Raw genomic sequence first — 144,179 nt, 5'->3', positions numbered from 1 at the left:
GGTACGGAGGCGTGGCTACGGCCCGGGCCGGTCCGGGGGCGTGGCCGCGCCCTCCGTACCCGCCCCCAGGTCGCGGCCCGGCGCGCAAGAGGCCCGCTGGCACGCGGGGATTTACGCCTCCCGGAGGGAGGCGTAAATCCCCCGACAAAGGTAAGGGGGGGGTTTAGACAGGGCCGGGCGGGTGGGTTAGGTAGGGGAAGGGAGGGGAAGGTGAGGGGAGGGCGTTAGAGGATTCCCTCCAAGGCCGCTCCGATTTCGGAGCGGCCTTGGAGGGAACGGGGGTAGGCTGCGCGGCTCGGCGCGCGCTGGCTATACAAAATCCATAGCCTTGCGCGCGCCGATCCAGGTTTTTAGCAGATACGCGCAGCTCCGCGCGTATCTACTAAAATCCAGCGTACTTTTGTTTGCGCCTGGAGCGCAAACAAAAGTAGGCTATTCGCGCTCCTTTTAAAATCTGCCCCACAATCTTCACACTTAGTTAGTCAGCCTGAGTGACTCACAGCTCCCTTGATTAACAAATGTTGTTCCCTATTCAAACCTAATCACACTACCTCAACACCTTTCCAAGGTGAGTAACTGAGCTGAACTATTCAACTTTTTTACTTTGGTATATACTGCTCCTAGCTTATTTCTAGCTTCTGGCTACTTTTTTGAGGGTTTTTGGTTTTTTTTGTGGTTTTTTTTTTTTGTTTTTCAATACAATGCACTCAGTTATTATTAAATAAAACACTTAGCTCTTTAAAAGTCTGGAGGACACTTTAATAGTCAGGCAGACTTTTAAAAAAATAAACACACTACCTACTGCTACCTTATTGACTGACTAAAAATGCAAACAGTCTAACTTGTGTATTCACTGCCTACCTACTGCTACCTTATTGACTGACTAAAAATACAAACAGTCTAACTTGTTTATTCACTGCCTGACTATTAAAGGCACAAACACACAAACACACTAAATAATATTCCCAAATAGTTAACTTTGCCCCAGTACTTTTAAAAAAGTCAATGTCAATGTCCCAAGCAAAAACTTACTGATTCCTTTCAGCCACCAGCAAGGTGATCCTCTCCTCTCAGTGTTTGGTATATGAGGCAGGGAGGCCAAGGAGTAGGGCATTACAATAGTCTATTTTGGAAAAGATAATAGACTGTAGAACGATGCGAAAGTCGGTGAAGTATAGTAGTGGTCTGAGTTTTTTAATTGTTTGTAGCTTGAAGTAGCAGTCACTGAGGATGGATTTTATAAAGGGTTTAAAGGTGAGCTGGTCATCAATCATAATACCCAGGTTTCGGGTGTGAGTGGGAAAGGTAGTGGATGAGTAGGATGGGGGAGTAGGGGGTAGGGGACATTTAGAGGAGATGATGAGGAGTTCGGTTTTCTGAGGATTGAGGGCCAGGTGCATGTCAGTGAGAAGTTGGTTAATAGAGGTGAGAGAGCAGTTTGAAGGGAGTCTGTAATGGGGAGGAGAATTTGAACATCATCTGCATAGATGAAGTGTTTGATGCCTAGACTGGTGAGGAGATTAGCAAGGAGGAGTATGTATAGGTTAAATAGCATGGAGGAAAGAGAGGAACCTTGGGGGACGCCTCGGTCAAGGCTAATCGGGTCAGATTCAGTGTTATCAATGGTAACTGAGTAGTGTCGATTTTGTAGGTAGGACTTTATCCAAGAGAGTGCAGTTCCAGAGATACCAATGCTCATGAGGATGTTAATGAGGATACTGTGATTAACAGTATCAAAGGCTGCGGAGATGTCCAGCATGGCCAGAAGATAGGAGTTACCACTGTCCATTCCTTTGATTATAGTATCTGTTAGGGAAAGAAGCAAGGTTTCAGTACTGAGGTGTTTCCGGAAAACCATATTGTGTGGAAGAGAGGATATTATGTTGGTCCAGGTATTCAGATAGGCGAGAATTGACTAGTTTTTCTAAGATTTTGGAGAGGAATGGGAGATTGGAGATGGGTCTGAAATTAGATAAAATAGAGGGATCAAGATTGGGTTTTTTGAGTATGGGTTTAACCACAGCTTGTTTTAGTATGTTAGGGACCGTACCTTGTTCCAAAGATCAGTTGAGTATGTTAGAAAGAGGTTTAGCAATAGTTTTAGGAATACATAGAAGGAGCTTGGTAGGAATTGTTTCAGAAGGATGTGAGGAAGGTCTCATCTTTTTTAAGATGTTTTCTATTTCCAGGGAGGAGGAGGCTTCAAAGAAAGAGAGTGTAGCTGACTGAGTAATAGTGGGTAGTATCACATTGTCAGAGTTGAGGGAAAACTGGGCAGTGAGGGAGGTGACTTTGTTTTGAAAGAAGTGAGCTATTTCATTGTACCGTTTTTTAGATGTAGGTTCTTGTGGTTGTGTATGAGTGGAACTGGTAAGGTTAGAGATCATGGTGAAGAGAGCCTTGACGTTATATTGGAGATTGTGGATTTTTTTTGCATAATATTCCCGTTTAGTATGAAGAATAGCTTTCCTGTAGTTGTGCATGAGTTGATAGTAGGAGGTTTTTGCTGCTGGGGAGGGGTGTTTACGCCAGTGTCTTTCTGAGGTTCTAAGGAGGGTTTTGAGATTCTTGAGTTCGGTTGAGTACCATGGTTTTTTATTTAGTTGGGCAGGTTTAATAGTTTTCAAAGCAATAGGGCAGGTTTGGTTCGCAATGTTAAGGGTAACATCAAACCAAGAGGAGATGGCGTTGTCAGCTGAGGAGAGGTCAATTTGGTTGGGTATGCTTGAGTATGCTGTTGTGAGGATGTCTGAAGGACAGGTTTTACGGTATACAAAGGAGCGTGGTTGAAGTGTGAAGGAGAGGGTAGACTGTTGTAGTGCAAGGGTAGTTTTAATGAGGGTGTGGTCAGACCATGGTACAGAAAGACATGAGGGGGAGTTGAGAATATTGATGGCAGAGTTGGTGAAAATGAGGTCAAGGGTGTGACCAGCCTTAATTGTGGGGGATTGTATAATTTGTGTATATCCATCGCTTCAAGAGAGGAAATGAAGGCTTCACAAGCTGGAGATTGCGGGTTAGAGTCAACATGGAGGTTAAAATCACCAAGGAGAAGAGTGGGGAGATCAGGGGAGAGAGAATCAGCAAAGAATTCAATAAGAGGTGAGGAGTCATTCTCTAGGAGGCCAGGGGGGTGTAGTAAGGCAAACTTGGAGGAGTTTTGATAAAAAAAAAAACAATTTCGTAGCAATTGGGAAGGTTGCACTTTTGGGGGATAAGTTTTAGTTCTTTGTTCGCTATGAGTAGGCCTCCTCCTCTTTTCTTTTTGCGGGGAATAGAGAAGATGTCGTAAATTTTGGTGGGTAGCTGGTTAAGAAGAGAGATAGGGGGTTTTAGCCACGTTTCAGTTATGGCGCAGATCTCTGGCTTGGAGTCAGTGAGGAGGTCATGGAGAATATGTGGTTTTTTTTAAGTGATTGTGCATTGAAAAGGAGTAAGGAGACTAGGGAGAGGCCTAGAAATTGAGTGATGGGGGATAACAGGATGGGATTAGCCTTCTATGCAGCTGGGTGGAAGGGTTAGAGGAGGGGAAGTCATGTCTTGTGTGGTATTTTCTTTGGGCAGAGAAAGTGAGTAGAGTGATCTCGGGGGAGGGCTTCCACTCCTGATGATTTCTGGAGTATGGGGATGGGATCTTCTCTGCACCCTCCAATGAATCAGTGATTGCTGGATGGACTCCTTGCCTCACACCCTACTCACGCCCAAATTTTAAATCTAGCATTACTCATAACTGGCTCCCTACTGCATGCAAATGACATCAGAGATAGCTGCGGCTGCAAACATTTTTTGTTTTTTTTAGCATTTGTAAAGAGCAGCCCAAAAATTTATGAGATGATGGCAACATTGCTAGGAAGGGCTGTGGTACCCAGGTCACTTGTCATACAGCTCTGTACTATTCTATAGTAACGGCACAATACTAAAAATTAGCCTGTGTAAGAAGAATGGTTTCTGCCTACCTGTTCTTCACGTTTCTCTGAGAGATGCTTGAACAAAGTTTGGCAACAGCAGTGCTTCCAGAACATAAAAAGAACTCTACTGGGTCAGAATGGGGGTCCTATCAAGGTCAGTATCCTGTTTCCAACAGGTCACAAGTGCCTAACAGGATCCCTAATAATAGATTGAACCCATGCTGCTTACACATAAATTGTGGCTTTTTCCCAAAGTCTACCTGGTTAATAATGGTTTAAGGACTTTTCCTCTAAGAACAAGTCCAAACCTTTCTTAAACCCAGCTATGCTATCTGCCTTTACCACAATGAATTCCTGTGCTCGTGTGTTGAGTGAAAAAATATTGCTCTAATTTGTTTTAAATATGCTAACATCATGAAGTGTCCCAGCATCCTTGAATTTTTTGTAAAGAGTAAATAAATAACCAAATCACATTCAGTTATTTATTTACTCTTTCTACTCCACTCACGATTTTACAGACCTCAATCATATTCCATCCCGCTACCCCCTTAGCCATCTCTTCTGCAAGCAGAACAGCCCTAATCGCTTTAGCCTTTCCTCATAGGGGAGCCGTTTTATCCTCTTAGCATTTTGGTCACCCTTCTCTGTATCTTTGCTAGTTCAATTATAGCTTTTATGAGCTGTGAAGACTGCAATTGTGCAGAGTACTCTAAGAAGTGAATTTTAAAAGACCGGCGCGCAGCAAAAGTGGGAGATTTGTATGTCCGGTCAGCGTGCACAGAGCAGATTTTAAAAGCCGCTCGTGTACACGCATAGCTCCCGGTATGCGCACAAGTGAAAGAGCCTCCCCCCCCCCAAAAAAAAGGGGTGTGGTCTGAGCAGGGCAAGGGCTCACCTCCACTTTCAACTAGGTGAAATATTCTTTGAAAGGCTTCTTATGGCAGTCATGAAGCTTGTGTGGCAGCATAAGAAATCAGAGGTTACTTGATGAGCTCAGCACCCAGGCTTCCATTAGGCAAATTAGGTGGTCACCACTTAGAACAGCAAAGTTTTGGAGGTGGCAAAATCCCACCACGGTGAGGCCCAGCGCCAACGCTGTCAAAGAAGGGAATGCGGTGCTGCAGCCACTGCTGCTGGCAGGAGGAAGCTCTGTTCTGGAGCGACTGCCAATAGGTAAGAAGGGAGAGGAGTGTGCATAACCGAAGGGTCGCCTAGGGTGCCCACATACTCTTGCCTCAGCCATGGATGGGGTTTCTAATAAGCTTTCTGTTGCAGGTGATTATCGATGGCAGATTTTACACTTTTTTGTATGCGAGTGGCAGTTGTGGATTGGTCTAGAGAAATAACGATTACTCTGTCACCCATGATGGCTGGACAACAAATATTCACGGCAATGTCGTACCTTACTACACCAGCAGAAGTTAGCGTTGGCTACGTACTTCTGCTGTTTCGCAGCTTTTGGATAAGATCCTGACCCGGGGTTTGAACCACGCGCGGAGGACGTTCGCCTCTTGGCTGCACTTGAAAACCTGTGCAATGTGGGAGTAGAGGGTGGGTTTAAGACCCTGTCCCACATTGTATCTCCAATGATGTAATGACCATTGCCAAAGCAGATAGATTAAAGCTCCTGCTGAATAAAGGTCACATGTGTGCAATCTAGCATCTGTCTGAGGAGAAATAGATCTTAGACTTTACAGTTAGTTCTGCTATAGATGCAGCCAGAAAATGCACCCGTGCTTTCAGCTTTGCTTTTTGACCAGTGGCGAGAGGATATCGGCATTACTAAAGCAATCTACTTTCACAATATCATGCTCACATTTTTCACAACTGATTGGAAAGTTCTAACTACCAAAATGGACAATTGTTTAGATGTTGACAGTTATGAGCCACGGTTGCCACACAATATTCTAAAACTTGGATTTAGCTACATGAAATATCATTTGAATGAACAACGACACACACACACACACACACACAAAAGACATTCTTTAATGGGAGAGGGATATCATGGTGTTGGTCAGACGAATGACAAACTATTCCAGAATCAATAAAGCCAGGTCCTATGATGCTTGAAGTATCATTACATTTAAAATAAGAAATACTACCTGCTACATGCCTAAGAAAGACTGGAAAAAGCATGAAGGACTAACAAATGTATTTCTGTAACACATTGCTGTTTTAGTATTTTTCATGTTTTGGATGTGTTATGTTGCTAAAAAAATGTTGAAATCAAAATTATCTGAAATTCTTCCGTGACACTTCAAGCTCAAATACTGATGAATCCAAAAAATATGCTCAGATCATCGTGTTCTTGCAAAATTGCCAAAGTGACTTGTTCACAGGTTCTCAATCCAGTCCTGTTTTCAGAATATCCACAGTGAAGATGCATAAGAGATTTGCATACAATGGCAACAGTGCATGCAAATCTCTCTCATGTATATGCAGTGTGGATACATCTAGTCGGGGGGGGGGGGGGGGGGGGGGGGGGGGGGTTTCAGGGTATCCTGATGACTGGGTTAAAAATCACTGCAGTAGTTCACAGAAATATTGCATTAAAATGGAAACCTCGATTGGACCCACATATCAGAGCTGGTTAGAGATACCCACTAAGTACCTCTACAGTTTAAGCCCTTTGGGGAAAGAACTTGTACTTTTATGGATTTTGTTGTACAAAGTCACATATAAGTATAAAAAAAATAAGACACTGGAGCTGGGGATTTATTTATATATAAAATATCATTCTGGAAGCCTGGGACTAGGGCTGCTAAGTGAATCCAGATCTTCAGGACTAGATAATCTGCTGCTGATTTTACTCCACTGCTTGCATGGTCTTGCTTTTCTTCAGGGGCTGCAATAGGGCAGTAGTATTCACTCCCTGACCTTGGGGGCTGAAAAATGGGCTTGGATTTCATGATATCCCTAATGAACATGCATGAGATAAATTTGCATACAATGGCTGTAGTGTGCATGCAGATCTCTCTCATGCATGTTCATTAGGGATATTCTGAAAACCTGACCCATCTGCAGCCCTTGAGGGCTGGGTGTGAATACCACTGCAATAGAGAAATCACAAATACAAGTTCTTATCTGCAGTAGGGTAAAACCAGGACTGGATCCTGTTTACAACTTTAAATGGGACCCATTCTTTGGGATATATGAATTCTATAGGTTTTCTATTGACTAGGAGCAAGAGTGAATAGCATCTGCTAGAACAAGTTATAAACCTGCTTATTTCTGTGCACAGGTGGGCGTGCAGCTGATCTGTTAACACACGGATGCAAATCATTTAAGAAAGCTTTAAAATCTTTTTGTTTTGAACAGTCTTGTCAAAATTAACACAAAGTTCCTTGTTGGATGTCTCATTTGTTTTTTTTAGTTTAAAATGCTGTAACAGATCTAATTATTTGGTTTTGTGTATGTAATTCTTTGCCTTTGTAAAGTGCTGTGAACTTTAGCATGGAGCATGTGGGTTAGAAGATTATAAAAATAAATAAATGAGCTACTATCATTTGACTGCAGTTTGCATACAAGACATCTAGCTCGAGTATGCACACACTGAACTAGAAATACCTAAATTCATCATGTCTACTGTGCTTTTTTTTTCCATTAAAAATGGATAAAAGATATAAAAGCAGCAAAAAATATCCAGATAATAGTTGAAGAGCAATTGTATTCATCAGCAAAGTAAAATCAGGTCACACAGAAGCTTCAGATTTCTTAAAGATTCCAATATTTATTGTTGAAGTGGAAACAAAGACCTGTCAGAAAAAGAAACCCAAAAGACATTAGTGCTAGTGTGATCTGATATAGATGTATAAATGTAGCTCTTTCTTTGATGGTGATCATTTGAAAGCAGCAGCATTCTTTTCCTTTCAGTCATATATGTATGGTGTATGTGCCTCTCCTTTTCAGTGATCTTTAGTTTATATACATATGTAACGGGAGCAATTTCCAACCTACAGGACATAATCCATCTGAGGCTGGCGTTTTAAAACTTTTTGGCTGCATTCTCTAGTCAATGGCAGTCAGGACAGATCCTAGGCGAATGGGTGTCCTGGGAAGACTAGAGGGGAGGATGTGGGCCAGGGTGATGGGATGAGCAGAGGAGGAAGGTGAGAAAAAAAAATTCAGGAGGTGCCACTAGCACACTGGGATATCATTGTGAGGACTACCTAGCCACAGATCCCACTTATTAGAAGAAGCCAGCTGGCACATAACAGTTGATCACATAGACCAGCAAAAAAAACTAATTAGCTTGTGCACAGGGAAGGAGGCAATAGCACAAGGTCCCTGTGGGCACAGTCACCCCCTTCAACAGGGCTAAAGCCATCCCTCACAGTAAACGGATCCACCAATGAAGAAGAAGCTGTTCAATTAAAAATCTGTGTGCAGGCCAATAGGGCAGAGAGAGAATGGCTTGGACCTTGGCTCCTGTTCCTTTTGGTTGTCACTTCAGTTGGAAGAGGCCTCTCTTGGCTTATAGGAGCATAAGTTTTCATTCACAGTCTGGAATTTTTCCTATATTTTTATACTCTCTGCCACGGGATGCCACCGGACTAAACAGTGTCCAGTGTGCATGCCCCTGTACAGAACCTACTACTTCTGCTGTCGGTACAGCAGCAGACCTGTACCCATCTCACCCTCCGCCCCTGTTCAGCCATTGCAGTAACAGTACAATACCCCCCCCCCCCCCCCACCTCGCAAACCCCTATTATCTAGCTCTGCCTTCATGTTTGATGTCTACCATTCCGTTGTATTACTTCTGTTTCTATGAATGTCTATCCACCTTGTAACACTGTATATTCTGAATGTTTTAATTGTAAACTGTTATGAACTAGTAATTCTCACATGGAATGATGGTATATAAAACATTTAAATAAATAAAACAGTCCTGCACCAGGGAGTCACACACCATGATTCTCCCAGCAATCCATCTAAGGTAGAACTTGAGTATGGCCATTAGGTGTCACCATTCTGCCATTGCTCAAACTCTCTTCCCACACCCGTTATAAACAGCCCCATCCTGACTGAACTAGAGGTACAAAACTTGACCTAGAAATCGATCTTGGGTCCTCTGCATACCAGGGCACAGCACTTGCCACTGGGCCGATGAGAGTGTGATGTCTTTTTAGTTACCATCCTATGACATCTTCTGCCAGAGGCTGAGTTCTGTTGAGTTCATGTAGGGAGCTTGAGATGCTCTCATCAGGTAAGTGCGCCAATTGCCTGCATGAACGGGTGAGAGGGTAGTATCAGCCCTTGTGCAACTCCCATGTCCATGGCTGAAAGCTCCTAGCCCTGGAGTGCATGCTCCTACTGCTCGGGCACCTAGAAGCACTCCTTACAAGTCATCCTCCCACTCATGGGAGAAGGGTTTTGACTTTTGAAGCTCCAGTTGATAGGGTTGGATACAGACTTTGTACATCATGTACAGGAAGAAAGTACAACAACAAAAAGACTATTAACCCTATCCAGCCTGGCCAGTTTCATTCCTGGTGCAAGCTCATAGAGGCAGTTGATTTCTAGCTTTTCCCTCTCCATATTTCTCCATATTTAGGAATTCTCTGTATTAGCTCATGATTTCTTGCTTGCTATGTACAAGCTACATTTTTTTGCACAATAATTATTACATTTGACATTCACAGGAGACTGAAAACTACAGTAGCATTTAACTATAAAAAGGGAGACTATTATTAAATGAGGAAATTTGTTAGGAAAAGAAGACACTAAAAGGAGCAATTCATAAGGTTAAAAAAATGTTGGAAGAGGCCTGGACCTGGTTTAACATTACTATCCTTGAGACCCAGACAGAATGTATTCCATTCATTAAAAAAGGTAGAAGAAAAAGCAAATGACTGCCACCGTGGTTTAAGAGGAAGGTAAAGAGTAATTAAGGCCAAAAGAGCATCTTTCAAAAATGGAACGTAGACCCAAATGAGAAAAAATAGGGAAGTTCGTAAGCACTAGCAAGTTAGAAATAAAAATAATTAAGAAGGTTAATAGAGAATTTTAGTCTCTATTAAATGTTATTTTCTGTGGATAGCAAGATGAATTAGTCAAGGAAATAGATCTAAGCGTTATCATGGACAGTATGTTGAATTAGCCATGATTTTTGGGCGACCTCATCCAGGAGCAATGAACAGCTCCCTCTTTCCAAGTTAGTAAAGCTTTGTGCTCTATTGAGCATCTGTGGGAGTCTCCTCAATTTATATCAAACCTAGGCGTATAGTTTACTTTCCAGGGAGGATGGCAGACATTGCATGGGTAATTCATCATGCTATCAATGCAAAAAAACCCCCCAAAACAAAACAGTTTACAGTAAGCTAATTTACTTTTTTCCCCAATGATAACCAGGATTGAATTAGCCATGATCTGTGTGAAGGCCCAAGTTGAGAGTTGCAGAGGAACATTTATTGATAAGCAACCTGGACTCCAATGTGAAGATTAGACTATCCTGATAGTACATGATGCAGCATTGGAAAGAGTGGTTGGACAGGGAAAGTAGCCATGCTATCTAGATAGTAATATGATGTGAAAATATGCACAGGTGATCAGGTAGTAGCTTTACAAATATCCTAAATGGGTACTTCCTTGAGATTTGTAATTGAGGAAACTGTTGCTCTAACCTGATGAACTCTGATTGGATTAGAGAGAAAGAGACCAGCTGCAGCACAACAATGCTGAATTCAGTTTGTAATCAAATTGGATAAGGTCCTTTTCGTTATGGCGCTGCCACCTCTGATAGGATCATAAGATACAATTGTGTACGAGGTTTATAGTAAGCAGCACTCTTTTGCAATCCAAAGTATGCAGCATTTTCTCACCATCATGAGAACAGGAAAGAAGTTAGACAATACAATGGACTGATTTAAATGGAACACAGACACCACTTTTGGTAATAACTGGGGAGTTTTCTAAGAATCACCTTATTATGGAAGTATAGCATATTGGAGGGTAGTGCACTACAGCTTGAAGGTCACTTACATGGCATCTTGCAGTAATTAACCACCTTCCAGGGTAGATACTTGAGCGATACCGACTCCAAAGGTTTGAACAGAGACTGAATTAAGTGAGCAAAGACCACACTGAGGTCTCGTCAAGGGTAGTAAGGTCATTTATATGCCCTATATGTTCTTCTACCATTCTGATGCAGTTCTGCTGCCGAGGACAGTGATGGAATTGCAACATTTAATCTGTTCTTTGATTTGGGACAGTTTCCTGTAATTTTTCACCCAATAGATTGTCATGAAGGCAGGGTAAGTCAGATAGCTTTACATATACATCTTTCCAAATGCTATTTGCTCTTAGCCACACACTGTGGCAAGCTCCAAAGGATGCAGATGAAGTGCAAGCTGTGGTATCAAAGCATTCATATACCAAGTAGAGAAAGTAATGAATAGCTTCCTTTAAAGCAAAGAGGGGGGCCTGGGAGATTTGTTTTCCAGTTTCTCATTGAATGAAGGGCTTTAGGTTTTGGACAGTCATAAAATGTACTGGACCATGTAAAACTGATGTTGCATGATTTGTGCCATGAGCACTGCGCGCTGGAAAACCTTTTTGCCAAAAGTAATCTAGAATTCAATAATCTTTTCCAAGTGGAGTGCTGGAGTGAAGATGGGTCTTTTTCACCTCATTGAGGGACCCTGGGATGATAGTGTCTGGCGCTCTGAAGACAGCAAAACAATGTAACAAGATGATAGCTAAAGCCAGAAGAATGCTGGGCTGTATAGAGAGAGGAATAACAAGTAAGAAAAAGGAGGAGATTATAATCCTCTTGTACAGGTCCTTGGTGAGGCCTCACTGGAATACTGTGTTCAGTTCTGGACCCCATCTCTCAAAAAGGATAGAGGCAGGCTGGAGGAGGTCCAGAGAAGGGTGACCACAATGGTGTGGAGGTCTCCATCAAATGACTTATAAGGAGATGCTAAAGGATCTACATATGTAGATCCTGGAATAGAGGAAGTACAGGGGAGATATGATACAGACAATCAGATACTGGAACGGTTTTAATGATGCACAAACTTCAACCCTTTTCCATGGTAAAGAAAACAGTAGAACTAGAGGTCAAGAAATGAAACTCCAGAGGGATGACTCAGAACCAACATGAGGAAATATTTCTTCATGAAGAAAGTAGTGGATGCCTGGAATGCCCTTCCAGAGGAGGTGGTGAAGTCAAAAACAGTCAAAAGAATTCAAAGGGGCATGAAATAAACATTGTGGGTCCCTAAAGGCTAGAGGATGGAAATGAAGAAAAGGGTATGTGACTGACATGCACTAACTGCCAAGGGATCACAAACCTTGCGGTTCCTGTACAGTTCATGTATCCATGGTCATCACTTCTTTATATGTTCCATCAGCAAATAAAACAATCAATCACTTTACATCTACACCCTTCATGCTTATCGAGAGGAGTTATTTATGCTATTAGAAGTCCATGTGAAAAATGTTTTATTGGGAAGATCAAACTTAGTTTAAAAACTCAGATACTAGAACACAGATGAAATCTTATAAGACATCACACCAATGCACCATTGGTTCTCCATTGCATCAAAATGTCAAGAGACTTTGCTCAACTTCAATTTTGTGCATTACAAATGATTACTCCTCAAAGGCGTGGAGGTGATTTTGATCGCAGATTATCGCAATCTGAACAAAGATGGATCTACAAATTGAACATCATGAAACCTACTGGTCTTAATTTAGAACTGGATCTGAGTGTACTCCTATGAATATGTCAATTTCTTACATCAAAACTAAACAATATGATTTAGTTTTTAAGGGTTTAATTATTAATTTTGATTGTAGGTTTTTATTCTGTTTTTTCAGGGGAGTTTGAGGTGGATTGAGTTTGAGATGCCATGATGGGATTCGAGATGGGGTTGCCTGCGGTCACAGTGCAGTGAGGCATGCGCTGCTGGGGATTTTGTCACCTATGTGTTGTGTCATGATTGAATACAGATGAAACTTTGGCCATTTTAAATTACTGACATCATTTTGTTCAACTCAGCATTCTACAAAAGCATTAAACAAGACGGCTGCTACCACTGCTCCTTTTCAGACAGCATGAAGAGACATTCATTGTCCAGACATTATGGTATTGGTCCAATTATAAGATAAGTATCTTGAGTTTACATATAAGAAAGTTTTTTTTAAATAATGGTTTATCATCTTTATTAGAATTCTATGAAGAGAACGTGGATTGAACATTGAAACTTAGTGGAGTTGTTGATATAATCGTGGTGCTCCTGATCAAGCTGTAATGGAAAATATTGTCCTTTGTTGAGCCAGGATCATTATTATTACAACTCCTATGTTTAGTCCTGTGAATTTTTAATTGCAAGAAAAAAAGAACTTGGAAAAAAGAACTTGAAAAAAAGACTCACGTAACGCAAATGATGTAGAGTTCGGGCTTACTGATATGTATTTAAATATCCAATAAGAAGCAGATCTTAAAACATACACGCGGGCGTAGATTTGTTCTCGCAACCCAGCGCAAACAAATCTACGCCCGATTTTATAACATGCCGCTCCAAAATCAGAGCCGCCTTGAAGGGAACTTTTTTTCTGGCCCCCACCCACCTTCCCCTATCTAACTCACCCCCCATCCCTAACTAAATCCCCCCCTCCCTCTGATGAAAAAGTTACACTTGCCCGAGGCAGGCGTATCTTGCGCGCATCAGCCGGCTGCCGTTGTGTCATTCCCCGTCCCGGGGGCTGCTTCAGAGGCCTTGGCCACGCCCCCGGGCCAGCACCACGCCCACAGCCCCGCATGCTGCCCCCCCCCCAAAGCAAAGCCCCGGGACTTACGCTTCTCCTGGGGCTTTGCGCGCGCCAGCGCACAAGTACCCTACACGCGTAAATCTGGCTGGGTTTACACGCACAGGGCTTTTAAAATTTACCCCAAGAAGTGTATTGAGCTCTGATTATTTTAATTTATTAGGACTATTATAACTGGTTAGTTACTTGAATTTCCTTAATTTATGTTGTGTCTTTTTGGGTGGAAATTCTTGGCTCTCAGACTATTTTGTACATTGCTAAAAAAAATAAATATACAGCAACACAACAAAACAAACACTACAGCCAGCTTTAGGGTGTTACTGAAAACAGGTTTAATTCAGTTCATTTAATAAATGGAAAAAAAGTCTATGTTAAAATGTCTATTTTTTATGAGGGTGCTTAAATGCCTTAACTAAGCAATACTGCATTTTGAGCAAAAACCTACAGCACTGATATTTCAAAACCAGGGGCAGAGCATTAAAAAAAAGCAGAATACTGTTAAATTTTGTTTCTATTCACTGCTGTCTGAAACAGATTCAATCCATGAAAGAGCAGCCCAACACAATCCATTTTTCCAGAATTGCAAACTATTACAGTTAGCTTTGGTTTAGCAACCTTTCTCTTGTACCTAGCAGTGAAATAGACCAGTTATTTTCTTTATCAACTGTATTGGCCATCAGGCTTCCCTTATGCAGGAACCATATCATTTTCATTCTATATACAAGGCCATTAAGGTATCGGCACTTCAAAAGAAGAATGAAAAGTAAAATGTGCTGTGCCAGTAAAATACTACCAAAGAGAGATCCAACTGATGTCGATGGCAACTTGATCAGTGAAAAACATCCCCTTCCGTGTTACGTGGACTGTCAGTGAATAGTGTTATTACATAAAGGGGTAGATTTTATAATGGGCGCGTGCGGGTTATAAAATCCATGGGCCGTGCGCAGGATTTTATAATTGACGTGCATTTGTGCGGGTGGCGCGTACAAGGGGGGACTTCAGCAATTTCCGTGTGGCGACGCATTCCGGCCTTCCCCGGTTCCCTCCCACTCTGCTTCAATTAAGGAGCGGACTGGGAGGGAGCCCTTACTTCAGGGCCCGACCTGAAGTAAGTTGCGCGTGCAGGCCGGCTGCATGTCTTCGGGACAATGTTCAACGGCGCTGTCCTGGCCCGCCCCTTCGAGGAGGCCCGGCACTTGTGCACGTAGCGGGCTTTGCGCGCGTGGCTGGGCACCTTCGAAAATTCGCCCGGCCCACGCAAGGCCCAGTCACGCGCGTAAAGACCGGATTTTACGCGCGCAGGGCTTTTAAAATCCGGGTGAAAAACAAGAACATATTAGTTTGATAACGGCATAACTCTGCAATTGCTTTCCACAGCTCACTTTATTTTGAATGCAAAGTAATTCTCCTTTAAAAACAAAGTTCAGAGAAAATTTTGAAATAAGAAATTGTTTAAGAGAATTGGAGCCTAAACCTTAGCAATTCAAACTTTTTTTTTAATTCCCTTTTTTTTTTTTTTTATAAAGGTGACAATTCTTCCTCTCACTTGTGGTGGTTCTGATTTAAAATCATCAGGCAGCATTCACAACTCCGGTTGATCAGGACTAGCTGCTGTGGTCTCCTGCTACTTTTCTGCCAGCACCACTAGCAATGACCTCGATAAAGAACGCCCAGAGTATGAATAGGTGGCTACTTCGGAAAGCCTGGCAGAAACATTTGTAGGGTTTCCATCTTCTGAAGAACCACAGGTTATGAAGCATTATCCAAGAACTATGCAGGCCGATACTGAACATCTCCTCTCCCAGAGCAAAAAAAAGGCTACTTTAGAGGAACTAAAACAAACATGGATTCTAAGAATTAACCACAATTCTTTAAAATTCTGTGGTCTATTTCTTCAATTAAGTGACCGATTACTGTGATGCAAGGCCACTGCTGCTGAACATAGTATAACTCCTCCCCACTTTTTTTCCCACCGCCTTTTAAATGTTCTTTTGTTACGAGTACTGGGTTTGCTGTATTTACAGCACACTCATCTAAAAATCATTTTGCATTACTTTGGTTACTTAGATCAGTGGTTCTCAACCTGGTCCTCAGGACACAGGCAGTCAGGTTTGCAGGATAGCCATAATGGATATACATGGAGATTTGCATGCACTACCTCTGCTGTATGGTAAAGATCTCATACATATTCATTATGGATATCCTGAAGACCTGATTGGCTAGGTGTCTCCCGAGTACTGGGATGAAGATCCTTGCCTTAATCTGCGGTTCCTGCTTTTAATAACCAGGCTAAGTGTTAATAAAAATTGTTTTAAAACACAGTGGTGCAAGAGAGTTTGACTAGTACCTCAAACAATATAGAATTGTTACAAACAAAGGCTGTTGTAAAGAAGGAAGCAATGCAATGTTTCTCAAAAGCTGCCACAAAAACACATTTCTGCCGTGCAGCGTATTCAGGCCTGCTGCAGCCTCAGGAATAGCTCAGGAACACAATAAGACTGGAGCAACTTAATTCTGGTGCAAGTATTTATTTACAGTGCTTCAAAGATACAGAAACCAAAATAGTAGTCCACCTTATGTCAGGCACATCTATCAAGTAAACCTACTCAATCCGGGTGTATGGTGAGGACCTACCAGTTCCCTGTGGCTTCCCCAAGCTTTTTAGGCCTGCCTTAAGGATGACTGGGTTAAAATGCCGAGCCTGTCTTCTTAAGGTAGAATGAGGGTGTTGTTGGTACACCTACACATGCAGCCATCATGAATGAAAAACACAGCTAAGTTATCCAAGTATTTTAGAGAAAAATCATCAATGTAGCCATCTGCTGGAGCCACAATTTAAGACCACCAAATCTGTTGTGAGAACAACGGGGCTAGTGTGATGTTTATATGTTTAATAATAGGCATCAGGAGACTTTCAAGAATCTTGCAACACAGAAGACCTGAGCTTGGCAGTCCTGAGCATTTTAATATCTTTCAGAAAGCTCTTAACTGTAGCAGAGATGCCAACTACCAATCACAGAACCCTAGATTAGCTAATAGAACATCGCTGAGGACAGAAAAAAAATGATTTAGTAAAAATAGGTATATTCCTTCTGAAGAGATAAGAACATAAGATTTTCCATACTGGGTCAGACCAAAGGTCCATCAAGTCCAGTATCCTGTTTCCAACAGTGACCAATCCAGGTCACAAGTACCGGGCAGAATCCCAAAAGTTTTACAGATTCCATGTTGCGGATAAGCAGGGGATTTCTGCAAAGTCCACTTGAATGGTTTATGAACTTTTCTTCCAGGAATCTGTCCAAATGTTTTTTTAAACCCAGCTACACTAACAACTTTTGCCACATCCTCTGGCAATTAATTCCAGAGTGTAATTATGCACAGAGTAAAAAAAGTATTTTCTATGTCTTAATTACCTAGTAACTTCATTGTGTGTCCCTTGGTCTTTGTACTTTTCGAAACAGTAAACTGATTAACATTTACTCGGTCCATTCCACTCATTTTATAGACCTCTATCATACCTCCCCTCAGCCATCTCTTCTCCAAGCTGAAGTGTCCTTACCTCTTTAGCCTTTTTTCATAAGGGAATTTTCCCATCCCCTTTATCATTTTGGTCACCCTTCTCTGTACCTTTTCTAATTCTGCTGTATCTTTCTTGAGATGTGGTGACCAGAACTGTACATAATACTCAAGATGAGTATGCACCATGGAGTGATACATAAGCATTATGATATTCTGTTTTATTCTCCATCCCTTTCCTAATAATTCCTAGCTTTCTTGGCTGCCACTGCACACTGAGCAGAGGATTCCAATATATTATTCACGATAAAGCCTAGATCCTTTTCCTGGGTGGTGCCTCCCAATGTGGAACCTTGCAGGGCATAGGTATAATTTGGGTTGCTCTTCCCTCATCACTTTGAACTTGTCGACATTAAAGTACCTGAATGTAATCTGCTTTGAAGTGCCGAAAAGCAGAAAATAAATAAACGCCATCTGCCATTTGGATGCCCAGTCTTGCAAGATTCTCCTGCAGTTTCTCACAATCCACTTGTGATTTAAAAGCTTTGAATAATTTTCTATCAGCAGCAAATTTGATCACCTTACTCACTGTTCCCATCTCTAGGTCATTTATAAATATAAAAGCAGCGATCCAAGTACAGATTCAGTGGGGCACACCCCTCCACCTTTCTCCATTGAGAAATTGACCATACTTTTTTTTTTCTTTAATCTGTTAACCAGTTCTCAACCCATAATAGAACATTGCTTCCCATCCCATGACTAACTTCCTCAAGAGTCTCATGAGGTACTCTGTCAAATGCTTTCTGAAATCCAGATACACTATATCAACTGGCTCACCTTATTCATGCCTTAAAAAAAATGTGGCAGATTTGCAAGGCAAGACTTCCTTTGTCTAAATTCATGCTAGCTTTGTCTCAAACTATGACTATGTTCAATAATTTTGTTCAAAATAATTTCAACCATTTTTCCCTCGTCACGGACGTCAGGTTCACTACTCTGTAGTTTCCTGAATCATCCCGGAACCCTTTTCACTTTAGAATTATATTGGCCATCCCCCAATTTTAAGATACTGCAGCCGGTTTTAATGATAAGAACATAAGATTTTCCATATTGGGTCAGATCAAAAGGTCCATCAAGCCCAGTATCCTGTTTCCACCAGTGGCCAATCCAGGTCACAGGTACCTGGCAGGATTCCAAAGGGTAGAGTCCAAGCTGCTTATCCCAGGGATAAGACGTGGACTTCTGCAATGCCATCTTAATAATGGTTTATGGACTTTTCCTCCAGGAAATTGTTCAAACTTTTTTTTTTTAAATGCATCCTCACTATTAGCTTTCACCACATCCTCTGGCAATGAATTCCAGAGCTTAATTATGCATTGAGTAAAAAAAATATATATATTTTCTCTTACTAGTTTTAAATGTATCATCTAGTAACTTCATTTTGTGTCCCTAGTCTTTGTACTTTTTGAAACGGTAAACAATCGATTAATGTTTACTCATTCATTCCACTCATTTTACAGACCTCTGTCATATCTCCCCTCAGCTGTCTTCTTTAGCCTTTCCTCACAGGGGAATCATTCCATCCCCTTTATCATTGATAGTTTAAAGATTACCAACAGTAGGTTTTCAATTTCATTTTTCATTTCTTTCATCACTCTGGGATGTATACCATCTGATCCAGGTGACTTGCTCTTCTTTAGTTTGTCAATTTGCCCATTTACATCTTCCAGGTTCACTGAGATTTGTTTCAGTTCTTCTGAATCATCACTTTTAAATATCACTTCTGGCATGGTTATCTGCCTTACATCTTCCTCAGAAAAGACCGAAGCAAAGAATTCATTTAATCGGCTATGGCCCTGTCCTCCCTTAGTGCCCCTTTTACCCCTCAACCATCTAATGGTCCAACTGACTCCCTCTCAGGCTTTTTGCTTTTAATTTACCTGAAAAGGTTTTCATCATGAGTTTTTTTTTACTTCCACAGCAACTTGGAAACGGAGAGATTTTGCTTTGGGTACATGGAAAGTAGCTCACAAACTTAAGACCATTTGTGTGATGTACTAATCAGAAGATGCTAAAGTATCAATTAAGTAAGTAGCACTTCATCTTTCCCTGGATCCATTCTTAATGGATAATGTTGTAAGCTACGTTGAGCGTCATTAAGAAAAGTGAGCTAAAAAAAAAAGTTATTAGAATTTCCCACAGGAAGACCAGAGCAGGAATTGGAGACTTCTCTTTCTACTTTCACCAATCTGTTTTAAAAAAAAAAAAAGATTCTACTGATAGCAACCAAATGTGGCTTCCTGTATTGATGATATTAATGTGAATGTGACGTGGTGGTAAAAGTGCATATTTATGTTGGGTAGGGGTGGATGGGCAGCAGAGGGAAGTGACAGAGTCAGGAGCTGGTAGAGAAAAGGGAAAAAAAAAAAGGTCAATCTAGTTTAGCAAATCTTCCTCATCACACTGTGCCGTCTTAATTTACTCATGCAAACACGCTGCATATGTAAACATATCTGAGAAATTACTTCGTCCTGCATTGATGGGTTTGTCCCTTCAGAGTAACTTAAAATAGAAACTGCTGTTGCCAGGAAGATCCTGCTCACTCTCCCTTGAACATTCTTACTCAATAACAACTTTAGATGTCCCTGAACACTGCTACATTAGCCTTCACTGCTACAGGTGGTAAGCAGGCCATGACAAAGATCACATTAAGAAGAAGAGGAATCAAGATCCAGTGAATATTTGGGAGTCCATTCAGGGAAGTAAAAATATATCTTTCTAGAAAAAAAACAATTAAAACAACAATCAAGAATAATCATTCAACAGTGGAATAATGTGGACACAAAACCAGATGCAAAATTAAATAGTTTCAACAGAAGCATTCAGTACTAGCTTTCAAAAACAGAGCTTTGCAAACGTGGATTATCACAATCTTCCAGCCTTCATTTGTAGATTCCCATTTCTGTTGTCACTGGTATGTGCTGTATGTATTCCATATGTCCATATTCTGACCTGCTCAAAGGGCACTAGTGCTTTTAGACAGCATCAGAGCAACGACTCAGAATAGTGAAGAGCTTTTCAGATATCAGGATGACATTGGCTTAGACAAATGTGCTAAGGTGACAACCTTGAAAGAAAAATGGAAAACATCTCTGTGACTTAAGATTATAATGAAAGAACTTGAGCAGGAAGGCACACAAATATCTAGGACTAGGTAGTGGTGCAACACTCCAGCATGAGTGACAGAAAAGATCAGCAAAGACCACTACAGGAGACTGATATTGATACCGCAGTGCTTTCACAGTATGGAATAAGATATAGCTATTAATTTGCAATCCTCGTACCCGCCTATAATTTTGGAATTGATGACTGACCCCCACAAAGATTTTGAACAGCAGGATGCAAAAGCAAGAAAACTCCATGCCCACCAAGCAATCTATAAGAATCAGCATATGCCAAGATTGTACATGCCAAGAGCTGAAGGCAGCATGGGTCTTATAAAAATAAATTACACATATAGAGCTGCTATTATAGGTCTCCAAGAATACCCAGAAGCACCAATAGATCAAAAAATACTCAATGTGCTGAAGTACGTAAGTGAGCAGCCAAAACTGATCTCCATTCTTAATTCTGGACAATTGTTTTTGAGAACTAGAAGGAAGGAGCGAGAATCTACTACACACTTCGAAAAAGAAGCAACAGAATTTGCAAAACAAGAAAAAAAAAATTAAAGAATCAGACTAGCAAGCAAGGGAAAAAGATTGGTGGAAAACAGAGTTACTTCTACAACCACAAGCAGACCAAAGCTTTATACACAGTAATGACTAAGGTAAAGTGAACTTAAACCTAAAATGAGAAATTGGTAACTGCAGCACAGGACAGAAGATGATGGACTCAAGATGGTTCACAGCCTGTATAGGACAGAAACACAGATTAGGTAAAGCAGAGCTGGAAACCGCTACACATCTCATCACTGGGTGTGCAAAGGCTATTTTGTTTGTTCTATTTCATGACTTTATCAAAACATCTTAGTAATTAAATGTTTTTCAGTATCTGGTTGTTCAGCAATGATTACTGATGCATGTCTGACCTAACCATACCTCTCCAGAGCTCTAACACCACAACCACAAAAAAACCCCCAAAACAAAACCAAGAACAAGAGCTTCTTGGTGCCAGAAATTGCATCACTCAGGTGACCACCCATGATGTGCTGAAGGGGGCTCTCAAAATCCCATTGTTTATTTATGGTAAAGCATCTCGATAAATAAAGCAGAACTGGCAGTACATCACTGGTGACTACCCTCAGTATGGGAAGGATTTTTTGTCAAAGGGCATAGCCAGCATTGCAAAGGTCTTAGAACGCTTGCCATATACAGAAAACTGAGTGGCTGATGTGATATGGGCATGACAATATTAGGTAACCCTAATTCAGGACACTAAGAATTCAATAATTCATTTTGAAAGGGTTATTGAACGTACCACTAATTTCTGTAATGCTACTAGATATGTGCAGGATGACATAACATGTCAGCAATGATATGCAAACAGCAACCCAACTGGCACAACCTGCTGAGCTTTAGTAGCACTAAACAAATATCAGCTACTGAAATGTGGTATGCTCATGCTCCACCTCCTTCAAATTTATGTCAAAAAGAAAAACAAAACATGCAAACAATTCCTAAAATGATAATTTAAAAACACCACTACCATTTTAAAAAAATGTCCCCATGTTATCTAATTGCAACCCTGTACATTTAAAGCTTTTCTATGGAAGGAATATTACTATTTTATATACTGTTGCTCTTTTATGAATTTTAGGGTTGGACGCTAATGAAAAACAGCAGACATATATATTAAAGTTTCCTGCTAGCTACAACACTCATACCTGGTTTCACCTGGAATTTTTGGTAATAAAGATGGTTTTCAAAAATAAAAATTCAGCACTTAGATTTCATTTCTCCCTATAATAAATGCTCTGTAAAATATATCTTCTAGCTGTCAGTCTTTGGTTTTAATCTATACAAAGGTCATAAGAAAGGCAAGTGAACATAAAAGCTGAATGTAAGAAGTCTGCTACAGATCACGGAGCCAACTTGGCACAATCTTACACTTGTTTGAAGCGTGGGGCGGGAGGGAGAGAGGGTTGAAGACATGAAGGCATGAAAGCTTTTGACTTGGTAGATGCCAAGAACAACCAACATTTCTTCTCTATTTTGTAGACCATATATATTGTCATAGGCACTGCCTGGGCCCTGCACAACTTGCCGACAGTTTCCTGGAACCCATGCTCAGAGACGGCTACTTGCAGTAAAAAGCCACTTTACTCCATGTGCCATTGATCACTTTACACTTGTAACTTTCACTTCCTTTTCTTGAGAGTAAGGTATTTGGGAAAACAACTGCAGGCCATCACAGGTCCCAAGGACTACCCAGAGCAGGGCTTCTCAAACCTGTCCTGGGGACCCCACAGCCAGTCGGGTTTTCAGGACATCCACAATGAATATGCATGAGATACATTTGCATATACTGAATCTCCATGGTATGCAAATCTCTCTCATGCATATTCATTGTGGATATCCTGAAAACCCGACTGGCTGTGGGGTCCCCAGGGCAGGTTCGGGAAGCCCTGACCTAGAGTCTCCTCCCCCACAATACCTTTTGCAGATTCAACATCCCAACCAGCTGGGGCACCTCTGCTCTTGAGTTTGGGCAAGTCTATTTCCTCCTGGAAGGCAATGTTCCTTTCCTTAAAAGCCCACTGACTTCCTGCAGCAGCTTAACTAGCCCCAGCTGTGCTTCCCAATCATTAGCACAGCTCCCGGGAGAAGCTACCCTTGTTGGTTCCTTGACAAAGCTCTACAAACTACTTCCCCCCCCCCCCGTCAGCCCTGTGCCATTCCTTCTGGCTTTACTGTCCCCCTAGGCAACTGGAGTTTACTTTTCTTCCAGGCTGCCTCAAGCTTGGGCGATTCCCCCTTGATTCGTCACAGTATGCCAATATATCAGATGAATGCTCATTGCGAATATTCTGAAAACTGAAGATCTTGCTGGGAGTACCTGGTCTAAAATCATTACTCATGACATCCTTAGATGACTGATAAACTCATCAGGAAGGTCTACAGTATTTTGGTGAAACTTGCTCTGTACAGCATCAATGTCTTAAACCATATTCATTAGCCTATTTGGCATAGCCGAGCAATTGTAGCTTGCACTGCTCTCAGGGGACCCACCCACACAGCTACCTGATTGCTTAACTTTTAAGGTGGTCCAGGCCTGGTCCAAAACTGTTTCAGGAAGGTTTTTAGGGACACACTTTCACATACCCTCCCCCCCCTCCCGCAGCTCAGACTTATAAAGTCAGGCATCCTTACCCACCCTGGATACCTTCCAGGGAGGTAACTCATCTCTCTCACTGGGGGGCCAAAATGGCATCTGATATTACCTTCAGCTTTATATGTTTTCTATGGAATTCCTCAGACCTCTTGCCCAGTAAACCCTAGGTAAGGGCTACAGGGTCTCCACTTTCCCTTACCACTAGGGATATTCTTAAAAGCGCCCAAAATTTCACCACTACCCACTGTGCTCTTTTTGCCCCGTGTCCCCACCGTTTATTTTACGAGACCAACAGAAGCAGATTATTTCTGGGACCCCTTCCAAGAGGACTCGAACTGCTAGTGCCCCAAGGAAAATCTTAGTTCTTGCTCACGACTCCTAGGATTGTATTTTCCCTCTCTCTTGCTCCGTGACCAGTATTTATTCATTTTCCACTATTACAGGTTCTACTCCTGTTCCAGTCTTTATTCTAAAGCCTCTCCAGCCTCTGCTTCACCCTGAAACGGCACCTTCTCCCGAGTACCAGGGCTAGTCTGGCTTGCAGGGGAGGTGGACTCCCATGGTTGTCCTAATTCTTGGTCAGACTTCTGCTCCATCACTTTTATCTCTGTGCTTTGGGTTTGTGACTCTTCAGGACAGACCTGTCTCTCCCCTCTTTTCAGTGAGGCCCAAAATAATAATAATAAAAAAAAAAAGACAAGCAAATTAAAAAAATATTTATATAAATAGAAGGAAAGGTTAGTGAACATGGTAAAAAGGCATATTAAAAAAAAACAATAGGTCAGGGTGGGACAGAGTTTCTCTCAGCTTCTAAAAATTTGGCTAACATCTAAGTTTTTTAACCAATTTTCAGCCCTTACCATCATGGTATGTGGCTTGTATGTGTGGGTACGGTGCATCTCCCTATGTATGGATGTGGTGTTCTGTCTCTGTGTCTGGGTGTGGCATGTCTGTCTGTCTCTGTTTAGGTGTGGTATGTCTGTCTCTATGCCTGTCTGGGTGTTTGATTTCTCTCTCTGTGTGGGGTGTCTGTATCTGGGTGTAGGATGTCTGTGTCCGTCTGGGTCTCTCTTTCGCTCTGTCTATCTGAATGTGGGGGTTGTCTGGAAATGCCCGTGTGTGTGTGACCCTGCTCCTTTCAGCACAGAGATAGAAGTGCTGCCTAAATAAGGGGTGGATGAGGAGTAACCGGGAGGAGTTAGCCAGCTAAGTTAACAAGCTAACTTCGATATTCAGAGTTAAGCAGCTACCATAGCCAGCTCAGTGTGGTCGCACCATGAAGCTTTCCTAAAGTTAATCAGCTACATTTAAACAAAGCCAGCTATATACTTCCAAAGTTAGCAGGCTAAGTTTACCTGGCTAACTTTGCTCTTCAGACTGTCTGAACATGGACCTCCTAGACTAAGCATCGCAAACCAGACAAACACAGAGAGCCACTCCACACGCAGAGACGCATCGCACCCAGACAGGCCACACAACACAATAGGAAGGGCTGGAACATTGTTTCAGAAAAGCTTAGGTGTCAGTCAAAGTTTTTTAGGAGCCGAGAAACTCCATTCCACCCAGCTCAATCTTTTTTTTTTTTTTTGCTTTTTGTTTTCACTAATTTTTCTCTCTAATTTTGTATTTTTCTTAGTTTGCTTGTCTTTTCTTTCTGATGCTTTCATTCTTTTAATTTATTTAATTTTATTTTTTTTTTACACCTTGCCTTCTCCTTCGCCCCTGATCCTCATTCTCTCTGGCCTCTTTGCCCTATTCCTTCCCCCTACTTCACCACGTGTTTCCCCCAGACGGGAAACAGCTAGGATCTCTCTCCTTGGGTAGGGACCCAGCTGCATCAGGAAGTCCTCGCAGGCTGAGGCCCGAGAGCAGCAGCTCGTCCTGGATTGTGGAATCTCAGTACCTCCTATTTCCAGTTCTGCCTCAGAATAAGCAGCTCCCTGCCCAGGCCTGGCACAGCTAAGCGCTTCTCTCTCCAGTCCACCAAAAGAGATGCATGCCTAAAGTTATAACAGACTTACAATGGTGCCACTATGCTCTTGGAGCTCCCTCCACCCTACTGAGACTCAGTGTAGCTGGGTTTTTTTCTTTCCTGATGGGGCAGCCAACATGCCACCTTCTCCTTCTCACCCTGACGTCTTCCTCCCCCCTGCACTAAGTGTCTGCAAACATCCTATTAGCTTTCCTGGGCAGCAGCTTTTTTTCTTGTCACGCTCCCTCCCATACAGGCCATGTGTGCAGAACAGTCAGCCTGTTCTCCAGCCTCAACCAGAGACCCTCTGCAGTTCTTTTAAAGTACCCTTACGCTTCACAGGGACCTCCTGTAGTAGTTTTAATAACCCACAGCTAGTGATTTTGAGGGCTGGACTGAGTGCAGCAGGGTCTTGGTGGTGGTGAACTGTTTCCACTTTACAATGATGGACCTAACATTGCCGCCAAGTGACATTCAAATAGACTGAAATGTTCTTACAGCCTTCCCCCAATCTGTACCCTTTGAATAACATTATCCTGGTGCTCCTTTGACAGCTCCTTTAACAGCTTATTTTGATCTTTGCTTAAAATTCCTTCACACAACAGAATAGCATGATCCTTCATCCATGAACATTCAAATCAGCTCAACTACAGTGACTAAACCCAGGCAGGCTCTATTCAACTTACTATGGGCCTTAAGGCAATTTTTTAAACAGGGGCTAATTTGGTTTTGCTATGACAAAGGGTGTGAAGATTAATTAAGAATAAAAACCTGAATCAATTTCGAAATATTTCTACAATAGCTCTTTCACGATCAAATATTTTGTGTAGATCAGTGAATCAAACTCCTACTTTAAAAAGTAGGAATCAAAATGTATTAGAGAACAGAATGTGGAAGATAGATAAGGGTATGAAGACTTTTACAAAGCACTGGATATATACACACACACATTAAAGAACTGGAAAATGAAACCACTGCTTAAGAGGGATAATATTACAGGGTTGATAGGCCATTTGCAAACTGACTGGCAGCTCAGTTTACATAACATTAATCTATCCAATTCTGGGTTGCATAATTGCTGTTTATGTAACATCAATCATATGAATTTCAAGGCAGCCTGACACAGTACAAGAATCTGGTATCAGCCTAAAAAGCAACAGCCTTGCTGTCCCTGCTCCCAGATGAACTGAATTATTCTGGTGGGGCTTCATCAACCTTAGTGTCACATAACTAAAATACCATATTTCAATCAAACAATTATCCTCTGAAAGTTGCAGAAAAGGAGCATATACAATGATCTCAACTGAAAGTAACATTATCGGCTAAACCTTAGCAAAACATTTTCTCTGCTTTTTGGTCTTTCATTTTGTCCTAACCATTTTTTTTTTTTGGGGGGTCATTCTCCGTTTCCCTTCTCAGCGGTCCCTGCTGTTTTTCTCCATCCCACACAGAATGACCAAGCAGCATAGGGAACTCTCAATGGCTTCAAGGACTGGAGAGGTGGCACCTGTCATACGCCCTCAGTGCTGCGCTACGATCAGCACAGACCACCTCAGGAGTGGAAGCAGTCTTCCCTTTTTCTTTGGCATTGAGCATACCACCTCTACATTATACTTTGTCTCTTATATTTATTACATTAAAACAATTCACGGTTATACACTTTTTTTTTTATTTGGGGCCCAGCAGCTTCCTTCTCCTCTGGGCTTCAAGCTCAGTTGGAAGGGCCCCTACTTTGGTTGGCGGTGTCAAATTATAAGAACATAAGATCTGACATAATGGGTCAGACCGAAAAAGTCCACCAAGCCCAGTATCCTGTTTCCAACAGCGGCCAGGGCCAGGTCACAAATACATGGCAGGATCCCAAGGGGGAGGCAGATAGATCCCAAGCTGCTTATTCCAAGAATAAGCAGTGGATTTCTGCAACTCTGCCTTGATAATGGTTTATGGACTTTTCTCCAGGAACTTGTCCAAACCTTTTTTTTTTTTTTAAACGCAGCTAATAGCTTTCACCACATCCTCTGACAATGAATTCCAGAGCTTAATTATGTGTTGAGTAAAAAAATATTCTCTCTTATTAGTTTTAAATGTATCACCTAGTAACTTTATTGTGTGTCCTCTGGTCTTTGTAATTTTCAAAAGAGTAAACTGATCAACGTTTACTCGTTCCATTCCACTCATTCTTCTTCAATCACAACTACCCAGGGATTCTCCTTTCATTTTTGAAATTGCTTCTCCCCCAACATAACCCAGGCATCACACTGACAGGCTTCAGCTTGCTCCAGAAGCCCATTTGCGTGTATGTGTGGGGGTGTACACCGAACCTAGCCACTAACTGAGTCCACTGTACAATGGCTGGGACTTCCTGCAATCAGGAGCTGCAAACATTACTTTTATAGAAGCCCCAGTTGTCCCAATGAATAGAAGCTGGACTGGGATTTGAACAAGGATGATATGCATGGCAACACAGCAAGAGCCACTGGGCCAATCCATATACCACTTAAAAAGTAAAAACAAACAAAAAAAACCAAAACAAAACACTATACATCTGTTTTTCATGCTGTTCATATAATAACAGTGCAGCATTCTGACAGACATACTGGTCCAGAAAAAACAAAACACAAAAATATGAATCTTGGCAGTGTGTGAAACCTTGCCATGTACCAACATAAGAAATATCCAAAGATACTGATATGAATTTTTCAAACCAGATACCCCACCCCCATCAGATATAAACCACCAGTGCGATTGTGAAAGCTCTCATAACATCTTTTGATAAAGCTTATGTTGATTCAACGATAAGGAAACACAATCTACAAAGAATCTGGATTTATGTATCAACCTGATGTGTCTGGAGTTTTGATGAAAGTGGCATGCCAGCTCTCCATTTATTAAGGATTATACACATCAAAAGAGCTTCCAAAAGAGCCGAATACAATTAAAAAAAAAAAAGGGAAATCAATTACTTTTGTTCCGCCTATTATATTACAAACAAAAGATTTAGTATGATAGCACTAGATGCTATAAAATGACATAACAGACAGGTACTGTGGGATCAAACTTTTGCCTTCTTTGCCCAGTCTCCAAAAAAAAAAAAAAAAAAATGGTTTGGCTTTTATGCTTGCAGTTACACTCACGATTGCCTTACAAGCAGCGATGCTGCTCCACTGAGCAACTCACTAAACAGACTTGGTAGAAGATCCTGCCTCTTCCATGTCCCCGAGTTTGGAAACCATTACATTAGTATCAAAAGTACACAGCACACACAACAGCTTCCAACATACAGCAGTGTTGAGGAACTCAAGTGTAGGGATTGATACTGTTTTACAATTTGAAACCATGAGTCATTCTGAAGTTAAAACTCAAAAAAACACCCCCTTCAAATGGAGTTCACATCCAAAATAAGTCATATATTTGAGGTTGAGTAAGCATTAACAGATGCAAATCCTGAACAGGAAATAGAACAAAAAACAAAAAAATCAGGTAATATAAAAAAAAGCACTACATCTAAGATTAAAAACAAAAACCAGACACACAAAATTCCAAAGAAAGAAGTGCAGAGGCTGAGACTTCACCCTCATCATGCCTTATTTCCTTACCGTACCTCAAGTATGAGGTGCATCTATGCTAAACAGTGTCACACAGCTGGCTTTATAAAGCATCTAACATCAGTTCATGAACAGCTTCATTTACTACTTGGCGAATACATGTTTGCGTGTATATATTTTGATATAATAGATATCTTGATGTAAGTAAAACACATTTCCAATGAAAATCAACTCGAGAGAGAACACAGCCCAGTCTAACAATGAAGAAATGCAGTTTCAGTTCGAAGGTTTGTGTTTTTTCCCCTTCACCTCCACAAGCAAGGTGCCAGAAAATCCCCCAACTCCGCTTTCCCCCTCCCTCAAACGCACACGCATCATTCTGCACCCACACAAAGTATCTTCAGATAAAAAAAAGAAAAAAAGATGCAGCTTTGTACTATGGTTACTATTCTTCATCAGAGGAGTTTTGATCTAGAGTGTAGACCATAAACATGACATCTGGTCGAGATGGAACGCAGGGGTGACCTGGCCGCACAATCTCAAAGCCCAGGAAGCTGAATGTCTTCAGAAGTGGACCTGTCAAGGACAATAAGAGACAAGGTAGGTTTTACTCACGGGATCAATGATTTCAAACCTGCTTTCCACCACAAGTGTGAACATTGGGTTGGGAGAGGAGGTCACATTTTAGACCTTTTGTCATGCTGGATGAGACACTAAGCTGCTTGTCAGATTTTTCAGATTTGAAAAATGGTGGCTTGTGATTTGAAACAATTTCCTAAAGAATACAGCCGCACACATGACTTTTTTTTTTTGATATTCACATTTATGTTAGAAGATTTGTAAAGAAACTAGCGAGGATTAGTTTGCGTGACACATTCATTTTTATCCTTTTGGCCAGATTTAAGGACAGCAAAAATATCCTACAGCATATTTTCCACATCTTTCAGCTTTGGAAATTTTTTTTTTTTTTTTTAAAGATTAAAAAAAAGTTTCCTTTGGCTATAAATTTTCACATTTGACAAAACCTGTTCCATTTAAAACAAAAACACCAGCAGACTTCCTAATGATTTGTTTTCTCACCATTCAAAATCAAATTTAATGTTCAAGAGGATTTATGCTAAGTGGTATGGTAATTAAATGATGGTTGTGGTGGTAGGAAGCAGACTTTCTAGTGGAATTTTGCAGAAACAAATATTTAAAATAAGATTACAGCCTTGAGAAAAGAGCTCAGAAACAGGATTTTACTATGCTTTTTACAAATCAAAGTAAAAATTCTAAGTCATAAGAGCCTTGCAAAATTAATATCCTGAAAACTAAGCCTGTGCCAACTACATCTGAAAAACAATATTAACAATAGGGCTGTACACATTTTGTTGATGCTTTATGCATATAAAAATGCACTTTATGCACACAATGAAATAAAAATGCAACAAAAACACCCGAAATGAAAATCTGAAGATCTCCAGTCAAAATCTTTGAATTTCTTGCTTTTAAGAAACGTGATACATTTGGGCTTCCTCATTATGTGTCCACTGTAGCAAGTAACACCTGCATCCTGAACCTTCAAGGAATTAAGGGCCAAATCCTTAGAAAGTCCATCCTGCAAAGAGTCAAGAACCATAGGCACCAACGCGTGCCTAGAAAGCAAAAGCAACTCTCTATATCAGTATAACATTGCTCAAATATTCTTCAAATGTGCATGCATGCAAGACTTCATGTGTACTCTCCTCTTTTGGAAATAACCCCCTTTTTTTTTTTTTTTTTTTTGCTAGGCTTGCCTTCTCAAGGGCCAGACTGTAAGACAAAACGGTTCCAGATCCTTGAGCAGCAGCAGACCCTAAGAAGGTAACTCTCTGTGCAGAGGGAATCTTAATGATTCTTCATGCAACAATCATATGAAGCTCTGTATACCAAAGGGCATCTTGGCCAGTCTGAAGCCACCAGAATTGCCAGACCCAGATGACTGGAAATCCTCTGAATCACTCTTCCTAGCAAGGGCCATGAAGGAGAGATGTACAGAACCTCTCCTGTCTGCTAACACTGAAATAGAGCATCCACGCCAGATTGATTTTTCAGTTGTCAAACACTGAAACATCTGCTCATCTTCACATTTCTATAGGTTGCCATCAGTTCATCAGAGGGATGCCCCCACCTGGTCATATCTAATCATTTGCCACCAGAGACAAGGTCCACTTTCCTGGATCCATCACATGGAGACAGAGAGCCTGCTTGTATATTTTCCACTCCTGCTTTATGTGAAGCTGAAATCACCTTCAGATTCTTCTCTACCCAACAAAGCAGCAGTTTCACCACTGCACACTCTTGGTACTTCCTTGATGATTCACACACACTACTGCCGTAGCATTGTCGGACATTATTCTGACTGCCTGACCTTTCAGCAGTGGACCAAAATGTAGCAGAGCCAACCTAATATCCCAGGTCTACAAACAACGGATGAACCACCTAGTTTCTATCACTGACCACCATCCTTGAGCAACTTGATTCAGACAATGAGCTCCCGACCCCGTTAGGCTTGCATCCATTGTCACCCAGGCTGGGGCTCAAGATCCACACCTAATACTAAATTCTCACAAGTCAGCCACTACTGTAAGCTGTTCCGGAATTCTTTTGGCACCTGCAACCAAGGGAGTAATCCTGAGACTCTGGACTGCACCTGGAAAACAAGGCCCTTTTGCAAGGGCCTCATGTATGCCCCTTTGCTGAAGGTACCAGATCTAATACTGCCACCATGGAACAAAGAAGCTGCAGATAATGCCACATGGTCAGGAACCTGATTCAGCTTTTGAATCCTTTACTCCGGACAAAACACGATCTTCCCTCATGTCAAACACCTCCAATATTGTATGCTGCCGTTTGGTCTAGCATCAGCCCCACATGTTTTCACACAGAGTGTAACTTTTAAACAGCTGCATGTCCATTTATATGTATGTTCAGTGACTTGCAAAAGTATTGACTCCCTAAAACGTCAGCAGATTTGTGTGGATTACTAATGACACTTGCATAGGACAATTACGGACTAGAATTCTCCCATTCAGTTTCAGATGCTTTTAAGGTTTCCCTTCTTCACCTTTCAGCGAAGTAGGTGGTGGTAAGATTGACACTCAAGCAACTCCTTGCTCTGAAAGCAGTGGTTCCAGTTCCAAAGTTACAAAAGGACTGGGAAAATACTCAATTTATTTTGCGATTCCCATTTACATTTATTAGATTTATGAATCGCTCAACACAAAATTGGCCTGAGCGATGAATATCGGAAACATGCATAATCATAAAATTAACGAAATGAGACAAGGTTAAAACAGAAAAACAGACACAAAATCATAAAATTCTTCAGTCTCAAAAATCAAAATGCAAAAAACATCAAAGAATATATATATATATATATATAGATGTAAGCACCTTGTGCGAGAAAGCATAGTCAGTCCCCTTTCTTAAGAAAGGGAATTAAGGTGCCCAGGGACATCACCTTGAACTTCTGTCTTTTCAGAAACATGTTGAGGGACCTTCAGTTTAGGATTGGATGGAAAGGAATCCCATTTTCTTTGGAATAAAATCCTTTTCCCCTGATGGAGTGGGTGAGACCGTATTGGCCTCAAGAGGGATAGGAGTTCCTTCTGCAACATTTCCTGATGTGGTGAGTGATGCGCAACTGGGGACCTGAGGGAGATTTTGAGGAAGACCCAGGAAGCTTTATCCTTTTCGTATGATGCTGAGGACCCACATGTCTGAAGTTACACTGGGCCAATGTTTTATGTAAAATCTCAGCTTACCTCGAACAGAAAGAGCCTCTGGCATGAGCATGAAGCTGCAGGCAATGCTCTCTACGATCCAGTTAAAACCCTGTCCAAGATGTTTCCTGGTGTGCTGGCTGTGGCTCAGGGGCCTTCTGTTGCCAAGTACAGGCATGAGGGGCCTGCTGAGTATGGGACCAAGGGGGTGGAGGTTAGCATCTCCTCAGTTAGAAACAGTGCCTCCTCTTCCCCATTCTCAAGTACCTTTTTGGAAGAGGAGGGTGGGTTCAGAGTGGCTATGGATATTGTTGAAGCATTGCAGTGTTCACAGATCTGCACTACTGCTTCTCTCTCCCTGTCTCCAAAGAAATTCTCTTTCTAGTGCTTAGCATATCTGTCTCTCTTTCCTGGACCTTAGATCAGAGGTCTGCAGCCAGGTGAGTCAGTAGGTGCAAATTCCCATGAAAGAGATTATCAAAGCTATTTCAAACACAAAGGTTGAATGGACCATGTGTTTTCCGCAATCCATTTCCTTCTCCATCAGTAACTGGATGATGTCACTTGAGGAAGCTGCTTGGCCACCTCCTGCCTCTGCTTAAATCTGGCATACACTGGTCCATAAAGAGCTGGTAGGAGGCTACATGGGCATTTGGCATAGCTCCCTGAAATACCTTCCTCCAAAGAGAATGTATGATTACAGAATCATTCCCCAGAGGCACAGAGGAGTGGGTCCTAGTTCTCTAAGCTTTCTTTAGAGAAGATCTGACAACCACAGACTGGTGTGGTAGCTGTCTTCTTTTCAAATCTTGGAATATTCCGTCCTGTAACCCAAGCTTTGATTGACTACCTTAGATTACTGTAACGCATTATGCCTCGGTCTGCCTCAATCGTCATTACAACCGTTACAACTTGTCCAGAATGCAACAGCCAGAATGCTATGCAATGCTTCACGTAGGGACCATATTACACCATTACTATATCATTTACATTGGCTTCCAATTCCATTCCACATTTCCTACAAAATTCTGACTACGATTCATAACTTATTATACAACCCCAATTCAATCTGGCTATGTTCACTTTTGAGATTATATAAACCACATAGACAACTTAGATCCATGAATAAATGTTTGTTGGAAATTCCTACTATAAAATCTGCAGGTCTGACGTTAACCAGAAAACGAGCCTTTTCTATTGCAGGTCCTACTTTATGGAACTCAATTCCTGAGTATATTCGATTAACAGAAAACCGTAATGACTTCAAAAAAGCATTAAAGACGTACTTATTCACTTGCACCTACAACATATCTGAATGAACATCTCACCTCTGCTTCTTATAATGCTTGACACTACTGATAACCAGTTGTAAAGTAACTAAAGTATGTATTTTACTGTATGTCTTTTGATATTATGTATGTTTTTAATATGTAAACCGCCAAGATGGATAGACTACTACCCCTAGTGCGGTATATAAAAACTTTTAAATAAAATAAAATAAATAAAAACATGGTATGGGTGCATGCTGGGCATGCCCACTGAGGCAAAGTTCTAGAAATTCTGACATAAATGTTCTGGGCCAGGCTCTATCAAATGTCAAATGCCATCCTGCTTGTCCTTGGAGAAATTAGATAGTCCTGACAATGAGGTTATGGAAAAAGTTGATAGACTTGAATCAATTACTAGTAAGCAGGTTGCGAAAAAAAAAAGTTTAAGTATCTGTATGCAAATGCAGGAAATCTAAAAAATAAAATAGGAGCATTTTAGCGTATGGCAGTAGACAAAAACATTTACATAATTGGCATCTTAGTGTACAAAATATATCAAAACAGAGCAGACAGAAGTAGTCATTGCATGAACTATGGGATCCATTTTCAGTCGCTGTCTGGCCAGCAAAGTTAGCCGGATAAACTTATCCGGCTAACTTTGGCAAGGTATTCATTAGTGTAGCTGCACCACTGAATACACCAGACTATGAAAGTTAGCCAGAGAAGTTTATCCGGTTAACTTTAGGCTGCTCTACGGAAAAACAAGAATTAGCCAGATAAATTATCCAGCTCACTCTGAATATTGAGTTAATCTTATTTAATTCCATCCCGGAATACCCCATGTTATCTGGCTAAAATTTATCTAGATAAGTACTCAAATCATTAAAAAGTTATCCGGCTAAATGCCACTGAATATGGACCCCCTACAGAGACCAATGGGATTCAGATTCTACAGGAAACTAACCACACTCTGGAATCTCTATGGATAAACATTTGGACATGACAGAAAAATATAGCAGTGGGTGTTACCGTCCACCTGACCAAGATGGTGAAAAAGATCATGAAATGCCACCAGAGTGGAGTTGCTGGGGGGGAGGAGGAGGGATGGGGCAAGAAAGCACCTGAAATGACTAAGGCTTGGTATGGGAAAGCTGAGGGAAGGGTGGATCAAATGGGGGATGTAAAAGAACAGAGGACTGAACGGGAGAAGGGGGAAAAAATGACTGGGGATTGAGCAAATATACGTACAATGTAAACACCACTTTTGGACTCTCTGTGTGCTCCATGAATTGCACAGAGGCATGGACTGTGTATATATTACATTATAAGATGAATTTTCAAACTCTTATATCCTGTTATTTATGATTGCCATTCTTCTAGATAATTTAATGGTAGGTTCTCACGTGAACTTATTCTAGGATAACATTAAAGTATAATTTTAGTATGCACCACTGCAGGAAATAGATGGAATTTTAAATTAAATCTCACATCACAGAATGGTCAATGTTCTTAAAATTTATGTAATCTGCCTTGTGCCTACTTTTAGGGAAAGGCAGACTTATCAAATGCTTATCAATGAATAAATGGAATGTCATCAGGGCATAAACAGGGAGTTTAAGTTTCTAGACACCATAAATGACTGCTTCATGGAGCATGGAAGTGGTCCAAGAACTGACAAGTATATTTGGGGACACAGATTGTGCTATTTTAGGATCTAGTTCTCGCAGGAATGCAGGATATGGTACAAGGTTTAACGGTGATGGAGCCGCTCTACAAAAGTGATCATAATGCAATCAAATCTGAGATAATCAAAGGAAGAAACATAAACATATAACTTTAAAGCGGGAGACTATGATAACATGAGGAAACTAGTTATGAAAAACCAAGAGGTACAGTTCCAAGAGTTATAAGTCTGCATGAGGCTAACTAAATGAATTATTTACTTTGATCTTTACTGAAAAGGTTGTTGTGGCGTTACCCACCACTGAACCATTTTTGGTAGATGATTTAAATGAAATTGAATCAAAAATCAGTGTGAACCTGGAAGAGGCGCTGGACAAAACTGACAAATTAAATAGCAACAAATCAATGTGGCCTAAATGGTATTCACCCCAGAGTTGTAAAGTGCAGACTTGCTACTGGTAGTCTGTGACCCATCACACAAATCTGACCATATCTGAGGATTAGAGCGCAGGAAATGTAACTCCAATTTCCAAAAGAGGGCTCTAGGGAGACCTAACTGCAGGCTGGTAAGCCTGATAATCTGTGCTAGGTAAGAGAGTGGAAGCTATTGTTAAGAGCATATGGTCATGTGGATACAACCAGCAAGGATTTACCAAAGGAAGGTCATTCCTTACTAGCCTCAGAATTTTTTGAAGGTAGAAATAAGCATGTGGATAAAAATGAGCTGAATAATTTAACAGTAATTTTATAATGGAGTTTCCATTTTAAGGAACTGTTTAATATCTTCAGTAGGTACAAAACAATACTATGTATATTTTGCCATAAAATACCTAGAACCCTGCATAGCACAGCTTATAAATATTTTAATAAAATATATTTAAAAATAATGTATTTTGATTTTAAGAAGGCATTTGTTAAGACAGTCATGAGGGTTGTTTTACTGTGGAGGTTATGTCTTATTGCGGCTTGGTAACTGGTTAAAAGATAAACAAGTAGGACTAAATGGACAGTTTTTTCAGTGGAAAAAGGTAAATAGTGGAGTGCCCACAACTGGTGGTGTTTAACTTATTCATTAATGATCTGGAAAATGGGAGCAATGAGTAAAGTGATCCACTCTCCAGAGGACAAAAAAACCCCACTGAAAGTAGTTAACACATAAGCAGGCTGAGAAACAGCAGAATGATCATGCAAGACTGGGGAACTGGGCATCTAAATGGAAGATGAAACTGAATCTGGACAAATGGAAACTGATGCACAAGGGGGGGGGGGGGGGTGGGGAACCCAAACTATAGGTGCATAATATGGGGTTCCTTATTAGGAGTCACTGAATATGTTGAAATCCTCAGCTTTGGGAGTAGTAGCAGTCAAAAAAAAAACCAAAACAAAACAACCCCCACCCCTCACAAACCTTGGAAAGTTAAGAATTATTTTGAACGGAATGGAGAAGGAGCACTGTATAGATCAATGGATGACTGCCAGCTCGAGCACTGTGTGTTGCCCTGGTCATCCAATCTCAAGAAAGATATAGCACTACTAGAAAAGGTATAGAGAAGGGCAATAAAAATGTTAAAGGGATAGAACAGCTCTCTTCTGAAGAAAGGCTAAAGCTTGGAAAAAAGAGACAATAGAGGGGATATGATAAGAGTTTTCCAAAATCATACTGGAATGAAGAGAAGTAAGGAGCTTTTTTTTTTTATTATTTGAAATAGTACAAGGACTAGGGGAGGGCACTTCATGAAACAAGCAGGTAGGTTGTGAGCGGATACTGTTTGATTTTGTTGCTCTGATGAATGTGTTCAAACAAGACAGATCTATATGTGACCCGGGTAGGGACCTTCATGGACTGTGACTGTTTTTAGGGAAAACAAGAAAAAATAAAAAAGTAAAAAGTTTTGATAAATGAATAAAGTAAAAGTGGACTCGAGGGGAATACAGCTTGTCTACATTTTCAAGCTGTGCTCATGAAGGCCCTACATACGTATTTTCAATAAGTATTAAATATCTATACTAGGGAATTTTGTCATGTTTTGGAATCTTCGTGATTTCCTCAGATTTCTGAGATATAGGGGCTTTTTGTTGTAGATCAATATACCGAAGCCATGTGTGAATAAAAGTAAACCAAAATGAGGGATAAATGAAGTCCTCCTCAAATTTGCTAACATATAAATACCTATGTGTTACCATTGTTATAATCACAGGGCTACTTAGCTAATGAGTTTGTGGAGTTTTCCTTCAGGAGACATATTAGCAAGGTAGACTAGAGAATGCCATTGCTATCCCTGGGTAAGTCAAAAAATGTTAATTTTAGATCTGCCGGGTTTTTGGGATCCAGACTGGCCACTGTCAGAGACTGGTTTGCCAAACCTGCAGACAGTATCCAAGAATTAACCCACCCAGCAAGGAAAAACAAAATATTCATAAGAATAATCTCACTCAGAAGCACTCTACACTTTAAGCACTTGCCGACTTAAAGTAGACCTCATATGACAAGCACTGGGCCTGGACAAATTGATCTCATAATTATGTCCTTACCTATGTGTTACCATTGTTATAATCATAGGTCTGTATTGGGATCTCTCTCATTGACTGACACCAATCACACTCAGGTGAACCTTCACGGACTTGATTTTGAGACCGGCTTCTGAGAGGGGTAGAAGGTAGTGAAGCAGTGTGTGTGTCAGGCAGGAGAAAGGACCTAAGAAAGTGATGGCGAACTTCAGTCCTCGAGTGCCACAAACAGGCCAGGTTTTCAGGATATCAACAATGAATATGCATGAGATAGATTTGCATACAATGGAGCAGTGCTTGCAAACCTCTCTCATGCATAGTCATTGTAGAAATCCTGAAAACCTGGCCTGTTTGTGGCACTCGAGGACTGGAGTTCGACATTATTGATCTAAGGCCTTTTGCTCACACCGCACAGAGAACCTCCTCTACCAGACCATATGAATTTCTGGAGGAAGGTTTTCTTAGAGGCCACCAGAACACAAAACATCTTCTTGAGAGATTGAGGGGTTAGAGTGTAATCTTCTCAAGATCCAGGCTGTGAGCGACAGGGCCTGAAGGTTGGGATGACATAACCTGCCATGATACTGCGTTGTGAGATCTGGGAAGTCCCTAGTCTGATCATTTTCCAGATGGACATCTCCTGTAGGAGTGGAAACTAGACTTGTTTTAGCCAATGAGGGACAATGAGAGTCATATCCCCATATCCTTGTGAAGCTTCAAAGTTTTCATTTCCAGCGGAGTCGAAGGATATGTGTATAGAAGATTCTTGCCCCGATGCAGGGTGAAGGCATCTGAGGCTGGCCTGACGCGAGTCCTGTACAGGTAGCAGAACTGAGTAACCTCCCTATTCCAAAGCTCAGTTAACAGATCTCTGTCTGGGCTCCTCCACAGGCAGAAGATCTGATTTACGACAGCCTGATCCAGAGACCACTCGTGGGGCCAAAAGGCTCAACTCGGCCTGTCCACCAATACATTCTCCATGCTGGCCATACACATGGACCTGGGCACCATCCTGAGGGAATGAGCCCAAGTCCAGATCTGAATCACTTCCTGACACATGGGGTATGAGTGCTTGCCTCCTTGCTTGTTGACACACCACATTGCACTTGATTGCTAGTCTGTACCAGGACAATTTTGTTGGACAACCGATCTCCAACAGCCCTCAAAATGTACCTGATTGCCCAAACTCCAGGAAATTGATCCGATATTGCCTTTCCTGAGCAGACCAAAAACCCCAGGTGCTGAGCCCATCTATATGACCTCTCCAACCTGGGGTGGATGCATCCGTTGTCAATGTAATTTGAACCTGGGGACTTTTGAAGGTAACCCCCTGTTCCAGATTGGAAATGTCCCGCCACCAGGACAGAGAGTCCCGGAGGTCAGAGAAATTTGGATGCAGTTTGAGGTCCTGTGTGGCCTGACACCACTGGGACCTCAGGATCCAATGGGCTCTCCTCATGTGTGGCCCTGCCAGGGGAATAACATGCACTGTAGTGGCCATAAAGGCCAGCAATTTCAACAAGTCTCAGGCTGATATCTGCTGGCTCTTTTGAACCCCCGCTGCAGTGGTCATCAGGTTGATGGCCCGTTACCATGGCAGGAAGACCTTGGCCTGAGCTGTGTCTAGCAGGGCTCCAATGAAGTCCAACTGAGAACAGAGGTGATACTTGGGGGTAGTAGATGAAGAACCTTAGTGACTCCAGCACCCGGACAGTCGAGTGCATGGACACTTTGGCCCCTGCCAGAGAGGTGCTCTTGACCAGCCAATTGTCAGTGGTATGCTGCCACCACAGCTAGGCATTTTGTGAAGACATGGGGTGGGTGCAAGCCCAAATAACAGTACATGGTACTGGAAGTGCTGAGTTACCACAAATCGAAGATACTTCCAATGACTGGTTTCTGCTATCAACCTAACAAACCGTGTGAATGAGAGATCTACGGATGGAAACTTCCTTCGATAAACTGGAGCAGATGAGTCCAAAGGGAGAATATCTGATGCATTGGTGTTGGAAGTATATGAATCCTCATCCCCCCCCCCCCCAATGATCATAAGGGGCATTATCATCAATGTCTTCAACAGGTGAAGGGCCCCGTGATGCTTAGCCCCTGGCCAGTGGTATGGGAACTGATGGACCCGGCAATGTTGGCCCAGGCCCCGAGGCTGCCCCGTCTCCAGGGGAGTTTCCCCCTCTGGGGAATCAGGGATGACCACTGGTTTGGCTGGTGAAACAGTCAATGCCCCTGCGCCCTAGACACCAGCACAAGTTGTGTTGGTAGCATGCCAGTAAGTGTGTGTAGAGATTCGGAGCAGAGGCTTGAGGTAGGTCTGTGCTGAGCCCAGAGCTGTTGGTGCCCCGATGCTGAGACTCTGCACCACACACTCTATGTCTGCCTACTGGTGCTTCTCAAGCTCCTCCTCTAACATTGCCAATGCCAAGACCAACTGAGAGCCAGATGGTGTGGCCGCATCCTCTTCGGAACCAAGTGAAGGATCAATGATGAGCATCTGGACCCATGGATGCCATGGCAAACCCTTGGCCACTGTGAGAATTGGCAGTCGTCCCCCCTACGGTGGATGCTTTGGGGGCATCACAACATCCCGCTGATGCATCCCCATGCATCGATGGGACCGATGTCAATGCTTCTTCAGCTTTCCTTGATGCTTGGATCAGTCTCCCCCCCCGGTGCCAAGGACGATAACAATGAACCCAATGCCTTCGACCTGGAGGAGCTAGGCAAATGCCTGTCTTTACCACCCCTATCAGCCTTTGACACCAACAGAACTGACTGCCATGCCGATATCTAGGGCTTGGACTTACCCGATTTGAAGAGTCATTCCATCTTCTTCAGTGGGGCCAGATATCCTTTTGGTGTCATCTGGGCGCATCTGCTGCAACCCCAAATGTCATTCGATGCACGTAAGCAAAGGACACATCTATCATGGAGATCCGTGATTGACATGGTCCTCCTACTCTTGGGGCATTGCAAAATAAAAGGAACACTAAATCGAAATAGATGTCGGCGGCTGTCAATGGCTTACGGGCACCGACCACTAAGGATGTGCATTTGTTATTCCCGAATTCAGTATGGTTCAGGAGAACTGAAAAACGAATGAATTTTTCCGAAAGGGGCTGTGAATTCAGCCTCCACAGCATCCCCAAATCTTGGAAGCAGCCTGAGCATTAATGCTAGATACTCTCCATACTTAGCACTTACCACATAACCAACAGGCTGAGCAGAAAGTTCTCCATTTAAAATGTAAGAACATAAGAACATAAGAAATTGCCATACTGGGTCAGACCAAGGGTCCATCAAGCCCAGCATCCTGTTTCCAACAGTGGCCAATCCAGGCCATAAGAACCTGGCAAGTACCCAAAAACTAAGTCTATTCCATGTTACCATTGCTAATGGCAGTGGCTATTCTCTAAGTGAATTTAATAGCAGGTAATGGACTTCTCCTCCAAGAACTTATCCAATCCTTTTTTAAACACAGCTATACTAACTGCACGAACCACATTCTCTGGCAACAAATTCCAGAGTTTAATTGTGCGTGAGTAAAAAAGAACTTTCTCAGATTAGTTTTAAATGTGCCCCATGCTAACTTCATGGAGTGCCCCCTAGTCTTTCTACTATCCGAAAGAGTAAATAACCGATTCACATCTACCCGTTCTAGACCTCTCATGATTTTAAACATCTCTATCATATCCCCCCTCAGTCGTCTCTTCTCCAAGCTGAAAAGTCCTAACCTCTTTAGTCTTTCCTCATAGGGGAGTTGTTCCATTCCCCTTATCATTTTGGTAGCCCTTCTCTGTACCTTCTCCATCGCAATTATATCTTTTTGAGATGCGGCGACCAGAATTGTACACAGTATTCAAGGTGCGGTCTCACCATGGAGCGATACAGAGGCATTATGACATTTTCCATTTTATTCATCATTCCTTTTCTAATAATTCCCAACATTCTGTTTGCTTTTTTGACTGCCGCAGCACACTGCACCGACGATTTCAATGTGTTATCCACTATGACACCTAGATCTCTTTCTTGGGTTGTAGCACCTAATATGGAACCCAACATTGTGTAATTATAGCATGGGTTATTTTTCCCTATATGCATCACCTTGCACTTATCCACATTAAATTTCATCTGCCATTTGGATGCCCAATTTTCCAGTCTCACAAGGTCTTCCTGCAATTTATCACAATCTGCTTGTGATTTAACTACTCTGAACAATTTTGTGTCATCTGCAAATTTGATTATCTCACTCGTCGTATTTCTTTCCAGATCATTTATAAATATATTGAACAGTAAGGGTCCCAATACAGATCCCTGAGGCACTCCACTGTCCACTCCCTTCCACTGAGAAAATTGCCCATTCAATCCTACTCTCTGTTTCCTGTCTTTTAGCCAGTTTGCAATCCACGAAAGGACATCGCCACCTATCCCATGACTTTTTACTTTTCCTAGAAGCCTCTCATGAGGAACTTTGTCAAACGCCTTCTGAAAATCCAAGTATACTATATCTACTGGTTCACCTTTATCCACATGTTTATTAACTCCTTCAAAAAGGTGAAGCAGATTTGTGAGGCAAGTAGATATAGTATACTTGGATTTTCAGAAGGCGTTTGACAAAGTTCCTCATGAGAGGCTTCTAGGAAAAGTAAAAATGTTGCCCTGGGTAAAGCCATGCTGACTTTGTTCCATTAAACCATGTCTTTCTATATGTTCTGTGATTTTGATGTAGATCATGACCTCCATCGAATTTTATGAGGATTTAAAAATGTGCAATGTGGATGAGCTATGCCAAAGGCCCTGACGAGGCAGAAGTCTTGATTTACTGGTTTGAGCTATTTTATCTTTTGACTCCATTTGTCACTCGTCAGAATAGCTGCTATTTCCTTTGGTCAGTATAAGAATTTGGTGCAGCAGATTTGCTCTCTCCAGACCTATGGTACCTGAATGTAATCCACTCTGAAGTGCCTGAAAAGCGTACTATAAATCAAATAAACCTGTGTGAAAATTTCAGCTTAAGTCATAAACTAGCCTTCTACAGGACAAATTTACAAATCACTAAAGCAGAGCATAAATTTGACAACTGCGGTTTCTGCTCATTAGCTCAGGACTGTAATACAGGCCTAAATGGAAGTGCAAGACCAGGGTCTTCTCACCTTTATGCAGTGTCGTACTTTGATAAGCATAACAACAAATCCCAGTTTGAGGAATTGTGTGAGGACCTCTCTTAAGAATATGGTTTACATATATTTTATATGTATGTGAGATGAAAATAGATTAGGTTGAATAATTTCTCACCTTTGTCTTCGCGACTTTTTCTAAAGCATATAAAGACGTAGCCCACTTTCATCTTCTCTTCTGCAAACTCCAACAGTGCCAATAACCTGCCAAAGAACAGAGAGATGAAAACTACATATCAGTCTTACCAGGTGTCAGTCCTAAACAGATAAGATGGGAGCTTTCAAGTAAGTCATGGACATCTGATAAGGAGAATCAGAAACCAAAGGGGAAAAAGAATAAAATAAATAAATCAATCAATTTTACTTGCCAACAAAAAGAAACCCCAATATCGCCACCCGGTTCTTCTGAAGTGCTGAAAGAGCCACATTCACGTGAGCACAGGTTTATGGAAAGATGCTAAGTCACAATTTTATTTTTTGGTCTAATAGTTCCTCCTCTCTCATTTTTTTCTTCCAGCTCAGTCAGAACGAGTGCTAGAATCCTGATGCCATATGCCTTCATTTACAACTAACTGGTGATTTCCCTATTTTAACTGACCCTCCCTTCCACTTATCTTAGTCCGTTCTGAGGCTGGGAGCCATGCATCAGGGCATTTTCCAGAACCCTGTATCCTGGGCTCTTAACTCTGACCACTAGATGGCAGCTCGACTGCTTCTCCCCATTCTGTGGGTTGCAAATTCTGCCTCTGCAGCATCCTCGTCAACCCTAAATGCAAAAACACCTCACCCAGGAAACAAATCGGAAACCTTCTGTATAGCAGTACACAGACTCACTCCACTAGCCAAAATTTGATCTGTTATTCAATGCAAGCCTATACAATCTAGTAGCAGTAATTGGGATTTTTTGTACAGAAGTAATTTGGCCATTAGGAGGGTAATTTTCAAATATCCTACACGCATTGTGTGCCAAATATGCGCAAAGGTTAAACTAATTTTCAAAGCTAACTTGCACATATAAAATTTCTTTAAAAATTAACCCATCAAATTTAGCTCACACAAGTTACACTTGCTATTTGATGCATACAAAATGTTCCTAAAAATGTATGCACATGGTCAAATCTTACAATGTATGCACATTAAGTTCAAACCCCCCCACCATCTCTGTCCCCAGGAATGCCTTTAACTCAGTCCAGGTAAACTTATGTGGGACATTTTGGGCTGGCAATTTGGTAAAAGGTCACCCACAGAAGTCCCTTTGAAAATTACCCCCCCTGTGACAAACGGTTAAAATATTTAAAATAAGTATAAAGATAAGTAATTGTATAAAGTTCAAAAACAACCCTTTCAAAATGTACTTCAGTTATACAGGGGATTCAAATTTGAAAAGCAGTCAGTAGATTTAAAATAGATCAATAAATCAGATTAAAAAAAAGAAAAAAAAAAAAAAGAGGCATTATCACCCAGGACAGATGTTTGTCTGGTGTGCAGCTGGCTGTGCAGAAAGTTCTGACATGCAATATTAAAGCAAAGACAGGTAAGTAAAACATGTTCTATAGTTAGAGCTGTGTCAAGTGTTCACACACTGGCGTGTCCTCACCCCTTGGAAAAACGTAGCCGATGCAGGAGTTTCCACCTGAGAATCCTCCTTGATGAACTTGTAAACATTCTGTCCTAATAGCATTCTGCTATAGACGATGGAAGGACAGCCAAAGTAAAAAAGAAATCCAGTTTTCCGGTGGTGATACAGAATAGACATAGAATTTAAAAAAAAAAAAAGATTTTCCTTACCTCCCGCATGCTAAAAACTAAACAACTAGATAAAGGGAACAGAGTGCAGGGTCTCATTTATATAAATAAAAAACGGAGGTTTCTGTGTACATCAAGTCCCTAGTATCAAGGTTCCCTTTGAGCACATAAGGCAAAAACATATGGGAGTGGAATTCTAAGAATCTAATCTTTAAAATGAGAGACTGGGAAATAAAACATTTGTTAGCTTGTTCACATTTGAATAGGTTATAAACTTATTACAGAAATAAGTTATTGAATTCACAGAGGACAATCTGATTTTAAATTTAGTTATTCCTTTGCACTTCTGAGCCATAAATGAAGAAATCCTCAGGATTCTGTCACTGCCAATGGAGAAATTACTTACCTGATAATTTCATTTTCCTTAGTGTAGACAGATGGACTCAGGACCAATGGGTATAGTGTGCTCCTGATAGCAGTTGGAGACGGAGTCAGATTTCAATCTGACGTCACCACCAGTACATATACCCCTGCAGGAAGATCTGCTCTTCTGTATTCTCTTCGAAAAGCAATTGCGGATATATGTGCGCCTGGATAACTTGATTAACTTGATTAACTTGGGTTAACGTGATTAACGTGATTAACGTGAACTGGTTGATGCTTGTTAGAGCTGGAGACCGCCAGTGCACTCAACCGAGAAATGCTGACACCCGGTAACTATGGGTGTCTTAACGAGAGGAAAGCATGGCTTACCCGTGTTTGTCTTGCTCTCGGGGATTGTCACCCGAGGTTCCGTGTTTGGTGGCAGCCGTGGGCGGGATACTAAGTCCATCTGTCTACACTAAGGAAAACGAAATTCAGGTAAGTAATTTCTCCATTTCCTAGTGTGTAGCAGATGGACTCAGGACTCAGGACCGATGGGATGTACAAAAGCTACTCCCGAACCGGGTGGGAGGCTGCCAGTGGCCCACTTAGTACTGCCCTTGCGAATGCTGTATTCTCCCGCGCCTGGATCTCCAGGCGGTAGAACCTGGAGAAGGTGTGAATGGAGGACCATGTCGCTGCCTGACAGATCTCGGCGGGTGACAGCATCTTGGTTTCTGCCCAGGATACTGCTTGGGCTCTAGTGGAATGGGCCTTGACCTGTAGGGGCAGAGTCTTGCCTGTCTCTACGTAGGCCACCTTGATTACTTCTTTGATCCAGCGGACTATGGTTGCCCATGAGGCCGCTTCCCCTTGTTTCTTTCCACTGTGAAGGACGAATAGGTGGTCCGTCTTTCGTATGGATTCCGACCTTTCTAGGTATTGGACTAGGAATCTGCTGTCGTTAAGCTGGCGAAGCCGGCGAGATTCTTTAGAGTCTCTTCTGGAGATGGCAGCGAGATGGTTTGGTTTAGGTGGAAGTGAGAAACCACTTTTGGGAGGAAGGAGGGGACCGTGCGTAGCTGTATGGATCCCAGTGTGAACCTGAGGACTGGTTCTCGGCAGGATAGTGCTTGAAGTTCGGAGATGCGACGGGCCGAACATATTGCCACTAGGAATGCAGTCTTCAAGGTTATGAGTCGTAGGGATAGACCTCGGATAGGTCTGCAGGAGGCTCCTGCTAGGAAGTCTAGTACTAGATTGAGGTTCCATAGGGGTACCAGCCACTTTAGGGGTGGACGAATCTGCTTGACCCCTCTAAGGAAGCGGGAGACGTCCAGTTGAGACGCTAGGCTGGTGCCTTCTCCTTTGGCTCCAAAGCAGGCCATTGCAGCCGCCTGAACCTTGATGGAGTTGAAAGACAATCCCTTCTGTAATCCGTCCTGCAGAAATTCCAGGATTGTGGAAATTTTGACTGTCGTGGAAGGATGTCGTGGTCTTCGCACCAAGCTTCAAATATTCTCCATATTCGTATGTAGATCAGTGATGTGGAGAACTTGCATGCTTGGAGCAAGGAGTCAATCACCGCCCTCGAGTTTCCGCTCTTCTTCAGGCATGTCCGGTGTACTACCTGTGGACCCGGACTCCTGGGGAGGGCCTTGACCTGGTTCTCCCAGAGCCTCCTCTTACGTCAGCACAGGGCCGGGCCTCTTCATGCTGCGCAGAGCTTATCTGGCAGGCTGGGCAGAAGGCTTGTGCTTTGACCTTCTTGTCCGGTGGTGCCATGGTTTGTACACGTAGGGTAGCAGAAAATCCCTTTTATGCATGTACCGGGAGGCTTAGTTATGCGCTCCGGGTGTGCTGAAGATGTGCATGTAGGCCAGGGTGTGCGCCGCTGTGCGCACCAACCTAACTTATGCGCCCGGCACTGTTGAGCGCGTGGCTGTGCGCCCGGCCCCTTCGTGCGCGCATGGCACTTATGCGCGTGCCGATGTGTGCACAAGTAAGATGTGCACCCGGCTCGTCTCTGTGCGCACAGCTTGGATAGGCGGAAAAGACGGTGATCAAGGGGAAATGGTGTCGGCGACCACACGAGCAATATGGCGACCACCTCGGAGGGTCTCCAAGTGGGAGGACCCTCGTATCGGATCGAGGTCTAGCCCGGATGGGGCTGATCAACCCGATAGCAGACGCCGACTGGCGACCCGTGCGGCTTTCCGAGCCTCGGAGACTGGAAACTTTAAAAACGTTTTCTACCTTACCTTGTCTCGGCATTTCCCGGAATTGTTCCAGGCGGTCTCCTGCTGCGGGGGGAGAGGGAAAGGTACCTTCACCGCCGCACTCAGTGCTGCAACTGCTGCCTCTAAGCCGCTCCATTTGCCGGGGGATAAGTCCACGCCGGGAACCGGCTGCCGGACAGAGGCCTACCTCTGAGGGACCTCGGAAATCACCTCAGGAATTCTCAACTGGGGGAGGGACCCGTAGGTATCACCGCAGGAGAGCAGGGCTCGTCTGTAAGGTAAGATTTCTTCTTGTTTGTAGTTTTCTTTGGTTTGAATACTCTAACGCTGTGCAAGCGTGTATAAAGTCACGAACTGCTATGGAGTCAGAGAAATACTGGAGAGCAGAGCTTCCTGCAGGGGTATATGTACTAGTGGTGACGTCAGACTGAAATCTTGACTCAGTCTCAAACTGCTGTCAGGAGCACACTATACCCTAGGAAAGGCCAGATTTAAGATTTTGGCGCCCATAGGCAGGAGTAGAGAGCAGGGAAGTGGGAAGCCCAGAGTGCCAATGGTAAAACCCCTTAAAGTGGCACTGGTATGCAGCTCGAAAACAAACAAAAACAACGGTTCTTCTTTATCCTGGGCATTTGGTGTTGAAGGTATTTGACAATCTCTAAATCTGGGCCTGGCCACTGCCCTCTTTTCCCTCACAGTCTGTTTTAAAGTGGGCCAGAGAGACATAAGAACATAAGAAAATGCCATACTGGGTCAGACCAAGGGTCCATCAAGCCCAGCATCCTGTTTCCAACAGTGGCCAATCCAAGCCACAAGAACCTGGCAAGTACCCAAGATCCTTGGCTTTAAACAAACAAATAAAGAATTTAACATTCTGTACGTATACATTTCAGGGCAGTGCCATCTTCCTGAGTGCAGAGGATACAGGCTTCACAGTAGCGTAGCCTCTGTTATGCCAACTCAACATTACATTGCAAATCCCCCCTCCCCCACCCAAGATTTGCCTCTTTTGTGATATAATACTAAGAAATATGGCTCTTCTTAGGACGGGGCTAGGAGGAGCCCTCACATTCTAAAGAGGAGGAAATAAAAAGTCCATCCAAGCTGTGTGTGTTACAACATTAGGGAGGCAGGTTACGATGCTGTGGTAAAGATCAGAAAAGATCAGTCTGTTTAGGGTGGGCGTTGTCCTATGTCTTGAAGTTCATGCTTCCTGACAGGATCACATCTCCTTTGAGAAACAAAGCAAAGTAAACCCCAAATCAGAGGTTGGCAGTTGAAGTCACTGGATGCTAATAGAGTAAAAAGTATTTACAGTGCAATTCTAAACCCATAGAGCAATAGCCAAATACCAAAAACAACAAAAGGTGAAAAATTCAGAAGCTACAGTGCAAATGCAGTTAACGTTTTTTTGTTTTTAGCTTTTTATTAAAATGTTTCGCAAGATTACAAAGAAGTAGCTTTGCACAGATGCATAGAGTTTAACAAAGGAACAAGTCAATTAGAAAAGCAAGCACATGCTACAGAAATCATACAAAAACACTCTACTCACTGAATTCAGACTTTCCAACTTATTAGACAGGGGGGGGGGGGGGGGGAGGAGAGAAAACATAAGAGAAACAAACTATAAAAATATACCAGGAAGAGACCTTTGCATGAAACCCAACCCTATTATACATAAGGATTGTCAAAACTTAAATCAGGAATGCACTGGAGAAATGGCCAGCTTCCTTCTATCAATAAAAGATCTGAGCTGCTCTGGTACAAAAAAAAAAAAAAAAATAGCATTCATTCTTAAATTTAATGGCACACTTGCAAGGATATCCGAGTAGGAACGAAGCCCCCAAGCCCTGAACCTCTGAGCACTGGGCCAGAAAATTCCTGCGTTTCTCTTGGGTAACTCTAGGCAGGTCAGGATAATTCTTGACCTGATGTCCCAGAAAATCCACCACCATATTTTTAAAGTAGCTTTTCATAATGTCAAACACATCATGCTCTTTATAAAAGGAAACTAATAATGCTGCCCTTTAAAATTATTTCAAGAGAAGTAGATTCAAGAAACTTGAGTTAAATTGGACATATCCAAAGAAACCGGAGGGGCATCACCCTGGCTAGGATATTTCTTAAAAGGAAGGAAATACATTTTATTTACAACAGGGATAGACTCTACAGGTAGTTGTAATGTGTCCACAAAACTCCCTGAAAGTCGCTTTGGGCAATTCACCCATAACCGTAGGAAAAATTAGTGAACCGCGGGTTATGAGATCTCAATTGGTTTTCCAGCAATTCCATTCTACGAGCTGAAAACCCACATTCGTGGATCACAGTGGCATTTACAGATTCCATTTTAGAAACAGCACTTTCCAGTAACCTGATTTTCTCTGAATGGTCAGACGCAGTTCTTTGATGATCCTGAACAAGATACTCCATTTCCAAAGACAAAGTCTAATTTGGTGTATCATTCAGAAAAAGTTGAAGTGAGACTGGCAATTAAATCGCATGATGCATCCGAAGCCACAACGGCTGGTTTGGGGGTAGGGAAAACCTCTTTCCCCAGCTGACTTGGCAACTGCTGCAGAGACTCCAGCAACATTCCCAACATGGAGGGAATTCACCCCCTCGGTGGATATTCAAAGTGGGAGACTGCTTGCTCCGATAGCCCCGGCTCTCCCCTGTCATGGTTGAACTTCAAACATCACGAGTTCCCTCCACAGAGTCTCTCCTAATGACCTCACCATTCAGCGACACAGACGTGTCAGCGCGGCCGTGAATCCAACAGGCTCAGCGATGCCTCTTTCCCAGCCGAGGGAAGGTCTTCTTTTCCTGACTCAGCAATGGGCGTAATTGCCCGAACAGCTTCTGGGTTGGGGGAAACGCATTCCGTGATAGTCAAATTGTCTCAAGGGGAGAACAGAGTCTGAAGGGAAGACCCGAACTCGATCCTTCTTTTTCGAAGGCATGAAAACAATTTTGAAGGTAAAAATCCAAAAGGAAACAAGAGAGGCGAGCGGACAAGAAACCACTCATGTTGTCATCTTAACTCTTCCCGCAGCCATCGAAATGCAGTTAACTTTTACAATATATCACAACCCAGTTTTCTCAGTTTCTTCTGGTTTTTAGTCTTTAAACAATCTTCAACAAACCAAGAGCTGCTTCATTCCCAGATTTATCAGCTGCTGATTAAACAAAGGGCAGACAGCTTGGATATTGCCCAGGAAGATTAACTGTGTCAAAATGGGGACGTATCAGGAGATAGTTCTAGAAGACTGGGAGAAAATGGGAGAGGGGAACAGTAGTGGGCCAAACTAAAAGGAGCAAATTAAAGGAGCAAACCATAAATTGCTATGACAGTAATTAATAAGCAGTAGTAGCTTGTGATCTGTTTAATGTTTGGGTATTTGCCAGGTACTTGTGACTTGGATTGGCCACTGTTGGAAACAGGATACCGGGCTTGATGGACCCTTCGTCTGACCCAGTATGGCATATCTTATGTTCTTATGAAAGGATTTTTAATATAATGTACTTTAATTATATCTGTGCACATATGTGCTTTGAAAAATATAACACAGGTGTGATAATAGTTAATAAAAAGTAAAACTAATCTGGACACAGGGTGGCAACAAAGTCCAAATCAGTGAGTCCCTTGTATTTCCCAAGTTTCATGTTCACAGTATAATTACTAAGAAATACAAGTGAAATCAGAGAGCTGCTTAGTAATTACCATCCTTGAAAGTTAGACATAATGACAACAAAACTCACTTTGAGCATTTCCAATTCACATTTACACAGATATCCATTCCATGCCATCTTTTATGCCTCAGGTCCTGAAGGTATAACAATTAACTTACCCTTCTTTGCTTCCATCAGCTAACAGACCATCAGGGATTTCCACAAAGAGGCTCTGATTAGACAGCACTGCCTCCCAGGAAGACACTTTCACATCTGTAACCTTGTATTGAAAGTGGATTGGATGAGGTTTCCCATCATGCACCTGGAGATCCTGGGTAACTGTGAGCTTCTCGTCCTTAATAGGTTAAAAGGATAGAGAAAAGAAAAAGATAAGGAAGCGAAATAAATTGTTATGAACAGTAAACCTCACAGAACTCATTCCTAAGCATGGCACAATGATGTACTGTGGTAGGTTTCATTTCTTACAGTTGAGCATATAATAATGCTGGCAAGATAAGCCATGCTCTCTCCATATATCAAGCCTTGTGCAAATTTTGCACAAGTCAGTTTGAAATATCTCTACTAAACAGGAATATATATACCCAACAGCAAACCAAAGGAAGAAGATGCGGGTGTGAAATTTCAATTAGTTTGTTACTGGAGAACTGTATTTACTGCTTTGTTATATAAAGCACACGTGTTGGTTTTGTTATGCCAAATTACTTTTATTGACTTTATCATAGATAATTACTACAAAAAGCAGTACAACAGTTGGGTAGAGACAACGAGTCTGTTGTCTGAAAATCTACATGAAAAACAAAGCATTCCTGTAAACCATAGTGTTTGGACAAAGTAGGAACCAAGTCATGTAATCTCACTGTTTCATGAACAAGTTGCCTATTTTCTAATAAGCTTCAATTTTTTTTGCTTGCTATGTTATCTTGTTGCACATCTTGCGATCACTGATACATACCTGTGGGATCTAGCCAAGTCCAGTCTTAGTACACAGACGAAGTACAAGATTAGGTAAGAAATCAAATTCAGACTCTTTCAAATTTTTTAGATTATTGAAAGTTAGTCTACTCTAACACTACATTCCCTACTGACTCAATAAAACAGTTACTTACCTATAACAGGTGTTCTCCTAGGATAGTAGGATGTTAGTGCTCACACATGGACATCAATCCATGCGGGCTTCCTCTTCAGTCTCGTAACACAGAATTACAATAAAAATAAAACAAACCTTAGGAGAAACCCAACTCTGTGGGGTAGTGGGCAGGTTTTCTGAGGACTAACATCCTGCTGTCCTAGGAGAACACCTGTTACAAGTAAGCAACTCTTCTTTCTCCTAGGACAAGCAGGATGGTAGTCTTCAAACATGGGTGAATCACTAGCTACAGGCTACTCGAACACAAAGGGGACCAACGAACATCAACTAGGTGCCAACGGGCACAACCACCTCAGTGCTGTTGGTAACACCAGGGGGGGGGGGGGGGGGGGAGGGGAAGAGACAGCCTGAGCCCAAACAGGCCCTAGGTAGGGACAGTTGGGTTCTACAGCTCAAACAAGTTCTGAAGGACAGACTGGCCAAACCTACTGTCACATCGACCATCCCTATCCAGACAGCAGTGAGATGCGAATGTGTGGAGAGAACTCCATGTCGCAGCCTTGGAGATTTCCTCCATGGGAACTGCTTGCAAGTGGGCCACAGACGTTGCCATGGCTCTGACAGAATAAGCCTTGACATGACCCCCCCAAGATGCAATCCTGCCTGGGCATAACAGAAGGAGATGCAATCTGCTAGCCAACTGTCTGCTTGGCAACGGCAACTCCCAATCTATTCCTGTCAAAAGAAATAAAAAAAGTTGGATGGTCCATCTATGGGCTTCTGTCCTCTCCAGATAGAAGGCTAAGGCTCTCTTGCAATCCAAACGGTGCAGTGCTTGTTCACCTTGATGCAAATGGGGCCTGGGAAAGTATGTTGGCAGGACAATTGACTGGTTCAGATGGAAATCCATCACCACCTTAGGCAGGAACTTAGGGTGGTCTTGGCATGCACCCTATCATGATAAAACTTGGTATAAAGTGGATAAAGTATAAGGTGGAGCTCGCTGATCCTGAGGGATGAAGTGACCTCCAACAAAAATAAGACCTTCCAGGTCAGTACTTCAGGTCACAGGTGCACAGTGGCTCATCAGCTGAGCTAGCACCACATTGAGATCCCAAGACACAGCGGGAGGCTTCAACTGAAGCAGGCCCCGCATAAAATGTACAACTATAGGTTGTACAGAGATGGACGTACCATCTATAACTTTGTGGTATGCTCCAATCGCACTCAGATGGACTCTAACAAAGCTGGTCTTTAGTGCAGCCTCTGACAGGCAAAGAAGGTAATCAAGCAGTTTTTGTGTTGCACAGGAGAATGGATCTAAGGTCTTTTGCTCACACCACACAGAAAACCTCCTCCACTTCAGTCCATAGGACTTTCTAGTGGAAGGCTCCTAGAAGCTACCAGGACCCAAGACATTTTCGGAGAGATCCAGTAGCTGCAGAATCAGCCTCTTGACATCCAGGCTGTGAGTAACAGGGCTTGAAGACTGGGATGCCGCAGCCTGCCCTGATCCTGTGTGATGAGATCTGGGGAAGTCCTGATCGGTTTCTGGAAGGACAACGTCCGAAGGAATAGAAACCAGATCTGTCTCGGCCAATGAGGAGCTCTGAGTATCATAGTCCCTCGGTCCTCTCGTAAAGTCTTCATTACTAGAGGAAGCGGAGGATGTGTACACAGAAGACACTTGCCCCAATGGCCAGCAAAGGCATCTAAAGCAGGTTTACCGTCTGACCCTACAGAGAGCAGATCTAAGTTATCTTCCTGTTGCAGGGGGACATGAACCAGTCCACATCTGGGTTCCCCCAGAGGATGATGATCCAGTTCGCTACCCCCTCGTCGAACGACCACTCATAGGGTCTGAAGGTCCGACTCAGCCTGTCCACTATGCCATTCTTCGACCTGCCCAGACATGGCCCGAAGCACCATGTCATGGGACAGAGTACAGGACCAGATCTGGACCACTTCCTGACACAGGAGGTATGACCCCGTGCCTCCCTGCTTGTTGACATACCACATGGCTACCTGGTTGTTGGCTTGGATCAGGACAATTTTGTTGGACAGCTGATCCCTGAAATCACAGAGTGTACCTGATCGTCCGGAGCTCCAGAAAGTTGATTTGTACTTCCTGAGTGGACTACAGATCCTGGATGCGAAGGAACCCCTCTACATGAGCTCCCCACCCCTGGGTGGATGCATCTGTGGTAAGGACACTTTGGGTAGGGCATTTAGGAGGTAATGCGGGCAATGAGCATAGCCCCCCTGAAAAGCATTCCTCCCAAGGGCATCCAGTGCTCTGTGCTCTCTCCCCAGGGATGCCAAGGCATGGGTCCAAGAGCGCTTGGCCTTCTTAAGAGCAGGTCTGACCACTACCGATTGGTGTGCCAGATGAGGTTTGTCGAATCCAGTAGCTTTTTGGAAGAGGTAAACTCATCCGCCTTCCTGTTCACAGAACGAAACATGAGGGGGTGCTCCCAAATTCTCAACAGTAAGTCCTTAAAGATCTCGTGCACCGGAACCGCCACAATCTCTTTAGGAGCCTCCATAAACGGGAGGATCACTAGAATCCTGTGCCGAGCATCTTCCTCAGTCATTAACCAAAATGGGATGGTCTTCACCATCACCAGCATAAATCCTGCGAAGGGCAGGTAATCAGGGGGAGAACTTCTTCGCTCCTCTGGAGGAGAAGGTTCTAAGGGGAGACCCGAGTCCTCTGAGGAGTATTCCATAGTGTCACCCCCCCCCCCAGGGGTCATCTTCACTATAATCCACAGGGGATGGGGCCCTAGGTGCTTGGCCTTTGTCCAGAGGCCTAGGCACCAGTGGCACTGGCGCCAGACCCGGCAAAGTTGGAGGAGGACTACAGACCGCAGGGCCGTCACCGGCACTGACGGGGCTTCCTTGGAGAAGGAACCAGCAACAACCACTGCATTAGTCGGGGGAAGTATCAGTGCCCAGCAGGGCATCAATAGCTCCCCAGGAACCTACTCCAGCTGGGTCGGTAACACACCAATGAGCATATTGAGACACTCCAGCAGTGGTTCCAGCAGGGACAGCCTGGGCACCGATACTGTTTGTGCCACCGGCTTGATGCTCCGAGCGCCCGATCAACTACCAGCTGGACTCTCACTTTTTTTTTTTAAAGCAACAACATGAGCTCAGAAACCGCAAATCGAAAGCTCCGTGAAAAAAAAAAAAAAGAGAGACTGAAGAGGAACCCTGTGTGGATTAATGCATGCTCAGTGTACCTAGTCAAAGTTCCAAAAACTCTGACATACGTTTTCCATGCAGGGCTCCATCCGATGATTTCACCCATTTATGAGGGCTACCATCCTGCTTGTCCTAGGAGCACTTTATTGTAAATGTTGCTCGTTTACAATAAAGCTGTAGAGCTGTATTATGATCTTTTTTCCTCCCCATAAAACCATAGCAATAAGTTATATAGACTGAAAATGGGAGTGCTTAATAGTCATCAAAACAGATATTTGCCTGAGGCTACACACCCGTTTCCTAATTGTACTGCTTCTTCTCTTGAGTTTACTCTTAGGTATCATTTTATACTGATATACTACAGATATTTAATTATGGGCATGGCCAGATTACTTGAAAAGTCTAGTAATATTTCCTTCAAGTTTCCTTTTCAACTGGATGTGGATGGCCCTTGATTTTCTTAGATTTTTAAGAGCCGGAGTGGCTAGGTAGGAGGAAATTAAAAATAAAACTTCTTTAACTCCTACATCTTCTCTGGAATTAAGAATTGGCTTCTCCCCTGCCAATAAGCTTGCTTATTGGCAGGGGAGAAGCAAAACAACCGATAAGGGCTGTATAACATAGTCTGGGTAAAACAAATAAGCATGGGTGTAGCTTGCTTATTGCGGCGGCTACTACCCCTAACTAATCAAGCTAGATATTTCACTTGGATGCAGCTCCATCACTGCTCTCTACATTAAAGGTGGGGGTGGAAGGGAAATAGAACCAAGAGCTAAGAGAAACAGATAAGTATGAGAAAAAAATGTGTGAAGCTTGCTGGGCAGACTGGATGGGCCGTTTGGTCTTCTTCTGCCGTCATTTCTATGTTTCTATGAGGAGGCATAATGGTTCAGTTTTAAAGTATTGTATTAAAGATACTAGGCTCAGAAAACTTATTATAAAAACACTGATCAGTACAGGAATTGTGCTTAGATTTTATGATGGATGATGTATAGAAAAGGAATGGTAGGAATACTGAATGGAGTTCAAACTAATGACACATCTAGCATATTGGAGATCTCTGTAATATGAAGACTTTTGTAAAATGACATACTGCCATCAAATATAAACGGATGAACATTTTACATTCTGTGTTACGAAAACTGAATGCTATACCCAAAAGCTAAGCAAAGGAGAATATGAGCATGCACGTCGCTTCTTGGCAAATTTGTCTTTTTCCTCGCCCGAGGTCCTCAAGCAGCATCATTGCCAATTGAGCACAAAATGAAATTCATTAAAATGGACAAGATGCTAAAACAACATTTATACATCCATGCAATAACATTCACCTAGACTTAGCATTAATCCCCTCCAACTTAGCATTAATTCCCTCCAACTGGAGCTCGTTGGCTCCAGTTGGAGGGAAGGGGGTTCAGCATGCCGAGGGCCTGGAGCTATTTTTTTTTTTTTTTTAAGTACGTATTTTGAATATACTGCAAAATGGCTGGTATTTACAAAAAATTAAAAAAAAAAAAAAAGCTGTTTGGCATTTTTTTCATTCCTTATCTATTTGCATGTTATCCCATGGGGACCCTACCTTTAAGGTGTTCATTAAATAAAACCCACCCTAAGATTTAACTCCGATTTTAGTGCGGGTTTTATTACATTGGCCCCATACTGAATAGCGCAGGTCCCGGAACAGACACTTGCAACACTCTGATAACAACCTCTCTCCATTTGGCAAACTGACCATTCAGTCCTACTCCCCTCTTTCCTGTCTTTTATTCAGTTACCAATCCACAACAGAGCACTGCCTCAAATCCCATCACCTCCCAATTTCTTGGAGGAGTCTCTTATGAGGAACTTTGTCAAAAACCTTATGAAAATTTATATAAACTGCATCAGCGGCTCATCTTCAACTCCATGCTTATTTGTATCTTCAAAAAGTAAATTGGTAAGGCAAGATCTCCTTTTGCAAAAACCATGTTGACTCTCCCCCATTAAACCAAGTCTATGCGATCAATAATTTTGTTTTTAAGAATAGCCTCTACCATTTTGCCTAGTGTCTGCATCAGGCTCACTGGTCTGTAGTTTCCGGGATCACCCCTTTTTAAAACCTGGCATCACATTGGCCACTCCAGTCTTCTGGCACGCTAGCTTTTTTTTTTTTTTAAATGATAGGTTGCAATTTCATGTTGTAGCTTCTTCAGAACTCTGGGGTGAACACTATCCGGTCTTGGAGATTTGTTATTCTTTAATCTGTCAATCTGTTTATTACATTTATTTATTTATTTATTTAAATTTCTTATATACCGGCATTCGCGATGGGAGTCGCATCATGCCGGTTTACAAATAACAAGGTGTGACAACAGAATAAAGACTTAATAACTTAAAAACATTAACATGTGATAGAAGAATAAGGTAGCAGTTACAATAAAACAGGGATAAAATGCAACTTGGAATGAAGAGAAGGCAAAAGAGAGATTAACACTGAGATAACAAAAGAATGACCAAGGTAAATAGAACCAAGGTAAATAAACCTGCCTCATTAAAAAAGAGAGAACATTATTAAAAAACCTGCCTCATTAAAAAAGAGAGAACATATATTACATCCTCCAGTTTCTCACTGATTTCGTTTAGTCGCTCAGTCATCACCATCAAAAAATGTTTCAAATGTGGCTATGACCCAGACATTCTCATTAACTTATGCATTTGGTTTTATGTACTGGTATTCTGGCTCAATCACACCAGTTTACAATAATAAAATACATCATAAATACGTAAAATACTCCTCAATAAAAACAGAGGCATTTAGGTTTTTTTGTTTCCTCTTATCACTCATCTAGCAGCCAAACAGACTCCCTCAGACTCTTTGCTTCGCATGTACTTGAAAAAACGATTGTATTACTTGTTTATACCTTTATGATAAGAAGCTTTCATTTTATTTAAAATTATCAAATTCTCTTAGCTTGATTACTTTTTTTTTTTTGCTTCTAACTTGCCAGTGCTTCTGATCTTCCCTATTTTCCTCATTGGGGTCTGCTTTCCATTTTTTGGGCCCTAATTGCCTCTTCCACATCACCATTAAACCACACCAGCAGCAGTTTGGTTGCTCTATGACCTTTCTTGATACACAGAATACATTTTCTCTGTGCCTCCACAATCTCATTTTAAACGGTGTCCACACCCCCTGAAAGTTGTTAACCTTGTGAATTGCTCCTTTCTGATTTTTCCTAACAAAATTTCCTCACTGTATCATAGTCTCCCTTTTTATATAGTTAAATGCTACTGCGGTTTTCCTTAGTATTTGCCATCCAGTGATTATATCAAATTTTATTTCATTATGATCACTGCTGCCAAGGGGACCCACCACTTTCAGCGTTTCACTGAGAACTAGATCTGCATGAAGCGGTCACCGAGGACATCTAGGAACTGTACCTCCCTTGCATGTCCTGATGTGACATTTAACCAATCAATACCGGGATAATTGAAGTCTTCCACTATTATTGTGTTGCCCATTTTACTGGCCAGTCTAATCTCTGTTAACAGTGTACAATGCGTTTCCTCATCCTGGCCACAAAGGCAGTAATATAGTCTTCTCTTTTTTCCCTTGAAATGTTTATCCATAAGAACTCCAGATTGCAGTTTGTTTCCTGCAAAACCTTTTATCCTGTTTGACACTAAGCTATCCTTAACATATAGAGCCACCCCTCCACGTTGATAAATTTCGTAGTCTAGTATCAGTGTCCCATTGGTAATCCTCCTTCCAACAGGTCTCAGATGCCTATTATGTCGATATCCTCCTACAGCACCGTACATTCCAACTCTCCAGTCTTATTTTTCGCCAGCTTTAAGCGCTCTTTCCCTGAAAGTCCAACTTCCCACCAGCGGATGAAGGTTCCACTGTCAGCACTCCCTCTGGTGTGGTGCTACTTCCTTACAGACCCGTATTAGTCTAGTTTAACCTGTTTACACAAGATCTGCTGCCCTTTCAATGCTCCCTGTTTTTTTTTTTTTCTGCCCACGGTCTCTCTATATCCTTCGGAGCCTAGTTTACTGAAAGACTGAGTACACATATACATAACTTACTGCTGAAATAAGCTTACCTTGTATATCACAGCTGGGAGAGCAGGATCCCTGCTGTCCCCTCGCCCACCGGGGATCTTCAACAGTGGGTGAGGGGCATCAGGAGCACCACAGAGGCCCTGGAACAATGTGCCTACAGCACTGGAGACAGTTACTCAAAGGTAAAATACTACTGCAAAACAAAACAAGAGAACACAGAAAGATTAGCAATAGTGACATTATCCCATCTTACTTTACAAAGCATTTTTCCCTGTTTTATAGCCAAATTTCAAATACTTGTTAAAAACAGTTTGTCAACTCATGGACAGTACAAATAAACTGAAAGCTCATTGTTCTCTTTCACTGTCTGCATATAAAGAGCGAAGACATAAAAATTATAGATTTTGCAACTACTAACCTACTATCAGGCCGATTCAGAAAAACACGCGGGAGAGCTGGCGAGCGCCCACTCTCCCGGCTCGCGATTCAGGAGGGTGGCCTATGCAAATTAGGGCCCGCAGTAAAAGAAGGCGCTAGGGACACTAGCGCGTCCCTAGCGCCTTTTGACAGGAGTGGCAGCTGTCAGCCACGGGTTCGGAAAACAGACACCGGCATAAGTGAGTGTCCGGTTTTCAACCCGCGAGCCACGGGCTGATTTTTAATTTTAACTTTTTTTTTTTTTTTTTTTTTTTTTTTACTTTTGGGGCTTCCAACTTAATATCGCCATGATATTAAGTCGGAGGGTGCACAGCACTTCCCCGGCACCGGCAGAAATTAACGCCAGCCTTTGGGCAGGCATTAATTTCTGAAAGTAAAATGTGCGGCTTGGCTGCACATTTTACTTACTGTATCGCGTGGGAATAACTAATAGGGCCATCAACATGCATTTGCATGTTGCGGGCGCTATTAGTTTCAGGGGGGGGTTGGACGCGCGTTTTCGACGCGCTATTACCCCTTACTGAATAAGGGGTAAAGCTAGTGCGTCGAAAACGTGCGTCCAAATGCGGTTAACAGTGCGCTCTGTACTGTATCAGCCTGTATGTTTTCAATCATTTCAGGCTTATGAGTTAGCTGACTGCTGATAAACAACCCACTCTTAACAATTAAATCAAATGTGCACAATCCTGGTCCTCAAAGACCACAAACAAGATATTCACAGTGAATTTCTACATATTGCCATTGCTTTGCTACCTGGAAAACCAGACCTGTCTGCAGATCAAGACTGTACGCTTCTGGATTCAATTGAGTGGCTGACCTAGAGAGAGAGCTGCCAACTAGTCAGAAGTGAGGCTCTGGAGGCAACACTATGCATGCCCAGTGCATTCTGCTTTTGACTTTGGGCAGTATTAACTTTTAAAAAATCATTAAAAATTCAAAAACTTACTGAAGTTAGGTGCAGGGACAGGGAACTCCTGGCTCCTGAGAACAGTAAGCCAGTCAGGTGTCAGAACACCCCTAATGAATACTGCAATATCTCATGCACATTAATTAGAGATATTCTGAAAACATTGCCATTTCATGGCCCTTGAATACCGGAGGCTCTCCAACACTGGTTTTAGGATTGCAATAAAATCACACTCTGAGATATCACTGGCTTTCTGTGCCTTGGCGTCTGAGTTCCAGATATTAATTTGCTGGTACATGCGCATTCTGCTAATTTGAAATAGGTAAGTTCTAGCTATTTGCAAGCAGAAGACCCAATCCAGGTATTGAACTATTGGCCTTCCTCATGGGTACGCACAGTACTATGACTGAGCTGGCCCAGGAACGATACTGACTTGTTTAATAAAACTTTTAACAATTAGTGTAAGAGTTTGGCAGAGGTCTAAGCCTGAAAGCACATGATCTGAGCACACATCTACAAACAAACATACATCTAGAAATAGATCTCATGAAAGGAGATCAGGACAAGTACTAAAATAGGAGCAAGAGTCTGGTTTCAGAGGTTGGCAGAAGGGCAAAGGCAACTAATACCTGTACTAATCATTTCCACAGTACTCCACAAACACAAAAGTAGTGTTTATAGAGAAAAAAAAAAGTCTTTAATTATGTTACTAATCCACTTTAAGCCCATTTAAGGGGAAAATATGCAAATAAATCCGCTTTGAAAATTATCCCAACAAATCTACCAGCACACAGTTGCTAAAATGTTTATACAAGTTTACAGAAAGAAAGATTTACCTGCATCCATTTGAAAATCCATAAAGCATTTGTGCAAGTGCAAACCCCTCCCTAACTCGGTCCCTGGGAACTCTTCTGCTCAGTCTGGGTAAAACTTTCACACGGAGCAGGACATACGATAGACCGTAAGCTTGCATGCACACTGGGTGGGCAGTTTTGTAAATGACCATTTCTCTGGCTACAAGAGTTTTACCCACAGATGGGACTTTGAAAATTCCACTCTCCAGATCCCTATGAATGGGACTAAGCTCAAAAAGTCAAGTTAACAACTACGACGCTCAATGGGCAGATTTCATTTTCTTTCGTTCTTAAGGAGAGGGGGGGGGGGGGCACATCAAGGGCGCCCTCTTTCTCCACTTTCATATGTATTAACAGCTGAATCGTTGGCTATGAAGACTGAGAAGTTGTCTGCACATTAGTGGTTTTTCTCTTGGTAAAACAGAACAGCAAATCTACTTATTTGCACAAAATATCCTTTAGTTTGTGACTAATCCTATTGACACTTTACCCTTTATAATGCAAATTTTAAGATTTTGGCTCCTTTGCAGGTCTGTTCATTAATTACCATAAATCTGAAGCATTGGATTTAGAGCCTTCCATTCAGGCTAACTCGCCTGGTGTTTTTCATTTATGATGGGTTACGTCATATTTTACAAATTTAGAGCCTATTTTTAAAAAAGTATTTACTCGAGGAAATGGCTTTGGAAAATTGCTACAATAATGTGTTCCACTTACACATGTATCTCCTTTGAAAGTTACCCCCTTATGTTTGGGTCGGCCACGCAAAAAATCGGCAGCCTGTGTGCGCCGAGCCGCGCAGCCATCCTCCGTTCCCTCCGAGGCCGCTTCCTTCTGGCCCCCACCCACCTTCCCCTCCCTTCCCTTACCCAACCCACCCCTAATTCCCCCTCCTACCTTTATTTTACAAGTTACGCGTGCCCAAGGCAGGCGTAACTTGTGCACGCCGGCCAGCTGCCGGCGTGCCATGTTCCGGTCCGGAGGCTGCGGCCACGCCCCCGGAACTCCCCTGGTCCGGAACCACGCCCACGGCCCCCGCCCCCCAAACCCCAGGAAAGCCCCGGGACTTAGGCTCGGCACGCGCAGGGGGTGGAAGGGGAAGCTTTTCGGGGGTTACGCGCGTATCCCTTTGAAAATCTGCCCCATTGGTGTTTGAAGTCTTTAGTAATTGTCTTTCTTTGGAAAAATAAGGCCAGGCGCACAAGTTATCACAACCACCAAATAACTAGCTATGGGAAATTGCACAAATTATGTTGGAAAAACATGCTGTTAAAAAACCAACCTTTATTAAACTAATGGTTATTTAATTGAAGTAGAATTTATTTCTTTTAGGTATTTTTAAACAGAAACAAAGACCTCAGAACTGGTAAATCGGGTTTGTTAACCAAGATTTTTTGGAACCAATTTATACACACTGTTTGAAAATATCTTATAACCTGGATTCAATTTGTTACAATTATTGAACAACAGAAAATTGTTGATCTTCAGGATTACTAAGTTACTCTTTTTAAGAGTGAAAGTGCTTTTAGTAAAAATTAAAAAAAGAGAAACATCATAAAGACCTATGATTGAGCTCACTGGTTCCAAAAAATCTTGGTTAACAAACCCGATTTACCAGTTCTGAGGTCTTTGTTTCTGTTTAAAAATACCTAAAAGAAATAAATTCTACTTCAATTAAATAACCATTAATTTAATAAAGGTTGGTTTTTTAACAGCATGTTTTTCCAACATAATTTGTGCAATTTCCCATAGCTAGTTATTTGGTGGCAATATATTGGACGCTAGCTGGTCCCTGTTTCTTGTTATATTAGCACAAGTTATCACAGCCTGCTCCAGGATCATTCATTACATGATATAAAGTCAAGATATGCCATACTGGGTCAGACCAAAAGGTCCATCAAGCCCAATATCCTGTTTCCAACAGTGGTCAATCCAGGTCACAAGTATCTGGGTCATGATCCCAAGGGGCAGATAATTCGTGGGCTAAGCGGCTTGGAACCTAACAATGGATTTCTGCAACTCCACCTTAATAATAGTTAATGGACTTCTCCTCCAGGAACTTTTCCAAACCTTTCTTAAATGGAAGCTACACTAATAGCTTTCACCACATCCTCTGGCAACGAATTTCAGAGCTTAATTATATGTGGAGTAAAAATTTTTTCCCCTATTACTTTTAAATGCATTACCTAGTAACTTCATTGCATACCCTAGTCCTTGAACCTTTAGAAAGAGTAAACTGATCAACGTTTACTCTTTCCATTGCACTCATTTTATAGACTTCTATCATATCTCCCCCTCAGCCATCTTTTTTCCAAGCTCAAGAGACCTAACCTCTTTAGCCTCTCTTCATAGGAATTGTTCCATTCCCTTTATCATTTCAGTCACCCTTCTCTGTACCTTTTCTAATTCTGCTATACCGTTTTTGAGATGTGGTGATCACAACTGCACCAATACTCAAAATGAGGTTGCACCATGGAGCGAATCAGAGGCATTATGATATTCTCGGTTTTATTCTCCATTCCTTTCCTAACAATCCCTAGCATTCTATTTGATTTCTTGGCTGCTGCTGCACACTAAGCAGACGATTTCAACGTATTTTCAATGATACGTACTTGCCAGGTTCTTATGGCCTGGATTGGCCACTGTTGGAAACAGGATGCTGGGTTTGATGGACCCTTGGTCTGACCCAGTATGGCATTTTCTTATGTTCTTATGATAATGTCTAGAATTGTTTCCTGAGTAGCGACTCCTAATGTAGAACCTTGCATTGTGTAGCCCATAATTTGGGTTACTCTCCCCTAAGTGCATCACTTTGTACTTATCCACATATTAAATTTCATTTGCCATTTCCATGCCGGTCTCCCAGTTTTGCAAGGTCCTCTTGTAAGCCACAATAGGACACTGCTCCTTATCCCATGACTTTTTAAATTTCTTAAGAAGTCTCACGAGGGACTTTATTAAATGCTTTCTGGAAATCCAGATACACTATATCAACTGGCTCTCCTTTAACCTCATGCTTTTTTATACCCTCAAAAAAATGTAGCAAATTTGTGAGGCAAGACTTCCTTTGGCTAAATCCATGTTGGCTTTGTCCCATCAAACTCTGCTTATCTATATGTTCAGCAATTTTGTTCTTTATGATAGTTTCTACCATTTTGCCTGGTACAGATGTCAGACTCACTGGTCTATAATTTCCTAGATCACCCCTTGATCCCTTTTTAAAAACTGGTGTTACCGGAAGACTGGAGGGTTGCCAATGTATCATAGATACAGTTAATGATTGTGAACATGCTATTGGAAATTTGCAAACTATCTAATTTCTCATTCTTTCAGCACGCTAGGATATATACCATGTGGTCCAGGTGATTAGCTACTCTTTAGTTTGTTAATTTGCTCTAGTACATCTTTGAGGTTCACCGAGATTTGTTTCAGTTTCTCTACATCAGGGGTAGGGAACCTATGGCTCGCGAGCCAGATGTGGTTCTTTTGATGGCTTCATCTGGCTCGCAGACAAATCTTTAATAAAAAAGTAAAAATCTTAGGGGGTGTCAGGAGGGTGGGGTTTTTTGTTAGATTTTTACTTTATTAAAAATTTGTCTGCGAGCCCTTGACCCCCGCTGGACCACCAGGGACTTTTGGCAGGTCTTGGGGGGGGGGGGGGGGTTGTAGTAAATTAATTTGGTAGGTCTTGTATGGCTCTCACGGAATTACATTTTAAAATATGTGGCGTTCATGGCTCTCTCAGCCATAAAGTTTCCCGACCCCTGCTGTACATCATCACGTCTGAATATCATTTTTGGCCTGGGTATCTCTTACATCTTCCTCAGTGAATACTGAAGCAAAGAATTCATTCAGTCTCTCTGCTATGGCTTTTTCACCCCTGTCCTTTTTACCCCTTGATTATCTAATGGTTTAACAGACTCCCTTGCAGACTTTTCACATTGAATATACACCAAAAAAATTTTATTATGCGTTTTTGCTTACATGGCAAGCTTCTTTCAAAATTCTCTCTGCCTTCCTTATCAATGCTTATGTAGTTTCCTGTTTTCATTTGGATCTTTTTTCCATGTCTTGAAAAGTTTCTTTTAGCTATTATAGCCTCTCTCATCTCACCTTTTAACCATGTTGATAGTCATTTAGCCTTCCTTCCACCTTTTCTAATGCATGAAATACATCTGGTCTAGGTTTCCAAGATGGTATTTTTAAACAAAGTCCCTGCCTGATCTAAACTCAACCTTTTCAGTCACGCCATTCCGTTTTTTCTTAATCATTTTCTTCATTTTATCATAGGCGCTTTTTTGAAAGTTAAATGCTTTTGCAGTAGATTTCTTTAATGCCCTCTTTCCAATTAAGTCAAATTTGATCATGTTGTGATCACTACTGCCAAGTGGCTCCGATACTGTTACCTCTTGCACCAAATCCGGTGCTCCACCAAGGACTAGGTCTAAAATATTTCCCCTTCTTGTTGGTTCTTGTACCAGCTGCTCCATGATGCAGCAATTTATTTCGTTTAGGATCTTTACCTCTCTAGAATGTCCTGATTGTAAAATTCTCGCAATCAATACTGGGGCAACTGAAATAGCCCATTTTTACTGTGCTGCTGATTTTGTTAACTTCCCTAATTTATTTTAGCATTTCATTGTTTATTCAGTAACACACTCCCACTGCTATTTTAGTTCCCTTTTCACCTGGAAAATCTATCCATAAAGATTCAATGTTGCACTTTTTGTTTCCTGCAGAACTTTTATCCTGTTTGACTTAATGCCCTCTAATATATAGTGCCACCCCTCCACCAATTTGATCCACCCTATAATTTCAATAAAATTTGTACCCTGACATCACAGTGTCCCATTGGTTACCCTCCTTCCACCAATTATAGCTGCCACTTCATCCACTACTATATACCAACTCTCCCATCTTATTTTTTTTTTTTTTAGACTTCTAGCATTTGTATACATTTCAAAGTAGGTTTTCTGTTTGAATTAACAACCTACTCATCAGCTGAATGGGGTAATTTGGAATTTTTGTGCGCTCTTTACTTAAAGATACCTTATCCACTTTGGCATCTATTGCAATTTCTCTACCAGGAAGCCTTCATTTCCATGTTCTTTTAGTATCCTTCAAAGATACATCACTCCGAACCATGTGCTCCTGAGCAACTGTCTGCTTCCCCCCTACCCCCCCCATCATCTAGTTTAAAAGCTTCTCTCTCTCATTTTTTCTTTTTTTTTTTAAAGGTTAAGTGCCAGCAGCCTGGTTCCACTCTGATTAAGGTGGAGCCCATTCTTTTGGAAAAGGCTCCCCCCCTTTTCCCTAAAATGATGTCCAGTTCCTAACAAACCAAACAATTTTGAACTTTTCTCTTTTCAAATGCTTAGGTTTTCCTTTCCTGTACTGGAACATACTTTATTGCACTGGCTGAGAGTGGGGGGGAGAGATAGCTCTTGCTGCAGAAATCTGATTTGACCTGTAATTAGGGAACGCCTCGGACACTTGTTTGGAGGATTTGAAATTTAAATGGTGCCCTTGTTGTTTGGATTCCTAATATCCAACGATTGTTATTAAAGACCATGCTTGAGTGAAGTTTTTAAAATCTTCCGTCACACCCCCCCCCCCCCCGACCCCTTCCCCCCACCAGAAGACTGTCTAACTGTGAATTTTGTCTGAAAGTGTAACACAAAAACTCTAGTCCAGTTTGGCTTGAGAAGTTTGCAAAGATATTGTTTGCACTCCCTGGGCTGCTGCTGAGGGCAAATTCACAGAAGAGGGAAAGGTTGGTATCTTCTCCTTGAATAGAAGGACTGTCTTTCGTATATACTGAGGATGAGGGTTTTTAAGACACAGAACGTTGTTCCGTTGTTGCCACTGATAATGCCAGGAGAGTAGCAAAATGATCCTTAAACAGATCTATTCTATCTTTCACTTTTCTCCAAAGAGATTTTCTTCTGTACAAGGATCATCAGCCATTTTCTCATGTACATCTTCACAGAGTCCTGAAGCTCTAAGCCAAGAGAATCTTCTGGCTGCAATGGCCGATACAGAAGTCCTATAACCAGCGTCAAAAGCTTTATAAGCTCTGACATAAGGTGGAGAGCCAGCCTGCTTGTGTGCGCGCGTGGGAGCCTGCTGGCGTGCCTGCGCTTGACTGGGAGCCTACCCAGGTACGTGCGAGATTGAGCGTGTGGGTGTGAGAGCCTTTATGTGCGAGAAAGAGTGCGCATAAGGGTGTGACAGAGATAGAGAGCGAGCATGTGGGAGTGAGACCCTGTGTGTATGAGGAAACAAATGGGTGAGTGGAGCCGGTGTGAGAGACAGCATGTGAGAATGGGAGCCTGTGTATGTGCAAGAGAAAATGGCAGCCTGCTTGTGACGGCCTGTGTGTTGGTTTGGAAATGTGAAGCTGTGTGTGACAAAAAACATGTAAAAGTGAGAACCTGTGTGAGTGGGGGGGAATTGGGTCTGCATGTGAGAGACCATATTTGCCATACCATGCTAAGTTCTAGGTGTCTTTTTTGTAGGGGTTTGTATTACTTGACAAAGCGTTTGGCAGTGGAGGGAGCTTGTTTTTCTGTCTATAAATACACAATAACATATAAAAAGTAAACAAAGAACATTTAACAGAAACATCACATCCTGTCACGTAATAAAATATCAGTACATTCTTTTATGAGTCCTCCTTCCAAAAATGCAGATATCACAACTACAATAAAGAAGCAATCATAATAATCATAAGAACATAAGATTTGCAATGGGTGTAGAATGAGACTAGAACATGCAAATAAATAAAAAATTTATATACACATACATACACACACTCAAAAGAATATATTGATATTTTATTACGTGACAGGATCTGATGTTTGTTAAATGTTTTGTTTACTTTTTACATGTTATTGTGTATTTATAAACTGCAATAAATATAGCAAATTTAATTCAGTTTAAGGCATTTGTAATATTAAGTGCTTGACACAGAATTAAAATATATTTTAAAAATGTCACTCATGATGCATGACAGCTGTTGCATAGTACTTAGAAATCCACTGCAGGATGCATGCTAAGGCATTCATTTATTGATAAAGAGTACAACTAGTAGGGCCTAGACCTATATATCTACTGCCCACCCACAATAACCTTGGGCTCCCCCCAAAATTCAGTTCTGATTACACCACTGCTGCCAACTTTACTGTGAGGTCGGAACTGAGAGGGGCCATCAGCTTTTACAACAGTACAGAGTCCTGCACAGTGCCCAGTTCCAACTTCAGAGGAAAGCTGGCAAAAGAGGCAGCAGGTAAAAAGTACTGTTTGCCCAATTTCTTTTGCAGATTACAGGCAATCCTGGGGGGGGGGGGGGGAAGGGGGAGAAGTGTCAGGGACAACAGGATTAAACCTGAAAATGCTGGAGATGCAACAGTGAGCCATAGCAAACTTCAGTTCATGAATAATTCTGAAGGGCGCTATCAAGTGAATTAGTGTAAGAAAGCCATGCCTCCATAAGATCCCTACTGGGCTAGCTCTGGTTGTGTCAAATTGTGGATTGAATCGAAGGAACCCCAGCCTAACATACTTCTGCTGATCCAACTGTCTTTGTGGCTTTCGCTATGGGAAAATCTTGTTTGTTCAGCTTAATAAGCCCTGGCAACCACCTGTACCTCAAGGGCTTGATCCTCAGGGAATAGATGGCGGCTGCAGGCCAAAAATCACCTAACCCAGTCTCAATAATACCCGACTTCCACCAAGGAATACTTCTTGTCCAGGTGTGGTATCTCCTCCCGGGCTCGCTGATAAAAATTTGGGAACCACTGCTCTGTTCACTTAAGCTGTGTAGCTATGAGTGGAAAAGTAAATAAACACATGCGAAATGTGGGGCCATGTAGTTTATGTATGCAAGAGATGTGAAAATAAAGTAAGACTGAAAGGCAAAGACAGATGTGCTGAGCAAGTTACGACTGTCTGGTAGAAGAGTCTGGTGAAGAGTTTTTAAAAAGATATATTATGATCTGCTGCAGAAAACATGGTATATTCCCTTTAAAAGAAGATGCTGCCAGGGGTTTTTAGGCAACAGAAGGTTGTCATCTTTATATTTCATAGCAATTGATTAAAAAAAAAAAAGAGAGAAAAATGAAGTTAATGGAGGTGATAAAATTACTCCCTTTGGCTATATGTAGCTGCACCAAACCCTGAGATACAGGATTTTGGATTCATAGTGTCTAAGATAAAACAGGAGTCTGTGTGTGATATAATTCGTTGAAGGCGGCTGTAAAGGCAGAGCAGAAGGCATGACTGCTGAATTTTTTTGTGCCTCCACCTCCTGAGTCTTTTTGAATTGCACAGAACATTTTTTTTATCTTATGTATCGGCTAAGCAGACCTTTTTTTATTACAGTTATTTGGCAATACCCAAATTTCCAGAGATATTCATCCACCAGTGTCTAAGCAGGATGGAGTAAGATCCTGTCCTTCTCCCATACCATGCACCCATTTTTCCTTAAGATTCTCCCCCAAATCTTCTCCTTGCGCCCTCTCCGAAATGCTCTACCACAGCATTCCCACTCTATGTAGCCCATGCATAAGCTACTGCTCCCTGCATTTCTGCCTTTTATGGCTACAAGGGAGCCAACTCTTCTTGTAGGGCTACAAAAAAAAAAAAAATCCCAGTGAAAGCTTTCATGTGACCATATAGCTTCAAGTCCAGGACAAGCTGAGCCAGACCTGGATTTTGCAAGTAGAGGCATAGTCCTGTTTTTCTTTTGCTACATGATCTTTGGCCTCTGCTGGGGATGGGGAAAAATAAATAAATAAAAGAATCAGACTGTACAAGTCTCTCCGTTTTTTGCTTTGCAGGTAAAAATTGATTGCTAGAATAATAATTAAAAAAAAAATGAATATATATTTCTTTTAAAAAATATTTAAGATAATTTTTTAATTGCAAGAAATATTCAAATTGCTTGCAATTAAGCAGAATGCCATTTTTCCCCCTTATCGTGAAATATTTGCAGGTTTGCCATCTGCTTTAAATTATGGAGAGGACCCTCTAACAGACAGACATGAAAACTGGTTTTCTAAATATACAAATATTGATAGAAACCTACTGTATAAAATAAAGTCAACATTATATTGTTACAGCTGCAATGCATTAAACTGGATAGAGAAGTAAAAAATTCCCCAAATGCCTGACATTTTGGTATCAAAGGGTTTCCTTGCAGCATTTCATATTATCCTCCAGAATCTAAAGTCTTTTAGTAATGAAAACTGTACTTTAACAAGAATGGTGCCCTGATATTTTACCAACATAAAGAAACGGCAGCCATCTCCGACGTGGAAAAAAGGCCATAAATATGTACAGGCCTATAATAACCATCCCATGCTTAGCATGGAAGAGACTTACATGAAGTAGATGAGTAGAAAGATGTGTCTTTCACTCAGGGCCACACTGATTACATGGCCATTATAGTTCGCCTGAAACTGGCTTTCCAGCTCTTCCCACTAAACACACACATTTTCCCTAAACAGACAATTCAACTGGTACTTGTTCACCCTGCAGCCAGCCCTTTTTTTTTTTTTTTTGTGGAGAATGTGGCTGTTGCAGATTTTAGCTGGGCCACAGCATCCAACTGCGAGAGCCTGCCTATATCAATCGGGGTGAAAAAGCAGGCGGTGTGGAGAAAGTAGGGGAGAGAGATCACGATCACGTAAGAGGCTGAGAAGGAAGAGTTGGGGATAGGGAGGGTGGCAGAGGTTGGTAACGAGAGGAGAGGAGGGAAGAGGGAGAGAGGTTTGCGGGGATGACTAAGACAGTACTCATGGAGGAATTCTATGACCGTATGGCCAATCTAGTCTGCCCTCATGTCCAAATAATTTAGCATTATAATTCCCATCACTTCTGTAGAGATCCCCTGTATTTGTATCATGGTTTCCTCAATTCAGATATTGTTTTTGTCTCCACCACCTCCACTGGGAGGCTGTTCCACGCATCCACACTCAAAGAAATATTTCCTAGTTTTATTCCTCATTACATGACCCCTCATTTTAATGTCTCCTTTCCATTAAACAAGGCTCATCTCATCTGCATGGAAACCTTTGAGATGTTTGAATCTCTCTACCATATCTCCCCTCTCTCGCCTTTCCTCCAGGGCGTACATGTTTCGATATTGAAGTCTATCCCCATATGATTTTAGAACAAAGATCACTGACCATTTTAGCAGCCACCCTCTGGACTAACTCTATCCTGTTTATATTCTTTTGATGGTGAGGTTTCCAAAATTGTACACAGAATGCCAATGAAGTCTCACCAGGGTCCTATACAGGGGCAAAATCACCTCCCTTTTTCTGATGACCATGCCTCTCCCTATGCAGTCAAGCATCTTTCTGGTTTTTACCAGCACTTTATCCACCTGTTTGGGCACCTTAAGATTATCAGATACAATCTCCCCCAGATCCCGCACTTCCTTTGTGTTTAGAAGAATTTCACCTCCAATACTGTATCTTTCCCTTGGGATTTTGCATCCTAAATGCATTACTCTGCACATTTCAGCATTAAATCCAGGCCTTAAACCATTCCTCAAGCTTCACTAGATCCCTCCTCATGTTTTCCACACCTTCCTGGCTGTCCACCCTGTTACAGATTTTGGTATTATCAGCAAAGAGACAAACCTTTCCCGATGATCTTTCTTTAACGTCGCTCACAAAAATGTTGAAAAGAACCGGTCCAAGGGCCAAACCTTGAGGCACACTGCTAGTAACCCCTTCCTCAGAGAAAATTCCTTTTACCACTACCCGTTGTTACCTCCCACTCAGCCAGTTTCTAACCCAGTCGATCATTCTAGGTTCCATACCAAGGATGCTCAATAAGTCTCCTCTGCCTAACCATGTCAAACGCCTTACTGAAATCCAAGTACACTACATCAAGCCCTCTCCCTTGATCCAACTCCCTGGTCACCCACTCAAAGAAATTGATCAGATTCATCAGATAAGGTTTACCTCTGGTAAAACCATGCTGCCTCAAATATTGCGATCCATGGATTCCAAAAACTGCACCATCCTCTGTTTTAGCAGTGATTCCATTAGTTTGCTCACCACAAATGTCAGACTAACTGGTCTGTAGTTCCCCCAGACTCCTCCTTACTTCCACTTTTATGAACAGTAACAGCATCTGACCTTTTCCAGTCCTCTGGGACTACTGCAGACTCTACAGAAGCATGGAAAAGGTTGACCAGCGGAGCTGCCAGAAGATCTCTATGTTTCCTTGGTACCCTTGGATATATCTCATCCAGCCCCATCACCTTATCTACTTTTAAGTTTAGTTAGCTCCTCACGGACGCATTGCCCTGAAAATCGACTGAGGTTTACCTCACAGCCAGTGTTATGTGTGTGTTTCATGTGGTCCTCCTCCAGGCCCTTTCACAGTAAAGACTGAACAGAAATAACTGTTAAGCAATTTTGCTTTTTCCCTATTAGCCTCTAAATATTCCTCCCCTTCACCCTTGAGTTTCACAATGCCACTTTTGTACATCCATCGAACAGTCTTGTCACCCCATTTTACCGTATTTGCTTTATCTGCTTGCATTTGATTTTTGCATTCCTACTTTCCCAGCTTCTCTTAATTTTTCCAGATATTGTCAGCTGTCTTCCCTTTTCAGCTACTACTTTAAAAAAAATCACAGCAGTCTTTCCTCTTCCCTTTATTTCCTTTCCTAAGAATTAGTTGCCCTTATATCTCCTTTGAGTTTTGCCCACTGCCCTTCTAATTCCAACAGATTTTCCCATCCAGCTATAGGACTCCTTGAGGTACTCTCCCATTTTAAGAAAAAGTTAGTTTTCTTGAAGACTAAGACCCTTGCCTTAGAACGAACCATGATCTCTTGCTTCCTAATACTGAACCACACCATCCTGTAGTCAACGGATCCCATATCATCCACGACATTAAAAATACTGTCCCCGATGGAGAGCACTAGGTACAGTATTGCCCCTACCAGTTGACAAAACAGCTCTCCTTGCACAGAATCCAGGATTTCCCTGTTTCTAGAAGATACTGCAGCTGAGTCATCCCAATCAACACCTGGCAGACTGAAATCTCCTAGCAATAGCAGCTCCCCTTTCACAGCAATCCTATGCATATCCTCCATTAAATCTCTATGATGGAGGTCTGTATATTACACCAATAAAAATGGATGTCACATTCCCTCTTTCCAGATTAACTCAGTGCCTCCTCCTTATCTCAAACACAACACTGCTGTTTTAATATTATGGCTTGCAAAAGTATTCAACCCCCCCCCCCCCCAAAAAAGTCAGATGTGTGTGGATTACAAATGACACAGACATACTGTCTGGAACAATCTGTATTTTGCAAACCAGTATGTTCTTAAATTAAAATTTTCAGAGTCACAATTCATTATTTTTCTGCATTTTTGTAAGAAAAAATAAACTTAAAAATGCAGCTTGCATAAGTATTCAACCCCTCTGCTATGGAAGCTCCAAATTTACACAGATGAAAGATAGTGCCTTAACAACTGGCCTCTATCTGTGAATCGTTTAAAAAAAAAAAAAGTCAGCTTTTCTAAATAATAGACCCCCTAATTCCAGTACCATTGGTCAGATTGTGAATCTGAAGGAATGATGTGAAATTGAAGACCAAAGAGCATACCAAGGAAAATAAAGATAAAATTTATAGACATGCACAGGATAGGAAGAGGCTACAAAGTAATCTGAGATAGCCATGGGACCAATCATTGCTTTGCAACTCTGTCAAAAGGTAGATAAGCAGTGCCTACTGAACAATGTTTACCGAATGGAGAGTCCTTATCTCTGATGCAGAAAAAAAAAGGTCTTTGACAGAATCAACTATCTATTTATGATGGAATCTTTGAAACATGGTTTTGAAGGTCAATTTCTTAAGATTGCAAAGATTTTGTATTCTTTTCCAAAAGCTTCATTCTGTTAATGGGGCATTTTCAGAGGAAATCTCACTACAAAGGGCCACAAAGAGGAACCAGTTTCCTCAGTTATATTTTTAGACACTTTTCTTCATACATTACGTAACCATGAGGGGATCCCAGGTATTTCTCTAGGCCTTCGCAGACTATATTCTTCTGTATATATCTGACCTTCTTGTTACTCAATGTAATTCTTGAATTTCGGAAATTTAGTATGCATTCTGGTTTAAAAAAACCAAAAACTTAGTTTAGACAAATCTGAAGCCTTGCCGACTGGTAACTTTAACCCCAATAACTGAAATGGTTCTTTCCTTAAGTGGGCAAAAAATTCTCTTAAATATCTAGGTATAATTATTACTAGAGACTCTAATCTTATGCCCAAGTTTAATGTGTTGTAACTAATGAAAGTTACTGATAGAAAAGAAAAGAAGCCAAGGCCTTCAGGAAACTATTTTCTATAATTATATTCTATCATAATTATATTTTCTATAATTACTATAATGGGTAAAATTCAATTATTCTGTAGAATGATTTTATATAAAATGGTTATATGTTTTTCTACCATGGTGAGTGGGTATTCAGACTTCAGTGACAACATTTTTGGAAAGGGAAGTCTGGATTGCTGTGAAAGCCATGATGAGACCTCAGACTTAGGGTGGCTTGGGATTGCCCAATTTAAATTTTTACAATTTGGTAGCCAACCTCAGTCCTTGAGGAGATTAGTTGATAAACCCTTTGAGGTACATTTTAAAAAAAAGAGCACGCGGGCAGTAGTAACTTGCGTGCGCTGGCTGTCTTCTGGCGCGGCAGGCCCCGACACAGGCCGCTGTGTCGGGGCACTCGGCCACGCCCCCGGAACGTCCACACGCCCCCCAAACCGACACCATGCCCCCTAGCCACGCCCCGGGACTTGCGCGCACCGCCGAGCCTATGCAAAATAGGCTCAGCGCGCGTTTTAAAAGGGTTACGCGCATACCCCTTTTAAAATCCGGCCCTTTGAGTTTACACTACTCTTTCCATGTTACGCTTGGAAGATTCCCAGTTATTCCCACATCTAGTAATTTTGGTTCAATCTTTATGTAAAACCTGGAGATAGGTTTATAAAACTTTCATCTTGCATAGGCAATGCCCCCCCTTACCCTTAACGGTAATCGTGAACTTTTTTTTTTTTTTTTTTTTACCTGAAATGACTCATGGAATATTTCACAGATGGCATCAGTGAAGATTTTTCATTGTTTCTCAATTTTTGGACTCAGATGTAACAACTTCCCTTTCATGATCTGGTGACTCAGTATAGTCTGGATCAAAACAATTTCTACACAATTTGCAACTTAAGACATTATGTTCAGACTTTGCGTACTCCTCCCCCCCCTCGCTGGATACCCAGAATTGGTCTAATGTATTAGAGATCTTCAATGTTGTAGAACCCTTGCATTCCTCACTCTCAGCCTTACATATGTTACTCAAACAAGCAGACATCAGTGTTGTTTATTAAATAATTGTAATTACAAGACTTTAAAAATTTGACAAACAATTCTCTTATTGTTATTTATTTTTATTACTAGAGAATTGCCTATATTGTTTTAAAAGAAACAATATAAATGTATAATTAGTTGTTATATTTCACAGTTTCGGGCCCATCTTGCTTGTTTAACAAACATGGACCAATATATAAAATGTTGCAATGCAGTAGGAAACTTGAGCCATGCATTATGGACCAGTGTGTTAATTCAACATTTTTGGACTAAAGTGTTATATTGTGCATCACATGTGGTAGGACTTTGATTTACCATGAACCACAAAGTTTATTTTGAGGATTTCTCTCGTCTTCCTGTTAAAAGGCAGATATGTAAAGTTATGGCTACGAAAAGTTGGGTTTTTTTTTTTTTTTTTATTAACTTGTGAGAATTAGCTTATATTTTTGGAAGGAACCTCAAATTCCTAGTTTATAGCACTGGAGGACTGCCTTGCATAATCTAGCACTTATGGAAAAGATTTGAGCCAAAACCAGCTCTTTAAAAAAAAAAAAAAAAGAATTCTTACAAGTTTGGACTCTCTCACAAGGCTAGAAGTTTGCTTTTGAATTACATTGAATTGATTTTTTTTTTTTTTTTTTTTTTTTTAAATCAGATTTATTTATTTATTTTACCAAAAGTGAGTATTTTTCTTTTTCATATTCCTGTGTTTGGGGAGTGGGAGGTGGGAATTAATTCATAATGTACAATAAATCTGTTTGTCAGACATGGGATTATAAAGAGAAAAGACACCAACTATGATAAATTGTTAGGGATGCTAGATAAACATAGGTCAGAAGGACAGAAATGGGCAAGGCCTGCACCAATAGAAGTAGTTTTTGCCCAGGGTTAACCTCCACAGAAGGCAAATTCCATACTCTGTAAAGCTATTAGTCAAACATTTTGATTAGGGAGCAGTAGAATAGAGAGTTGGATCTTGATATTCACTCAGGGGTGGAAAAGGATATGGAAGAATGCACATAAATTTGTGTGTGCCCGTAGGGAAGAACTGATGATCAACTTATTGCTCCAAAGCTACAGATACCCTTTGTTCTTTAATACATTTTTTCTGACCTCTTCCCCTCTTTGATGGCGCAGTTGTGGACAAGTGGGCTCATAGTTGCATGTGTGCTGGGACTGTCCCTTTGTGCAACCCTTGTGGATGAGAGTGAATAGATGGGTACACCAAATTGTGGAGGGCTCAGTTACGTTTACGCCAGCCTTGTGTATGTTTGGATGGTGGGAAAAATCAACCTACAGATGTTGGCATTACACCCGACTCACACTGCTAGAATTTCAATTGCTATTCAGTGAAAGTCAGCATCTACCCTTGAACACTGCCACGGTCAGGTTCACGCTATTGCTCCAATTGAGAAAATGACGTACCTACTGAGAAATAATGTTTCATCCTATGACAAAATCTAGGATCGTTACTGGAAATTCTAACACGTTTAAGTGATGTTAATAATGCTTGAGGGGAAGCTAGGTAATGCATTGTGTTGTCATCCGTATCCTGTGTTGCTTGGTATTTTGAACAAATAAAAAGTTAAATTACTGATCTAACTGCAGGTCACATATTTGAGCAGAGGTGGAAAAAAAAATTAGAAAGAGGAGAAGTAGCATGCCACTTGAGCTATTTTGTTTATCCTTACCCTCCCGACAGTCTGGATTCTGCTTCTTCTCCCATTCCTCTCCTCCATGGAACAGTAATAGGATTGCACCAGCAGCAGCTGCTGCACCTCACTCTTCCCCAGGCCCCCACCGTAACTTGATGGACAGCACACATTGGTCTCCCAGGCCCCGAGGCATTTCAGCAGCTGCACCTTGCTTTCTTGAGTCCCCACATCAAACTCACTCTACTTGGGCTCCCCACCGGCACCACTTCCATTAGCTGCCAGGCCCAAAGTTTGAAGCACCAAGGCCACCTAATGCCTGTGAATTTAGTATCTGCACTGCTGCAGCAGATCCAAGGAAGAAGCAGATCCCACAATGCACTGGTATGAAAGTTCAAAAAAAACAGAAGTCAACAAGTCTGAAGAAATGTGATCATTTGGTAGCTCAGGGTAAGAACACAGAAAAGAGAGGGGTTAATTTTCAAAAGGATTTAAATGCATAAAGGAAACATAACAATTTTCAAAAGTTCATTTACGCGCTTAAATTGGATTTACCTGTATAAAACCCAGTTTTAAGCATATAACCACCTGCTTTTTCAAGGATGTTTTTCTTTATTATGCTTAACAGTTGCCACTAAATAAGAACATGCCATACTGGGTCAGACCAAGGGTCCATCAAGCCCAGCATCCTGTTTCCAACAGTGGCCAATCCAGGCTACAAGTACCTGACCGTACCCAAACATTAAATAGATCCCATGCTTCTAATGCCAGAAAATAAGCAGTGGCTATTCTCTAAAAGCTAAATTTTAAATCCCCCGCGTGCAGGGAAAACGGGGCTTACGCATGTGGCTGGGCCTTGCACGCACTGTGCGCATTTTAGAAGAGGCGCGGCCACGCACAAGAGCCAAGCCTCTATGGAGGGGCAGTCCCGAGGGTGGAGAGGGGCGGAGCTGGAGGCTGCCAGTACAGCAGCCATTTGCCGCTGTGCTGGAGGATTACGCGCCAGCAGGCTGCCGGCACAAGTTCCGAAATAAAGAAAACAACAAAAGGTAGGGACTTCAAAGGGGTCGGGGAAGAAGGAGGGGGTAGGAAAGTTCCCTCCCACTCTGCTCCTTAATTGGAGCGGACTAGGAGGGAACTGGGGGAGGCCCGATCCTGTTGCTGCACGTAAAGAGGGCAAATTCCCCCCCCCCCCATGCACGCCGGCCTCGATTTTATAACATGCGCGTGCATGTTATAAAATCGCGCGTGCTAGGTGGCGCACACATATGGAGGCACGCGCATATTTTTTAAAAATCCACCCTTAAGTAAACTTGACTAACAGTTTATGGTCTTCTCCTCCAGGAACTTGTACAAACCTAAGCTAACTGCCTTAACCACATCCTCTGGCAATGAATACTAGAATTTAATTATGCATTGAGTGAAAAAGAATTTTTACACGATTTGTTTTACATGTGCTACTTGCAAATTTCATGGCGTGCGCCTTAGTCCTTTTATTACCTTAAACGGTAAACAACCTATTCAATTTACCCGTTCTAGTCCTCTCATGATTTTATAGACCTCCATATCCCCCCCTCAGCCATCTCTTCTCAAAGTTGAACAGTTTTAACTTCTTTAGTCTTTCCTTGTAGAGAAGCCGTAGCATCTCCTTTAAAATTTTTGGTCGCCCTTCTCTGTACCTTCTCCAGTGCTCTATATCTTTTTTGAGATGCAGCGACCAGAAATGAACTCAGTACTCAAGGTGCGGTCTCACCATGGTGCGATACACAGGCATTATGACATTTTCCGTTTTATTCACCATTCCCTTTCTAATAATTCCTAACATTCTGTTTGCGTTTTTGATCGCAGCAGCCAATGATTTGAACGTATTGACGCCTAGATCTTTTTCTTGGGTGGGAGCTGCTAGCATGAACCCTACCATCGTGTAACTACAGCATGGGTTATTTTTCTCTATATGCAACACCTTGCACTTGTCTACATTAAGATAGTTACTTTCAAAATGGCATGCAGGCGCACATTGGCACACGAATGTTGGCCGGCACCCAGGGACATGGCCATTTTATAACCTACCGTGCATGTTATAAAATAGCCTGGCCGCACTCATGTGTGTGCCAGTGCATGCATGCCGCTTCTACCACTTCTTCCCTAAGTGCCCCTTTAACCCCTCAATCATCTAACGGTCCAACCGACTCCTTCACAGGCTTCCTGCTTTAGATATATATTTTTAAAAGTTTTTATTATGAGTTTTTGCCTGTAAGGCCAGCTTCTTTTCAAAATTCTCTCAGTCTATATTATCAGTGTTTTACATTTAATTTGTCAATGCTTATGCTTTTTCCTATTTTCTTCAGATGGATCCTTCTTCCAATTTTTGAAGGACATTTTTTGGATAAAATAGCCTCTTTCAAGGATATCCTTGTAAATGTATAATTAAGTTGCAGGATAATACTTATATTTTTTTTTTCAGTCCTGAACAGCTGCGGGAGTCTTTGAATGCTAGAGTCTCAGCCTCTGCTATTAATCTATGGAACTAGTGGGCCACATTGTGATTTGTGGGAAGTTCCATGCTGCAATTCTTTATGTTGCTATTGATCTCCTCTTGTTTTTTCTCCCCCCCCTCCCCAAAATTTCTTCTATGATTAATGAGAGATTGTAATTTTTTTTTTAAATAATTTGTCTTAATCTAATGTTTCCTTAATATGTACTCTCAATTTCTTTAACCAAACTATTATTTTGTTGTTGTAATATTAAAGATCAAAAAATATAAAGTAAAAAAAAAAATAGCCTCTTTCACCTCCCCTTTTAACCAAGATGGCAGCTGTTTGGCCTTCCTTCCACCTTTCTTAATGTATGGAATACATCTGGACTATGCTTCTAAGATGGTGTTTTTTAAACAACGAGGAAACCCCAAAGTAACTTTGTAAACTTAGAATGCCACTCACAATCTGCCAAAGTTTAAAAAGTTACTTTGGGGTTTCCTTTTTGGATGAAAGTTTTTCGGGCGTGGAAATCACAACTGGCTCTGTTTTTAAACAATGTCCATGTCTACTGTGCACGTGATCTTTGTAGCTGCACCTTTCAATACTTTTCTAACTTCCTTCCTCACTTTAGCAAAATCCCCCTTTTAAAAGTTTCGTGCTAGGGCTGTATATTTGCTTATTGTCACCTACTAGGCAATTTTAAAATATGATCACGTTATAATCACTGTTTGCCAAGTGGCCCCACCACCGTTAGCTCTCTCACCAAATCCTGCATTCAAATAAGAATTAGATCTAAAATAGCTTCTTCTCTTGTTGGTTCCTGAACCAATCATTTATTCCATCCAGAAACTTTACCTCTCTAGCATGTCCTGATGTTACATTTTACCTAGTAAATATTGGAGTAATTGAAATCTATTGTTGCACTAACAATTTGTTTAACTTCTCCTATTTCCCTTAGCATTTCACTTAAACTAGCATCCTAAGCTACTTACTAAATAATGCTGCATAGGTTTTCAGATTTTTACGATGATAAGTAGAGTAAAATAATCTAGCTCTTTAGAATCCAATTTCATTTACATATAATGCACTGTCATCCCACAGGGATACTACTTCCCTGTGTCCCTGGATAGAAATTACTTCATAGTTCACAACATTAAAGCTTCATGAATTTTTATAAACACAAACAAGACTTTCCATAAAACAACATGTACAAAATATGACATTTTCTCTTGCCAGAAAGTATGGAAAGTCTTACATAACTTAAAAGCTTAACAGCAATTTCATCTTTCCTGCTACAGAATACACATGCAAATATTCAAGGCCAATTATATCAGACAATAAGTCCTGTCCTGGCTGCTTCCAGCCTGCAAGTTGAGTCAGAAGAGCAATTAATTCATACCCTTCACAAAGGAGAGGCTTGTTTACCAAGCTGTATTCACAGAAAGCCAGGGAGGTATGAATTGTGTTACACTTGCAAGTATGCTATTTTCTGTTAAATTTGACTTCATTTGAATGTTTAGGTAGTTAGCAGCACCCTCTCTTGCTTTGTAAAATGGCTATCGATTGTATTTAAAAGACAAAAAAAAACCAAACCCTCTATTTTACTTGTGTTCAGATCAGACCAAAATATTTTCTTGAAATTATATAAATTATAAATATAAATCTTGAATTATGCTCATCATCTCCAGCAATATGCAAGGAGGCGGTAACAGAAAAAGCTTGTGAAATTATTTAGATTTATATTCCGCTTTTCGCACTTTTTTTTTCAGCGCTTCAAAGTGGATCACATTCAGGTACTGTAGATATTTCCCTATCCCCAGAGGGCTTACAATCTAAGGCCTGGATTTATCAAAATGCGATAAGTATTGCATGCGATAGCAAAAGGGGCGTGTTTTATGCTAATATACAGTTTATCGCAATTTGCGCTAATTACCTATGCGAAGAGCTAAGTTAGCGCAAATTGCGATAACATTTTCAGACTTTGTGATAAGTGCCATACCTGTTGTATTTCCTGCATACAACCACTGGGGGACCACTGTTAATGGTCTTCACGGAGAGAGTGGTGGATGCCTGGAATGCCCTTCCGGAGGAAGTGGTGAAGTCCAAAACTGTGAAGCACTTCAAAGGGGCGTGGGATAAACATTGTGGATCCATCAGGTCCAGAGGACACGTATAAAAGAGCAGGTAGCAAAACACTGCACGGAGCGGCAGTAGCCACAGAGGCAATCATGGAGCGGGATGCCAGTGGCCAGTGGTAGATGTTCCACCTTCACGGAGCGGAAAGTTGGAGGGCTGTCATCTCCCAATTAAATTAAAAAAAAAACAAAACGGGGATGGGATCCATCAGGTCTAGAGGACACATATAAAGAGCAGGTAGTAAAACACTGCACGGAGCGGGATGCCAGTGGTAGGTGTCCACCTTCACGGAGCGGAAGGATGAAGGGCAGCCATCTCCCAATTAAAAAAAAAACAAAAAAAGAAAAAAACAGGGATGGGTTCATGGGCTATAGGTATTACCAATTATTAGGCTTTTCAATATTTGATGATAGTTAATGTGACTTTCAAGGCATACTTCACTTTCAATGCATATCCAGCATAGCTCCCTGCTTCAACGACAGGGGAGAAGAAAAACTAATACTTCACACATATCCAGCATTGCCCTCTGCTTCATGGCAGAGAGCTATGCTGCCGCTTACCCAACTAATCAAACTTAATATTTCACTTGGAAGCAGCTCCATCACTGCTCTCTACATTAATAGTGGGGGTGAAAGGGAATTAGAACATAAGGTTACTAAGAGCCAAGAGAAACAGATAAGTATGAGAAAAAATAAGTGTGAAGCTTGCTGGGCAGACTGGATGGACCAATTGGTCTTCTTCTGCCGTCATTTCTATGTTTCTATGAGAGTGAGAGAGAGAGATCGAGAGAGAGACTAGCCATAATGTCCTCTCCCTAGATAGGTATTGGAATCCCTATGGGAGGCCCACCTAGTAACTCGAGGTGAGGTTTAGGTATTAGTGTAGGGGGTTAGGGGCCACTTTGACATTCAACGTGAGATGTACGAACAGAACAGTGGTCTCTCGTGAAGATTTGATGACCTTCGAAGTGAGGAAACTCACCCAAAGATGATATTTGATGGACACTCTACCTGGGTAACATCAAGCTAGGTGGAGAGAACATTGCACAAATCTCATCTTTGGGTGAGTTTCCTCACTCCGAAGGTCATCAAATCTTCACGAGAGACCACTGTTCTGTTCATACGTCTCATGTTGAATGTCAAAGTGGACCCCTAACTCTCTACACTAATACCTAAACCTCACCTAGACTTACTATGTGGGCCTCCCATAGGGATACCTATACCTATCTAGGGAGAGGACATTATGGCTAGGTGATCTTAGTCTCTCTCTCTCTCTCCCCCAGATGACTCGGCTGGTGCTACAGGAGCTTCAAACCTACTAAAACAGGCCTTTCAGGAAACCGCGAAATGCGCTAACACCTTACTGCCCCGTAACGCAAGCTATCGCACGGCTTAACGCTACTGAAAAAGGCGTAGTTAAAAGCGGTGTTAAGTCTGTGCGACAGCACTTTGTAGACTGGCTAACCCAGCCCGCTCCCCGCCCCTAACTCCTCCTCTTTTTCGGATTTGCATCGCACCATATGATATGGGTGCATTCGCATGCGTTAACGGGGCTTTTCACAATAAGGCCTTACTGCATTTTGATAATTAACCCCCTAAGTTTGTACCTGAGGCAATGAAGGGTAAACTGACATGCCCAAGGTCACAAGGAGCGACAGTATTTGTACCACAAATTACGATGAACTGACTTTCCTTGCTGATTTGAAACTCCACATCCCCCCCCCCTGTCATGCCATCTACCTAAGATCCTTGAACCTATTTTAATATTATTATGAATAATATTTGGGTCGACATACAGAAGTCTTCACACATTTTTCACATTCTGCTGTCTAAACAATACAAATCAAAAAGTAGTTTTTTTCCCCCACTCATCTACATATTATACTCTAGACTTTCATTGTTAAAGAACAATTACAGAAATATTCCAAAAGTAATAAAGAATAAAAAAAAAATATATCGACTGCATAAGTCTTCACCCTTGATAATATTTGGTGGAAATCACTTCTGCAGTAAAAGCACTTTGCACAGCAGAATGCTGCGGTCTTCGCTCATTCTTCTTGGGATAATTACTCAACTCTTTCGAGTTGGCTGGCGATCGTCTGTGGACTACAGTCTTCAAATCTTGCCACAGATTTCCTACTGAGTTCAGGTCTGGGATTTGACTGGCCCACTCAAAAGGCATTCACCTTCTTGTTGAGCCACGCTGTAGCTGTTTTCCCTTTGTGCTTCGGATCACTGCTCCAATGAAAGGAGATTCTTCTCTCCAGACCCAGGGTCTGTAGAAGACTAAATATGTTTTCCTCCAGTATCTGCCTGTACTATGTACCATCCACCTTTCCCTCAATCTTATGACAGTGCAGCCATCATCGTGCTTGAAACGTAGCGATGATGTCAACAGGACGACATGCTTTGGGTTTTATGCCACACATCGCTTAGCACAGAGACCAAAAGGTTCCACTTTGGTCTTGGAGCACAACGCCTTCTCCCACTTGCATAAAGCGTCCTCTGTTTCTTTGAAAATGCTATGTGGCACATCATAGGGCTTTGCTTCAGCAGCGGCTTCCAACTCATCCACATGGGCCCATGTTTGTGGAGTAATCCTGAAATTGTGGATCATTTTCCCCAGACTCGGCAAGAGATCTCTATGGTTCTTTTAAAGTAATCTTAGGTCTCACGTTCTCAGTGAGACCTTCCGCAGCAGTTTCTTTAACCTACTGCTATTGACGTTGGAGGGACAGCCCGACTGCGGCAGTCTCCAGGAGCTGTCAAAATTGTTCCCATGTTATAATGAAGGACCGGAAAGAGCCCCAAGGGACATTCAAACACACTGAAATTCTCTTAGCTATCCACCAATCTATAGTCAAATAATGCAATTGCAGAGTACTTTTAGCAGCTCTTTGCTCGGTATGTTTTGATCTTTGCTTCAAATTCACTTTATACATGAGAAACAGTTTGACTCTTCAACCAGGATTATTTGAATCAGCTCAAATACTGAGACTGGACATAAGTAGGTCTTATTTAACTTATGGGCCTCGTTAACAATTTTTCGAAATGGTGCTAATTTGGGTTTGCTATGATAATGTGGGTGGAGGCTTATGCAATCAAGACTATCATGTTTCATTAATTACTTTTGGAATATTGTTCTTTCACAGTGAAAATGTAAATTATGTTGTATAGATCAGTCAAACTCACTCCTATTTTGAATGCATTTTGATTTGTATTTTTTTTAGACAAGAGAATGTGAAAAACGTACAAGGGTGTGAAGACTTTTACAAGGCAGGATAGTTTATTTGAAACTACATTAAAAAAAAAAAAAAAAAAGGCGTATCAGATGACAGGTTTAGGGCTGTATTTTAGACACTGATAAACATACCACTACACAGAATGATAGACAGCAGACAGAACGATATATAATCAAATAGATTTTGCAGTCTTGCAGCACAGATCTGTCAGAAAATATGAGAAAATATTTTGTTTAAAACTACAGTAATGGCCTGGCTCTTTTTATTGTCATCTTTAGTAGGAAATATGCATTTATATTATCCAGAACACAATCTATATGTTAAGATTTACCAAAGTAAAGGCATTATAACAATCAAGAAATTGTTAAATATGCCCAGTCTTGAAATTGTTTAATCAATTAAAAGAAAAATGTGTTCTTCCCTGGAATGGCATTAATTTCAAGCAGTCTTATTGTTTTGCAGATATTGTCTCACAGGGGTGCAGTACTGACTTTAAGTAAAATGTGTTATATCTGAGATTTAATTCATCCAATTCTTCTCCTACAGTTTTCTTGCAAGTGAAGTACCATCAATTTTTCAAAATGCTCTTTCAGCATTACTAGTTATCAATAGCATGTCATCTGACGACTGTAGATTTTATTTCCTTCTGGCTCTCTTTAATCCCTTCAAAACGTTTTAAGTTTCTGAGGTTGATCAATGGTGGTTCCAGTGTCAAAACGTAATGGAAAACAGGCGTCCATGATGTGTTCCTTTACATGAATTGTTCTGAAAGATATCAATTTGCTAATATTTTTCTAGATTACATAAGATTTTAAACTGCCGAGCCCTCTGAGCTGTGGGAGGAGGGTCATCGTCCTCTGATACCAGGGCTGATTCCTGCTCCACAATTGGAGGTCTGTTGGAGAAAAAAGTTGAAGGAGAACAGACAGGATCCTGCATCTCCAAACCCAAGCTTATGCCAGAAGCTGCGACACTGGAAGAGCCCTTATTATTGGAGGAAGCAGTTGGAGCAATTCATTGGATGTTGCTGGGATGGAATGTGCAAAGCCGCCTGTAGAATTGGAGATTAAAGGAGCCAATTAGACATAGAATATTTGGAAGCTGTAGATGAATTCTGTGGGACTGTGTGGAAGAGTCCTTGAAAGAATGCACTGAAGATAGAGCAGAGGTGGAGCACCTCTTGGGACTTGACTGCATCATGCAATGAGAAACGTTTCCAGAGCGCATCGATGATGCATGTGGTGTGTAGGAGGTAGCTTTGGATCCATCCTGCATCGGGTGCACCAGTTGGAGAGGCAGAGTGCAACTGTGGCCTCTGCTGAAGTGGCGGTGCATCGATGCACCATGCGTCAAGGAGCCAGACTTCTTTTGTGCCAGTGGCACTAATGCTCCATGCATCAGTGGTGCTGATGCACCTTGATACTTTAGCTTCTCTGGCACATGGGCAGGCTCCTCCAAATGGTGCTGCTTAGGCTTCACTACATGGCAGCCATTTTCACTTGACCCTGTGGCTTTTGTCTGTGCAGATAGGGAGAGTCTTATAGAAATTATGGCTCAACCTTATACCCAATGAGGCAGAAGAATCTGCACTCCAAGATGAAGATTTACCGCAGTTTCTTATAGAATGGACTGCTGAGATCCTGGAAACATCTAATCGCAAGCGTGGCTACTTGTTTAGTCGTGGTTGGGCCCTAAGCAATAGTAGCACAGTTCGTGTGCATCAGTTGTGGACATAACCTTATCGCACATGCAGCTTTTGAAGCCACTGACTATCCTTTTTCTTTATCTATATGACTCAGAAGGCAGGCAGAGGAGAAGTTGTTCCAGAAGGATCTATCTTCTAACCTTTTTCGATGTTCTCAGTTTTTGTTTTGTTTTGTTTTTTTAAGTAGCAATGAAAAGTGCTGTTATGAATGCTGCTGAGGCAGCAAAGTAACAGAGGAAAAAATATCAAATGTAAAAGTTTTTTGAAGAAATATTTGAGGAGATACGATGTACACATCAGTGCTTTAGCTTGGATAAAAAGACTGAGGAGCTCAAAGCTCTACTATCTTGGAGAGCAGAGTCTGTTCGGTGTAACCTATATTTAATGGCCAATTCAGCCTGTTTATCAACAAAAAAACCTCAAATATGACTATTTTGACAATGGAATGAACCACTTAAGGAGAAAGAATGCGTTTTGCACTCTTTCATGTGAGCAGAAGAAAACAAAAGAGACTTGTGCTACACCATCCACACATATTCAGAAAAACTCCTTGGGTTTTCTGAGCTCCGAGAACACTTTTCCACCTCAGAGCTGTCAGCTGTTGTCACCTGCTTTTGTGGCAGATTGCTATCCTGCTTGGCCAACGGAATATATAAAGCCAACCAGTTGTCAGATAACAGAAGTTTTTCTGGACAATGGAACTCAGACTGAAGCCCTTTTGTGTTTGGATAATGGGTGTTTTGGGGAGACAGGAATGTCAGATATAAGGTGCTCTATTGTACTCTAACTCCCATTTTAATAGTATCCTTTGAAGATATCTCAAATGTGAGTCATGCAAATCAGCTTTCTACCAAGATTTAGTTTAAAATAAACTACTTTCCCTACATCCAATGCTGCCAATTGAATGCCATAAGATTTTGTTCTAGCCTTGTTTTTCTCCAAACCTTTTCATAGCATACCATATTACACAGGTATGGCACAGGACAAAATCAGGCCATTTCACACATTTGTACAGATTTGTTTTGCAGCTATGAGTATACCCCCCCCCCCCCCATCAAGAATTGTTTTCCAACTTTTATTTATGTTAAGCACAAAGAACTGCAAACTTTGCAATAGGCATGAAAAGATAACATGGACAGGGAAAGAAAAAAAAAAGCATCCCCCACATCAAGATGATATCTGCTATTAATTGCCAAGCTCCACCCAAATACATTTTGCAGGATAAGAAAGAGACCACACAGGAGTTAACCACCACGAAAGGAAGTGTGTTCCATGAAGTTACTAGGTTGATTGAAAGCCAGAGTTGCCAACGTTTAGCATTTACTGACAAGGTGAAAACTAGTTCCTGGGCACTACCAGATTTTGGGATGTTGAAGGTCTTGAATGAGGGTAGGAGAGAGAGAAATATCTTCAGATGTCACAGAAGCCTGCAGAGTCAGCTACTTTCACTCAAGATGCATCACTTCCAGTTCCTGCTTAACATCAGGAACCAAACAGAGGTGCAAAATTACAGGCAGGTCCGTTTTTATGAGCCTGGCAACCCTTTTGGCAAGACTGCATACCTCATTCACCTCTAGGCTTACGTGGAAAATGACAACCTGAGGGTCAATTTCACCCACCTGTCACTATTTTTAAATGTGGCTCAGAATATCAGTGTACCAAGAATCTCTTGGGAGTGAGGTTTGTCTGGTGACTTAATGGTAAGTCCTGTGCACTGCCATTCAAAAAGGACCTGGGTTTGATTCACAGGCTAGAGTTCTGTTCCATAAGCCAGCCAGGAATGCTAGAGAGATGGTATTTTCACAGCGTCATGAAGGAGGGAAGCTCCAGCTATTGCACAATGACAAAACCTGGCAAACTAGCACAGGACCCGTGTTACTGCATACTGGAGGTGGCTCCTGGCCAAGCGCTGTTGCTGTAATGGTTAGGGTGAACGAGTAGAGAGGGAATATAAAATTGTGGGGAAAAAAATAAAAACTTAGGTAGTTGTGAATGAAATTTGGAGGCTGGTTCCAATTGCACTGGAAATCCAAAAGGAGCAGATGAATACTACCAGGCCAAAGGCAGGCCATCTTATCTGGCCCAGTATTCTGCAAAACCACACCCAGTTCTTTCCATGCACCGGGGCAGATCTTACATGTGGCAATTTCTACGCTTAAGAATTCTGGAAGTTAGGAACTGAAAGCAGGTACCAAATTTAGCAGTAGCCTGAGGCAATCGTTTCTGGGATCAGGTCTCCAATTTTGAGGTGGCTGGTTTCTCCTCTCCTTCTTCCACTGACACAGCTCTCCACCAAAATTCTCCCTGCTGGCAGTTACCCGTTACCCCTGCAAGATATCTGTACCTAAACTTCCTTATTTCACCGACAAGCAGTGTGAGCAAAGACCAGTGTTCAGCACTCCTTGCTGACCCTATGTGCTGGGTCCACTCCCACCTCTGCTGTCCTGGGTCCTGATCCAGCCCTGCCTAGAAAAAAAAAACCAGATGCTTCCTCTTGTTGCCTATACCTAGAAACCTGATCTCAATCCAGTCCTGGAAGATGATGTGCAACTGTCTGGGAAAGACTTGGATAAAACAACCATGTTACTTCGCATGGCAGAGTGGTGTTTTGCAAAAAAAAAAAAAATAAATAAATCCCCAACATTTAATATTCTTCCAAAAACACCATTTGAGATTTTGTTTTTAATTAGTACTTTAGTCACACTTGGTAAATTTAATTATTTACGTCACCATTTTCTTCTTTGTGGATTATAAATCTTTTGGATCCATTTGTCATATATCCAAAAAAGATATGCGATACAAGTTCAATCCTTATTAAGAACATGATTTGATTATGCACTTATACCTATAGATACAGAAACTATTTATACTTTAAGAGAGACATATGTAAAAACTGTGCTGATCTCATGTTTTTAAGCTACCGATGCAAGAAAAAGGTGAGACATTAGCATGTCAATAACAAGTTGAGCCACTCAATGCAGGATCTCAAGTAAAAATATAATACAGATCAAAGGAGGTTTAACATGGCCAAATCCACAGCTGCTTTGATATTTTTTTTCCCTATTTAAGCACCCAGTCACCTGCAATATTACGTACTTTCATGTAAAACTCTTAAGTATTTAAATGGACAAAGCATCCAAATGTCAGATGCCTTCTTCATAATGAAGCCTTTGTAGACTTAAAAAGCATAAAACAGACATCTGCAATACAAAGAAATTCATATCACTTCTATTTCTATGCCAGAAATAGAAATTATTTCCATGTCCACACATCTAGACTTGGGATCCATCCACAAAAGCAAATCTCATTAATTAGCTAAAATGTACTCCAATAAATCACAAAATTCTCTGGACTTAAAATACTTCACACACTGTTCTCTTTACCCATTACATCTTAAATTTATTAAAAGTCAAAAATACATCCATCAGCACTGTAATCCTATATGTTGGATCAGCATTTACAGCTCTGTACAGTAAGTTTTCCATAGGTTTGTAATTCCTAATGAGGCAAGGGATAACCTATCCTTTTTTTCAAATCAGCTCCTGTTTTGCTTACTATTCCTATAATTTTCAGATATTTGCTTGAGTCTCTTCAATTTTCAGCCACACTATAGCGAAAAGGTTTTCAAAATGCCCAACATTCAAACTCCCGTGACCTCTTCACACCAAATTAGTTCATGCGCTGCTTTTCACTGGTTTTCTGCAGGAACTCCCATTCTGAGGGAACCACAATGCTTTTGAGTGGGGAGAAAGGGGCAAAGGAGTATGCATTCAGAAAAGTCATTTTATATAATTTATCCTTTGAAGTATAGCTAGTAAAGCAAATTGCATATTATTTACCATTGATATACTTTACAAATAAGAACAGCGTTCAAATAACTGTAGTTGTTTTCTAAGTGTATATTGACTTGCCAAGTAATATCACCACAACAGGACATTTAGAAACTGGTTATGTCAGGCTGGCCTAGTGATTCAACAGCAAGTGCTGTGCTCGATTCCCAGGTCTAGCTTTCACTCCCTTGGGGGGGTCAGCGCTGCAGAGGGCATTCACAGCCCCCGAGGAGAGGGAGTCCCAACCACTGCTTAATGGTGACACCTACTGGCTGGAACTAGGGTGCATGCATGCTGGTTTCCAGAGGGAATGAATGCCAGTACATGGTTCCCTGTCAAGGGCTGTCACTGCCATGGCTGGCCTAGAGAAAGGTATAAAAATATGTAAAGCATCCTAAAGGTTGCTAGATGGCTCTGAAGGGAAAAAAAAAAAAAGTCTTCCCATTCCCCCAAGGCTAGAAATAGAAACATGAAAAATGTTAAAACATTTCCAATGTTTCCACTTCTAGCCTTGCAGGGAAAAAAAAAATCCCTGAATTTCTCTTTTGTTTTTTCAGGCCTTTATGTCTGGTAGTTTTCCACTTCTAACAATAAAAAAAAAATGTTTTTCTTCCCAAACTGTGCTGGTCCCCCCCCCCCCCCCAACCTTCATATCTCTCTTGGAAATGAAGGCTCGTGGTGAGATTGCCCAATATAAGCTAGGCTAGCTGTTTTAGCTGGAATCCAAAAACGGCAGGGGGAAATTGTCAGACCAATATAAAAAAATAAAAGTAACTGGGACATTTTGGTGGTAGATTAACATACAGAACACAAAATTCCTGCAATAATATTCTTTCCCTCAACTCTGGTTCTTAATTAAAATATAGCTTTAAGTACTTCATATATTCTGAATGTTACCAAACTGTCTAAATAATCTTTGGATGAACTGAACATACACACTAAACTGCAAGCAAAACTATCATAAGAGAATGCGATTTTATAACAGAGAGGTCACTAAGAACATAAGAACTGTCATACTGGATCAGACCAAGGGTTTTCCAACAGTTGTCAACGCAGGTCACAAGTAGGTGGCAAGATCCCAAAAAGTAAAAAGATCTCATGCTTCTATCACACAGTGATAAGTAGGGGCTATTCCCAAAGTCTATTTGGTTAATAACAGTTAATGGGACTTCTCGTCCAGGAGCTTGTCCAAAGCTTCTTTAAGCCCAACTATGCTAACTGCCTTAACCATATCCTCCAGCAATGAATTCCAGAGCTTGTGTGTGCATGAATGAAAAATAATTTTGATTTCTTTTGAATGTGCTATTAATTTCATGTAGTGTTCCCTAGTCTTTGTATTTTTTTTTTTGTTGAAAGAGTAAACAGATTTATATTTACCCATTCTATTCCATTCATGATTTTGTAGACCTTTATCATTTCCCCCACCTCACCTCCATGCTGAACAACTCTAACCTCTTTAGCCTTTCCTCACAGGAGAGCCATTCCATCCCCTTTATCATTTTAGTCACCCTTCCAATGCAACTTTAGCTTCCATACAGGTGGCAAAAATTCCTGGAACAAAATACATAAAAAAGAAAAACAAGGCAATTGCAGATGTAAACAAGCTTGTTTACAATCTGCACTTTGTATATGCTTTTGTTAAATGACCAAATACTTTTGAAATACATGCCAAGTGTTTTAGAATAAAGTTTGTCCAGGTATAATTAAGATAGACTGGAATTTTAACAACACAATCAGAGCTCAACCCAATTTTTTTTTCAGACTAAATTCTGAAAAGCCTTACCCCCTAGATTAGGCAATTACTGAAGCTTTTGCTTCTAGGTTTTGCTGTTTGAAAGAACTAGCAGAAAAAAAAGAGAAGTTAAAATACACTGTACTTCCACTGTAACTAGTGGAAGAATATTAGGTGGAGAAACCCCCCCCCCCCAGTAACTACAAGGTTTTAAAATAAAGAAATGGCAGCTCCTATTAACTCCCACCTTTTTTCTGTCAGCACACAATCTTGCAATTGTCTACCCTCTTTGCTGATCTGCAGTTATTCTGTTCATCCTTTTTTTTCCGACCTCGCCGTGTTTAAAGTTCCACACGACCCTCAACCACCTTATTTTTTTTTTTTAAGGATGCCACTAAAATATTTCCAGTGATTTCTGGGGGGGGGGAAGAGAGGGAGGTAGGCTATACACTTCCTGCTCTCTGAGAATTGTTTCATCTTTGTTTATTTCGCTTCTGTTTACCTGTCCTGCGTGTTTATCATCCTCGGTGTTCCTGCACAGTTGTATCACTCTTTGTTACCGAAAGATGGGGAAAGGGCTCTCCGTCCCGCACCGAGCGTTGCAACCTGGAAACAAGTCTCCTCAGCACCGAGCAGCGCTGGAGCATCCGGGGAACTGCCGCGAACTCACGGCCCCGGGCCACGCTCGCTTTTCCGGCCCCTCTCGTTTATTGCACCTCCCTTTAACCTGCGAGCAAGGAATGGCCCCCGGTCGAACCGCTTGCTTCTCAGCTCGCTCGGGTCTTGTTTTGATCGCAGGCCGCACAACAGCCCTCCCTCCGCCAGAGGCTCCTCGCAGCGTGACCCAGCGCCTGCAGCTTCAGAAACCTACAGCGCCGCTCGCTCCAGAATCTTCCCCTCATCTGCATAACCCCGCCCCCTCTCCTTGTTACGAAAAAAGGGGAACCTCCGAAGGCGGAACGAGTCGAGCGTCCCCACCCCATGCGTTTCAAGCCTCGTTCTGAACGAAGTTCACGGCTGCCAGAGACTGCTAGGAACCACCATGACTGTTGCCTGCTGACGTTTGCGTTTCAAACCTCCCTTTGGTCGTGTCCTTACAATTAAAGGAGCTACGAGGCAGTGGCCCAGTACCACCTCTTTACGAGCGCAGGAGACTGGGAACGCGCTCGCATTATAACCAGATAGTCGCCAATGTTAGCGTTCTCTGTTGCAGGAGGGAGGATTACGTTGACGCTGGCCTGTGGAAGCCTGTGGAATATTAGTAGCATTTAGCTAGCTAGAAATACTCCGATTTCTGTAGGATCAGAGCATGTTATATATATGTTTTGTATTAATAAGATTACTGCAGTAATTATCAGACAAAACAGATGTGATTTTAATGTTGAACTTTAGTGCTTCCTATTAAGGACAGATGTGATACCTTCGCATATAAGAATCCCAACTCTAACCGCCAAAATTACAGAGTACTTCTGACCCTAAACATTGGCGAACTTCATACAACCAATAGTTTTGATGGACAGGTGAAGAAAAAAAATGTGTTAATTAAATGCTGTGATTTAGATTCTGTGGCAGTTAATCTGTAAGAGATAATACATAGAGACTTGTGAGAACCTGTTTGTTATATACAGTGGAAACTGGGTTAGGTAAAGCTGGATCCTCTGCATTTGGCATTAAACGATGGCAGCTCTAATTTTAACTACTGACCCTGTAATTTTATATAATCTATGAGATCTATAAAGGATGTCCAGGGTTATATTGGCTTCCTGGTTCAGCTGGTAAACCACAGTATTTTCCACTCTTAGAAGTCCTTGAGGACAGATCTTAATTGGGAAGCAAAATTAGTGGCAATTAAGGTTCTGTTTTGAAATGAAGGGCAAGTTGATAGTGCAGCAGCATATACTGTATGGCTGCCTATATTTACTGCACAAAAACCTGCTATGTAGGGGATGTTCCTATTCTAGAAGAGAGATAGGAATATAGACTGTGATGACAGATAAGGATTAGAAGGTCCATCTGGTCTATTAAATTCTGCACCATCCATAGACCAGTCTCTACCTTTCCCTTCTTTGCAATTAAGGATTCCTTGTGCTTAACCCATACTTCAAATATGTTACTGTTTATAACAGGGTGACAGATTTGTTGCATTAGGCAGGACTATTCTTTTTGTTTTTAAAAAGTCCTATAACCTGCTTCTACATAAGACTAGGATACAAAATTGTCCTACTTTTCCGGCTGACCATATACAACAAAAAAGAGAACTTTGAGTGAGTGAATTTCATGCTTGAAACTTGAGCAGATCTAATATTTTGAACAGGATGAAAATGGTATAGGGCATCATCCTCTTACTATCCCCCCCCCCCCCCCCCCTCACTCTCCTCCTTTATGTTTAGTGTTGTCACTTCACACCAAGTTCTGATTTTAAGGACAGCAATAAAAAGTAAAAGCAGGAGTAGATCAGCCTATTTAGTTGACTTGAGGTGAGGCAGCAAACCTCCTTCTCCTTTTTCATCATTGCAGGTTCCTCTCCCCCTCGCTGCTCCCATTTCTCGCTATCTCGCCCCGCCTCAAATTCTTATTCATCCTTCTCCCTCAGGTATATCTCTATCTCTCCCTATCCAGTTCCTCTCTGTCTCTTGCCTTGCACCCCTGTTCCTCTTCAATTCCGCCCCCCCCCCCCCAGCTCAGGTTTCTCTTTATCTCTCTCCTCCCCATCTCCACTTTCCTTTGATTCCTTTCTGTTAACCCCATCCCAGTTTCCCCTCCATCTCTACCTTTTCTCCTTCAGGTTTTTCAGTTTCTTGGGGCACAGATGGGCAGAATGTAGAAGACAGGGAGGTGCTTGATTGGCAGAATTGCCCTGAGAGAGAGGATTTTCAAGTATAGAACTACACACAGGACTGAAATGTGTGCTAACCAAAGAAACGTGATGGAAATACCAAAACATTTGACCAGATATCGCATCTTCCTGGGAGCATTACTCTTGTGTTTGTTCTGGCATGAACTTATGATGGAAAATGAGGGGTAGATAATAGAGACAAAATTGGTTGAATTGGTATGAGGACTCTTAAACATTTAACTCTGTCCACAGTGTATTATAAATGTTTATTGTTAATACACAAAGTAAAGATAAAAAGAAGCAGATGGTTATTTATTACAGAGTAGTGGTAGAGCAGCAGAGTGAGGACACTGTGAACACATGCTTCTTATCCTGTCAGTTGCTATTCCTTCAAGGTGTATCTTTCTGACTTTCCTTTATTGTATTATATTTAAGCAAACATTCTACAATATTCCAATAAATTATGGATCACAGTAAATAACATAAGAACATAAGAAATTGCCATGCTGGGTCAGACCAAGGATCCATCAAGCCCAGCATCCTGTTTCCAACAGAGGCCAAACCAGGCTACAAGAACCTGGCAATTACCCAAACACCAAGAAGATCCCATGCTACTGATGCCAGTACTTGCAGAGGCCATTCCCTTAACTTGATTAATAGCCATTCTGCTCCAAGCTGAACAGCCCTAACCTCTGGCTTTCCCTCATAAGGGAGCTGTTCCATTCCCTTTATCATTTTGTTGCCCTTCTCTATTGCGATCTATCGCAACTATATCTTTTTGAGATGCGGCGACCAGAATTGTACACAGTATTCAAGGTGCAGTCTCACCATGGAGCGATACAGAGGCATTATGACATTTTCCGTTTTATTAACCATTCCCTTCCTAATAATTCCTAGCATTCTGTTTGCTTTTTTGATTGCTGCAGCACACTGAGCCGACAATTTTAAAGTATTATCCACTATGACTCCTAGATCTTTTTCCTGGGTGGTAGATCCTAATATGGAACCTAACATCGTGTAACTACTAGAGATGTGAATCTTGTGATCGATCGTCTTAACGATCGATTTCGGCTGGGGGGGGAGGGAATCGGATCGTCGCGGTTTTCTTTTTTTTTAATTATCGTGTAAATCGTAAATCGGGGGAGGGCGGGAAAACCGGCACACTAAAACATCCCTAAAACCCACCCCGACCCTTTAAAATAAATCCCCCACCCTCCCGAACCCCCCCAAAATGCCTTAAATTACCTGGGATCCAGAGGGAGGGTCCCGGTGTGATCTTTTACTCTCGGGCCTCCGGTGCGTTGTAGAAATGTCATATGACAGGGCAAAGGTAGCGCCGGCGCCATTTTGTTTTTTGTCCCCTGACGTCAGGAGCGTAGGAGATCGCTCCCGGACCCCCGCTGGACCCCCAGGGACTTTTGGCCAGCTTGGGGGGGCCTCCTGACCCCCACAAGACTTGCCAAAAGTCCAGTGGGGGTCCGGGAGCGACCTCCTGCACTCGAATCATTTTGCCGTACAAAATGGCGCCGGCCATACAGTGTATGGCCGGCGCCATTTTGTACGGCAAAACGACGTCAGGAGCGTAGGAGATTGCTCCCGGACCCCCGCTGGACCCCCAGGGACTTTTGGCAAGTCTTGTGGGGGTCAGGAGGCCCCCCCAAGCTGGCCAAAAGTCCCTGGTGGTCCAGCGAGGGTCCGGGAGCGATCTCCTACGCTCCTGACATCGGGGGACAAAAAACAAAATGCCACCGGCGCTACCTTTGTCCTGTCATATGACAGGGCAAAGGTAGCGCCGGCACCATTTCTACAACGCACCGGAGGCCCGAGAGTAAAAGATCACACCGGGACCCCCCCACTGGACCCCAGGTAATTTAAGGCATTTTGGGGGGGGGGGTTTGGGAGGGTGGGGGATTTATTTTAAAGGGTTGGGGTGGGTTTTAGGGTTGTTTTAGTGTGCCGGTTTTCCCGCCCTCCCCCTTCCCCTTCCCCCGATTTACGATTTTTGACAATAAATCGGGGGAATTCCTATTAAATATCGCCTCTAACGATTTTTGACGATTTAAAATATATCGGACGATATTTTAAATCGTCAAAAAACGATTCACATCCCTAGTAACTACTGCATGGGTTATTTTTCTGTATAAGCAACACCTTGCACTTGTCGACATTAAATTTCATCTGCCATTTGGATGCCCAATCTTCCAGTCTCGCAAGTTCCTCCTGCAATTTATCACAATCAGCTTGTGATTTAACTACTTTGAATAATTTTGTATTGTCTGCAAATCTGATAACCTCACTCGTCGTATTCCTTTCCAGATCATTTATATATATATATATATATATATTGAAAAGCACTGGTCCGAGGGAGCATTTCAAGATGGCGACATAGATGGATGTATGTGCAGCAGCTCCGTTTGCTTTCCTCCTAAAATTAAACCGGACTAAGATTCTTGTTATCTAGGTTTGGGATTTCTATTTTTAATAATGCTTCATAAGCGTAATGGCAAAATTAGGGTTTTCCTGGCGGACCCAGGCCCTGTATTGGAGCAGCGTTTAATAACGCAATACACCACGACTGCACAGACACAGCTGGCTTCAAGCCCCATTGGCATTTCGGAGAGAGAAGACTCCCTTTTTGCCCTGGATCTTAGACAACCCTGGATCTTAGACAACCTGCTTTAACTTCCTTTCCGAGCCCTGCCATTCCTGCATTGACGAAAGATGAAAACATCATCAGACGATCTCTGCTCGCCGGGAGTATAGGCAGTGACCCGGAAGAGCTCCTTACCACCACCCTGTCGAGAGCTCTGGATCCAGCAGTGAGAGGAGCGATCGGAGGAGTGGCCATCTCCGCTGGAGAGGAGAGAGGCTCGGCAGGAGGTGACGGATTAAACCAAAGGATTTTACCAAACCTGAGGTTGTTTTGATGGATTCCCTTTGGGGAATGATGGCAGGTATGTCGAAACTAATTAAGGAGCAAACACTTCGAATTGTAGAGATGGATAAGAAATTAGACTCTGTAACCAAGGATAACCCCCGTGCACAACAAGACCAAGTGTGAGCTACAGAATCTTTAAAGTCGGAGGGCAGGAAATTACAAGACACATCTGCAGGTTTGGTGTGGGACTCTCTAGTCTCTTCAAGAAGGCTAGAAGCTGTTGAGAATTCTTAGACATTTAAATATCAGACTCTTAAATTTTCCTAAGATTATGGGTGAGATACCTATAGTAACATTTAAAGATATTTGCAAGAGGCTTTAAAGATCCCGGTGGAACAGATACCTCCAGTGAAAAAGATCAGTTTTTTGAATCAAAGAGCTGGAAATACCTCTTTAACAGAGGGGATTAAGCCTGATTTCCTAAATCTCACCCAATACTTGGAAAAATTCAGAGCTAGAAGTATTTAAAAGAGCTGTATTTGGAGCAAGACTTTAGTCTTATAATGAAAGCTTATTTTAAGAATATGAAAGTGCTATATCAAGGTCAAGTGGTCCGAATGTTTCCTGATTTATCTAGGCCAACGCAACTTCGTCAAAGTTTTCCTATCTATGAGATCTGAGGTGTCAGCACTGGGTGCAAATTTCCAACTTCGCTACCCGTGTAGATGTGGGATTAAAATTTCCAATAATACCTTTACATTTTTCAATCCAGACCATTTGAAGGAGTTCCTTATTAGTAGAAGACAACCTCCTATAAATGAATAGGATCAATAGTAATATACTGTGCAGTAAATATCGCGTATCGTTTATCTTTGTAGTAATAAATTTGATGTACTTCTCAATTATAGTAAATACGTTCCCCAAAATGTTTTTCTTTACAGATTTTTTGAGATATGAGATGTATGAGTTAGGGTCATGTTCATATGTTCCAGAGTACATTATTATTTTCTATTTTTATTATTGTCTTGTTAATATTTCCTCATGTCTCGTGAAATGTATTTCATACAAAGTCATTCTTTGTAGATTTTGTGTAAAATGATAAATTTAAAATTTAAAAAAAAAAAAAGCACCGGTCCAAGTACAGATCCCTGAGGCACTCCACTGTTTACCTTTTTCCACTGAGAAAATTGACCATTTAATCCTACTCTGTTTCCTGTCTTTTAACCAGTTTATATAATCCATGAAATGACATCACCTTCTATCCCATGACATTTTAGTTTTCGTAGAAGCCTCTCATGAGGGACTTTGTCAAACGCCTTCTGAAAATCCAAATACACTACAACTACCGGTTCACCTTTATCCACATGTTTATTAACCCCTTCAAAAAATGAACAGATCTGTGAGGCAAGACTTCCCTTGGGTAAATCCATGTTGACTGTGTTATATTAAACCATGTTTTTCTATATCAGTGGTTCCCAACTCTGTCCTGGGGACTCCCCAACCAGTTGGGTTTTCAGGAAAATTTGCATGCACTGCCTCCATATCAATCAAATATTCTTTCATGCATATTCATTGTGGATATCCTGAAAACCTGATTGGCTGTGGGGTTTCCAGGACAGGGTTGGGAACCACTGTTCTATATGCTCTGTGATTTTGATCTTTAGAATAATTTCCACTATTTTTCCCGGCACTGAAGTCAGGCTCACAGGTCTATAGTTACCCGGATCGCCCCTGGAGCCCTTTTAAATATTGGGGTTTCATTAGCCACCCTCCAGGTACAATGGATGATTTTAATGATAGGTTACAAATTTTAACTAACAGATCTGAAATTTCATTTTTTAGTTCCTTCAGGCATAAGAACATAAGAAATTGCCATGCTGGGTCAGAACAGGGGTCCATCAAGCCCAGCATCCTGTTTCCAGCAGAGGCCAAAACCAGGCCACAAGAACTTGGCAATTACCCAAACACTAAGAAGATCCCATGCTACTGATGCAATTAATAGCAGTGGCTATTCCCTAAGTAAAATTGATTAATAGCCATTAATGGACTTCTCCTCCATAATATAATACAAAGCAGACAAACATTTTAAGACTATATAAAACTATGCTAAAAATAATGAATCAAAAACCTTTCTAAAAATTATTGCCTTTGATTCTGTTTGAAAACGTAAGTAATCCACTTCTGTTCTAATGTCATCCACAAGTGCATTCCACAATTTACGAATGAAGCTCTTGAGAAGGAGAATAGGTTACTAATGCATTTGAAAGACAACGTGCTTCTTCACTAGAGACTCTTTACTAAATTATTGTTAACATTTTAAACCTATTTCAGAATAGGAAGCCAATGCAATTCTTTCAGTCTAGGAGTAATCTTTTCCCTACAGCCTACCCCCAAGATCACCCTTACTGCAGCATTTTGGACCAAAATGGACATAAGACACAGGAAAATATATATGCAGTGTCTTTTTTTATGATTATCCCTATGCTCAGTAATTAATCTTTGTTTCGAGTGGGGTTTTCCTTTTGATCACAGGAATCTTAACTCCATCTATAATGACCAAGTCATCCATTTCTGATATTCAAGTTTTACCCAACTATAGAATTTCAGTTTTATTTGAATTTATTCATATCCCTCCAACTCTTAATTGCTGCAATACAATTATTAAGGAGACCTAAAGCATAACTACCGTCAGTGTTACATGGCAGATAAAACCGCACATCATTGGCATAGATATAATAATTTTACTCCAGGAGATGCTAATACATTACTTAATGGTTGGAGATATACTGCAAATTAAATAGAGTAGCTAGTAGTGTCAATCCTTGCAGTACTTCTGAATCTAAATTCTTCCAAGACAAACACTTCTACTCACACCTCACTTGCTATTTCCTATTAAAAAGGAAGGATATAAACCATTTTAACATCTTATCAGCTATCCTCAGGGATCACAGATGACAAATCAAGATCTTATGATTCATAAGAACATGCCATACTGGGTCAGACCAAGGGTCCATCAAGCCCAGCATCCTGTAGCTAAACCAGGCTACAAGTACCTGGCAAGTACCCAAACACTAAGTACATCCCAAGCTATTGATACCAGTAATAGCAAAGGCAATTTGATAAGTCACCTTTATTCATAGCAGTAATGGACTTCTCCTCCAAGAACTTATCCAAACCTTTTTTAAACCCAGCTACACTAACTGCACTAACCACATTCTCTGGCAACAAATTCCAGAGCTTAATTGTGCGTTGAGTAAAAAAGAACTTTCTCCGATTAGTCTTAAATGTGCTACTTGCTAACTTCATGGAATGCCCCCTAGTCCTTCTATTATTCGAAAGTGTAAATAACTGATTCACATCTACTCGTTCAAGACCTCATGATCTTAAAGACTTCTTATCATAATCCCTCAGCTATCTCTTCTCCAAGCTGAACAGCCCTAACCTCTTTAGTCTTTCCTCATAGGGGAGTTGTTCCATTCCCTTTATCAGTTTGGTCGCCCTTCTCTGACCCTTTTCCAGGGCAACTATATCTTTTTTGAGATGCGGCGACCAGAATTGTACACAGTATTCAAGGTGCGGTCTCACCATGGAGCGATATAGAGGCATTATGACATTTTCCTTTTTATTAACCATTCCCTTTCTAATAATTCCCAACATTCTGTTTGCTTTTTTGACTGCTGCAGCACACTGAACCGATGATTTCAATGTGTTATCCACTATGACGCCTAGATCTTTCTTGGGTAGTAGCACCTAATATGGAACCTAACATCGTGTAACTACTGCATGGGTTATTTTTCTCTATATGCATCACCTTGCACTTGTCCACATTAAATGTCATCTGCCATTTGGATGCTTAATCTTCCAGTCTTGCAAGGTCCTCCTGCAATTTATCACAATCCTCTTGTGATTTAACTATTGTTATGATGCTGCTCGCAGGCCCCAGCCGCGAGCAGCTTCTCACTTTCCTGGCCCTGCTCTCCGACACAGCTGCCCACCAGCCAACACTGCTGTCCTCTTGTAGCCCGGAGGCCGCTTATGCCACTGCCTTGCGTGGCCCGAGTGCCACTGCCATCTTCTCTTTGCAGTGGGCAGAGCTGCCGCCGACTTTGTCCCTTGTGGCCCAGAGGCCGCTGTCATGCTGCCCTGTCCCGCGGCAGAGGCACTGCCATCGTTTCCTTCCTCGCAGCCTGGAGGCCACTGACCTTGCTGCCTCTCTTGTGGCCTGGAGGCCACCATTGGCCCGGCCTCGTCTCGCAGCGACAGCACCGCCGTTGGCCTTGCTGTGTGGCGTGGACGTCGACACCGCTATTCCCAGTCCTGGCCTCTTCCTAGGTGCGCGGCTGCACCTCTTTTCATTATTTAAAGGGCCCACAGCGGGAAAATCACCGCGGCCCTGCCTGATGACGACATCCGGGCGTCTTCAGCCCTATAAAAGGGCTCTTCGCCAGTCCCTCCTTGCCTTCGCAAGGAGCTTGCCTGCTCCTGGATGCTTCATTCCAGCTCTTCATCCAGGAGGCTCCGAGGTCCCTCTTCTCGCCCTCAAGTTCTGTGTTCTTCGTTTGAGCTCCCCTATCTTCGTCCGTGGTTCTTGGTCTCTTGTCGGATCTTGCATCCTTATCCGTCCTGTGCCTTGTCGCTCCGGTTCTCCAGATTTATTTATTTATTTATTTATTTATTTATTTATTTCACATTTTTCTATACCGAGCTTCATGGTTGAATACCATATCAGATCGGTTTACATCGAACAGGGAATATAGAAACTTGTAACAAAAAACTGAACAGTAAATTATAATCAAAAAGAGAGCAAAAAAGTTACATTGAACAAGGACTATAACTTGGAGGCTTTACAGCTTGGAAGTAAATAGAGTAAAGAAGGCCCGAGTAGGGCAGTAACTTAAACTCAAAAGTCATAATGAGATGTCCTCGTCTCCAGATGTTCCTGTGTCCAGTTGTCCTGATTCCTTCAGTTCCTGGCTTTGGGTATTCCTGCTTAGCCTCACCCACCGGATTCCGCCTCCAAGTCTTCAAGTGCAATGTCTTCTCCTTGTTCTACAGCCATCGCCTGTCCTCGACTTCTGTCTGTCCTGTCGCATGGGTCCGAAAGGGCTATCGAGTGGCCAGAGGGCTATCCCAGAGACCAGCATTGCGTTACTGGGTCTCGGTGCGTTCGGGTTTGGCAGAGGTCCAGGCCCTATGTCTTGTGCCTGTCCGCCCATGCTTGGATACTTCTTGCCAGCCTCGGCGCTCCTCCGGAGTTCACTTCTGGGGCCGTGCTGTGGCCCAAGGGCATACTTTCTCTCCCAAATCGGGACCGCTCCCTAGCGCTCCCACAACAACTACTCTGAATAATTTTGTATCATCTGCAAATTTGATAACCTCACTCGGCGTATTCCTTTCCAGATCTTAATTTTGCTAAGCATGATTTTCATTAACTCCACACACATAATACCTTATCCTTTTCCAGGTCTGCTTTTTGGACTACAGTACTATTAAGCATATAAAAGTCTGGTTGCAGTGGGAACGGAATTCATTTCTCCAGAAGATCATAGTTTTTGCTCTTTTGTTTGCTTGTTTTTTTTTCACCTACATTCAATGTCCTGTTTACATTTGGAGCTCTATTAATACTTCCCAGGAAACAGATCCAAGTTTCCCACGCTGGCCGTGGCTCCTTCTCATGCTGATTGTTGTTCAGGAAGTTTGTACCGGATTTGTGTTTTTTATTCTCATGTGAAAAAATATCTGATCCATGAAATTCAGGATCCTAATGTAACTTATATGTAAGATATATATTGCTGAGTTAATTCATAAGCTGCATGTGTTTAGGTCTACAACATATGGTTAGGGATATGAGATTTTCTTCATGTATATGGTTTTCCTTGGGCCTAGTTTATTAAGAATGTTTCCATAGGAGCATAGAATATGATGGCTCTGCCATTAGACAAAGTACATCCAACAATAAATTAATCTTGCGGATACTAAAAATGCTTTAAATATCAAACAAGAATAGAACTCGAGCACATTGCAACATGTATACTGACCTTCATATGAGACGCTGATCGTACTCATTAAACCAGAATGACTGAGGTCTTAAGTGAATGTATCAGTTTTTATAATCATTGATTGAACACATTAATTTTTAGTTGTAATTTTTTTACTGCAGATAAAAACATAGGGAATAGAATCCTATTTTATGTGCTCTTCAGCTGTGGCCTGATACTGTAGTAGTGTTTTGACAACTGCATCAGGAACATAAAAGAGAAAGATGTTAGTATAATCAATTAACGTCTTAGACTGGACGAAAATGGAAGCAGTCTGAAAAGTGTACATTATGTCAATACCAAAAATCTTTGATAGATTTCTCAAAAATATTGAACATAGATAAAGCAGCAAAAGATATTATTTGTATATAATGTATCCAAGGAACTCCATAGAGAGAAATCTTATGTAAAACAATCACTTTCAGCAAAAGTCAGTGTCCCAGAATATCTGACAGATCCCTAATTATGGGCGCCATCTTTAAAGAGCTACCAGTGGAAAAATGACAGCTACTCTCATGATCACAAAAAACATGAGAAAATTAAACACACTATGATGTCGATTTTAAAAGTGTTGGTCGTGCAAAAATACCCACATACGCGCATATGTGGGCTGTGCAAAAGCTGCGAAGTACGCGCGCATATACCAGTGTGTGCTTCAAAAACAAGACAGTAGAAAAGGGGCAGGGCATGGGCGAAGGATGGGTATTCTGGGGTAGGGGTCAACAGTTATGCACGCAACTCCATATTTTAAAACCGGAGACCACGGCACACGTCAGCTTGTTATCCGCATAATTTTAATGCTGCTCCAGATGAGGAGCAAATCTGTAGATCTAGAGTTTTAGGGCTTACAGGAAAGGGTGAGGGGTCTAGGTCAACTGGGGGCCATGCAGGATGAAGAACCAGAAGGGTCTGGAAGACCTAGATATTAACTGGGCAAACTGGTGGACTAATTGGAAAAACTGGGTTAGCCCTCGCACGAGCATGTTTTAAAACCTACCTATATAAATGCGTAAAAGCCAACAAAGTCCTATGGAAGAAACACTCACTAGCTGTGCTTAAGTAACCTCTTAAAATTAGGAGTATACTTACACCTGGTTGGTATATTTTAAAACATGCGGGCATGATTTAAAATTCCAGCGTATCTTTGCTTGTGCGCCAATACACGCATGTACGGGTGCACACGCATGCTGTGTTTGGCCGGTTGCCAGTCCGTCCCACAGCCATCCACTCTTACATTTCCAACCGGGCTGCAGAAGGCCTGCCAACGCCAGCTGGGCAAGGATGCACCACGCCAGGGCCGCCACGCTAGGGCTGTCCCTAGATGTGTGAGTGTGTGTGGCTTGAGCACATTTAAAAGGCCTGCGGCTGGAAATCTTTGCTCTGTCCTGCCTCAAGACGCCTTAGCAATAGGTCAAACTCCCTGGAGTAGCTCTTTGCCACATCATTCCTGATCCTGCTTCTGTTCCTGTACTTTGCCTTCATGTTCCTGTGTCTTTGAAGTTCTTGCATGCCTGTCTTGTGGTCCCTCTTCTTTCTTCGGTGTCTTCCCGCTGTGCTGACCCTGCCTTCCTTCCCTCAGATGGACTCCTAGGCTTACTTTCGGACCTCTTCTTGACCATTGTGGATTTCTGCCTGCCTTGTGACCTCTGCTTGCTTCTCGTCTTCTACTTGCCCCGACCGCAGCCTCCTTCTCATCTTGCTGTCTGCTGCTGGCCCTGACCTCTGCTTAGACTGACCCTGTTTCCTTCTCACTAATCAACCATCTCTTTGCCCACGGATTCATCCCTGCAAAGAGGCCCACACCTAAGTCCAGCCAGCCCCAGCACCAGAGGGTTCAACCTAAGGGGATCCTGGGCTGGTAGTGGTGAAGTTCCAGTTGGGCTTCTGCTCCAGCCAGCTTCGCCTGCCAATGGTGAAGTCCTGCAGGGCTTCTCCCTGTGGGTAGTGCCAACCTCACCTCGGTCCAAGGATCCACTTCTGCAACAGATTGCCAAGGCCATGAACCCAGTGGATCTCTGAGGCCTCCAGGCCATTCCCAGCCTGGCACAGAAGGTTCAGTAGCAGCAACAATTCCTGGAACTCTTGGCATGCTCCATGGAGCTCCTTGGCACCCACCTCAATGCTACGGCAGCCTCTACAGTCACTCCACCTCATGTGGTACCAGCAGCTACGACATCCACGCCGCGGTACATCTCCCGATTTCTCTCCGGAAAGCAGGAGACCCTACGCAGTGCTGTAGATTCTTGATAACAAAGAATGACTGCTTCCCCCTGCCGCTCATTTCTTCTTTTTTTTTTAAATAATTTAATGTTTATGAAAGATAATTCATAACTGTAGTTTATTTTTTATCATACAATTCTGTAACATCAGATATGCTGTATCACATTGTTATTAGCATGCTACCTTGAAATAAACTTTCATACTACAGCTTCTGAGTGTTTTATTTATTTATTTATTTATTATTTATTTAAAATCTCTTTTATACCGATAGCCGTTTGCACATCGTATCGGTTCACATTAAAACAATAACATTAGGGCAGGGCCCTTACAAATAACAATCGAATAACAAGCAACAAATGAAAAGAATAGGGAAGAGTGAGTTAACAAATTGAAATGTAATGGGACTAGGGACTAAATAAATAAATATGATATTGTATGTAAATACATTAACAGAAACTATAAGTAATGCTACGATGCATATCTAAGTAAGACAACTATATTACACGAAAATACAATGTACGAGAGGTCGACGTTCATTGATGCATTCTTGATCATAATCGCTTGAGTCGGTAACAGGTCAAATATTCAATTTCTACTCGGTTGTTGCTAGGTATTTTTAAGGGGGGGGGAGGGGAAAGGGGATAGGCTTGACGGAACAACCAAGTTTTAAGTTTTTTTTTGAATTTGGGAGTGGAGGTCTCAATACGTATATCTGGAGGAAGGGAGTTCCATAAAGCGGGGCCAGCAAGGGAAAATGCTCTGTTCATAGTGGAGGAGAGTTTGATGGATTTGATTGACTGAGTACAGAGGGTTCCTTGGAGGGCTGTACGAGTAGGTCTATTGGAGGTGCGAGGGAGGAGAGGTGGGTTGATCCAGTTGAGATTTGCGTTAAGAAGACTTTTATGGATAAGAGATAGTACTTTGTAAAGTATTCGTGATGGTATTGGGAGCCAATGTAGCTCGATAAGCGTGGGCGTAATGTGGTCCCTTTTTTAGAGTTTGCTAGAATGCGTGCAGCAGCGTTTTGCAATAGTTGTAATCGTCTGGTGTGCGTTGAGGGGATACCAAGGAGGAGGGTGTTACAGTAGTCTATTTTGGAAAGGATAATAGACTGAAGTACTGTACGAAAATCGGAAAAGTGTAGCAATGGTCTGAGTTTCTTTATCGTATGTAGCTTAAAATAGCAGTCCTTTATGATAAGAGTTAATAAAGGGTTTGAAGGTGAGATGGTTATCAATGAGGACACCTAGGTTGCGAGTGTGTGAGGAGAAAGAAGTGGATGCATATGAGAGGGGGATAGCTGGAAGAGGCTGTTTATAATTTTATAATTATATCCCCACCCGTGAGCCCCTCCCCCCCTCTGAATCCCAAAGGTGACCTAAAGGTAAATATTGGTACTAAATCTATATGCTAGCAAACACATATGGCCCAAAGTAGAGAAAAAGAAAAAGAGAGGCTGAGCCAGTACATTCATACATCCCTAAAAGAGGATAACAGGGAAAAATAGAAGTCAAAATTACACCACTTTCAAGCCCCCACCATCAATGTGAAAAAATGATGTGGGCACCTTATACTTCCATAGTATATAGGGGTGCCAAATGTTCTCAAATCTGGTCACCCTATCATTGCGAATAGCAGTTAACTTTTTCATTTAGAACATCCTATCTAACCTAGCTCGCACGTCAGGCAGTGGGGGGACAGATGGCTTTCGCCACCAATACACAATTTCGCATCTAACTGCCGTGACCACTTGCTGGACCCATCGCTGAAAAGGCTCTGTCCCAACATGAGTTAGTAATCATAATAAACACACTTTAGAGTCCTTAGGGATCTGAACACCACCCAACGAGCATATGAAATCAAACATGGCATCCTATAAGTTCCCAATGGCTGGGCATTTCCACCACAGGTGCCTCTGTCACCACAGCCCTTCCAACACCTGTCATTAGGACCAGCAAACATCTTGCTCAAACGAACAGGGGTAAGATACCACTGGTAGAGTACCTTATACCCATTCTCCTTAATCGATGATACTGAGTTCCTGCTGACTGCTAGAAAACATTGATTCCAATCTTTATCCTCCAACATATCCCCCCCCCCAGGTCTTGTTCCCAAGCAATTTGTAAAACCATTTTCTTTTGGGGATCACGATTTAGTAATGTGTAGATCTTAGAGATATGTTTGGTAAATTTATCAGCTTGAGCACAATAATTTTCAAATGGAGACCTGCCCTTCTTAAGCTCCCGGCCTACCTTCATGGAAGTGAAAAAATGGGTAATCTGATTATAAGCAAAAAGATCCAATTCTGTAACCAGGTAAGATTGTTGCAAAACTCTGAACGGCAGCGACCTTTGACAATCCCATAATTGCTCCCATTTAAAAAAAACCTTTCTTCTCCAATGTTCTATTTCCTTGGGGGAAAGGATCTGTCAAAAAGAAAAGAGGTTAACTGATATGCCTGTTTGTCACTCACTAATTTAGGTTTCCACTTGCCCCAAACCTTATAAATTAAACTAGAGAAGGGAGAAAGACCAGAAAGATTAAACCCTCTCTTATGCCAAGCTCTAATGTGTAGCGGCGGGTCCCCAGTTCCCTGGCATACTATGCGGGCCCATGGCTTCAGCTCACCATCCCTATGCCAGTGTAAGAACTTACTCAGCTGAGATGCAGCAAAGTATCATTCCAGATGCGGTACCTGCAACCACCCTCTCAATCTGTCCAAAAACAAACAGTTTTGGCAACTCTAGGAGGCCTATGGCTCCAGATAAAGCGGAGAAGCTTGCGCTGCCACTGCTTCAACAGAAAAGCAAGTTCAGGGATTTGCAAGAAATAAAAACGTGGCAGCATATTTAGAAACATAGAAATGACGGCAGAAGAAGACCAAACGTTCCACCCAGTCTGCTCAGCAAGTTTTGCACTTTTCTTTTTTTTTTCTCATACTTATGTTACTCTTGGTTCTTAGTAACCTTTTGGTTCTATTTTCCTTCCAACCCCACCATTAATGAGAGAGCAGTGTTGGAACTGCATCTAAGTGAAATATCTAGCCCAATTAGTTAGGGTAGCAACCACCGCAATAAGCAAGCCACACTCACGCCCACCTGCCCACCCAGACTAAATAATTCAGTCCTTGTTGGTTGTTGTCTGTATATAGATCCACCTTTCTTCATTCCCCCTGCCGTTGAAGCAGAGAGTTATGCTGGATATGCTTGAAGTATCATTCTTTCTCCCCTAATGATAGCTACCCTCCCCAAAGAGAAGGCCATCCTATCCCATGTTATGGCCATCGGCTGCGCTGGTCTGTGACCGGGGCCGACTGTCATGGCCGCCAGCTGCGGCAGTCCGCGGCATCGGGTTGTCTCCAAGGCTCCTGCTGGAGACGGCAGCCTCCTTCGGCGCTCTCCTCGTGGCCATGGCTGCTGCTGAGGCCGGCCGCAGGGCCCTGCACGGCCGGGATGACTCCTCCCCCTCCAGGTTGAATTAGAGCCGCGCGCGCGGCTGAAGATAAGATTTAAAGGGGCCATGACAGGAAGTAGTCATGGCTCCGTCCCGGGACTCCTCCCTCACCTCTGGTATTTAAGGTAAGGTATGCTCCTCAGACCTTGTCTTGGTATTGAGGCTTCTGGCTTGGTTAGTTCCAGTGTCTTCATTCCTGGTTCTGGCTCCCTGGTTTCGTTCCTGGTCTTCGTCCCGCTCCTGCTCTTCTCCCTCGTTGGACAGACTCTTGGCTTCTGATCCTTGGACCGACTTCCGTACTTCTCTTGGCTTGACCCTGGACCGGCTTCCGAACCTTCTCTTGGCTTGACCCTGGACCGGCTTCCGACACTTCCCCTGGCTTACTCCTGGACTGGCTTCTGACCATTCTCCTGGCTTACTCCTGGACTGGCTTCGGACCATTCTCCTGACTTGCTCCTGGACTTTCAACCCCCTTCTGGAATCGACCATCGGACCGGCTGTGGACATTCTTCAGCTCTACTCCTGGACTGTCTATGTCCTGCTGAAGGCGCCAGCTGTCTGGAATCCACGACCTGCAGGAGGCGCCTGCATCCAGACTATCTTCAGTCTTCAGTGAGTCTCCTAAGTACCAGCGGCAGGATCTCTACAGGCTCCTCCTGGGGGGATCACGAGCTTCCAGGGCGAAGTCTTCATCCAGCTGCTGATTCATTTGGCCTTGCCATCCAATGGTAGATACCTCAGAGGGTTAACTCTCTCTTCGGTAGCACTCAATCTACCTTGGAACAGGGGTCCACCTTCAAATTCGTAACATCCCATCTGTCTAGATTATTTTGAATGTTAGATAACAGAGGAGTATAGTTAAGTTTGAATAGCCCCTTTATATCCAGTCTGATTTTAACCCATAGATATTTCACCTACCCCTTAGCCACTTGAAAGGGGAGACGAGATGCAATTCGAGCAAAGCAATCACTGGGTACCGAGAAGTTTAAGAGCTCTGATTTATCTTCATTAACTTTAAAACCTGAGACTCTACCAAAGGCTCTCAAAGCCTGCAGCAAAACCAGAAGGGAGGAGTCCGGGTCTGTCACTGTAAATAAAAGGACATCTGCAAACAAACTGAGCTTATAATTATGGGACATCACAGCCATTCCCTGAATATGAGCATTAGGTCTCACCATTTCCACAAATGGTTCTAGAGACAAAGCAAATAACAATGGCGAGAGGGGGCAACCCTGTCTAGTACCTCTTTTGACCACAAAAGGCAAGGAATAACCCTTGCTGATTTTTAAACAGGCCCTGGGACTCACATATAGACACTGAAGCCACCTAATAAAGTCAGGACCTAAATTAATTTTCTCTAAAACTTTAAATAGAAATGGCCAATGTACCGTATCAAAAGCTTTCTCAGCGTCTATAGCTAATAGTACCACCCCTGCTGCTCATTTCCGAGCTCTTTGATCGCCTCCAGGGGGCCAGAGTATTCACAAAGTTGGATCTCTGAGGGGCCTACAATTTCACCTGAATAAAGCATGAAGATAAATGGAAGACTGCGTTGAACACGTGTAAACCCCCCCCCCCCCCCCCCCCCCCCCCCCCCCCCCCCCCCCCCCGGTTGTATTCCAAAACATGATGAATGAAATCCTCAGAGATCTTCTGTATGTCTGTCTCATGGTAAACTTCGATGAGACCTCACATCTCATCGCCAAGACATCTGCCAAGTTCTCCAGCGACTACAAGAGAATAAATTATATGCTAAATTGGAGACGTGCATCTTCAAGAAAGACAGCCTGCCCTTCTGGGATATATTGTTTCCAGTCACAACTTCCACATGGATCCGGAGAAGGTCCGGAGTATACAGAACTAGCTCCAACCTTCATGCCTCCGCATGCTACAAAGGTTTTTGGGCTTCGCAAACTACTATTTTCACTTCATCCCCAATTATTCCAGGATCACAGCCCTCCTCACAGTACTCACCAGGAAAGGAGCCAATACTAAGGTTTGGCCTCTGGAAGCAGTCACGGCGTTTCTACAATTGAAAAGGGCCTTCCTCCAGGAACCATGCCTACACCATCCGTATCCCACTCGCCCTTTCATCTTGGAAGTTCATGCCTCCTTCCTCGGCGTAAGGGGCCGTGTTGAGCCAGCACTCCCCTGTTGGGGGGTCCTCCGCACTTGCTCCTTCTTCTCGCAAAAGTTCTCTTCCACCGAGCGGAATTATGGAATTGGAGACAAGGAATTGCTAGCCATCAAGATGGCGCTTGAAGAATAGTGACAGTGGTTAGAAGGTGTGCAATACCTGATTATGATATATACTGACCACAAGAATTTGGAGCATCTTCACCAAGCACAATGTCTAAACGCACGCCAGGCTAGATGGTCCCTGTTCTTTGCACGTTTGACAGAACTAGTGAGAAGCCATGTTTCAGCTGAGGGTTTAACTCTCTTCTGGCTTTTTAGAAAGTCTTTGCCAGCTGATACCACTAGAGCTAGCCTGTTTATTATTTATTTATTTATTTATTTATTTATTTATTTAACAGTTTTATATACCAAATTTCTTGTAACAGGTTACAAATCAAAACGGTTTACATAATAACAATAACAGTGCCTCAAATAGTGCAATTACATAAAACAGAGGAATACAGAACTAGGATCATGAAACTGTTGAAACAAACCAGGGTATATATATATCGAACTATGATACATGGCTGGTAGAGAATGGTTAGGTTAAGACCATGGTATTGGCAAAGGGCCTTGGGAATTGGGGCTAAAGTAGGACATATAGCATTTGACTGAATCGAGAGAAAGCAGGCAAGAGTCAATGAGTTACTGGTGATAGAGTTGATTTAAGATCATCTGGCGTATGATTCAGCAAAGGCCTGCTTGAACAGCCAGGTTTTGAGTCTTTTCTTAAATGTGACCGGGCAGTGTTCTAGCCGGAGGTCTGGTGGAAGAGAATTCCAATGTATTGGTCCAGAGGCTGAGATGGCTTTCTTAATTAATGAAGTTTTTAAAGGGGGGACCATGAGGGTGTCCTTATATGCTGCTCTTACCGGCCTGGATGGTAAGTGAGGTTGGAGAGGGATCATGAGTTCTAGTGGGGTGATATTGTGTAGAGCTTTGTGAGTAATGGTGAGAGCTTTGTACCAGATTCTGTATTTGATCAGGAGCCAGTGGAGGTTCTTCAAGATGGGTTCTTCAAGATGGGTTCAAGATGGGTTCTTCAAGATGGTTTATTTATTTATTTATTTAGTGATTTTTATATACCGCGGCACTTAAAAATATACATCACCTCGGTTTACAGTAAACAATAAATTAGCAACAGGCTTTACATACAACAGGCTTTACAGGAAGAAAACAGATGACAGCAACAGGCTTAACATGAATAACGGAACTCCGGAGTGCCTAATATAACTCCTTTAACTATAAAGAACAAATGCATATTCTAATTCAATAACAAAGCTGTTGGTCTCATTTAAGTGAGAACCAGATAAGATTTGGACTTTGAAACTATATTTTTTATTTAAAGATGTTCTCTTTCTTGGCCGTAAAGTTTATCTATTTTTTCCTGATTTTTGTAAAATTGCTCAGCAAAGGCAAAGATCTCTTGTGGCTAAGTGACAGGAGGTTAACTCTTGGGGTAAGTTTCCTGTTTGCTTTTCCTGTAAACATTTTGTTAGGTTTGAAAAAAACACTTGCTTTCTGAGCCAAGTCAGTTGCTAATATTTTTGGATGCTAGAGCTAAACATTGGCTCCAGCTGGACCTACTGGGACTGGACATAGCTAATAAGGGACATTGTACTGAGGCATATGGTATATCGCCACTGGTTTTCTAATAATAGGAACATCTTGCTCTGTTCTGTTACTTAACTTTCCTCTTGGATTCTCCTTTTCTTTTGTGGGCTAATTGAAACATGTTAGCTGGATATGCTTTGCTTTTGTATATATTAGTTTTTTTGATTGATCTAGGTTTTTTAGGCATTTTTGTAGAAAGTAAAGCAAGAACACTTTGGGGCTGATTTTATAAAACTACGCGCGCGTGTACTTTTGTTCGTGCACCAGGCGCAAACAAAAGTATGCCGGATTTCAATAGATACGTGCGTAGCCGCGCGTATCTGTTAAAATCCGGGGTCGGCACGCGCAAGGCTGCCCAAAATCGGCAGCCTGTGCGCGCCGAGCCGCGCAGCCTGCCTCCGTTCCCTCCAAGGCCGCTCCGCACCATTCCAAACTCTCAATAAAAAAGTGGCTATCCAAAAAGAAAATTGCCTTATATATGCTTATGTTTTGCCTATATTAAAAGGCTGCCTAAGGGGACAACAAATAAAGAAACAGACATACTCCTCCAAGCAAACCAATTCAACCACATCCACCAACATAACTCAAATTTATATAACAAAGTGCTTGACCAATAACCAACTCTTAACCATGTCTCAAAGAGTCTCCTGGGAGAGTCAGACACGTCCCTGCAGTCTCCTGATTGGACCAGCACTAGGTGTGTCCCTTATTTCCAGCAGTATATAAGGCATGCTCAGAAGGCCCACGGTGCTTGTCCAACAGCGCTCTTGGTGTCTTGCCCTATGGAAGTGATGTCTGCTTCCTGAATTCCAAGTTCTAGTTTAAAGTATCCTGCTCCAACATTCCTGCATTTGTATTTGTGTTCCAGTATTTTCTACATATAAATATTACCTGCTTCACAGTTTTGCCTCTTGTCCAGCTCAGAGAGAGCAGGAATTAGGCCCGTGCCAGCTAAGAAAAGTAGGCCCCTATGTAAGGTTCTGATGTGATACTTAATAAGAGAAATCGTTTCCTAAATTTCCCAAATAATTTTTATTTATTTAAGAAGGCTTTAAGAGCTTTTTTGTTAGCAAATTCTTCAATTACAAATGAAATTTTTATTTATACATGTTAGAAATATATATATTTAGCTTTTTTTAAAATTTTTCCCAACAAAAGTAGGCCCCTTGAACATTGTAGGCCCTAGCCAGAACCAGAAACAGAACAGAACAGAACAGAGACAGAAACAGAAATAGAACCAGAACCAGAACCGAACCGGAACCAAAACCTGAACAAAACCAGAAACAGAACCAGAACATAACATAACCAGAACCAGAACCAGAACATAACAAAAACCAGAACATAACCAGAACAAGAACCAGAACAGAACCAGAACCAGAACAGAACCAGAACCAGAATAGAACCAGAATATAACCAGAAACAGAACCACAACCTGAACAGAAACAGAACCAGAAACAGAACCAGAACCAAAACCAGAACAAGAACCAGAACCAGAACAGAACCAGAACATAACAGAACCAGAACCAGAGGCTCCAAAAGATGATTTTGGGGCCGAAGCCCTTTCAGGCAATCAAACTCAGCCTCAGTACAAACATCCAGGGTCTCTAAATTCTTGAATTCAAGTTCGTATTCACGATGACAGATGGATGTTGAGATTTGAAGAATCTTGCAGAGTGTATAATGAAGTCAGCAGCAATGAGAGGGCTGCCGTGGACATCACTGAGGTATCAGTGGAAGTGGTGATGTAGAAACTGGTCCAAAATCCACTTCTGAATAGCTCTTCTGCAGGATGCTGGAAGAGAGATGATGGCAATACCAGCAAAACGATCAGGGTGATAGGTGGAGACATGTTCATCCTCGGAATCAACAGTGCTGTAAACCTCCAGCACGACTTCCAAGTAAACCAAAATGTTAAGTTGATAATCAGAGATATCTTCTTCTTCAGAATCAACAGTGCTGTACACCTCCAGCACGACTTCCGAATGAACCAAAACGTTAATTTGATAGTCAGAGATATCTTCTTCTTTGGAATCAAACATTTGTCCATGTTTTGAAACTAATCGGGAGACCTTTGGGTTGACAGTGCAACATAAGCTCGGAGAAGTTATTACCTACAGGCTTTATATGGAGGCATTTTGTAACACCGGTTGTTTTGGTGGACATTGTGAATTGTGCTAACTTTTTGGCTCCTGAGGAAGCTTTCGAGCGAAACTTCGGCCGCAGTTGAGCCTTCTCATTTTAAGTTGCCTACACTGTATTGTTTTGTTCATCAGCCTGTGTTGGAGTTTAAAAACATTTACTTCCCAGCTCAAGTGAGCCTTTTCAGTTTAAGCTGTTCTTACAGCCAGCACTGAAGAAAAATATACAGTTTTCAGCTCAAGTTGTCCATACTGTACTGTGAATTAATGTCAGTCTGCTTTTTGGAGATTTAAGAAAACATACATTTTTGACTAATAAGCTTTACTGTAAAATGGACTACACATAGGAGTGACTGCAAATGATTGAGCAGACCGGGCGATCTCCACGGTGAGGGAGAGACGCTGGCTGGCTTGCTGATGCGGTTCACTTCCTTTCTTAACAATTTTTATTAACATCATAAAAATTTAAAAATTAAAAATAAAAAAAAACTGATAAAAAAATGTAGATGGCGAGCATTCTTTGAAAAAATAATTATTTGGTTTATATATAAGCCAGGCATGTTTGGGGAGAATCAGTAGAGTACTGGGTCCACTAGTATGGCTGCCTATTTCTTTCAGTCCATCTCCTCTGCCAGCAAGAGTCATAAACTGCATCTCCCCCAGGGTTACATGCATACTGGGCCAGATGCCTGTAGCCTGGGAGACTGGAAGGTCGCTCCTGATCACAGAGCTCCCATGAGAGAGCGTCACACACTACCACCATTGAAACACAGGGGGTTGGCCCAAATAATTTTCCTTTCGCTTGCAACCCTTTCTCGCCAACTCAGAGGATCTAACTGGGCGGTACCACCAGGTGTCTCGGCCCTTTCGTACTGCTTGCAAAGCACGTCACAGGGAACTCCACCGAAAGGCTTTTGCCGGAATAGAAATCTGCAGGTTTTCCACTGCCCTCGCTTGTTTGCTAAAGTACTAAAATAATATAGCGCGCCCCAGCATCATCATCTTCCTGGACTCTTTCCCAAAGCCCTCACACTTGCTTCCTGGACCCAGACCCCTGCGGGATTGTTGCAAGGAGCAGGAAGTGCAGCGGGGTCGTGGGAAAGCCGCCCCTCGCAGGCTCTGCTCATGGGCTCCGCGGCTCAGAAGCAAAGGCAGCACGCTTCCCTTCCTCCCTTCCTCCTCCCCCCCCCCCATTCCAACACCTCCTCCAACCTTCTCCAGCGCTGAGAAAGAAGGAAACGAGAAACAATGCAGGGACCACGCATGGAAACGACGGCCGGAGCCTGCGACTCCCAGCAGCGAAATCCCAGGTCAAAACCACATTAAAAGAATAACAGAGCAGTCAGCCGGCCAGAGAGTTTTGTTTTATTATGCTCTTTCCCAAGGTGATTTCATCATTAGAAAACAAAGTGCTGGTGATTAAAGGAAAAATGGCAAAACTACTCAGAACAGTTGCTTCTATGCAGAGAATACAAATTGGCATCCTGTTATGAGTATGTGGGCACTTTCAGGACATGTCACTTAAATGTTTGTGCCGATGAGAACAACTCTGATGGCACAAATGTACCAATGTACTTCATTCCTCACTTGCAGCACCTCAGAGTGTGCCGAACCTGGGCTCCAACACAGAGCTGTATCAATAATCAATATACCTCAATTCTCACCTGAGAATCAGTGTTTATTCCTGGTGTGGGCTCTCACAGAGCAGTCCCACTATGCCTAAGTCCTGATTGAACTAGTGCTCAGAGCTCAGGCCTGTATTTGTTAATAAGTACACTAGGTTTGTGCCTAGAGCCTCAAAAATCTGGGCATGGTATACAGAGGAAAAGATTTACTGCCACCAGTTCAGTCCGTCCTACTGCCCAGTTGCCACAGGGCCAAAAAGTAAAGATCCACGGTTGCCCTGTGCTCCGATCTATCCCATGGGACTGAAAAGGAAAACCGCCACTGCTGCCCCCCTCTGATGCAGCCTGTCGGGATTGAAAAAGTAAACTCTGCCCTGCTTTGCCCAAAATCCTCACGCCTCTCCTCTGCAGACTGCTCTGGCCTGCAGAAGAATGGTGCCAGCAGCCATGCACTTCTAATGGCTCTTTCTGCCACTAGAGTTTCTTTCCTGTGTGATTCAAACACCTGATCTGAGAACAACATTAAGAGGAAGAGCTGCCAGCTGCGGGAGGAGTAGGAAAAGAAATGCCAGTATGCTAGCTCCACTCTTGCTTACCGGGGCCTGCACTGAGGGGGGTGAGGGTTTGGAGGTGAGGAAGAGAGAGTTCTCAGGAGGCAAGAGCAGAGCTTTGAAGTTCCCAGTGAGAGAGTGAAGACTTGTGGATATGGGGCATGGTGGGAAAGCAAGGACTTAGAGCTTGGTGGGAAGACGGTGATGGCTCAGTGATTGGATGGAGAGTATGATAAGGGAGGGTTGGTCTTCTCCCAATGACTTTTCCACTTTTCCAGGGGCTTCTTTCCATTTTTCATTTTTTCTCTCACCTCTTCTCATCTTTACTTTCTTCTCTCCATCCGTATCTGATCTTTTCCTTTCATCTCATTTTCTCTTCTCTATCTTTCTATTCACTTATAGCTAGATTTCATCCCTCTTTTTTCCCCTTGGGACGTGGCTTGCTTGATTTGAGGTTGGTGTGCTGTGTGTAAAGTTACAGAATGGCTCTGAGGAAGCCAGGTCAAGATTGCTGAGAACCTGTATATGATCCTGCCCCTGAGGCTCTGGATTGGTCTTCAGAGAATTCAAAAGATATGCTGGGACCCCAGGATGGGGTTCCTGGAATTTAGATGGATAGGAGGCCAAGTGACAATGTGAAATCTCACTGGAAGACCCATGAGCTCTTAATCCTGTGTATACTGATGTTATGTGGTGTGAATGTGTTTTTCAACTTTTGAAATTCTTTTCTCCCAACTGTTGCATCCGTTGGTCTCAGACGGCTTCGACCTCTGTGCCTCACCTTTCTTCCTTCTCTCTCCTCAAGCCTTGGGAAGATGGCTGCTGCCGCGTCTTCATGCCGCTCTCTCTGGCGTCCCCGGAACGGCAACGGTGACGGTGTTCGCCATGTTTCTCTTAAGTGCCTCCTAGGGTGCGAGCGCGCATGCCACCCACGTCTTTATCCAAGTCATGGCGGGAACCTAAGGGCCGGCCCCTCCGTGTGACGTCATGCCATCCGGGTATTTAGCCTACCCTTTGTTTGCTAACAAACTGAGTTAGCAAGGATCGTGAATGGATTGGAACGCCTCCGGGCTAAGCTGCTGTGCCACTTCCTTGCTGCCACTGGAAGCTCTCTCTGCCCTTCGGGGTATTACCTCTCTAACCTGGGTATCCGCTCCTCGTGGGCCCTTATGCTTTCTTTCAGGTACCTAACTGGGATACTGGGTACCGCTCCTCGAGGGCCTGCTCTCCCTACCTTGGTGCCCTCAGTTCAACTACTTCTGCCTGCCAGGTTAAAAGGTGAGGTGAAAGAGGCTATTTTAACCAAAAACCATCCTTCAAAAATTGGAAGAAGGATCCATCTGAAGAAAATAGGATAAAACATAAGCATTGTCAAGTTAAGTGAAAAACACTGATAAGACAGGCAAAGAGAGAATTTGAAATGAAGTTGGCCATAGAGGCAAAAACTCATAATAAAAACTTAAATGGGTGTCTCTGAAGCAGCTTGTGTTGCGAAACGCGCGCGTCGGACGAGTGACCCCGACAGCTACGGGACGAGCGACCCCCGACAACTACGAATAAGGGAAGTTGATACTTTTTAAATATATAGCAAAAAATATACAAAAATTGAACTTTGTCGTTCTGGATGCTAGCTACTTGGACCAATTGATTAAAAGTGACTCCAATGAAGTGCATGAAATACAAGTTTAACTTGTGAGCACTGGGGGTGGTATGATGGTCCTTAAATCCATACTTTGAATCTCTGAATATATGAAAATATTGATATGTACAGCGTTATCATTTTCCTAAATTTCTAAACACCACGTGTCTCAATTTAATCCATAATACTCCAATATATGAAACCCTTCCTCTGTCCTTTCAAAAATATTTTTTTCCTGTTATAAATGTTGGCACTAGGAGTCAGAAAAGACTCCGGAGCCTATTGTGAAATTATTTAGATCATTGCATGAATCATTTTTGAGCATATATAGTGAGCATTGTTTATGTGCATGAAAGATATTAATGGGGTATTGATTTTTGATTTGATTGCATAGTATAAATTCCCCATAAACTTTGGTGCTTTTGAGTTTTGGTATCATTCACTGCTGTACATTCTAATTCTCCCATCTTACTTCTTAGACTTCTGGCATTAGCATACAAACATTTCAAAGTTTGTTTTTTGTTTGTATTTTCATTCTGCTTTTTAATTGATAGGGATAAGTTAGAATTTTTTAGCTCAGGTGAGTTTTTAGTTACAGGCACTTGGACTTCTTTTCTTGAACGAGTAGATGTGACTTGGTTATTTACACTTTCGAATAATAGAAGGACTAGGGGGCATTCCATGAAGTTAGCAAGTAGCACATTTAAGACTAATCGGAGAAAATTCTTTTTCACTCAACGCACAATAAAGCTCTGGAATTTGTTGCCAGAGGATTTGGTTAGTGCAGTTAGTGTAGCTGGGTTCAAAAAAGGTTTGGATAAGTTCTTGGAGGAGAAGTCCATTAACGGCTATTAATCGTTTACTTAGGGAATAGCCACTGCTATTAATTGCATGAGTAGCATGGGATCTTTTTGGTGTTTGGGTAATTGCTAGGTTCTTGTGGCCTGGTTTGGCCTCTGTTGGAAACAGGATGCTGGGCTTGATGGACCCTTGGTCTGACCCAGCATGGCAATTTCTTATGTTCTTATTATTGGAACCTCACTGTCGGGGTACCCTATTCTAATGCATCATTAGTATCCTTTGAAGATACCTCTCTCCAAACCATGCACTGCTGAGTGACTGTCGGCTTTCCCCTTTGTTCTAGTTTAAAAGCTGCTCTATCTCCTTTTTAAAGGTTAGCGCCAGCAGTCTGGTTCCACCCTGGTTAAGGTGGAGCCCATCCCTTCGGAAGAGACTCCCCCTTCCCCAAAAGGTTCCCCAGTTCCTAACAAAACTGAATCCCTCTTCCTTGCACCATCGTCTCATCCACGCATTGAGACTCCGGAGCTCTGCCTACCTCTGGTGACCTGCAGAAGTCTGTATGTAAGTAATGGTTTCAGCTTTGAGTATCCTGTTTTAATTAATTTGTTTATGTGCTTTTTCATTGGAAAGTTCTCATCGATCTGTATTCCCAGGTCCCACCCTCAGGGGCGGATTGTGGGAAAATAATGGCCCGGGGGATTTTTCTCCATACTGGCCCATGGGTACCCAGTTACACATACAATTTGGTGAGTCACAAAATACAGAATAAAGGGACCATAAAATATACACAGAAATGCACAGACAAACTGAACTGGAAATCATAACAAGTTAGACTGTATGTAATGCAGCAATGGAAAAACAGAAAATACCATCATTCCTCATAAAACATCAAACAATAAAATCAAGAACTATAAAACATCACAATAGGAAAATCATATTAAAAATATATATTTCAAAACTGCTGATGAATAGAACCTCCAGTAATTTAACTCAGGGAAATTTTAAAAAAATTGTATATAACACCAATAAAATATTTCAAAAAGAGCAGACATCAAATAATATTCAATAATTAAAACTAATAAGGATTTTAAAAAGCCCCTTCTGTCCCCCTTTGTGGGAACTCTTGATTTCCAGTCACCCTGATATTGTCGAGGATTAGGAGGTTATCCTCTCTCACACATACTCACATGTCCATTCTCTCTCACATATACACTGTCACATACATACACATTCATGCTCTTATATCCACCATAACCTCTCGCTCTCACTGACACCTACACACTCTCAGGCTCTAAGACACTCTCTTCCCCTCCACACACACAAACTCTTAGTCCCTTGGATTTTCTCATACACACTCATGCTCTCACACTCACTGGCTCCCTCACATACACACAAACACACACACCCAGGCAAGCTCCCAGTCACTCTCTCACACACACACTGACCCCCAGGCAGGTTCCCATTCTTTTTCACACCACTCCCTCCCCATCCTCCAGGCATGCACACATTCATTCTCAAACATACAGACCCCCAGGCAGGCACCCATGCATTCACATGGTGAATGCATTCAGATTCATGCTGATCTCGTACATTGTGAGATCCGCATAGAGAAAGTGCTATTCTTGCACATTCCCAAAGATTACATGTGCCAATCACTAAAAAGTATTTTTTTTTTTTACCTTTGCTGTCTGATCTTAGTTTTCTAATTGGTTGGTCACAGGCTTTTTTTCCCACTTTCCCTTTCTTATTTTTTTTTTTGCCAATTCCTTTTATATTGTCTTTTTTTCTGTTTCTTTTCTCTCCATATTCTTCCCTCAAACACACAGTCAGGTTCTCATTCTCACATGCATTTCTCTCTCTCTCTCACACACACATACACACACACACAAACACAGTCTCTCACTGTCACATGCTCTCTCATACAATCATTCATACACAGTCTTTCTCTTGCACATGCTGTCTGACTTTCACACACCCAGGCTCTCTCTCACTCCCACATGCTGTCTTGCTCAAGCACAGGCTCTCACTGTCACATGTTCTCTCTCATACAATCATTCATACACACACACAGGCTCTCACTGTCACATGCTGTCTCTCTCACACACAGAGAGGCTCTCACATGCTGTCTCTGCAAACATTCAGGTCCTCACTCTCACACACAATCTCTCAACTCATCTCATACACGCACGCACACACACTCTACAGACCCTCAGCCTCTCTCTCACCTCTGGGCCTCCTCTTCGCGGGTCACCGCAGGATGGGATCTGCAGCGGCCCTGATCTTCTCGGGCCGCGGTGGCCCTGCTACCGGGCCTCTTCCTCTTCTCGGGCCGCTACGACTTGGGATTCGCGACAGCCCGTAAGCGCTGCTCCTCTTCTGCACACGCTGATGCTCCTCCTCCTTCCTGCCTACGCGGCTCCGGCAACGTTTACTTCCGGGGCCGCACAGGCAGGAAGGAGGAGGAGCATCAGTGCGTTTAAACGCGATCTTTTTCTTCGGGCCGTGGTGACGTGAGTCTCACCACGGCCCTGCCGATCTGCCTGTCGCAGCGCCACAGGAGCCTCCCTGCGCCTGGGGGCATTGGCTCCCCTCAGGATACCACTGCTCACAGCGCCCCAGACCCAGGCTTCGTGCTTCCATCGGCCCTGCCCGCAGGTTTCTCTTCAGGCCGCAGCGCCAGCAGACCCTCTTCTTGTCTTTGGCTGGGAAATTTAAAAAAAAAAAAAATCACGTGATAGGAACGACCGGCCCACCGGGGGAAGCCCGATCCCCCGATAGGCCAATCCGCCCCTGCACCTGCACAATTCTCTTGATGTAATATTCTTAAACAAAACAAAAAAAATCAGTCTATTGATCACAGATAGTGTCCCCGCTGCACATTTCTCTGCACTAACTTGTGTATCTCACAAGCAGTGTCCCAAATGCCCCGTTCTCATAATGTGTTTTAGAGTAAATGAAGAGGAGCAGTGTTTTAATCAGGTAATCTTTGAAGGCTAAGACTGAAACTGAAATGAAAAATATTGATGCCTGGGTTACTTTAGTCAGCTAGCAGGTAAATTAAAAGAGGAGTAAATGAATGATAGACATTGCTACAATAGGAATTCCTTGCAGGGTTCTTCAGAGGCTCTCCTCCGCCCTCTAGTGTTCCTGGGAGGGAATAGCAAATGAGCAAAATGCACGGAAAAACCCCTCCTTCCTACTGGGACTTTCCTCTCTGTTATCCTTACTTTGCAGGCTCTGATATTTTTCAGCCAAGGTTTCCGGAGAGAGGTTTGCTGCTTCTCTGAGTCTCTTTGGCCACGGAGACATTTTAAGACTCTTACTTTCATCATGTAGTTTCAAGTATGAGCTTCATTAGCCCCCCTGAAAAATAGAAGCCTTTTGATGATATTGGCAGGTAAGCGATTCAGGTGTCTATTAATTAAGGGGGCAATAACAAAGTTGCCTGAATTAGTGCAAGATCTGCAGGTACCTTTTGTTCACAGGCTTTGCACCAATAATCAAAGCAAAAGTACATGGATAGTTTTGCTTTGATTATGACTCTGAAAGAAGTCCCCATTGGAGGTTTCCACCTGCTTTTTTCTGCGGATAAGTTTTCCCACCCAAAACAATGAGCGAAATCTTGAAAATCCAAAGCCGTTTGCATTATCGCCTCCCCCAACCTAGTCCTCCACTGAATCGCATGGTTCCTCACCTTCTTAGCAATTCTGCAATTGGTTTCACAAATGCAAAATTCTGCACGCAATCGCAGCATAAACCATGCTCTGAAATGCACAAACCTGATTCCGTGCGCTATGTACCATTTTTCCATGTGAAATCACATTTGCAAAGCTGTTCGCAGGTTTGTAGGTTGGCGCTTGCCCAGATCCTCTAGCTTTGGCGCTGGGCAAGTGCCACAGGGCTGTCTTGTAGTGACGTTGCCTGTGACACAGCTCTAAAACTTTTGCATATCAACTGAGGGAAAAATAAAATTAGAACATTGCTATCATATTTAACCATTGGCTTGTGTTGAAATATCTTTTTTTTTTTTTTTATTAAATATGAACATATAAAACATAACAAAGTGTAAGGAGTTTCTGCATGCCCGGATCAGAGAAACATTGCAAATTATAATTAACAAAGTTTTATAACCCCTCTCTCCCACTCAATCATAAAATAAAAGCGAATTAACCCAGGTCATTTAAAAGCTGGCTCCTGGATCTGTGGGGCAAAAAAAAATCAATGCAAGGAAACCAGGTATGCAAACATTCAGAATTTCTCCTGGGGGAAGCTCGTTTAACTTCCATCCTTTCAAACACCGCTAATGCATGGAACACATTTCTCCTAAAAGTAAAACTTAGTAAGGTTGGAGCTCTCCAAAAATGGAGAATGGTTTTCTTACCCAACAAAAACAAAAACACCAGCACTGGATCACAAGGGATCAAGACACCTGCTACCGTCTCCATAGAGAATAACACTTTCTGCCAAAAAGTATGAGCTACTGGACCCATCCAGAAAGTATACCCAAAGATCCAGAAGATGCAGAACATTTCAAACAGGAATCAGTTCTTGCAATGCCAGAGAGAAATGCTCTTCGCTGTGAAATGTAAAAACGGGTAAAAGATTTATACTGAAGCTCAAGTAATTGTATATTTTTAGAGAGAACATCGATATGTGCAAAACACTCAGTAAAACATTTTAAAGACATCGTTATTTGTGATTCTTGTCGCCATTTATTCAATAAAGTCTGATAAACTGGTCATCTAGACTTGACAAGAATTTACGCAAGGTGGAAAGAGAAAAATGCTCAGAATTTTGTATATCAAATAGTTCTAAAATAGGAGACCAGCGAGTATCTCTCAGTATGTTAAGATCTAAACTATAAGAACAGGGCCTTATTTGTAAGAAGCCAGAAAGATCTGTGTGTTCCAATTCATATTATTTGGGGGATAAGGAAAAGAAAAACATGTGCCCAGGTCATCAAACAACAGAAAAAGCTCCTCTGGTGCCATTTGCGGAAAACAGCATGAAGTAGCCCTGGGGAGGACTGGAGATTGCCCAGAACTGGTAGATATGGGGAACAATGATTTGAAAGGTGTTGTTATGACTGTTGCTGCCCGACGTCTCCACTCTGCCCACCTTACCTTTATTGCGACTCCTCCCGCGGTTGATGGACGTCTGGCTGCCGCGGCGTCTGCCTGCTGTCCTTTCTGGCATCCCTGGTCTGGCTTGGGCGCTGCATCCTGCCATGTTGTCCAGGTACCATAGGGCGCGCACGCCGCGCAGCCCTGCTTCTTATTCTTTCTTTGGCGCGAACCTCAGGGGCGTCCCCCTGTGATGACATCACGCATCCCGGATACAAAAGCCTACACTTTTTGCTAGCTAATCGAGTTAGCAAGGGGACTCCTTACGGATGGGATTCGCTCTCTGTACCTAGCTACTCTGCCTCTCCAATTTTGGACTTTATCCTAACGGGGTACCCGCTCCTCGGGGGCCTCTCTCATTTCTTTTCAGGTCGCTATCAGGAGCCGGTACTTGACATCGAGGGCCCATGTTACCCGACTTGCTGCCTAAACTTATCGCTTCTGCTTGGAAGAAACCGCTGCCTTCATCTTCAGTGAGTTACCAACTTTATTTCCTTAGAGCTGTTCCCTGAAACCAGGTGCTCGCTCCTCGAGGGCCTGCTTCTATTCCAGCTTCTGTGTTACCTTCCGGGAGAAACCGCTGTGTGAGTAACTTTACCAACGAGGCTCCATACCAGAACTCTGTGTATACTCCACTGTACTCACTATCTCAGTTTTCTTCACTACAGCACAGCCATAGAGGGAATCGCTGTTCCCGTATCCTGAGGAACCCTAAGCCCAGCCGGGCTTCATCTCTACTCATTATTGCCACCTCTGGTGGCTTCTCAACTCTGTCTAATAAAAGATATAACTCTGTGTTGTGTGTCCCAAAGCTGAGCCTGACCTGTGGCCTCTTACGGGACTTTCCCCCCATGGGTGTGGTTAGCTGCCACAGTGTCCAAGGGTCCACCCAAAACCTTACAAACAATAACAGGTGTAGACGATGACACAGTCATCTCCAGTTCTTTAACAGGAGCAATGCTAGTATACTTTGTCTATAGGTGACTGTAAGTTGATTGAAAGTTGTATGTTTATTTTATTTATTTATTTATTTATTTATTGTTTTTGTTATACCGAGTTTCATGACATGCATCACATCAACCCGATTTACAATTAACAGAGTGTGTAAAGCATAACGTAACGTAAACAATGTTCTCAATAAACGTAAACAATGTTCTCAATAAGAACCTTGAACTTTAGATATAGTGGATCAGATAGAGGATGTGAGAAAGTTACAATAAAACAGGGAAATTAACTTGGAGCTGGAAGATGGGATATGTAATGCATAACATAATGCATAACATGTAATGCATAACATAATGCATTACATAACATAACATAAAAAAAGATGGGATATGTAATGCATAACATAATGCATAACATGTAATGCATAACATAATGTTTGGGGAGACATAAGAACATAGGACTTACCATACTGGGTCAGACCAAAGTTCCATCAAGCCCAGTATCCTGTTTCCGACAGTGGCCAATCCAGGTCACAAGTACCTGGCAGGATCTCAAGAATTAGATAGATTCCAAGCTGCTTATCCCAAGAATAAGCCGTGAATATCTGCAACTCTACCTTAATAATGGTTTATAGACTTTTCTTCCAGGAACTTGACCAAACCATTTTTAAATGCAGCTACACAAATAGCTTTCACCACACGAATTCCAGAGCTTAATTATGCATTGAATAAAAAAATATTTTCACTTATTAGTTTTAAATGTATTATCGAGTGACTTCATTGTGTGTCCCCGAGTGTTTGTACTTTTTGAAAGAGTAAACAACTGATTAACATTTACTCATTCCATTCCACTCATTATTTTATAAACCTCTATCATATCTCCCTTCAGCCATCTCTTCTCCAACCTTTAGAGTCCTCACCTCTTTAGCCTTTCTTCATAGGGGAATTGTTCCATCCCCTTTATCATTTTGGTAACCCTTCTCTGTACCTTTTCTAATGCTGCTATATCTTTTTTTGAGATGTGACCAGGACTGCACACAATACTCAAAATGAGGTTGTACCATGGAGCGATACATAGGCATTATGATATTCTTTGTTTTATTCTCCATTCCATTCCTAATAATCCCTTTTTGTTTTATTTTTTTTGTTTTCTTGGCTGCTGCCACACACTGAGCAGAAGATGTCAATGTATTTTCAACAATGACACCTAGATCCTTTTTCTGAGGGGTGACTCCTAATGTGAAACCTTGCATTGTGTAGCTATAATTTGGGTTACTCTTCCCTAAGTGCATCACTTGTCCACATTAAATTTCATTTGCTTTTTGTATGCTCAGTCTCCCAGTTTTGCAAGGTGCTCTTGCAATTTCTCACAATCCTCTTGTGATTTAACAACTTTGAATAATTTGGTGTCATCAGCAAATTTGATCACCTCACTTGTTCCCATTTCCAGGTCATTTATAAATATATTAAAAAGCAGTGGTCCCAGAACAGATCCCTGGGGCACTCTACTATTCTTCTTTCTCCATTGGGAAGATTTACCATTTAGTCCTACTCTCTGTTTTCTATCTTTTAACCAGTTCTCAGTCTACATTAGGACATTGCCCCATATCCCATGACATTTTAATTTCCTAAGAAGTTTCTCGAGAGAGACTTTGTCAAATGCTTTCTGGAACTCCAGATGCACTACATCAACCGACTCACCTTTATCCACATGTTTATGCCCTCAAAAAAAGGAGCAAATTAGTGAGGCAAGGCTTCCCTTGGCTAAATCCATGTTGGCTTTGTCCTATTAAACATTGCCTATCTATATGTTCAGTAATTTTGTTCTTTGTGATGGTTTCTACCATTTTGCCTCCTTAGAGGTAGAAGTGTAAAACTCAATAGAAAGAAACCAATCATCAATGCCCAAACCTCCCAGGAGTTTCATCATGGCCTTAATTGTTATCCGTGCTTCTTTCCAGGCCAGAGACATGCCCTCCAGTGTTTAAACAACAAGCGTTCCATGGATCCACTAGGTAGGTAAACAGGCAACATAGAAAATAGGGAAACCCATTTAAGAAACAAGATTATTTTAAAAAGATAAATTTTATCCAGTATGGGTTATGAAAATGATGCCCCTGTTCTTAATCTCCTCTCAGTAATTTGTAACAGCAATGAGATATTACTCTGTACAGTAAGTGCACGATCTCTACAAATAAGTATGCCTAAGAATTTAAAAGAGGAGATAGCCCATTTCAAAGGGAAATTTCCCTTCCATGAATAATTCCGAGGGGCATTGCTTCAGATGTATCTAGATTCAAACTTAAACCTGAAATTCTCCATATTTTTTAAATTCGGACAGTACTCTCGGGAGAGATTCGTTAGGGATAACTACATGCCATGGAGTAACATGGAAAGCTGGTGGCACAAGGCTATATGGTTTGTCTAGGGCAGAGCTTTCCAAACTTTTCATGTTGGTGACACACTTTTTAGACAAACATAATTTCGTGACACAGTAATTCAGTCTACTAGCAAACCAGAGGTTAAAGGTTAAACGAACGAAATGTATTTCAACAATTTATGTATGTTTCCTTAAATATATACATAAATAAAATGTTTCACAACACAACCTATCTCATAATAAATATTTGCAGGCTTCCACTTCCTCCATGCTGATCTCGTACATTGTGAGATCGGCATAGAGAAAGTTCTACTCTTGCACATTCCCAAAGATTACATGTGCCAATCACTAAAAAGTAATTTTTTTTTTTTACCTTTGCTGTCTGATCTTAGTTTTCTAATCGGTTGGTCACAGGCTTTTTTTTCCACCTTTCCTTTCTTGTTTTTTTGCCAATTCCTTTTACAGGGTCTTTTTTTCTATTTCTTTTCTCTCCATCTGTCTTCCCTCAAACACACAATCAGGTTCTCATTCTCACACGCTATCTCACACATTCTCACACACACAGGCTCTCACTCACATGCAATCTCACACATCCACAGCTCTCACTCTCACATGCCTCTCTCTCATACATACATACATACTGTCTCTCTCGTGCACATGCTGTCTCACTCTCACACACACAGGCTCTCTCACTCCTACATGCTCTCTTGCTCAAGCACAGGCTCTCACTGGCACATGCTGTCCCTCTGCACGGGTTGCCAAAGGATTGGCTCTTCAGAGGCCCTGATCTTCCCTGGCCGTGACATGGGATCTTCAGCGGCCTTGCTATCGGGTTTCCTCCTCTTCTCGGGCTGCCGCGACGTGGGATCCGCAGCGGCCCTGCTATCGGGTTTCCTCCTCTTCTCGGGCCGTCGCGACGTGGGATCCGCAACGGCCCTTTAATTCTGCTCTTCTTCTGTACGCAGCAGATGCTCCTCCTCCTTCCTGCCCACGCGGCTCCGGCAACGTTTTTCTTCCAGGGCTGCACAGGCAGGAAGGAGGAGGAGTGAACGTGACCCTTTTCTTCGGGCCATGGTGATGTAAGCTCCACCACTGCCCGCCGATCTTCCTGCTATAGTTCCCTGCTTCCGCCGGCCCTGTGGACCGGGCGACACACCTCCACACTACAGGCGACACACTAATGTGTCCCGACACACACTTTGGAAAGCTCTGGTCTAGGGCGCTAATACCCTTGCACCGAGCTGGAAAGAATGCACCGTACACAGATCCCCCATCAGTCACTTATCTCCAGGGGGCAAATGGGAGGTCATAGGGTTCCTTGGAGTGTGGCAGGGTTGCCAGCTTCCTAGAATTATCATCCTTGACCACTGTTATCTGCCTCTCCTCTGGGAACTCTGACCCCCCTGCTTTCCACCTTCTGCAGCGTTTCAAATCACAGAAGGCGCCAGACCCCAAGGAAATCTCCTTTGGCCCTTTCAATGATTGGACCTGTGCCGTACCTTGTGGGGAGGGGGTTGGGGGAAGGGGGGGGGGGGTGCGCCATCTCACCCCTCGCTTCATGCAGCAGATTGCCTTTAGCTGCCCCCAGTGAGGCTTCACTACATATCAAACTTCACCACATAGACACTTGAGATACAAATGTTTTAAGTCTTCAATTCATGTAAACTGAGCCCATATTTCATGGGCCCTGAAGTTATTGCAATAAGCAGCGCTAACCACTAGAAGTCCCTCTGGCACCAGCGTTTGTAATGCTGCTCCCATGCAATCTTCTGCCTGACTAATGAAATCCCAGATCAAATCATTGCCAGGTCACCTTAGTTTGTGGCAGCAAATAATGAAAAGCCTGGAGAGAGAATCAAGAGACAGCACAGAAGTTTGCTGCTATTGCATTTCACTTTAGTTTTAGACAGTGACTCTTCTTATTGTAAAATGTAATGCGCAGCTGATGTTTGCTTTAATGTTTCTCGGGGCAATGTCAGGACAGCTGTCTGAGAGAAATTTTGAATTTTATCTTAACTATTCTGCAACTGGATAGGTTTTGCATTTTCTCTGGATAGACATGATGGTGTTTTGGGATGTGCATGGGATGGACTTGAGTGGGTGTTGGTAAAAGAAGATCACGAGTGGTCGCATGATAAAAGCAAACACACTTTACTCCAGCAATGACAGGGAGGCTGATATTAAAGCTATCTTTAGCGTCTGCCAGACTTGTACTGCCACAGCACTGCCGCTTCCAGCTCCTAACTATCTAATCCTTCATACTCCTCACCCTTATCTTGGCGTTATCATTCCAGTTTTTGGAATGTCACCCTCTTTCCCATGTTTTTACCTTCACAGATATCTGTGAAATCTCCCTTATTAATAGAGGAATCAGTATATTAATTGTTATCCTCCTGTTAAACAGAAAACAGGAGTCCCCCCCCCCCCCCCAAATGAATCAGCAGAGAGGAAAATGCTGTAATACACATCCTTAAAGTCCACTGTGCATGGGAACAGGCCTGTCGTGTTTCTTACAGCTTTCCAGGCAAACACTGATGCCAATTCTTTGGCTTCTGTAGCCTGGCATCTTAGTAAGCTGAAACTGACAGTACAGTATTTCAGCACAGAGAATAATTAAAGCAGTTACAATATAATAAATTTGTTTAGTTATATTTTTCTTTAAAAAAATAGTATGAAATAAATGCTACAAAAATATAATGAATTTCATGTATGAGACTAATATCAGGCATTGGGCCTATGTTGCTGATGTATATTTTGTATGTACATTTAGTTTAGACTATTTTATTTGATGAATCGCCTTGCTTACTTTAAAATCAAGGTGAAGTACAGCAAAAAAACCAAAACAAACAAAACACATAAATATAATACAAAGTAATATACATTTAACTAATCATAAAATTCTATAAGAACAGAATAAAACATTTCATGTAAAATAAACATAAAAGAAGGACTATGTATAAAAGATGATAAAACAAAAGAGAAAGGTCAGAAGAAATAAGTGAAGACAAAATAAAAGCTTGGGCAAGAAAGGGTTGACTGTGAGACTTGCTGCTCAGGAGGAAGCTAGCATCCATTATGCCTAAAGAAAACAAAACAGTTTGCAGATGATACTTTGACACCAAACTCACCCAAAATATTTATAGTTGAAAAAATGACCCAGTTGGGCCTAACCCAGCAAATCAAAAGGCAAGACTCCTAATTGATCAGCATAATGGAAGTCCATCAGCTGGCCAAGCAGAAGGCCTGCTTGCCTTTTCTCAACTGTAGTTTTTCCTCTCACCACTAGGGGAGGGTCTCATTCCAGTCACCCAGTTCAATAAACACTGGCTGAAAGCTTTTTGCTGGGAATAATATTTCCACCATATTTTGTTTATCAGAATTTATGGGAACTGAGTTTTCTCTATATGGGGGAGGGATGGGTGGGTATTTTTAGCTTTGTGCATACCAAGTAGGATAAAAATAAAAGAGAAAATAAACACAAGATTTTTGAGTCCTGAGTCATGTTTACACCATGAGACATTTCTTATTTTAAATAGGATTTTGTATTACTTTGAATCCCTGTTTTTCTTATCACATCATATTCTCTCCCACCCTGTTCCATTCCATGTGCTCTCGTGTGCGTGGGCCTTGCAGGGATATTTAAAGGAGAATCTGTGCTTTGTGCTGTCTGCAAATCATCCTAAAAAAAAGCCCTTCCTGGTCCTGTTCTAAGAATTTTTTGCTGACGAGTTAGCAGGTTTGCAGCCTTTTACTGTTGTCCTTTTTACTGATATTTTTACCAGGAACCTAAATCCAGTGCTATCTGCTCAAGTTCTGGCCTGAATTGATAGCTCCTATCTTGATGTGCTGCTGCTGATAAATGGCTACAGTGCTTGACAGATGGTGTCTGTAACCGCCACTCTTCATGGGCATCTGTGCTGTCTTACAGAAACGTTCCTTCAGATTGGATTTATCAGTGCGCTGACACCAAAACCGAATCTGTTTGGTACTTGATTACCGACCTTTTATTATTTTACATTCTCCTCCTCCCCCCTCCCCTTTCCTATGAGGCTGGGCCAACTTGATTTGCTCTCTGCTAGTTGAAGGTTGAGCTCTTCACCACCTTTTCCTGTTAATAGCTCTCTCTCTCCAACACCTCACTCCTTGGCTTCTGAAGATACCATGAACTGAAACCCTACCACGTCTGACAGACCTACACTCCAAGCCTGCATCTTCCATGTGGCATGCATATTGCTGCTGCCAAGCCATGGTGCTGACCCAATGATAGCAATTATTAATCTATTTATCAGGAAATACTTAACAGGTCGTGCTACAGGTAGTTTCCGTACAGAGCTCTGAAACCCAGAGACCAATGTTTGAATCTCACCTCCACAAGTCACTTAATCTCACCTTTCCTGAGCTACTTAACCACCCAAAGCTCAATTGTGATCTTTTTGGACTAGAGCCCATCCAACAAGGTGATTTACCTTGTGCAGGGTTATATACACTTACAGTATTAAAAGAATATTAAACATAGCATGAACTCACCCGAGTATTCTGTATAATTATTAAACTATGCTATAAACAGGTTTTCAAAGTTCTTTCGGATTTTGAAAGAAGCCATCTGATTTCAATGTAGCTCCTAGATAAAATGCAGATCTTCTGATGCATTGCTTTAATATTAAGAAGTGACATTTCATATGAAAGGCTATCATATGATGTCAAGCCAGTTACCCAGTCAACAGTTCATAAATGCAATTCAAAGGAAAGCCAAAATACAAAGTACTTTATTGTGATGGCCTAAGTGGAACCAGCTGGAACAAGGGTAAGCCAGATTCTATCCTACGCAGTGAGAATAAATGACAGCCAGTTGATCCATCCTAGCAGTGAAAAAAAAAGTAGTCTAAATTTTATTGTAAAGTGAAACTGATGATTCCACTCTTCATTAGGGATACTTCATATTGGCGTGTGACGTTTTCTACATATCTGGGCATATTCGGATTCACACAAATGATGTTCTGTTTGATTCTGTAAAGTATGCCCACCATCTGGGCGGGTGGCACTGTCACCAGTAATCATACTATCATAGTCGTGGCATCTAGACTTGCCACGCTTTTATTTGGTCAAGAAGTTTCTAGGAATGTATTGCGCAAACTTGTTTCTCTTGGTACACAAATATGCAGATAGACTCTCTTTGTACTTGTGTGAGGCTCTTTAAGTTTAAAGAACATTGTGTGAGGCTCTTTAAGGTTAAAGAACATTCCAGTAATGGGAGGTACCAAGAATGTTAAGCGTTTTTTTTTTTAATTGATTTACCTGGGATTTCCTAGGAGAGGAAGCCCACTGAGAACAGAGAAGGTCCTAATTCCTGCGCTTGCTACTCAAGCAGCCTGAGAAATTGACTTCTTGTGATTTGATTGTTTTGTTTCTCTTCTGATTGATTGATTGAGACTGTCCAACCATTTGAATATGGAGTGAAGAACCGTTTTCCTGTACTTTTCTATTTTTGTGCTGCTTTATGTGATTTTTACCACAGTAAAGTATTATTTTGTTTTGGAACACAACACTTGTTTATTGGGTGATCCCCTCGGGCTTTACAGCTTTGCTGGCTCCTCTGGAAGAATCTTGATTTGCAGTTGCAGACTGGTTTTCCCCAACATCTGCAGCATTTGGGTGAACCTGGACAAAAGGGAGTTCCACTTCCTTTCATCAGCATACCGAGGGAACAAATGATCTGTGCTTGTGGACATTGCGACAAAGGCACAGTTTCCATACTGACTTCATCTGGATAGGCAGTGTTTTCTTTGACTTGGCAGTTTCTTCCCACTTCTTATGGTTTCCATCTCAGTCAGTATCGGAGCTGGGAGCCTGTCCCATGAGCTTCCATATGCAACTAACTGGGGATTCTCATTAAATCTAAATTAAGTCTATTTCATTTCCACTCCCATTGTACTTTAGTCCAGTGAATGCAGCAACAGTCCGTGGCTGGGGGCCCTGTGAGTGCCAGGGCTCCTTCCGGAACCCTGCAATCCTGGGACCTAAATCTGGCCACTAGGTGTCGCCATTGTGCTATGACTAGTTTTCCCTCCACTCCCCCGCTCACCCCCCCCCCCCCCCCCCCACGGGGCTAAGGACGCTTCCTCTGCAGCATCCCCGGCCCTATTAAATCTTTGTCTGTTGACAAACTATGTTATGGTTTTGCTTTAGAAAACGGGTTTCATGCATCATCGGGTCAACATGACAGTGGGAAATACTGTGGTAAAGGAGCACCGCACACCTCAAGCGGTCAGACTGTCAGCCTGGTGAAGATTCGTCTATTGCAGGGGTCAACCAAACTCAGCCTGAGGTCACATCCGATCTCCGCAACATTTTCTGGCCCACAGTCAGCTTTTTCTTTTTTTACTAGTTTAAAAAAGAAAAAGCATCACAGAGAAAAGTCTGAGGATCTTGCTTAAAAAAAACCCCCCCTCTCAGATGCAGATAGGTTAAGGGGCCTGAGGAAAGGGGGTACTGCAGCCAGACCCTTCTCAAATGAAAACACTTGGCCCCATTGCATTCTCCACCGCTCCCACCATCACTACCACCATGGCCCTGCTGAGGAGAACTGGAAGCAGCAAGGACAGCTCCCAGTCCCCATCCCAAAGAAGGGAAAGCAGCCACGTTGTCTCCTCCGCCACGGCTCCCTGCTCCCTCCACTACCCTTACACCTCCTCTGGGGAGGAGAAATGGCAGCAGCATCGACCGAGCTCGCCCCCCCACCCAAAACAAAGTTTTTACTGCTTTTCTGTGCACTTTCCCGGTGCCCGAAGAAATTAGCGCCTACCTTTGGGTAGGCGCTAATTTCTGAAAGCAAAATGTGCGGTTTGGCTGCACATTTTGTTTTCTGAATTGCGCGGGAATAACTAATAGGGCCATCCACATGCATTTGCATGTTGCAGGTGCTATTAGGTTCGGGGGATTGGACGCGCGTTTTCGGCCCCTTACTGAATAAGGGGTAACGCTAGCGCGTCGAAAACGCACGTCCAATGGCGGGTTAACAGTGCGCTCCGTCGGATCGCACTGTACTGTATCGGCCCGTTTGTGCATAGGCTGTCCACTAGCATGGAGGGGCCCAATTTTCCCAAAACTTTTTCCATAGGCACAGAAGGGAGGAAACCTCTGAAAATGAGGCCCACAGTAGGAGAGAGAGTTTTGAAAACTGAGATCAGGGAGAAAGCAGCAGGAGAGTGGAAAAGTGTGTGCTAAAGTGTTGTGGTGAGGCCTTCCCTTTCCGCGGGGAGCCAGATATGGAAAACACAAAGCTGAAGCAGGAGGGTGGAGCTGGGAAAGCAAGAAGCCTGGGAAGATGGGTCCTGCCAGGCTTCAACGTCCTCCCATTGTTTTTTGCACCCGTAACTCCTGCTGGGCAATTTTAAAAGAAAACCATGCACAGGCATTTTTCCATTTGAAAATTCACTTTCGTGGGCGCCTGGCTACAGAAGTCCTTGTGGACTTTGCAATTCTCTTTTTGTGGGGGGCAAAGGAAAGGGAGAAAAGGCGTGCGAGTGGATTTTAAAAATTCCATTCTGCGTACGTCGCTCTCTCCCGAACGAGCCGTGCCTCCGGGAGCGCCTCCCTGCACATAATTTTCAGCCATTTTAAGAAGAAGAATTTTCAGATAGGTCAATTTACCCTGACAACCTTGGGCCCTGCATGCTGACAGTGGCAGACAATGCCGGAGACCCCCGGGCTCTGTAAATGCTTAATGTTGGCAAAGCCTTTACGTTCATGCTCCCCCACACAAGTTTCACATTTGTACTAATGCAACCTATTTCTGTAAATGTGACCTCGTGCATGTATATTCTTCTGATGGTAAATTAATTTTTATGCTTAACTTTGTCACCATCAATAGACCACTTGAGGGAGCTGTGAACAAATCCTCACTCAGTCTGTCCTGAAGTTTTCAACTGCAAGGACTGTGAATGCCTGAACCTTCAGCCGAAAACCTAAGGACCCACAGGGCAGATAGCGGCACTACACAAATGCCTGACAGTGAGATTAGGAATAGTACCCTTGGATAAGTGTAACTTCACATCGTTCATCTAAACTGGATCCCTGCACACTTTTAGTATTGGCAGAAGGGAAGCTTGCACACAGCCCTCTTTAGGGTGAAAGCCTGACACGCACTGTTGGCTGCTTAATCTGCTTGACACTACAGAAGACGCGAGGAGAGAAGGAGATGTTGCTATTAATATTATACCATTACAGCTGTGTGAACTGAGACGCAGGGAGATAACGCTCACATACAGGAGGAACAGAATTGGAACTGGGACTCTCAAGGGGCAGTGCTGGCACTGCCATGTGGAAGGTACTCGGTTTGATCCCCCGAGTCGGGTCTTCCTCACCCCAGGTTGGCTGGGGCTGGTGATGCTACAAAGATAGTATTCACAGGGAGGGGAAGGGATCATGGTCATAGTTAAAGGTGACACCTCAAGGCCAGGTTTAGAGCCCATGATACCTGGTTGCATGGTTCCTGGTCTCAGGAACATGGCTGCAATGATCAGACTTGGAACAGTGGAAATACGGAGGATCTGTGAAACAAAAGTGGAATAAATCCCCCAGGTAGTTGTGAATGAGGCTCATGATGCTAGAATCCCTGTACTGGTTCCAGGTGCACTAAAAGAAAAAGGAGGAACAACTGGACCCCCCCCAAAAAAAGGACTCAATATTAGGAGCCTCCGGACTCCTCTCTATTTTATCCTGTGACCTGTTCTGTAGAAGACACGGAGAGTGCATGCAGGAGACGAAGTGACAGCTTCTATACGCTGACTGCCAACACCTTGATCAGGTGCAGTGATCACCAGCTCCCTAAGCATCTCCAAAAACACCAGGCACTCAGAAAAGGAAACTGACTTTTTTCCAGGTTTTGCTGCTAGATGCCATCAGGGATATCACTAATTAACAAAATGGCACGTTCTGGGTCACATGCATGGAGTTAATTGGATAGTACTAGTTACAAAATATGGTTTTCTAGTAGTGAACTGTATATTTGTAAAAGCTGCCAGATTGACAATATGTCAGAATATCTGTAGCACCATGAGTGACCTTGGGATAGCCAGAGCACAGACTTCAGGCTGGACTCTGGCAAAAAATCTTTCATAAACATTGTCGTGTAGCGGGGACGCTTGGGAGCAATCCCAGCTGAGGGATTTTAGTGTGCCCTTGGGCCTTGGTCCGATCCCAGATGAATCCAGGACTGAACCGAGGGTTGGCGGCGTGTCCTAGCATGGGCGAAGACAAGGTGACCCTTTGCCGGACCTGCGTGCTTCCGGAGCCAACAATGTGACATTGGTATATGAACAGTCCTCCGACTGTTCCGAGCCCTTTTGGACCTGCCGCTTAGGATCAGCAAGAAGCAGCAGGCCGGACTCAGGGCAAGGGCAAGCGAAAGTTCAGGAACTGTAGACAGAGGCTGTGGAGCAAGGTACTGTTGACGTTGACTCAGGAACAAGGTACTGTAGACGTAGATTCAGGAACAAGGTAATGTAGACGAGACGAGAAGCTGGGTAGGTAGACATTGGCACTGTCTCTCAGGGCGCCCTACACAGTCCATCCGCGGGACTGGTCACGGACCACCCTGTCCCACTGCACACCCTACACAGCCTGAAGAGGCTGGCCACGGACCACGCGGAGAGTGGGACGAGTGCAGGAAGGGAATCTAGCCGAGGCGAGACTCCAATGACGAAGCCGGTGTCATCCGGAGAACCACAGGAGCTGGCAGTCAGGAGGACTTGGGAACACAGGAAACAGATCCAGCTGCGACAAGATTCTGAATCAAGACAAGAATTCTGTGGAATTCCATTCCTACAGACCTCAGACAGGAGCCCTGCCTCCTAACTTTTAGGAAAAAACTTAAGACTTGGTTATTCAAGCAAGCTTTTCCGGACACAACCCAATGACACAATCCAATGACTCCTAAAACACCATGCCTCCTGTATATAACATTTATTTTGTATACTATACTTAAATTGTATATTATTTAACCATTTCTATTCTCTCCTATCTTCTTCCCTCTCCAAGTTAGGCTACCCTTGTTAAATGTAACTGTACCTTCGATCACCATAGTTCTAGTTTCCTATGTATATAATGCACTCCTGTTTTATGTAAACCAGCAAGATATGTTCTCATGATTGCCGGTATATAAAAATTCTAAATAAATAAATAAATAAAATAAAGACTCCAATGACGGGATCGATGTCATCCGGAGGATCACAGGAGCTGGCGGATTAGGAGGACTCGAATGACGAAGGAGGGCGGAACTTCAGAAACATCATGAAGAGTGAAACGTCAGGAAGCAAGACATCAGGAAGCGAGACATCAGGAAGCCTGGGCGAGGGACCTCAGGAGACGAAGACATGGAACACAGGAAGCAGACGAGACATGGAGCTCCAACGATGAACAGAGACCCGACGGAGCGCTGGAAGACAGGAACTTCCAGAAGCGAAGTAACTCCGATGCAAGGCCAGGGTGAAATGCAGGAGCAGCCCTTATATAGGGCTGGCACAGGAAACAGTCCTTAGGTGGAGCCCAGGGCATATCCGGCCGTGGGCCCTTTAAATCTTGTAAGGAGGTGCTGCCACGCGCCTAGGAGCAGGAACAGGAAGCTGGGCAGGACCGTGGACAGCGGCCCTGCACCGACGTCAATGAGGACGAAACAGGGCTGGGCCGAGGAGCAGGCCCCGACGTCGGCAACGGCTCCTGCCGCTGCAGGAGGACTTGAAGGCGGCTCCGGCCGCCAGGCGAGATCGGGGACTGCGGCCTCTGGCCGCGAAGATGAAACACAATCCGCGGCTCCCTGCCGCTAAGGAAGAAGAGCACGATGGGCGGCCTGCGGGCCGCGAGAGGCAACAGAGTCCGTGGCTCCGGCCAACGAGAAGGCCCAACGTCGGCGGGGTCCGGCCGCATCGGGAAGGCAGCAGCATGGAAGTGAGGAGCCTGCTCGCGGGGAAAGGCTCCGCGGGCAGGATTCATGACGGGCATCTTTATCTGCGACCAGAACAAACAAAATAGTGCTGCTATTCTTCGCAGTTCAACAAAACAAATGCGGTAATACAACTTACAGTTCAGCAGTATTCCCTGTCCTTAAGCTTCTTTTCTGCCCTGGGCCTCCCTGGGTCCTGGGCGGAGGTCCCTGGGTCCTGACTAGGCCTCCTTTCCCAGGGTCCTTCCGCCCAGGACCCAGGGTTCAGTTTTGGGGTTTTCTCCTGTGTACTACCGACAGCCCTGGAAACAGACGTCCTCCGTTATTGCACAGAACAGGTGCAACATTGGCAGGCAGGAGCAATGCAACCTGCCCCCTCACTGCCCTGCCCGGGAGCCTCAGCCCTGCTCTGCAGAGACTACCGCCGATGGTGAGATGTAATTCAGCCTCCGTGCCCAAACGGCCATTCGCCTCTTGAGTGTGCTGACAACGGTATCATTAAATCGTGATCCTCCCAGATGTAGTTAAAAAACACAACACAAAAATAAAAAATAGGGGATTCTAACTTTGGGTGCAAGTTTCTTATTAAAGTTTCTCTCTTCAGTTAGAAGGAGACAAGTATGTGTTTTTTGATCTGATCCAATTGGAAGGATTTCTCCAGAACAAGACTATTTCAGGGAATACGGTTCCATAATATCTGGGCATAAGCCATATAGTGTTTCCTTTGGCTTTTTTTCCCTCTATATTTAGAATGGTTTCCTTTATATTTCCTCCTAAACTGAGGTCTAATTAATAGTGATAATGTTTCTTTTTTTTTTCTTGTTGATTTTTTTTTTTCTCTGATAATTGCTGTGTTTTTCTATTTTCATGAGTCTCTTGATTAAATATTTCTGGAAATTAATAATGTTTCTTTATCGCGTGTGGATACTTGAACACGGCGAGGACTGGATTTAAAAAACCACCAGCTCATTTCACAGAGACCACCAAAATGACTTCCAGATGGTAGTGATGTTTGGACCCTGCTGACTTGAGCTGGATTCCAACCCACGACCCAGAGGGAATACGTTAAAAATATACACATTGGAAAATTGTAATATATTTTGAATTTAGATGCCTAAGTTTATATAGTGTTTTACATTGCTCATATTGGCATAGATTCATCATGGGGGGAGGAGAAATTGTGCAGCTGTCCGCAATGCGGCGGTGTGTTTTCACCCGCCGGGCCGCACAGTTTCGCACCCTTAGCGCCACGGGTAAAGGTGTAGTTAGTTCCCGCGGTGGCTGATGGCGATAATGTAGAAAACATTATCGCCTGCAGCGCTGCCGGGCCATAACTCCGCCCAAATCCCTCCCACACTCCTCCCCTTCCCCTAATTTGCATTGTACCGCCTCGATGACGGCACATCGCGGTTTGATGAATGACTCGGATTGTGTCATTTCTATATAATTACAGCCCACGTACAAGAAACTCTACTTTTACAACAGAGCAATCCTCGGTCATAGGGGGCCATTTTCTATAGCTTTCGCGTGCGATAGCTAGATCGGGGGGCGGAGTCGGCACCGGAAGGGGAGGAGTCGGGGCGGCACCAGGGCGGACGCGGCGAAGACAGCGCTGACGGCGAAAAGGTAAGGCCCCTTGTCGCCGCCAGTAATACGCCCAATAGCACCACCTTTCACGGTGGCGCTATTGGTTTGCAAAAGCCGGCAGCGATAACACTGCGGTGGTGCGATCGCTGCCGGCTTTCGCGGGCCTGACCCCCCCACCCCCCGGTACCGCGCGATTCACTAAGGCCTGCGATTTTAGAAAATGCAGGCCATAGAGGGCATGCTTTAAGGTGCAATGTTGGGTAATAATATTGAAAAAAAAGACAAGCATTCATTTTTTTAATGTTACATCTTTCACACTTTATTTTACTATTAAAAGAAAGTTATTTGAAAATTGTTTTTTAGATAATTCATTCGACAGTGACAATAAAACTTGGAACCTGATTCAGTAAGGTGGTTTTCCCATTCCTTATCTATTGGTCATTAATAAAGGTCTCTGTTTTTCCATTCTAGTTTTAATTTAATTTCTCAGAAGTTATTAGTGCATATACCTCTTGTTTAGCCATCCCAACTATTATCAACCTAAGGGGCTCATTTATCAAAATGCGTTAGGGCCCTAACACCGTAACGCATGCGATAAACACCACATCGTGAAATGCATATGCAAATTTTATTCAAGCAGGAGGAGTAAATGGAAATGAGGGCTGGCGATAACATAACACAGACTATCATGGGATTTAACACCAGAAATAACTACTGAATGTTATGCCTACAATAGCAGAGAGAGAGACTCTGTGAAGGCCAACTGATTTTTGAACTTTTTATACCACTGTAAGAGGGGGCAGTAGTAACTTGGGGAGAGGTTTGTGGGGGTGAGTTGGGTTTTAGGGGGGCGGTTTAACATGCATAGTCATATGTGCAAACAGCACAGTTACCATCAGTGAAGATTTAATGTGATTTGGAGGGATGAAAGGTGAAAGAAGAGTCGATTTGTACCATGTTCTCTCTACCTAGCTTGATGCATTATCTACCTAGCTGCAATCAAAAAGAACAATAGAACAAAAGGAACCTTACACGGAGAGATACAGCAGGAGAAACAGTATCAGAGTGAACAATAAAATCATTCCATGAACAGGAAATAGGGTAAAGGAGGAATCAATAGATCTCTGACAGGTTTTGGGAAGGTAAAATTAAACTGGGATGGGGGCTTGGGGACAGGTATGGAAAGTGCCGAGGTTCAATCATGGCATGGGCTGTGCGGAGAGCAGTTCCCAAGAGCTCAGGTGAGGGAGTGGAGGTGCTGGAGGTCTATTCAGAGGACTAGGAGGGGAAGCTGGGGGGGGGGGGGGGGGGGGGGGCACTGCAGGCCATAGGCTGTTGTGGACAGCCAGGTTTTCAGTAATTTCCTGAAAGTGATCAGGTCTGGGGCTTGTCTGATGTCAGACGGCAGTGAATTCCAGAGGGTATGGGCTGAACCTGTGAAAGTTCTTTTTCCTGGTAGTGGAAAGCTTCATTTCTCTCGGGGCTGTGACAACCAGACGGGCTCTGGGGAAGAATAGAGCAGTAGGCAGGCAGGTTTATACAGGGTGAGATGGCTGGTCAGGTAGGAAGGGGCTTTGAGGCCCTTGAATGTCAGGATGAGGATTTGCAAATGGACTGAAAGTAGGTTGGGAGCCAATATAGGGCTATAAGGAGATGGTGTGAGGTGATCAAGTTTTCTAGCTTTGAGGATGCTATTCGCAGCTGCATTTTGGACAGTCTGTAGACGGTAATTGAGTTTCTTGGGGAGACCGACATAGAGGGCATTGCAGTAGTCCAGGCGGCAGGTGACGTAAACCTAGATGACTGGGCAGTCCAAGAAGGGGCGGAGGTAGCATAGCTGGTGTAAGTGGAAGAAGGCTGATTTAGCAACTGAGAGAATCTGGACCTCAGTGGAAAGTGTGGAGTCCAGGAGGAAGCCCTGGCTGAACGAATGGGAATTTGAATATTTTGAGAAATAAAGTGGATTTGATGAGTTTCCACTGTCACAACAATCATCACTTAGCCTGGCATGACTGGTGCCCTCTGCTGAGTAGAA

At 42.6% G+C, this 144,179-nt stretch overlaps 1 protein-coding gene across 1 annotated transcript; it reads right to left on the bottom strand.

Annotated features, from left to right (window-relative positions):
• Positions 1–28,892: 28,892 nt before the first annotated feature.
• OAZ2 (ornithine decarboxylase antizyme 2) lies at positions 28,893–116,456 on the bottom strand. Its single transcript, XM_029575666.1, has 5 exons — positions 116,234–116,456; positions 59,867–60,000; positions 51,643–51,818; positions 43,564–43,649; positions 28,893–29,627 (listed from the first exon to the last, which is right to left on the bottom strand). The coding sequence occupies exons 1-5, from the start codon at positions 116,454–116,456 to the stop codon at positions 29,497–29,499; spliced, it is 750 nt and encodes a 249-aa protein (XP_029431526.1). The 3' UTR covers positions 28,893–29,496.
• Between the last annotated feature and the right edge of the window lie 27,723 nt (positions 116,457–144,179).

Source organism: Rhinatrema bivittatum, chromosome 13 (genome assembly GCF_901001135.1).
Source record: "Rhinatrema bivittatum chromosome 13, aRhiBiv1.1, whole genome shotgun sequence".
In the NCBI taxonomy this organism is placed as follows: domain Eukaryota; kingdom Metazoa; phylum Chordata; class Amphibia; order Gymnophiona; family Rhinatrematidae; genus Rhinatrema; species Rhinatrema bivittatum.
The sequence above is the reverse complement of the archived record's forward strand: the minus strand, read 5'-3'. Positions and strand labels throughout refer to the sequence as shown.

Bases quoted from the DNA above. Each gene is read 5' to 3' on its own strand.
- OAZ2 (XM_029575666.1), bottom strand. From the start codon at position 116,456: ATGTTTGATTCCAAAGAAGAAGATATCTCTGACTATCAAATTAACGTT. The intron at 60,001-116,233 runs GTATTGCCATCA...TTTACCTTTGAG, and splicing joins TCACCCTGATCGTTTTGCTG to TAACTGTCTCCAGTGCTGTA. The intron at 29,628-43,563 runs GTGAGAAATTAT...TGTCCTTGACAG, and splicing joins AAAAAGTCGCGAAGACAAAG to GTCCACTTCTGAAGACATTC.